General features: G+C 38.5%; 5 protein-coding genes across 6 annotated transcripts; 3 read left to right on the top strand and 2 right to left on the bottom strand.

The window, feature by feature from the left end:
- Nucleotides 1–20509: 20509 nt before the first annotated feature.
- LOC139711117 (uncharacterized) lies at nucleotides 20510–43102 on the top strand. Its single transcript, XM_071623032.1, has 12 exons — nucleotides 20510–20650; nucleotides 25692–25805; nucleotides 28671–28742; nucleotides 33795–33883; nucleotides 34498–34702; nucleotides 35401–35510; nucleotides 36099–36280; nucleotides 38753–38943; nucleotides 39938–40028; nucleotides 40741–41025; nucleotides 42409–42458; nucleotides 42974–43102. The coding sequence occupies exons 1-12, from the start codon at nucleotides 20510–20512 to the stop codon at nucleotides 43100–43102; spliced, it is 1659 nt and encodes a 552-aa protein (XP_071479133.1).
- A 17885-nt stretch (nucleotides 43103–60987) lies between these two features.
- LOC139711125 (sodium/bile acid cotransporter 5-like) lies at nucleotides 60988–73968 on the bottom strand. The gene is made up of 4 exons (XM_071623041.1): nucleotides 73803–73968; nucleotides 63410–64865; nucleotides 62042–62302; nucleotides 60988–61196 (listed from the first exon to the last, which is right to left on the bottom strand). The coding sequence occupies exons 2-4, from the start codon at nucleotides 64807–64809 to the stop codon at nucleotides 61031–61033; spliced, it is 1827 nt and encodes a 608-aa protein (XP_071479142.1). The 5' UTR covers nucleotides 64810–64865; nucleotides 73803–73968; the 3' UTR covers nucleotides 60988–61030.
- Nucleotides 73969–76324: 2356 nt separating this feature from the next.
- Nucleotides 76325–90517, top strand: LOC139711130 (uncharacterized). 2 transcript variants are annotated; one of them, XM_071623050.1, is made up of 7 exons: nucleotides 76325–76471; nucleotides 80355–80494; nucleotides 81016–81128; nucleotides 83300–83563; nucleotides 84025–84162; nucleotides 84609–84659; nucleotides 88161–90517. In XM_071623050.1, the coding sequence occupies exons 2-7, from the start codon at nucleotides 80372–80374 to the stop codon at nucleotides 88219–88221; spliced, it is 750 nt and encodes a 249-aa protein (XP_071479151.1). In that variant the 5' UTR covers nucleotides 76325–76471; nucleotides 80355–80371; the 3' UTR covers nucleotides 88222–90517. The 2 variants fall into 2 exon arrangements, with proteins under 2 accessions (XP_071479151.1, XP_071479150.1); XM_071623049.1 differs by lacking the exon at nucleotides 81016–81128 and adding an exon at nucleotides 81457–81650.
- A 10378-nt stretch (nucleotides 90518–100895) lies between these two features.
- LOC139711111 (sphingolipid delta(4)-desaturase DES1-like) lies at nucleotides 100896–107443 on the bottom strand. The gene is made up of 5 exons (XM_071623026.1): nucleotides 107347–107443; nucleotides 104725–105047; nucleotides 103083–103217; nucleotides 102299–102583; nucleotides 100896–101195 (listed from the first exon to the last, which is right to left on the bottom strand). The coding sequence occupies exons 1-5, from the start codon at nucleotides 107426–107428 to the stop codon at nucleotides 101028–101030; spliced, it is 993 nt and encodes a 330-aa protein (XP_071479127.1). The 5' UTR covers nucleotides 107429–107443; the 3' UTR covers nucleotides 100896–101027.
- A 6189-nt stretch (nucleotides 107444–113632) lies between these two features.
- LOC139711113 (E3 ubiquitin-protein ligase TRIM56-like) lies at nucleotides 113633–115194 on the top strand. Its single transcript, XM_071623029.1, has one exon. It carries the CDS (start codon nucleotides 113639–113641, stop codon nucleotides 114770–114772), a length of 1134 nt encoding a protein of 377 aa, XP_071479130.1. The 5' UTR covers nucleotides 113633–113638; the 3' UTR covers nucleotides 114773–115194.
- The last annotated feature ends 6702 nt before the right edge of the window (nucleotides 115195–121896 follow it).

The raw sequence follows: 121896 nt of genomic DNA on the forward strand, positions 1-121896 counted from the left end.
GCTACCCTCCGAAATCAACTTGTCAGCAAAGTAAGCAACTTTATTTTCTAAATATAGATGCAAACATGATGTCGCAGAGTTTCTCTCTCAAAGCTTGTTGGCTTTAAAATGTAAAGAAAATAAACGCTGTATAGTCACTGCTCTTCAACCACAATTTCCGATGGCAAAGTGAATACTTATCAAGATACAATAGCGTCAATTTCTCAAATTAATTGCTGATGATAATAATGATGATAATGATTATGCGCGAAGTTTTCCATCACTTTTTCTTCATTGACTTCTCCTTCTTATTCAAGCTTAAAACTTCTCCATACATCGATATTCACGACTGATTCTCTGCTATAATGAATGCGACGCTAAAACAAAAGGACTGCGTTCGTCTGAGCAAGCGGAGTTGGTGTTGTCATATTCCCTTCGACGCCATTTTATGATAGATTGGAGAGTCTCCTGATGCGGATGTTGATTTAGAAGTGTAATGCGAGTACTGGAAACCTGGTCGGACGTCGTTATCAATTTTCAAACATCATGGCTGAAAATTTGAGAGGAAGAGCAACATGGCGCCGCAATTACCCGAGGAGACTCTTAATATTAATATCCTTACTTTGACGCTCCGCTTTTCCTAATTGGACATGATCAAACACACCGTTTTGATGGATCTCATTTTTTGTCAATTTTATAGTCGAGACTAGAGATCACTTTGAGGCCACGTTCAACACACACACGCACACTCACACACACAATGGCTGCCACTACTTAGAACGCCCAAACGCCGTTTTTCTTGGGTTGGGGGGGGGGGGGGTGCATGCACCGCAAAAGCACATTACCGAGTGATTACAAAGTGAATCACATGAAGATTTTAGGCCAGTAATAAATGACATGGAACACTCAATTATAGGCCGCCGCGACAGAAAAGGGCCCTTAGCAATAGGCCATAGAATACCGAAAATGAGTTTTTATCGGCACACTGCAGAATAAACTCTGATTACGTGTTTATATGTGACAACCGTTTTTTGTTTTAATTTGTACTCCTGAATGCCCCAATTATGACATTTAAAAGGGATGTTGTGCCCAGAGCCTGCCCCTATATGCGTACGCGCGTAACTACATACTTGCAGCTGATCTTTTTCTTTTCTTTTCTTTTCTTGTTTTGCTCATGTTGGTTTGTCAAACTTCTCGGGCCCGTTGCATAAAAGTTACTGTGATGGCAACTTTGCCATCCAATTGTAACTGCCATGGCAAAAATACTCTACAGCCAAATAAAATCTCGAATTTGATGGAAGTATTACCATTGGATAGGAAAGTTACCATAATAGTAACTTTAATGCAACGGGCCCCAGCACTACTTTCTGGCGTTTGTGTCCGGCAGGGCTCCTGCTGCCGGACCGACAAACACCCAAATGAACCCTTGTCCGTGGACAATTAGCAACTGCTGCCATAGGCACGATGAAGTAAATATGTAATTGGCTGATTTAAAAGCCCATCGCTAACCTCTATAAAGCTTCATAACCACCTAGACCCTTTGGAAATTTTATGCCAGACATTTTTACTTTGTCGCCATAAAAATTTACAATCTCAATCTGGATTGCTATTCCCCTTTCTCTGCACACCATGGTTTTCAAATCCATCGAATAGTTGTTGTCCGATTTAATTGACTGTAATTTTGTCTTTAAATATTAACAGATACGTCGATTACGTTGATATAGTCAGTCTTTTTATTTCACTTAGTGTCATTCTTTATTTACCCTGGGCAAATATGAACCAGTGACTCATCATGATTTTCTGTAATATTCAAAGTAGAGAGGTAGAGAAAGAAAGAGGGAGCGTATGTAAAATGGTCTAAAATCATCTTTTTGATAACGATGGTAAGGTTAACTGCATTGTTCAACACCGTTTCAACGTTTCAAGGCAGAGCGAAACCTCCTCATCAGATAATCTATCAAGAAAATGTCAAAGGGTATTAATCTGGGATTTACCATACTAAACTTCCCCCCATGGGCAGCTGCCGGGATGAAAAACAAAAAACAAAAAACATAAATACAAAACATAACAAACGCTAGAGACAGTTGAAGAGTGTAGCGATATCTCTTGTTGAGCACATAACATATTCATATAATGATAACCATATCCTACAAATGAGAATATATATATATATATATATATATATATATGTATACATATATATATATATACACACATACGTATATTATACACGCTCACACACATTCACGTATATACCACATACCCTTTACGACATGAATGGAAACTCCTGGGACAAGATATAATACGGGCTCTCAAATGAATTATAAACCTTTTTTTTTATTTCTGTAAATAAACTCCTGATATTCTATACCTTTGAGGGCAGTGTTTGTCTCTTCTCTCCTATGAACTTTGACGCTGTTTTAACAACGTGCAATAAAGGATGTCAAATTTGGTCTTCACCTGATAAATACAATATTTGATTACCAGTGTACCAATAACTGTATGCATGATTTCATATTCCTAGAGAAGTCCCGTTCATGGCCAAAATGAATGGTTAACCAATCTGGTATCTGCGTTTTTGACTTCTTCTCCTATTTATACAGAACAACTTCTTATCAAGTAAAGCTTGAAAGTTGGAATCTGTAATAGTTTACTGTCATATTAATATTTAATCAAGACAGAACCACAAAGTAAATTCAGTTAAGAGTGTATATTCCTGTAAAGAATTTAAACATAAATTGTACTAAGTATAGTTAGTTTATTAATGTTTTATATCATGCGAACTTGGGATTCATTTCGATTCTACGGAACAACAGCAACAACGACGAAATAATCAAATGCCTGATTTTTTAACATTCATTGTTTTGTTTCCCTTCAAAATATATAATTTAAAAAAAGGTTTGTGGCTCCTAAGATATTTATAAATTATAAAACCTTTACCGATATAACTTGATAATACGAAGCTCCGTGACGTCATCTATTTCTACATTGCAAAGTCCAATACAAGATCTACTCGGACCATGGGCATTTAACATACAATATGCATGACCTAATCAATGTAGGCCTGCTTGGTTTTTTTTTATCTTAACCTAATTTAGTCAGTAATTAAATCAAATATGTTATCGTACTCAATTAGTGTGCCTACTAATCTTATTAGTATAATATTCTATATCAATATTTGTTATATCTCTTTATCTTTTAGTGAGATGTATCTGTACATGTGCTCTGAACTTCAAAATTTTCTCTAACCGAAGCAACATAATATTGTAGACTTGTGAAAGAAAACGCACACACACAACCACAAACACAAAACTAGTTAAAGAATAAAAGAAAACGGCAAAAACCTACATTGTTGGGTTCGATCCCATTTTTAACCAACTTCGATATAAGACCAAATAAGATGCACTATATCTAAAACTTAGTATACTATTACAAACATTGATAAAGATTAAACAGTTTAACATTTATGTATAGGTTTTGCTTTAGATTATCCACGCATATGTGAGTAAATAATGTGTTGTCTCGTGTGTGTGTGCGTGTGTATGTGTGTGTGTGTGGGTTAATATGCGTGTTCGGTGCTTGTTCGTGTGTTTCTTGTGTGTGTCTTTTTGTGTGCGTGTATAATATCTATATTGAATATATATAATATAGTGAATCGCATATAATAAGATGAAGCATGTCTTCCATGTCATGAGATGTTCATAAGATATTACTCCACGGTAGATGACACGTTGAAAATCGGATCCTCGAGTATGTCGTCCTTTGTGAGATCATCATCTTTCGGACCGTTGTCATGGTGGTGCTTCTTGGTCAACTTCCGGGTCACGTGACGCTTCTCCTCCACTTTCCAATTGTCATTTTCAATGATGCGATGCGTGACTCTGACCTTGATTTGCCATAGTAACAATCAAACAGTGCATAATTGTGTATAGGATATTATTGTCAAGAGAAGTGATAATATTGTAGGGTCTAGTATGCTAGTCTCTTTCACGGGTGATATGAATATCATTATAATGATCAGAAGACAATTTTAAAACATATTTTAATTTCATCGACGTTATAAACGTAAAAAAAATATCAACAGGTTTTTGATTTGTTTGTTTGTTCGTTCGTTGTTTGTTTGTTTTTTGTTGAAGAGTCTGGCTGCAGGGAATTCTCTCAAGTAGCCACAACTTTATACAAAAAGCACAATGTTGAAAAATAAAAATATATCTGGTTAGATCTGGTTTCTCCCTGTGCTTTTAGTAGAACCCTGGTTGTCTTACCAGTTATTGAATCTTACCTCCTCCATACAGTTGGTGTTCTCTAGAATGGCGCCAGGAATGCATTCCTCAATAGGTGTTTCAGCTCGAAGAAGCTGTAAACACGACGGGAGAATAACATAAAAGAGAATTTAAGGTGCAATTTTTCTACAAGAAGCCGGCGACGCAACACCGCTTAGTGATTTAGTAAAATATACAATGAAATCAGAGAAACGGGATCGTCGAATTCTTATCAAAAGCCGATGCAGTATTCAAATATCATGGCGTCTATAAACTTCTGCATATTGTTATCGAGTAGTTGTATTTGCCGCAACGTCGACAAACAGCTACTTAATGAATGCAGAGTACACTTCATAGTTGCTGAAGCCATTAGCTTGTAATTGTTTATGCGTATAGTATAGCAGACGTGAACAGGGCGTCGATGCCGCTTTTCTTTGCTCGGTTCCTGAACGCTCTTTTTGCCAATTTCAACATCATCATATTCAATATATCTCTGACGACAGAACATAAAAGCCAGTGGGGAAATAAACGGACTGGGAGCAAATAAAAACAAATATGCAAATGTAAACCGCAATTGTAATCATTACCGGGACGTAATAAGACGGTGCACAGTTAACAAAGACTTACCTGGTCTGGTTGCTTCCGGCGTCGCCGTGAAGGGCGCCTCTCAGCTTGGGACTCTGAATAGATGGACACGATGCCAATATTGCCAAAATAAAGAAAATTATAATGGAGCATGAAGTGTTGCTGGGTATTAAAGTGTCTTTAGCGGTAGCGGAGAGTAACGTTTCCACATTTGTATTGACTGTACTTGTATTGATTGTATCGATTGTTTCGTTTTGCACGTTGCCAATGTCATTCGGCTGAGACTTTTAAAAATGTATTTCGTCGTCGCTATTTTCCACACGAATAGGATGACATATTCTGGAACGTGTGTCTTGCATATTATTGTACTCTACATTTCATTGGACTGTTCCTTGAAAGTTTGGATTCTATAATATAGCTTGTGTGGACATAGACACGAATTTGTAATTTCGTAATGAAGACTACTTTGACATTTTCGAAATATGGAACTATACTGAACGTACGGAAGCAAAAATAACTGGACGAAAATACAAAGAAATCACAGTCAGTCGACAATAATGACTACGTTGAACACACAGATATAAACACTATGTTTCCTCCACATACCTCCGCATCGTATATCCTCAACAGCATCCTTCTGGTACGAATGTTTTACGGGAGAGTCAAGGCAAGTCGTGCGAACTTCTTCCGGGTCAACCATGTACTGGATTCGACTGAGTTCACTGGACTTTACCGGCTATAGATGAGAGACAGGCGTTAACGAGACAACTGATTACAACAATTCATTTAAGCAAGCCACGTAATGGGGTTAAAAATGTGGTGGTTACCATGGTAACAGCTTTGTTGCATTTAATTACAGGAGAGAAGTACCTCTCATGTCAAAGAGTAACTTCCAGGATTTGAATAGGCTACAGGTGTTTGCGCTCTTGAATTCGTTTGAGTACCCTACAAGCTTTGTTTTTTAGTGGGACCCTCCATTTCCATTCTAATCTTTGTATTATGTATATGTATATACCTTAGAAAAGAAATTTCTGTTGTTACTCGTGACCACTTGTACGTTTTCTCTGAAATTGTTACAAATATGTTCTGTAAATGTAGGGCCTATTGTATATAATTTTCCCTGTTTATTCAATGGAAATGGAAATAAAATTGAAATTGAAAAAAAAAGTTTATGTTGGTGTTATTCTTCCTACTCAAAAGGCTTCGGGGCGGCTTTCTTGTGCTCACTTCATTCAAACTGTCTGGTAGATCATTTTTCAATTGTAGTTACATGTTTTCTCTTCCCAGTAAGCCTTGCCCGTTTTTTTTTTCTGAAGACCCAAACGTATATATTTTCTACTTGTCCAAATCCCAACATTACGCTACACTCTCATCAATGCTATTATGATAACTGTTAGTAATCTATTACGCTATATCCCGGAGTATTTTGGTCTTATTTTAGTTTTCTTTATTTAAGTCGTATATTGTATCCCTGCTCTTATCTCTATCTTCACACTCGATTCATTACTAGAACCTTCTTTTCATAAGTTTGATTTTAAGTAGGTTCCATTAGATTTCCTTAGTATTAATGTCTGTGAATGTTTAGGTTCAAGCTTTCATTGTTGACCACAATGTTCTATGTTTGCAATAATATTATTAGCATATGATGCGGTTTTTTAATTGAGAATAGAAAAATAAATTGAAAAAAAAACACAAACATTGATACTCTTTTGTTGAAGATATGGTAAGAAATATCATAAGTGCAAAATCTATGCGTCCACATACACTATAAACTATATATATTGTTTTCTTGAATGGTATGAATCTTTTAGCTGTATACCGTTGAATTTCAATTAATTGATGGGCATCACATAATGTGTATGACTTAATTGTGAACGGATATATAAATTGTACTAAAGAAATAGAGTAAAGTATAAAGAAATAAAGAAGCTCTACGATAAAGTAGACATGTTACCCAAGGCGGGCGAACAATGACGACTGAAGGAGCAATATTACGTTTTTAATAATGTCATACCAATATAATCAGCGTCATAAATGGCAGATGATACCTACGTTCGAGCTCATTCCAATTGTAGTGCGAGAAGTGAAATCTTTTCGAGCCATCATACGTTGATCACGCTTCCGTTTCCAGGCCTGCTGAACCTAGTATCCGTTGGTTGTTGGCATGAAGGATGCGTGTGCGTGTGTGTGTGTGTGTGTACGTGCGAGAGAGAGGGTACGTGTGTATAGATGGGTATAAGTGTACATCTATAATTTTCGTGTTAACGTGTGAGTAGAGAGGATCATATTATGACATGATAAAAGGTGACAACTATGATATCAAAATGACTGTCTTTTCAGTCGTTTACCTGCGAAGCAGTAATGAGTTCTTTTTTGTGATTACAAAGTACAAGACCGAAACAATCCAATGTTTTGATTAGAGTCACGGCGCCTTTTACAAGAGTTAAAAATCAAAATTTTAAAAATAGTTGATGGAATTAGGGGCATTGACTTTTGATTATGTCAGTTCCAAAACGATATGCCGACCCCGACAGAATACAAAGGAGAAAAAAGGACAAATACTTAGACAGATATTATTTTATTCCACCTTTAATTTATCCTCGGCTATGATTATGATCAATATTCAATACACTCCGTAATCAGCATTTAACTTATTCAAAATTTGAACAATTAAACAAATGAACATAGTACATGAGATGCAATACAGTGTGATCCATTGTCAAATGCCATTCTTTTCAAACAAATATGCCTATCATAACAATGAACAGTATAAGTTTAAGACATTTTCTGATAAATCATTGCCAAAATAATTCGGCTATACTAGTCATCCGTCCTACCTCCGAATTCATGAGGCAATGAAAGATGAAGACGAAAAGACCCTGGAGAGAGTTGCAAATGGTGAAGAGATACTGGAACGCCACGGTACGAGAACTGACTCCCAGCATGCCGAACGTCCAGGTCAGCCCCAGCAGTGGAAGCAGGAAGATGGCGCCTTTTACACCAGCTCTTTATATTGATATTATTGACATTGATATATAGACACACACATACAAAAACACAGTGACAACTGACATCAGTATCATTATTTCTGACACAAACGATTTCTCCTTCCTATTTTACTTTTTTTTTTTAAATTGCCAGTAGGGAATAACTCTCACCTATGATATAGATTGCGCACAATCTTGTAATGCATTATAAATTTAAACATGCAAAATATTTGCCATGCTGTAATAAAATAGCAAAATAGAACGAATGCTAATACATTTTATTTCCTTTCGTTTCATGTGGAGCATATTAGTATTATTCACTAGTAGGCCCTATACTGCGCGCTTGAAAGAGCGTGTACCGTTTGAGACAGCAACAGCTAACGTGTTTGTTTATTTGTTCCATTGTTCTAACTTCTCATTATGTATCACACAAAATTCCCTTGCATGAATCAGAAAGTAAAATTCGAGTAGTGATTAGTGATTACGGTCAGTTTGATGTATTATCGATAAAATACATTGTCGTTAAACCTGCTATTACTTATCCATCGCTATAGGTGATACTCACAAATCAGTAATAGCAACAATTACATTAGTAATAAAGCAGTAATATCGATGATAGTGACAAAGACAGCTAGTATAGGCAAACGTGAATGTGGTATTTATACTTTCACTGATGATAGTATGATTTTAGCAGAACCACTCGTTCTTCTAGTCATACGTAAGAGTTAAGGTTCCATTACATTTATTTGTACTCAAATCAGAACATATTTACTTCTCCAAACCGTTCCCTATGGAATCCATCGCAAAACAAATTAAATCCCTCCCGTATACTGTCACAGTGGCCTTGAATGTAGTCGGTTAGAAATAAAGTGCTTGAAAAAGATCGTCAAAATGGTGAAGGTAATTCGTGTACATTACGACGGTATCACGTGAAGAATAAGAATTGAAAGTGGACAGGTGACTTGGAATGTGATTTACTTTGTGTCTCACTAATAGATTTTTCTTTTTCAATCATACATGATATAAAAAATAACACTTTCTCCTTTACTGTCCCCAGCATATATGACTTTAGTTACTTACCCCAATAACACATAATGATATTTGACATCTCAAAATGTCATTGATCATAAGAAAATGCATAGGCCTACTACCATTATCACTGTACAGCAGTTTTATCATCCTGAGTGGACGTCGTGTTTGGCTATCAATAGTGTTTGGAATGACGCCAGTTAACTTATTCATTGAGCATCTGACCATAACGTTGTAATGATATCTGGATTTTATGTCTCATATTTCTTTTCTTGTATTGATGACGTCTTTTTGTTTGTAGTAAAACCATATTTTTGTACATAGGTAGATGAATTTGTATAACTACTTGTTTTTAATACATTCCGGATCCAAGTCGTATATAATCATGGGAGACAGTTTGATTTTAGATTGCACGTATGTATCTGTCTGTCTGCCTCTCTCTCTCTCTCTCTCTCTCTCTCTCTCCCATCCGGATAATGAGAAAATACATACTTGAAATGAAAAGGCTTGAATATGTATTTATTTAAAAAAAAACATTTGGAGGTCATAACGACTTTCAATAACCAAACATTCAGATAAGTACGCGAATTTGTCAAATTTACGCACCGATTTAAGAGACCCATGTGAAATTTCAACTTGCCCAATGCGATGATTACCTGGCTTGTTCTTTGATGTTGGCTGATTCGATCTGGGTAGATTTGATGATAATTCTCACAACCATTGTCATGATTACGAAATTCACCTGGTGGATGAATGGATACAACGTGTGCTTACTCACTCTCGCACGATAATAAAAGAGGGCGGGGGGGGGGGGGGGGGGAATAGAGACCCCAAAGGCAAACATGTCAGTGATAATTACGAACATACAAGTACACATCATGAAAGGCAGGATATTGCAAACTGCGGCAGTCCGAGTGATTTTATATTATTCATTGTTTTGCGCAGTGCACATGTAAGTTGACTGATGGAGTTGATCTATGGTACCCTCAACATCATCCATGTAGCTAAAAGGGTGGAATGCTTACGTTTTGTGATAATTTTTCTACAATTTTTTTTTTTCAGATTACTTGGATTCCCCTAAGAAACCAAAACACATAAAACGAAAACAAACAAACAAGCACAGACTTAGCGTAATTTTCATATCATTTCTATCTCATTTTATTTCATTTCAAACAATTTAAAACATTAGCATACACACAATAACACAATATCAATACAATGTATATAGTAATATGGAAAATAGTGTGAAATTAACACTACTATTACTTGCAGGAAAGTTGCAGGAAACTTATGATGATTTAATAATACTAATGAGATATTGAAGGGACTGGGTCTGTTTTATAGGAGGACCGAGAACATGCATTTAACCTATTTGGCAAAAATACAGTGAATTTTCTCTCACATTATACCCTCTGGACTATTTCACCATTATCAAGATTATTGTTGCCAAAAATCGCTTTCTGAAATAAGGTTTTATACACTTTAACTTCAAACAATTTTGTCATTCCCAGTCTTTTATGTTTTGCTCTTTCTTCCGTCATTGGTCGAGATTTTAGAATGATGTAGATGATGTAAATGTCAGCAATCGGTTGAGATGAGTGTTTCTACAGATCATCTCATTCTTTCACCTTTCTTTTTATTAATAAATTCGATTCAAATTTTACAGCTATTGGGAGACTCACTCCTTTGGAGACTCCATCTGATTTCTGTTTACATTTGTTTTAAATATTTTTTCGTTCATTTTTTTCCTTCTGTACATATGTGACCCTGCACCTCAAAACAAACAACAAGTTGCCAGACATAAATTTTTACTTAAGAACATATTCTCAAAGAGCAGACTTTAAGCTTTAAAATGGTGTATAACTCAAATCAAATGGACTCTCCTAACCTATCTAAATATTGGAAAGAAAGCACAAACTCAGGAAAAGTGTGAACTGAGAAAAGAGGCTCTGAAGTACAATGTCTATTCAAGCGCTTAATCTTTACCAAACCGTGCTGGCTGTGCGATGAATGGGACAAAAAAAAAAAACCAGGAAGTAAACCACCAGAGTAACAACAATGAAGAGATTATTGGATTAAACTGAAATTAAGCATGCCTCATTAACACATTCTGTCCATATTTAATGCCAATTTTCAAAGCAGTAGCACTATCCTTTCAACAGTTATTAGAGTTGAAAGTTAAGAGTGTGGACAAGGTTTTTCAGAAATGAAAAAGGGATTCTAAAGACACACCTAATCACACTATTCTACCAAAAATGTTCGAGATAAACTGCTAAAAAACACACTTTCCTGCCCGTTTTATGATACCAAATTTTAGCATATAATGTAAAAGAAGACCTGCTCTTTTAGAAAATATGAAAAAGTCAAGTTCGGCTAGGTTGACCCATTTCACTTATTTTCAGTCCTCACGCCACAAAATCAGTGTGTGCGACTTTATGTTCGTTTTGAGGTGCACGGTCACATACAGAGGACTTCTAAGATTCGATTTGCATCCTGAAAGTCCCCCTCCCCAGTTTTTTTTCAAAGCAAATTGTTAACTTCAATAATTGCATTATCAATACATTCCTAGCGTATGGTACACGCGGCTTTCCTAAATCCTATAAGTGTGTTTGTTGGTTTGTTTCATTTTCCTTCTAAGAAGATGGCTGGATACCCCACATTCAGCTGCACTGGCTGGTCTCCATTGGGTCGAGTTTGATGTAAGGCGAGACCACTTCACCGAATTATGCGCCCTGCTATTTGCGATGAGTATAGAAAACGAATAAAGCGGAATCTTTCATGTGCATGGGTTTTGCTTTTCTCACACATGAAACTTGTATGTCATGCAAAGGACATAGTGTTATGCCTCTTACATGTCTTACTAGAGGGACTGTCTGATGCTCAGTTAGACTCGGGAATCGAACCCGTGTCTTTTGGATCTGGCGGCAGACGTTCTACCTACTGAGCTAAGTCCCTGCCCCTTTCTTTTTTTCCAATCAAAATCGACTGTTTAAAAAGGTTAAGTATCGTCACATCATTTCGGTCCTAACCCACTTTAAATGATCTATTGGTTTCTTTGATATCTACCCCAAACATGGGAAATTTGAAGGGGGAGGGGAAAGGGGCAGGGGGATATGCTAATTAGAACTGTCAAGTGCGGATGAAGGTGAAAAAACTTCGACGAGAAGTGGTAGTATCAAAATGTGTGACGTCGCAACGACCGACAATATGGCGGTACAAAATCTTAACTGCGATAGTAATCATGGTAATGAAAACCATGTACATGTAGTTTCCGACAGTTGAATCGGTGGCCAAGAAGACAAAAACAACAACAATCAATGTGCATTCAGAAAATATTTGTCCTCTGAATGATAACATGGAATGTTGCATTCACAAAAAAGGGTCCCTACAACGCTAAAGTTAAAGTGTTGACCTATTGATATTCAAACAGAAACAACGGAGAATGGATTCAAGCAACGTTTCAGATCAATGCGTCTGAGCAGATTTCCGACTGTCCTTTTTAGATGTCTATCGGTCAGGGTGAGGATGACCACATTCCACCATAAGCTACTATATAGAATTGTCGCTAATGTATACCACCATTGTGGGGGTAAAATCCCAAATAGAGGACTCATTACTAGGCTTACAGTCAGCGGGACCCAGTACTGGTAGAAGGAACCTGTGATGAGTAGCACGGTGATCGTTGCCTTCAATGACTTTCTCAGCTCTCGGGCTGGTCTCTCGCGGCCGTTTGCGCGCCTCAAACGCAGACGAGAAGACGCAATGGGAATGCCCCTTCTCGCCTGAACTTGTGGAGGCTCGCTTGCCCATTTTTGGTCATCCAGGATGCGATTGTTTGCCACTAATGATAGGTCTAGGTGTCTCGGTTGCTGGTTAAGCACCTGCTGATGAAGACGCCGAACTATCACCAAGGTGTGCACGTTCAAGCCAGTTATTAGTATGATCATTCCCGAATATGTCGCAAAACCCACCATGATGAGAACCTTGTAAAGATCTTGAAAAGAATCAAAGTTACACTCAAGAAGCGCGGTCATCATTCTTTCGTAAAATGAATTGGGAATTGGGGCAGTGATTAGTGACGTCATACAGAACAAAATAACGCTCACCATGGCGCTGTTGGCTCGGCGAACGTTGATCAGACTGCTGTATCGCAGACATAGGCGCCGGAAGTGGGGGGGCAGGGGGGGGGGGGCGGCCGCCCCCCCAATCCAAAAAGTGGGGGGGCAAAACGCATTTTTGCCCCCCCAAAAAGCCCCCCCCCAAAAAAAAAAAAATGATAATAATAAGAATAAGAATAAATGAATAAACAAAGAAAATAAAATAAATATGTATATATATGAATAAAAGGGAAAAAATATGGCTACAAACGGCAGCTTTTGGACTGTAAAATGTCAAAATTTTCAAGCTCGCTCGCTTCGCTCGCTCGCATCCAGCAGTTGAGCCCGGTGAGCCTCCCCCTTAATTTCTAAAGCGAAAAACATAGCTACGACGGCAGTTGTTGGACTCTAGAATGTAAAAATTTTCAAGCTCTCTCGCTTCGCTCGCTCGCATTGAATCGTTATGCCATTCTCCTAATGTTGCTGACAGTAATTGCCAGCAGTTGCGCCCGATGCCCCTACCCCTTAATTTCCAAAGCGAAAGATAAATATAGCTACAAACGGAGTTTTTGGACTGTAACATGTCAAAATTTTCAAGCTCGCTCGCTTTGCTCGCTCGCATTGAATCGTTATATGCCACTCTTCTTACGTTGCTGCCAGTAATTGCCAGCAGTTGCGCCCGACGCCCCCCCCCCTTAATTTCCAAAGCGAAAGATATAGCTACAAACGGGAGTTTTTGGACTGTAACATGTCAAAATTTTCAAGCTTGCTCGCTTCGCTCGCATTGAATCGTTATGCCACTCTCCTAACGTTGCTGCCAGTAATTGCCAGCAGTTGCGCCCGATGCCCCCCTTAATTCCAAAGCGAAAGATATAGCTACAAACGGGAGTTTTTGGACTGTAAAATGTCAAAATTCTCAAGCTCGCTCGCTTTGCTCGCTCGCATTGAATCGTTATGCCATTCTCCTAATGTTGCTGCCAGTAATTGCCAGCAGTTGCGCCCGATGCGCCCCCCCATTAATTTCCAAAGTGAAAGATATAGCTACAAACCCCAGTTTGGGGACTGTAGAATGTCAAAATTTTCAAGCTTGCTCGCTTCGCTCGCTCGCATTGAATCGTTATGCCATTCTCCTAATGTTGCTGCCAATAATTGCCAGCAGTTGCGCCCGATACGCACTCCATTTATTTCCAAAGCGAAAATATATAGCTACAATTAAAACTCCAGTTTTGGAACTGTAAAATGTAAAATTTTCAAGCTCGCTCGCATTTAATCGTTACGCAATTCACCTGATGTTGCTGCAAGTAATTGCCGGCAGTTCCGCCCGGTGCGCCCCCCTCCCTTAATTTCCAAAGCGAAAAAATTATGGCTAAGAACGGCAGTTTTTGGACTGTAAAATGTAAAATTTTCAAGCTCGCTCTCTTCGCTCGCTCGCATTTAATCGTTATGCAATTCACCTGATGTTGCTGCCAGTAATTGCAGCAGTTCCGCCCGGTGCGCCCCTCTCCCTTGATTTCCAAAGCGAAAAAATATGGCTAAGAACGGCAGCCTTTGGACTGTAAAATGTAAAATTTTCAAGCTCGCTCGCTCCGCTCGCTCGCATGTTATCGTTATGCTCTCCTGATATTGCTACCAGTAATCGCTAGGAGTTGCGCCCAATGCGCCCCCTTAAATTCCAAAGCGAAAAAATACAGCAACAAACGGCAGGTTTTTTTTTACTGTAAAATGTCAAAATATTCAAGCTCGCTCGTATTCAATTGTTATGCCTTTCTCCTGATGTTGCTGCCAGTAATTGCCAGCAGTTGCGCCCGGTGCGCCCCCCCCCCCCCCCCCCCCCTTAATTTCCAAAGCAAAAAAATATGGCTACAAACGACAGTTTTGGGACTGTAAAATGTCAAAATTTTCAAGCTCGCTCGCTCCGCTCGCTCGCATGTAATCGTTAAGCCATTCTCCCGATATTGCTGCCAGTAATTTGTCGTTTCACACCGTCATTCCATAATCCATTTATAGGGGGACAACCCCCTCCCACAACCTCCCCCCTTGTTTGTTCCGCTTGTTCGGGCTCGGTCGCGTTCATGACATCAGTTGAAGAATTATTACTAGAAGTTTATTTGAATTACACCATTTATAGGCAAATTGTTCAATAACAATTTACTTCAAAATGTACTGATACCTTAAACAAGTGGGACTGTTTCTAGTCGATAAAACACGCAAAATACCTGCATCAAATTGCACCATTTACAACATCAAAATGCAAAAAGTGCTCACCGTGGGAGGGGGACACTCTCTCCCACATCCTCCCCCTCGCTCACTCCTCTCGCTCTTGCTTGGCCGCGTTCATGATATTCAGTGTAAATATTAAAACAGGAAATTTATTTGGATGATACTATTCTATAGGCAAATTGTTCGATAATTATCTACATCAAAATATACTGCTTTACTTTAAACAAATGGGACTGTTTCAAGTCGATAAAACAAGCAAAACATGCATCAAATCCCCCCTCGCTCTCTCCGCTTGCTCGGGCTCGGTCGCGTTCATGACATCTGTGTAAGAATCAATACAAATAGTTTATTGAAATGATATAGTTTATAGGCACATTGTTCAACAACAAATTCCAACAAAATGTACTGCTACCTTAAACAAGTGGGACTGTTTCAAGTCGATAAAAACACGCAAAAAGCCTGCATCAAATTGCACCATTTACAACATCAAAATGCAAAAAGTTCTCACCATGGGAGGGGGGGGGGGGGGGACAACAGGCACTTTCACAGCCTCCCCCCACCCCCACCCCACCACAAGATGAAATTCTAGCTACGCCGGTGCCCTTTCCCCGCTTGGTTTCCCTCAAAAACAGTAAAAGTCTAGGGATTGAGAGCTTCCTGTATTCCAAATGTCTGTTCAAAAAAAAAAAAAAAAATCTCGTTACATTAGGGTTGAAACGCACCCCCCTTGAAAAAAAGCTGGTGACGCCCCTGATATATATATATATATATATATTGACATTGATATTGATATACTGTACTAAAAGCCTATGTTATATTTTTGGAACCCACATCCTACAAGCTTTGCTTTTTAGTGGGTTCCTCATATTACACATCAATTATACGTCCTTATACATTTGTGCAATTTTGGTTCAAACTGACCATTGTGTTAAAAACATTTCTTTTTCAAAATCAAATGAAATATGAAACTTGTATGAAATGTGGAATATGGAACATGAATATAAATATATGTATATATATATATATATATATATATATATATATATATATATATCAGGCCTAAATAGAGTGATTGCATCTAAATTTGAATAGCATATGAGATATTAGAAGGAATATTAGCATGCAAAAACAAAGGCGTGTTTGCATTTTGTTCTTATCATACCACACTGCATATAATTTCCAGTGGTTACACAGTGGATTGGAAGAGATTATAACCCATCATGTTTTTTTAGTGTGTGTTTGTTTGTTTTTTTGCTACTAATACCTTGTAACAGGAACAACAAAAACAGTTCTATAAACACTGAAGAACTTTGATATAATGAGTAGGTAGTAGTTTCTAGGTAGGTTTTCTAGCGACAGTGAGAATAATCTCTTTGGTATACACACACTCCAATGTGCACTGAAGAGGGATGTTTACTTATTTGCATGCAGCAACTAGACTAAGAAATATAGAACATTGCACTTGCCAAAATTTTCACTCTGTCTTGCATTGCTTGAAGAATAATAAGAAGAAAAAAGAGTAAGCGAAATGCAAAGGATTAAAAACCAGACCTCTTCACTCTTTGATCAATCTGTCAAGGCAATTCAATCGCACCGTTTACATTTTCATGTGTGGGAGAGCAGCCGTTCATTCTCTGGCGGCACGACAAAAGGAGTGCGTTGCGTTGCTATGACGTCACGCTTCATTGACATTAGCAACCTTACCGGGTCCGATGTACATTACGACTACCCTTGCGACCTGATCCGAGTTCGGGGATATCCGAAAACCTGGCGGTGAGTATCATTTTACATCCACAACACCACACCATGCATAGTCAGTGTGTGGTAGGTACACCGCGAAACAGAGTCGACGGAGGGGTAAGTGTGAAACTTTCGCAAGTTTTATATAGTTTTGAAAGTACTGTAAAAATGTTAGTAAGAGTAGTAATTGAAACATGTAGTGTGTATATCATTGTGAGATAGATTACATCACAAAATTCAGGTTCTTAGACTTCAAATTCTTCGAAGAAGTCATCACGAAAAGTCACTCGGAGCACGGATCGCCTTCGTCGAGCCTCACGCCCTGCCTTATGCCTCCCTAGCCCTGCGCTGCTGCATGCTAGCTGCTGTGTGCGGCGCGATCGGGTTGTAAGTAGGGTGCTGAACAGGTGCGGCTCGGCCTAGGGATCCCGATGTGATGGGACGTTGCGTTGCGTTGGAAGGTGTGGGACTCTGCCTCCACTCAATGTTCTCTGACTGCTGAACGTCTCTTCGACCCGATGTCAAATTAAGAATAGATTATTAATATATTTATTATACGAAGGTTATTAAGTGTAAGAGTAAGGCATGTAAAAACTACAACTTGGCAAATGTTAAACTTTTGTTTGTTTGAGTGAAAGCAAGTTTAGTTTTGCTCCTAGTGAGTCCTAATCCTATTCCTATTTTAGATAAATTTAGAGTTCTTTTGAACTTTTAGTCTAGAGTTAGAGGGTGTAGTCAAGTGATGTTTTGATTTGAGTGTACTTAAATCGAGCCACTGTTATCAGTTGCATACTAACCTTACAAGTGTAGGTTCTATGTCTGTATTTTAATGTAAATTTCTTTCACAAATGATTATTTTTTATGGAGATGCATTTCATAAGAGCACACAATTTTTTTTTTTTTCAGAACTGATGTAAGAAAAATAATGATCAATGGAATGGAGTTTTGGATTTCTTGCGACATGTGGAGTTTTATTTAAAGTAGATTACATTTATCACGATGATGGTTGGTTTAAGTGAGGATTTTGTCGTGGAACTATGACTGGTGTATTTTAGTGTTTGTGACCCAAAAGTGGCACTGGATCACAGGCATAAATGCTTCATACCCTGAAATGAATTACAAATCTACTTAAATTCTGTACAAACTTGTATCAGTTTTAAAGGTATTACTAATAGCTACAATGTACTAGATTTTTTTCTAATGAAAAATCTCATCAGTGATGTATCTCATATTCAGAAAGAACACACTGGTTTTGTTTTTTAATGTGGTGGTTTTGGCATGAGAACTGAGGAAGCATAATATCTTTTGTCACTAGATTATTTCCCAGTCAGGAAAAAAAAATGATGAAGATAATGGAATAATGAGAACTAAAAAAAAAAAAAAAAAATGGGACCCATTGCATAAAAGTTACTATTATGGTAACTTCCATGGAATTCTTGATTTTAATTGGCTGTTGAGTATTGTTGCCATGGTAGCTACATTGTACCATTGGATGGCAAAGTTACCATAATAGTAACTTTTATGCAACGGGCCCCAGAAAACAAATCACCCTCAAAAAGATGTTAATATTTGAAGAGTAATTTAAGCATTTTTCTTGAATGCACAGTGATAATCAAATCTTTTCTCAGAAGTTACAATCACAACTTAATGACAAAGGTGAAGCATTTTTGTTTTCATTTTGTATTCATTGTTTTTGAGAGATTGTAGAGGTATTTGACAGAGGAGATTTTAAGGAAGTAATGATTATAATGCCATATTCAGAGGCCTGTTTGGAAGGGAGCTGTGAGAAATGAAAGTTGTATTCTGCCAACGGAAGCCCCTGATATTACTGATCATGTTCCAAAGGGCTCCCTGACATTTACTCCTGCGACAATTGCTCCCATGAAGATCTGTACGTTAAGCCAAACACATGTATTCTACCACCAAACATAACCCTAACCCTGATCCTAATCCTCACGTCAAACTAAACCGAACTCCGTATCACAACCCTAAACCTAATTCTAAGTCCTTAGAGAAAATAAGACCGGAGGAATTGTCGCAGGAGCAAATGTCATGTAAGTACATTCCAAAGCCTCTTCTTTGATCATCATCAACAAAGAAAAAAGGAAGAGAAAAATAGTGAAACATAGTGAAACTGCCCAAATGTGAACCTTGTTTTCCAGTGGCACTTTATTCAAGAAGAGAGAGATATGTAACTGAATATATGCTCTCGAGTTTGTTTGTTTTTTCATGTCTGCCCTATATTGTATCTGATTCCATGCAAGAGAGAGAGAGAGAGAGACCAAAAGAAAGAAAAAGAAGCAACATCAGTATTGTAAAGTATTTGTGTAATTTCAGTGGAATTTGAATGGAGCTCAGGCAGATTATTGTGTATCAACAGAAGGAGTATTATTGTGAAACAGTTGATGCATCAGAGGTTAAAGGGATGGTACAGTATTGGTGGAGATGAGAATTGGGTTTTTAACTTTTTGCGAGATACCAAGAAAACACGTATGATATAGTACAGAGCATACCATTTTAAGAGGAATTCAAAATTTATTTGATGAAAATCGGGTTTGGTATGACTGAAACATCCAAAAACAAAGTAACACAAAGTGTGGGTCCCACACTTTATTAGAATCGCTCTATTTTGGATATCTCAGCCATTTCAAAACCAATTTTCATCAAATAAACGTTGAATTCCTCAAAGAATTACGTGCTCTTTCATATTTCATAAGGGGTTTCTCATTATTTCACCAAAAAATGTTAGAAACCTGAAATTAGGTCTCAACCAAAACGGTACGATCCCTTTAAGGTCACATTTTTTTTTTTCTAGAGCACTGCCCACTTTTTTTCTGTGGCTTGCCAATTACTGACACAATCTAAGCCAGTGGTATTCAAATCCAGATGTCTTGTAATACTCAATCATGGACAATGATGACCTGTGTACCACGTGGTATTTGATTTCAAAATATATGTGGTATTTGATTTCAAAATATTGATGTAATGTTCCCCATGCAGCTCATAACATCTGCACAGAATCACTGGAAGCAGGACAAACATGCGTGTTCACATGTGGTAAGACTGCACTCTAGCAAGAAGAAAACTCCTACAGGAATCTCAGGGATGTCACCAATGATGTAAACAGCAGGTACACTTCAGGGGGGCACATTTGAGTACACATACCAACAACAAGAGAAAACTAGAAAAAAAAAGTTAAGGGAAAAAACAGGAAAAAAAAACCACACAAGGCTCAATCAAAGCAACAACGAGGACAACAAAGGATCTGGCAAACAGCTTTCAGACCAGACGAGTAAGAAAGAGCGGGGGCACCCCGAGGCAGCAAGCACCAGCAAGCAGTAGCCTGCAGTCGGAGCACTGTCATTGTCATTTCTCCGCCAAACGATTGCCGCAATCGTCTCCTAAGATGATGTGACACTCTGCCACTGCCTCTTGAGGGAGATCGCATCACCATCTATCGCGGTGCTCGGATGGAATCTTGAATCAGAAGTCTCATCCTTATTGTTATCGATAGGAGCATCTCCACCATCATTTTTTTCCCCCTCCTCGTCCCCTCTTTTGGATGTTTGTCTTTACCCGTTGTCGCTAGCCGGGAGAGTTGTGGACAATTATGAAGAGCGTGGAACCCAGTGCAGATCTGCCTCCGGCTAGCTCTCACACGATGCTGACATACAGCGCAATGCCCGTGAGGAAACCGTATCACCATCATCGTGAGCTGCCCAAAAACTTGACAGGAGCCTTCCTTTCACACGTAAGTCTTAGCTTCAGCCATTCTTTCAAGTCGATTTTCTGTTTTGTGCCTTCATTGTTGTTTCAATTTTGAGCTTTATTCCTGCTTTTTAACATTTGTTATTTAGGGAATTGATACAATAGATAAAGATGTTGATACATGTAAATGATACCATTCCAGAGAACAGAATCTGTTAACACACTTGTCTCAGATAGAAGACTCTACCAGTTTGTATTAGCACCTCTTTCTAGACAGAGAGCGAAAGAGAGGGAGAGCTACTCTTATTGTTGGTGACCTTCACCACTCTTAGCTGCATTCTCCTGCCTCACTTTGTTTGTTGAAACTCTCTCAAGATCAATGAAAGTGCATACACAAGCTTGATTCTCTTTTGTGACATGCAGTGATATAAGACTATCACACTGTGCCCGTGTTCTATCCTAAAGTGAGAGCTAAAATCAATAGTCAATCAATTCAATTGTTTTTTGAAATGATGGACTGCTTGACCAAATCGAAGCTTAGCTTGCACTGCTTGCGTGGTCTCAATGTTTATCGCTGTAACATCCATTACTTTGTCCAGAAGAAGAAGAGTAAACATATTCTGAAGTTTGTTGCTGTGGAAGCCCTTCTAAGTCACAGCTAATCAAGTTATCACTCTTGGGTTCATAATTTTTTAATAGTCATTAGTTTATCTTCAAGAATCAAGAGCCTGCATACCTTGTATGTTCCTCGTGTAAGAAAATAAATAGATAAAACATTTAGAATATGCATTTTGCATCTCATCTAAATCTAATACCAGCAACAGTGAGTAATACTTTCTCTGAGAAATACGATGATATATAAAATTTGTCTTACAGTAAGCATTTTACCTTCACCAACTTGTCAAAAGCACTTTCATTAGCAATCAGTTTCATGAGTTGAACAAAAAAAAAATGTTTGAAGTGATATTTTCTTTTTCCTTCATAGTGAGTTCAAATATGTACTTCTCTATATTCTAGGGGAGTAACAACTTTGATAGGAGAAATCTCATTTCTTTTATGCAAACTACCTCATTACCGGTACCTCTTTTTTTTTAGGGTGAAGGGTTGGTTGATATATTTGCTCTGCATTTCCAACTGAAATATTTTGCTTTTAAGTGTACTCAACAACTCTCTGACAGATACAGATCTGTGTTTTGTGTGTGAGACCACTTAAGATTTGTCTACACGGACAAAGGTTGATGTTGTATTCTCATGCTTATGACAGAGACAAGGTCTTGATGCAGACTCTGTGATATCTCCACCATCAGTGTAAATTGCAGAGCCTTTAAAGATGTCAACAAAGTGACAGGCCAAATTTTCAGATAGAGCAGGTTTTGCATTGTGATTTTAATCATGAAAGCTTGTAGAAGTTCCCCCATTCATGCTTCTGCTGCATGAGTTCTTCACCATGGGAGAGACATGAAGGAATGGAAGAATGATCTTTTACCGGCTTCCAGTTGTCTTGTTATTCAGTTGCTTTAAGTGGTTCACTCAGACTTGAAACTTCATACTATTGTTTCGGTCTAATACAGTCATCAGAGGCCATGCCAAATCTACACAAATACAGTGCCACTGAATTCAAGACACAGACTCGTGCTAAGTTGTAAACCTCTTACTCTTTGCCCCCGACAACAGAGTGGTCCCATTAATTGCTTAGCAACCATTGGATTCCAGCCTAATTTCTCAGCAACATTTGATTCCGTTCAGTCGTGCGAATCAGAATTCAAAAGAAAGCAGGATGAGACAACACATGTACATGCTATACCATATCGTGCTTAAAATGTCTCAAAAGATTTACCACATGTGGTTTGTATACATGGATAGTATATGCACACCCCCCCCCCCCCAAAAAAAAAGAAAAAAAAGAAAAAAGGTATGAGTTTATATACAGTCCTCCTTTCCTCAGGACACAGAACATTATAATCAGAGCAAGAAAAGAGAGGGCTGGTTGGCCTGCATTTCTTCCTTCTTGATGACTGGTTTACCCCCTAATGATCAAGTACAGTGTATCTTTACCCTGCCCCTATCAAACATTGTTACACCTACAGATATGTACTTTGTATCACAGTCTTTCTGAGGCATTTACAGGAATTGTTACCTAAAAGCATCAAAGAAGATTTTAACTGGCAAAAAAAAACAAAAACAAATGAATATATGAACAGATGCTGATGTTTTCCATGAAATGCGGAAAGTTGAATGACTGAATTACATGTTACCAGATACATTGTAGCATGATACATATACCAGAGACTGAAACTTGCTAGTCCACCAATTTGAAGTATACATTGATGTATTTCCCGGTATTAAAGTCGGTGTGTTGCGATGCTTGAAGAGTTTCTTTTTGTATTCAGTGGATTACAGGTAGTACAACTGATACCAGATAATGATAACAGAGAAAGGTAATTCAGCTAGATAATCCACCCATTTTGAAATATCGGTGTGCGCAGTGTAGGACTCTGGATTCCATGTTCCTACAATACACTCTAGGTTGTCTTTAGTTATCGTGGGAACTGGACGCAGATGACTTGGCAGTGAAGAAAAAGTGCCAGACGTTTGACATTGTCTGTCTGGGAATATTTTCATGGAGTTGGCCTCCTCTGCAGGATTCCAAACATTGCTACCCCTCTGGTCTGTCTGCTGCCTGTCAGTCACTTCTAAACTTGCAGCTCTTGGATTAACCCTGAGAAAGCCAACTGCACAACTGGTGTGTGCAATAGCAATGCATTTTTAAGATAGTGGCTCTGTTGGACTTATTGGATGATGGGGTGATCATGATACAATTTGGCATGTAGATGGTTGACTCTGGGTCAAAATGTTGAATGTGTTTTTGTATGTCTTGGACTTTGAATTCTTGCTGTTGATGTCTTTCGTGCAATTTTAATACTGCTGTTACAGTCAGGTACCATAACTCATGCTGATATTGAGGTAGCACCAAAAGTATTGTCGAATAGACCAGCAGGCCCAGGGGGCTTTTAACCTGCAACATTCAGTAGCAGCCTTCAATCCGTCATTGGATTCCCATTCCTAGACACTTGTAATTCGCAAGTAGTAGTGCACAATGAGGAACTATCCCATCTAATTCTGCAGTATTGAATTTTATATGTGTCAACATATTGTAAGGGGAAGAAAACAGTGTTTAATACCGTTATACAGTGTTTTTGCCATTATACCATTAATTGAGCAAGTATCCATACGTGACATGTTCAGAGTTGATCAAAACTATGTTAATTCAAAGTACCTGGTATACACTTGCTTTCTGACAACATACCCTGAGAGATATTGACTCATATGAGCAATTATCACAGTTTCAGTTTACATAGCCGTCACAATTGCCGAATGTATTTCGCTCTAGGTGACATATGAAAGCTGCAGTCAAAAGTCACTTAAAGTATTCTTTCATCTCTGATGCAGCAAAAAACAGCAAAAGTAACTCCCCAAAAATGGTTTGATTGCATGAACAATCAGAACTTCAAGCCCATTTATTACTGGAACACTTCAAATGTCAAACAAATGTGTGCAGTGGTGCACTTATCATGTTTGCGTCTTTATTTGATAATATGCACTCAATTGGGGTCATAAAGGAATATGGAGCAATTATGAGTTTGTGTCAGTATGTGTTTGTGTGTATCTTTGTATTCATGATGGACACTGTGAATAGAGGTTTGTTTGTCTGTTCAGTCAGTACCTTTGGCACTGAAGATATTGTAGGCATTACAATGAACATAACTTTTGAATTGTTTGTCACTCATCCATACATTTGTATTTCTTAACTTTCCCTTAAAGGGGAATTTTGGTGCTGTTAAAAGATAGTTTGATAAGACAGAGTGAAATCTAAAGCATAATGGCTAAAATGTGATCAAATTTGGATTTAAGAAAGTTATGAAATTGTGAAGTTTCACTGATTTTCATAAAGCACTTTGTGTACAGTCAGTATGCAAATGAGTGAGTGTCATGTCGTCATCCCCGCACAATTTGCCATATATAGTTTGTATACAAAATCTTGAAATTCCAGGCTTTGTTCAAGTGAATTTGTTCCCCATTCTCAAATCTTAGCATGAGTGATCATTATTATGAAGTTACTCAGGAATGATATTACATTTTACAAAATATAGCAAAAAAATTGAATTTTTGTCAATTGTTCATATACGATGAATGGAAAATTGTGAGGCGATGACATCATCAGCTCAACCATATGCATATATTCATATCAAGAGAACTGTGTTGCAAAAAAATAATTATCAACTCTTCACAATTTCGTCACCTCTCTATCTTAGTACTTTTTATTCAACTTTGATCAAATTTTCACTACTGTGCTCATGAAATTTTACCCTTTCCTTTAAGATGAGCTTTTAACTGGGCTGGAATGCCCCTTTAAACTGAAGACTCAATAAACTTGATCTTGATCTCACCAGATATCCACTGACAAATTTGTACAAATTGTGAATGGTAACAGGTGAGATGGTTGTACAATAGTTTGCTGGAGGTGAAAGATGAGATGATCACACTGTTTATCTTAGCCTTTAATACCTTGTTGAATAGAGTACCGGTGTCTCATCTATCACCAATATACAAAATCTTCATTTACTTTTGGTTTAATGCAACGCCTCAGGCGGACATAAACAGGTGTTTTCAAGGCCCTGGCAAGGTTAATGAGAAACTGCAAGATTGATGAAGAACCACTACATGTAGATTTACTAGAGTAGTAATGTACATGGTCAGTAATATCATTGCAAAGTTGTGTATGTGCTTTAAAAAATAAACAAACAACAAATGACTGCTTGACACTGCCTGTGCACAGGTACTTTTCAGTAAATTCATATTTGTATTTATGTGTACACGTGTAGGATGTCAAACCAGTTGCGTGATAGTACATGTACTGTGGTTTGAATGTTCAAAGATGAAAAAAGTAGACAGATTAGAATGCTTTGAGTGAGATACAATTGTGTACCCCAGTGAAATAGATGTCTATGTATGTCTATGGACACTGTGATGTCATGTTTATACCCGGTCTCAAAGTCACAACATCATTTATTTTGTATCCCCAGGATGCTTACGGGCTTCCCAGCAACAAGCAGCAGGTACAGCGCATTCCTCCCCTGGCCAGGCCCAGGGGTGTGGTCTACCAGGGACAGCCCTCTTCAAGCTATCACACCAGACAGGTAGGAAGAGATACCAAACTGTGTATCTATATAGATATTATATGCCATTGTAACCTCTCCAACCATGAACAGTGTATGCGTCTGACTACATGAGGTGAACATGTATTATGTATATGTGTACATTTGTACATCCCGTACTATAATTCAAAAGGCAATTTGTAAATTGGTAGCTTACAGCATTTATGTTGAGTGTCTGTTCCTATCACATTCTCACGTCAATGTTTACTCTGGGATTTAGATAGTTGTATCACAGATTGATTCACTATATACACTGACATTGATAAGTTGTTCAGATTTCATACATTCTTCCATTCCAAAGTGTGTTTTTTGGAGGTCTTCCTCGATGCTTACAAGACATAGCATCAGAGTTTAAATTTCATGTCTGCATTCATCCCAGAGAAATTAATACTAGTATAATTTATATCATTAGTGTATGGGGCTTATTGCACTGCTTGTCATTATAAACGCAGGGAAGAGTCACTTTATTTCCGTTTTAAAGTTCACTGTACCAGTGAAAAGGTTTGATCAGGTAGAGATTTTAAAATGCTGTCATTTATGGGCAACTCTAGCGATTTCAAACTGCGTATTGACAGTTTTTAAAAAAAGGAGAAGAGAAAGTGGTTGTAATTTGTACAGTTCTAGGGCATGAGTGACATTTATTGAATAGATTTGTATGGATGCGATGAAATGTCACACTTTTCATTCCATCAGTACTTTGTAATTGAATAGGCAGTCATCATTATTTTTATGGGCAAACAGGAAATTTGTAGGGGAAAAACAACAACAGTGCATTACCAGCAACTTTATAGAATTATCAACACAGGAATTTCAAAGATGGAGAGAGTGAAAGCTGAAAATTCAGATAAGTTTTCCAACTCATCGACTCTATCTTTTCATCACCATGAAGGAAAACGATATCAAATCATGTCATTCTCCCGTGTAAAATTTGTGGCGAGGTTTTTTCTCCTCATGCTTCTTTGTCAGCCAGGTTGTTTGGCATCCCGCAATCCATTTCTTGACCCAATTTTCCGTGAATAATTCTGTCTTTTTTCCCCTCCTCACCTCCCACTAGGATGTCTTCGTATTGTCATTCTCTGAGGCATCAAATATATTTTCCCAGGTTTGGGTTTGAATGAAAAGCACAAATTACGCCTTTGTGGAGTGTGAGAGAGCTCAGTTCTATTATTCAAAGTCTCTCTCTCTTTACTTACTGTTTTCTTTTTCTTTCTTTCTTTTTTTTTCCTCCTGTCTGAAATGTGATCATCTTGTCACACACAGGAGTCAGATTCCCTTAGGGGTTTCTTCTATCTCTCTTCTTCTTTTTTTTTAAATGACATCCCTCAGATGCTATCACACGTTGTAGTCCATCCTCTTTCACGCTTATCTGCTGAGTACAGATTGTCTGCGAGTGATGCTCTTTTGTTGATCAGTTTTGCTGTGATAAAAGTCAGTTTGATTTCTTTTTTTTCTCTCCTGATTGTTATTGTCATTTGACAGGCTTCCATCCACTATTAAAGATTTAGCTGACTCTTTTGGATGCATTGGAATATTTCTGTATACCACAGATATTTGATTATGCCCCCTCTCTCATGTGGGGTAGCTTTATTACAAAAGTTGGTCTGTTGTCATCATAATTACCTCTGTGGATTGCGTTTATTTTGTTTGTTAAATGTTACAAATGAATTAGCACATGAATTTTAGTCATCTTAGTCAACCATTTATCGCTATGATGGTCAGTGTTCTTGACCCCGTAACAGGTCAGTCTGATCCTGCTGAGTAGGGCCATCTAGCAATGTCCATTCGTATATCATGACGTGTCTCCTGCTAATTGTTTTGTTAGATGGAATATGAATAGATGTACAAATACATGAGCATCATTTCACCAAAGTCCATTTACATGCTTTTCTTTACAATTAAGTTAATTGCTGAAGAATTCAAAGATTAGTTTAATACAGAATCAGTATTTTCAATTACGATCTTATCTATGTTGTCCTTTTTTTATGCAGATCCATACCCTTTTCTCTCTTCATGGGGAGCCTACTATTTGCATTAAAAAACAAAATTTACCAATGAGCATTTAATAACTACAGGAAGAGTCTCCATTTACATGTACATTCCCTGTACACCTTTCACAATTGTGTGCCACCATATTATCATTCTGTGTTTTAAACTTGCTTCTTATTGACAATCCATCACATTGGTGGCCATGTTATGTTGTGATTTTTGTCCAGTTTCTGCAACTTTGAATGATTTATCAAGTGTTTCAAAGGAGTGTGTCACATCACATGCTGTGAAAGCTTTGACAGTGAAATGTCCAGCGGCATGTCCTACTGGAAACAGCACAGATTATGCTCCTGCATCTGTTTTGTGTGTTGTGCATAGGGGGACGAGGGACCAGTTGAATGTGGGCGGGGCGGGCAGGGCGGGGCGGGATCCAATCAGGCGGGGATGGTCCAAGTCCTGAATCCAGACTGGACGGCGGGAAAACGGCTTATTGTGTCAACCAATGAGAACAGGGGCATGAAGGAGCGTTGGACCAGCACGAGGCACCCCAGGGGCGCAGCAACGCTCCTCTCACAGCGTGCATACAATAACGTAGTCCAGACTGGGGCGGTGCAAGGGGGGAGGGTACGACCAGGCTCGGGCAAGATAGGGCTGGCCCCGGCTGACAGTCGGACAGACGCCGTGCGGCCGTACTTCCGTACTAACGAGTTTAACTCTGATTTCATCTCCCCCAATATCCCCGCTCATCCCTTTCAACTCTACTCCCCTCCCTCACGGTCTCACCCCTACTGCTACATTCCTCCCAACCTCCCCTATGCTCCACCCCTGCGCCTCCACCTGCCTATACCGGGCCAACCCAAGCAGCAACATCGACATGATGTCATGGTCAGGAAGAGGGGAGATGGCAAGGGTTTCCAGCCATTACCGATAAAGGTAAGTTTTCTCTTCTTCTTCCTGTTCATTGAATGCATGTTCAAAAGTTTATAAGGTTTAAGTAGATTTTCTTTACTGTTTCCACACATGGAATGAAGTCAGAAGTACAAATGTATAATTTTCTGTAATACCTCCTATGTTGACCACTGAAATGAAGACTATATTCAAGTTTTAAGTACCAGTAGTTTGCTTTGTGAGTTATCACTCCAAAAGGACCCCAGTTTTCTTGTGTTTCATTTCACCCTGGTAACAGGACGGACTAATTCTTTGCGACTGTATCTGATCTCGGACCTTAGTCAGAATAGAAGTATAGGCCTTGTGATTGGGGGGGGGGGGGAGGAGCAGGGGCGGATCTAGCTTTTTATAAAGGGGGGGTTGGGGGCAGTATGCGAGGGAGCGTAGCGACCAAGCCCGAGCGGAGCGAGGGAGCGGGGGAGGATGTGGGAGGGGGGTTTCCCCCCTCCCACAGTAGGGAGAATTTTTGAAAATCTGTGTGTGAAAATGGCGTTTTCTTGCATCTAAAACACCACTATTTTTGGTATAGAGGTCATTGCCAAATTAACCCCCCCATGAAAATTTGTAAAATTTAGTTGCATTTTCCTGCAATGTAAGGCCAGTTGACAACACAGATACAAAGAATTGGGGACCTTGGAATAAGCACTGTCAGCCTAAAAAAAAAAAGAAATAATAATAATAATGATAATAATAATAATAATAAATAAAATAAATACATAAATAGAAAAAAATTGAATTACATGTTTTAAAAAAAAGATAAGATTTTTTAAAAAATGGTCCCCGGATTTTTTTTTTTTTTTTTTTTTTTTTTTGGGGGGGGGGTTGCAACCCCCCCCCCCCCCCCCCCCCTCTAGATCCGCTTCTGAGGAGAGGGGGATATGATGCTCTTTTCATTCCAGATATTAGATCTGTGATAGCATACACCCATAGCGAATGTGAGCCATTTCCCCCTCAAGGTTTTATGGTCTCGCAATCTAATATCATTTAAACCCTTTGACATAATTCCTCTTTAGCAGCTGCTGTCAAAATTTGAGGGTTCCTCTTTAACATATTAAACTAAATTGTATTCATCTCAAGTTTACTGGTAAGGCACAAGACTCATCCAGTTCAGCATGTGTCTTTAATAAACATGTGGTGGCCCCAGAGTGCCAACTTCATTTGATAGTCCTGATGGCCTACACTTTGTCATGAATGGAATGTACACTGTGCCATCAATACAGGAATGTACATTCCATGTTCAACATGCACAGCGGTAGTATGCGCATGAAACGACCTGCGTTTCATACCAAATGTATTCATTTCAGCTGCATCGTGGTAGCATCAATTGATTGATGAAAGGAAAAATACATCTGGTCGTCTCCCCCTCTCCTATTATCTCGAATCAATCTGAACTTTTTTCCTTCTTGCTGTTTATTCAATATCTGAAAATGTTATTGGCCTTGGGCCATTAAACCCGTGAATTTCAGGCTTCCTTCAAAGGCTAAATACATTAATGAATCAAGCCAAGTACAGATGCTCTGCATTCCTATGTCAATGTACGCTTAGCTATATCTTTTTCTTTTTCAAATTGAATAGCAATTACCTTTTACACACCGTATAGATTTATGTGTACTCTAATCTAAATGTATGCTCTTGTTATGTTATAATAGTCAAAAAGTTTTTGTACAGGGCACTAACCAGAATTCATTGGTTTTTTTCTAATCCTTCTGAGCCTGGAAGTTTAGTATTCAATTTGCTCACAAACCACTGCAAACTGCCTTCATTAACCATAGATTTATTTGAAAACTTGGTAGTCAGAACTTATATATGTTTGGACCATCTCAAAATATATGTTACATACGTGTACTTAAACATCATCAGTCACAGCTGATGGTCTGTGATTGCCTTCACCCCCTCCCCCCTCTTTTCATAAACCGGGTGAAAGGTTATTGTTGTAGTGATCTCTTCAATTGTGCCTACCTTTAATGCATCGCCCAAGTTACTGTCAATTGATGCTGCCCGTCGCCTAGCAACCGATGGATGCTGCGTGTAATGGGAGCAGGATAGAAGTGGGTACAAAGGAGAAACAGAATCACAGAGTGGAGAGGCAAGAGTTACGGGGAGTAGAACGCACAGATACCAGGCCAGATGGGATGAAAATGGAGATTGGCAGATACGTTGAAAAATGGATTTAATATAATGGAAGCATTGAGAAAGAGATAGACAGACAGAAATTGAATCGATAATGATTATAGACAGGAAACTGCAGGGAAGATTTGTTGGCAAATGGGAAAAGATAAGGGAGAGATGGAGCAATTTCTGCAATCACTTTTTATCTAATGGCCTACATGTTGTATGTTACAGTGTCATTTAATGGTCTTGGGATTGACAGCATATTTACCACTTCAGGAGTTAATTCTCACTGTAAGCCTCACATTTAACCCCCCCAAAAAAGCATTAACTTCTGCATATAGGTTAGAGTTACTGGTCTGCCATGGCCTCCGCCAATGGAATGAGCATAATTGCCAATTAGTTGGCCTGAGATTCCGTCTTCCCCCTAGGCCCAGCATATTAAAATCTGGCGAGTTTGAAGCAATATGAGTTTTGTAGGTAATAGATTACCTCCCATCATGTCCAATTACGTCGTCCCAGTCATCAGCCATTATCTGGCTGCTAAATACCGTCGCTATTAATTGTGAATGCATAACCTCTTTGGGTGGTAATTACAGCCCGCAGAACTGTGATAAAGTAAAGTGATTTGCTCATATTGCTTCCGTGTAGATGGGCCCTTTTATTTGAAGAAGGGTAGCATGTAATATCATCTACATTTTGTACCCATCTCTCCCTCTCTCCCTCTACACATACATTTTCTCTCTCTTCTTTCTCCCTCTCTCTCCCTCACACACATAGGCACAGACACACACACACACACACTCATGCACACACACTCATGCACACTCTTTCTACCTCTCTTACCTCTCTCGTACACCCTCTCTCTCTCTTCTCTCCCTCTATAATATATCTCCCTGTCCCTCTCCCTCTCTCCTCTTTCCGTCTCCCTTTCATATATGTTGCATTGGTTGCCCCTTGCGCCCTCTCTCTCCACTGCACTTTGTAATTTTTTTGTTTTCTCTATAACTGAGGCGGTGTTGGTGTAGGAACATACATTTATGATGTGATTCTTCTTTTTTTATTCCTCAGTCATGAAAGTGGTAAAAGAGGCCTAATGTTTTTAGGATGTCTGTCCATTGATGCATACTGTCTTAGAAATTGTAAGCAAATCTCAGAAACTGCACAGCAGCATGAAATATGTTACTACATCTTGACAGAACTACCGTACACAAAGATGGTTATGGGGGGCATCATATTCAGAAACCAAAATATTGACCATTGACATTATGATGCGTGATGCATTTCATGTAAATTAGTGCATTTGTATCATTGCTTTTGTTTTCTTTTATACATTTATATTACACATCATTTTGTCCTGTACATTAGGCATGATGGTCCTTTGGACTTTGTCATATATAACAGTTCACTCTGGATTGACTCTCATGACAGTTTTTGCTTAGCAAATGCTCTTAGATTGGTACGCAGACAGATTTATTATTAAAATTAATTATTATAAAATGTGGTTTGCTCCATGCGAACATACTGTGTGCATTGTCCTCTGTTTCTCAGAAAAGATGGGTAACAGATGTGCAAGGGTGAAATTTCATCTGGCATCAGTGCACAATGCTGTCATACATTGGTTCTTAGCTATCTTGTATGAGTTGAGCAGTGACTCTGTGCTTTCTGAGTGCAGCGCTATGTTTGAACAGTGACTATACATGCAAAGCAATGATTTTGGTACTATTTTGACCAGAAACACAAAGTAGCAGCCACTTTTTCGGAATCCACCATATTTTAGATATTGGTCGCAACACATAGAAAACCAGCAATATATTAACTTACGTAATTTTTGCTACCTCAGCAGCATACCAGTCTGTGAGAGTTTCATTTCTTACCCTGAAAGCTACCATAATCTTTATCAACTTTAATGTATTCTTTTTTAACTGTGTCATAGCCAAATGAAAGACTATCCTTCTCTCCCCCCCCCTTTGTCATAAAAGAACATTGATTTGATTTGATTTGATTTGATTTGATTTGATTTGATTTGATTTATTTATTTATTTCAACACGGTAAAAAGCCTGCTATCAGCTTTGAAGCTGCTTTTCAGCAAGGCCGTGCATAAGAATTTACAAAACTTAATCAAAAACAGAGGAACAGGTACAAGAATAATAATATTTAAAAAAACCTGACAAAACACAACATAAATAGCATACAGTGAACAGAACTAAAATTGGAACAAATATGAGTACAAGTATAAAATGACTTGGAGTAAATTTTGATAACAACAAAATCAAACTGTGACGAAAATGATATGCGTAATCAAAACTAATAAAAATAACACAAAGATTTGTTACAGATGAGTGGCAAGAAAAAATGATATAATATCTGGAAATTTACTTTCTGAATTGCTTGCGTAAAAGAGCTTAAATTATCAATATTTCTAATATTTCGGGGTAAATTATTAAATAACTTAGATGCATTATAAAACGGACTTCGCTTTAAACAATTCGTCATTGGTATGGGTAAAAATACAGTTCTATCATTATTCCGTACGTTATGATAATATTCTCTTAATGTAATACGGGAACATAAACTCTGTGGTAATAAATTATGAATGGCTTTATATAGCATTGATGTACACTTGTCTAGGTGTTGATGAAATTGTACTTTTCCTACCAGAGAAACCAATTATCCCAGTGATTGAGGTGAAAATGAAAACTTTGAAATGCTCTCATTTCTGTTCTTTTTTTTTTTAGGGCCTGAATGGGTGAAATTAGATTTCACCTATGTAATCATCTAACACCTCATTAATGGCAGTCAATAAATCAATGGCAATCAATAAGATATCCTGCCTGATATACCAGTAATGCTGGTAATGTAGTGTTCTACGCTGACTTCAGACTTGAAAAAAAAAATTAAAGAAAATTTAAACCTTCTACCAACAGAGGGCCAAGCCAAAAGTACCACGTCACGAGTACCACAGTCCCTCTCATCATGTGATCAGTCCCCGCCCGGACCTACAGGCGGTCACAAGGTAAGCCAGAATAATGGAGAAAATTGATGAAAGCAGACTTTAATATAGATTGCAGTACACATCCATCATTGAGATGACCACTGAAAGTTGTAGGTGATGGTCTCCTGATATTTAAACGATGTAAACCTAATGTGATTGGTCAGATTTCCTTAAAAACTGTTGTGTGTTCATTCTACCTTCATGTTGAATCCACTCTTGAAGAAAAGCTTCTTTTTTTTGTCACAGCAAATCCCCTTCCCCCCTCCCAAAACAAAAAAAAATGGAGGGGGGAGGAGTAACCCAAATGAGACTTGTTTGTGTGTGTGTTTGTGTGTGTGTGTACCATATTCTGTGCTTTTATTACACTGTCCATATACCATTTGAATGGAAATTGATAGATATCATTCTAAATGTATATATATATATATATATATATATATATATATATATATATATATATATATATATATATATATATGTTTGTGTGTGTATAATGTTTGCTGATGGAGTGCCTGCTGCTCAAAAAAAAAGACCACTACAAAACACTTACCATAATCTCGGGTAATATATTTTTTTAGGCACCCCAGAGTGTCTCACTTTAACCCTTTCTTCCCCACACGTCCACTCCCTCGCAGGAAATCAGCCAGGAACTACGTCCCAGCGTCCAACGACGGCGTCACCCACTTTGAGGACCTGCGCTCCCTGTCCAGCGGGGCGAGTGACCAGCCCGTCCAGGAGGTACAGGTCATTGAGAGCATGCTGGACAGCATTGACCTGGCCTCCAAGGAGAGTGACCGAAGCTTGGTAGGACTCGTGGAGTGCTACAAAAGGATATGCAAGGTAAGGGATATCTTCTCTGTTTTTTTTTTTCTCAATGTTGTTTATCATTTGTTTTATATTCATTTATTGTATCCCTCTTATATGGCCCTGAAAAGTGTGCCATCTTGCACCTGTTCATGCACTGGACAAAATTAGATTTTCAGACATGGGGTGGGGGGGTGGAGGGATGGTACCTTGTTTACATTGTATAGATTAGTATTTGTGTGTATGCACATGTGTGTGAGAGAGTGTTTGAAGTACTCTTATATTTCCAGTTGTGATACACTTTGAAATTATTTCTGTTCTTTTATGCCAGGTGAAGTTATGATACAATGGCATATTTAAAGACAACCATGGATTTCTAATTCCTAGATCACAAGCTATTAATACTCACATGTACTTATGTAGGTCAGCCTTATATTTTTCTTTCACACAGGCTATGTCAAATTGAAGTGGCTTTCCAAATCTAAAAACTATTCACATTTTAAACGATTGTTTGGAAATACGTAAAACTTGTCTTTGCTCTGTAGTTACTATTTTCCCTGTTACTTCAAAACAGCATACTCCTTCTTTCACAAAATAAAGATTTATTTTTATAAATAGCATACTCCTTCTTTCACAAAACAAAGATTTCTTTTTGCAAAGACTTCAGGTTTTGAAATCGATTGTACAATGATGTCCACTGATGCCTAATGATTTAATGTCTTTTGTCATTTCAGGGTAATGCTTCAAGTGTACATAATTTGATGGCAGCAAGTCGGACACAGCCAGGGAAACATAAAAAGAGGAAAATGCCGCCCAGTAATAAAGATACTCCACTCGTCATAAGGTAACAACAGAAATTGGAAACAAACAAAGCACTGTTTTATCTGTTGATGTTAAGTTGATATTTACTTATAATCATAACTTATTGTTATCTAAATATGACAATGATAAATTCTGTCAAATTGAGCATGATCCGTTGCTTTTCCTTCACTTTTGATATTCAAAACAATGTTTCCATCAGGGCAAACATCCTTTTAATCTTTTAAGTTAAGTGATGCATCAATATATGATTTCAACACTGAGTAAAACACTCTTTGGTTTGGATTTTGTTTTGAAAAATTGCAGCTCAACCCCAGAACACCTGTAATAGAAAAATCAGGAAAAGTATTGGTTACATGACCCAAACAAGTAGATTCCTAGATACAAGTAACTATAAAAATTTTGCCACGTACATAGTGAGGTAAATGCCAAGCCAAGAAGTTCTGAATTACTTGAGGAAATAGCAATAGTAATAATCTCATTATTAGTGTGAAATTCTTCTAAAGCTCAATTTGAGCTCCTTTCTCCGTAAGAAATATTGTCATTTTCCAGAGCCAGCCATCAAGGACAGAAGCTATGTAACTGCTGTTCAAACTTTCCAATCTCTTTGCAGGAGTTTCCGCAACCCCCAAAACCCACACCCCGTCGTCCAGTACTCCAGCCCAAAGGACCGACCGAAGTCGTCGCAAAGCGCCTCGCGGCCCCCCGTGCCCGCCCCATACTTCTACAGCAGCCGCGGCCTGCCCCAGACGTCGGACGAGGGCGGCAACAGAGTCCGGCTGACTCGCCTCCCAGGTAAATCGCAGACTTAACACCAATACATAGTGCACTTACAACTAGCTAGTTAAAATTGGCGCTTTTTAACACAGCAATGTACGTAAATTTCCATTGTCTTCAGTCACTAGACATGTACAAGAAGGTTTTTAATAAATGGTCACAACAAACCTCAAATCAGTATGAAGTACCACATATATTTCTTTTTTGTTTTTCCCAAAAGAAAGATGACGACTGTAGCCATCCTGTCGGTTATGAATATCCTCGATGCTCGATGAAATGCATTCTCAGTAGGATGAGTACTGGTTGTAAAAAACAAGGTTGCTGCTCCGTGATTAATTTTTGTGTCTCTTTAGAATACCATTACTCTCAGTGCATCTATTACCATCATCTTACTTTTAATCACAACATCCATTAATGATAATCTTAGAGTATTCAATGATGAAAATTCTCACATAGTAGATGTACAAACTGTATTTTTTACACAAATGACTGCACTCACCATTCCTTAACAGGCTTTTTTCTTCTTTTTTTTTCTTCTTTTTTTTTAGTTTTACTTTACAGAAGCTTATGCACACATTCTGCAGTAGGCAGACTAATACAGTGACATGCTTGTTACTTTTCCTTCCTTTGTAGGGGAGTAATATGTTTAGAATGTGACAGAATTGTACCTTGCACTCAATAGCTCTAATTATTCTAGAATCACAACCTATTTTTACTGAATGTTTATCATATTTTATCTTTGATGGATTCAGACTTGTAGAGAGCAATCAAATAGAAACTAACTCGCAAATATATCCTTTTTTTAAAATCTTTTATGCTGCATATTATTCACCAATCAAGTCCTATCTTATTAACCCTTTCGTTGACCTTGCAATGCACATTGTTTTTACTCTTTATGTTTTTGAAACAACAACAAATATAGATGGCATATTTGAAATCACTGTTTCTATCACGCCACATGGTAAGAAAACTTGACAAGAGTGAGTTGTATGAGGTTTCATGAAAAATTGACAAAACTATTGAAGTTTTTGCTGTGATAATGTCTGTCCTGGTATGAAGTATTTCCTTGACTTTCACTGTTGGCTCTTGATAAATGAAACTGATTCATTTTAATTTCCTGTGTAATCTGTTTCTATTTCCACAACACTATGTTCGAATACAGTGATCAGCTTTTGTGTTTGACTTAATGGTGACATGTCTTTGAGGCTGTGTGCAGGTGCACACTGCTTGAGTTGGAAGTTGTTTTGTTTTTCATGACCAGTGTTTTAGTTAATGTCATAATTATATTTTAGTTGGTATTCTGTTGTTTTTTTTTTTATTGTTGGGAGCTTGGAGCATCGGTTTGTGATGGGAATAGGATGAGTTAGTCACTGTTTGAATGCAGACAAGTCGTTCAAAATTATGATCAAATATGAATAAATCTGTGTGTGTGCATAAAAATCATGACACTTAACTTGTTTATGTAACATAATGCCATGTCCTGTTTCAACTAATGATTTAATATGGAATGAAGACAGACATATCAGACAATTTTTATCACATGCGAATTAAGGCATACAAAAAGAGGTATACCAAAAGTAAATTTGGAGTGTATTGAAGTTGGAAGTCCTTGCAGTGATTGTTGAGAGAACATGGTTACAAAACTAAGTGGTATATTACTAAGGGTGACTTTGGTTTTTGACAGTGATCACATGATACCATAACATTGTTAACATCAGAAAAAAAAAATATGTTTGATGATTTTAACAAACAAAAATTGGATGACATTTGAGTAATTGATGAGGGAAATTTGTGCTATTTATGCTATTTTTAGTAATGCTGCCAGTCACGGGAAAAGGAAATAGAAGTGACAGTGTCAAAGGGGTTTACAGTGTGTGCAGAATCTGTGACAAAGAATGTCCATGCAGGGAAATTTGAAGTGGTCAACCCTTTAGCAAATGACCATAAAGGAAAATAGTCTCCACTCTCAGAAGATGTGTATCATAAGGCGTGGTCACACTCTGCAAAACTATGCGCAGTTTTTACTACCCAGTATTTTGCTTTGCGTAGTTTAAGCAGTGTGACTGCAAACTTCTTGAAAAGTTACCAGCGAAACTTCCTGCTAAACTTCCTGCATGCACTTGGGAAGTTTCGCACTTCGCATGCAACTATGCGTAGTTTTTGTAGTGTGACCGTGCGTAGCTGAAACTGTGAAAAGTTTGTGATGTGACAATAGATCCATTTGTATTGTTTACACACATTATACATTCTTTTGTATGCTGTTGCGCATTTGTATTTTTTTTCCCAGTAAGAGGAAAAAGCTACAATTCACTTCACATCACTGAAATTACAAGTAGTTTCGTTTCTAGTGTGACCACACGCTAAAAGTTCTGGAAGTCGTCGGGAAGCGAACTACATGTACGCGTAGTTTTGCGTAGAGTGACCGCAGCTGTGGATACTGTTTTAACTCTTGTTTTTTTCCCTCTGTCATCAAATATTGAAAATATGTAGGTACTGCAAACAGGACCTCTGATGCAGTGCTGGCAGCCCCTGGAGCAGGGTCAATATCCAGGTCAGCTGGGAGTAGGGCGGGGTCACGAGCAAACGCCCAGAACCCTCCAGAGGGTGTGGAAGGGACGAGACCTCCAAGCATACACAGCAACGCCAAGTTTGCCAACTCTGATGACGTCTATGCATTACGGGTGAGAATCTCCCCGTCAAGTATCTCTTTCTTTTTCTGCTTTTCTCTATCTCTGTCTGTCTGCCTATCTCTCTCTCTGTCTCTCTCTAACTTTTTTCCCCTTCTCTCTTACAATCTCTCTTTATCTCTCTACTTATCTATTCAATTTAGCTATCCATCTTTGTATATCTATCCAGCCATCTCTCTGTATCTCTACTTTTTTTTTCCTCATGCACAATCTCTCTTTATCTATGTACTTATATATCTCCTCACCAATTTATATTTATCTAGCTATCTGTCTCTCTCTCTCTCTCTACCTATTTTGCTTTTTCTCTCACAATCTGTCCTTATGTATCTACTTCGCTACCTCTTTAGCTATCCAACTTTGTCTATCTATCTAGCCATATCTCTCTTTCTCTCTGTATTTGTCTGTATATTCATATGTTTGTCTATCTATCTCTCTATCTACCCATTTATCTGTTTCTCACTCTCAATGGAGTTGTTATTTAAAAAATGTTAAGGGGGCATACTGCATATGATTGTAGTATGGCAATCAAGAGTAGATGTGAATGTTGTGAGAATTGTACACTGTGAATTTCAAACTTCATGTGGTGAATGTGCAAGCCATTTGCATCCAAAAACTAGAGAAGAAAATGCGTAGCTTAAACTCCCAAGTTCATTCATCCTACTTGCCAAAATATAGAATATCCTTCATAAAATCCATAAAAATTTCCAGATCACTACCAAAATTTAATCATCTGTTCCTTGTGTCATATTCTCAACCTTTCCTGTAAGTTTCATCCAAATCCGTTCACAACTTTTTGAGTTATTTTGCACATGGACAAACCAACCCACAAACAAGCAACAAACAAACGAACGGTAATGAAAACATAACCTCCTCCCTTCGCGGAGGTAGTGAAGGAAACTTATGAGGTGTTTCAAATGAGAATAGTTTCCATGGCAACCTACAAGGTTATGGTATCACATCCTATTCTCATTGCTGTGTTAAAATGTAGGACTCCTTCCACGTCCCTGCCAGTACACCGGTGACATCGGTCCTGGACATCAACAAGCTGTCAGAGACAGAAGGAGGCGATCACAACTCAGGTAAGCTTGACCTTTGGGTCATAGGTCAGCAATGAAGGTCAAATTCTTATACATGTACTTTTATATTCAGCATCAAGGAGCTAGTAAGCCTCCACTCACAATGGACAAGTTTGCTTTATTCTGCTCCTACTATGTGTATGTGACACTGCAATGTACTCAAAATGTGTGATGACAAGTTTGACTTGTATAATTCACAAACATTATCCGATGAATGAGTAATGTCATCCCACATGATTTACCTGTAGGAGTGGCTGGTTACAGCAGTTACTCGTGAATGGGGAAATACCTCTGGCTTTCACTGCATGAAATTCAGAAGCACTGTTCAATTCGACAAGATGTATCATGGAAGCAGTAATGTGTTTAACACACAAATAAATGTAATTCAAAGACTTGTTTATGAGTCATAAGGGAGATTGGAACCAAGTTTAATGAGTCAATAATATTTGTTGTCATGATCAGCCTTTGAGAATATGCTGCCATACTATCCAGTCTTTCCTAGAGTCTCTTCCCTCCAATCTCTGAACTTTGAGCCTGTGGAACAACAAAATTTCATAATCTGCACACACTTGTAATTTTGCAACCACAAAAATACATTGACTTACAAAAGAGAGAAAGAATGAAAATTGTATCACTATGTCGTAGGCTGAGGAACTCTGGAGACAGAATCCTAGCATAGATATTCACAAGGTTTATATCCACGTACGTGGTACAGGCCAGCCGAGGCCTTCCGGCAGCCAACCCGGTAGCAGCACTCCCAGCCTGAACGGCAGGACGGAGATCCCTACAGGCGGGGACCACAACAACTCCCCAGCGAACGGCGACATGGAGCTAACCTCTGTGACGGGGGAGAGCGTGGACATGATGGAGGGAAGAGGTGGGGCGGAGGCGGTTGCTGGGGGCAACGACGGCGGGAGCATGGCCATTGTCATCTCGCTGGAGGAGGAGGACGGGACGGTGAAGACTGTGGACTTGGAGGAGGAGGAGAGGAAAGCAACAGGTGGGGAAATCTGCTGGGATGGGGAACAAAAACCTTTCTCTTTTTCAGTACAATTCCTCTCTTACACCACAATCTTTTTTTAGGACTCCTCAAGAAAGAATAACTTCAATTCTTCACTGACTGCTTCTATGTCTACCACTTTTCCTCCTCTCTTCCAGGTCTCAACAATAACTTCTTTCTCTGGTGGCCCGTTCAGGGCTCTCAAATCTGAAATTTTTGTGGCCTGAAAAAGCAATTTACCGGCCCAAAATCGAAAAAACAACAACAACATAGGAATCCATTTTGAATCTTAGTTGCCCTGCGCCACAGAAAGAAAATCTTCTGGGAAGCTTAATGGCCTGACTTTATCTTCTTGTGGTCCCAGGCCTCTGGACCACTGCTTTTGTTGAGCCCTAAATCTCCTATCCTTCTTTGCCTTTCCTCTACCAAACAAACTTTTTCAGGTCTACATGCTGTTCTTATCAGGACTATCCAAAAAGAATACCTCCTTCATTTCTTCCTCTTCTCATTTCCTCCATGTTTCTTTCTTCTTTCTGCTTCTTTTCCTTTCTCTCACTTCTCTTTCTTATTTTCTCTCATCTTTCCAACCTTCTTACTCCTCTTTCTCTACCCAAGACGGACCTTTTCAGGTCTACAAACATGGTGAATTTTAATCTCTATACCGTGAGGAGGGTGTCTGTTGGGGAAACAGATTTGCCTCAGTCCTGTTCAACTTAGCCCATTCATTTGTAATGCAGCACCTCTCACTTTTGTTAACAGTGATTTGTTCTTTGAGAGCAAGAAGGGTGCTAACTCTGTATACTCTGTGCAGCATTAACATCCTTCTGCCTCTCAGAGTATCATTGTTCTGTTCATAGAAGTTGATGAATGATATCCTTTCCATCATAAAATTCATTAATCAGTAATCTCAACAATAGTATGAAAAACATACTCTTTATGAATCGACTTCATACCCTATTTAATAGTGATACACCAGCTGTCATTGTCTCAGTCACTTGAATACCATCCCATAATATTTATGGTGAGATTACCAGTAAGGCAGAACATGTATTTTCATCAGAAAGCTGATTTTTTTTTTTTTAAATTTGTACAGTTGACTAAACTTTATCTAGCCTGATCCAACTTAGACAACTTAGTACTGGAAGTGTAGCATGTTTTTTCTTTTCTTTTCTTTTCTTTTCTTTTCTTTTCTTTTGGTCATATAAAGTGTTTGCAGTGCATTTCTACAAGTACTTTGAAAGTGTTTCAGGATTTTACAAATTTCATTATTGTCATTGCCAATAGTGGAAGTGTGAGGCCTGATTAATCACTTGTGTTTAAAGGATTTAACGTTACATTTCTTACTTTCTATATCTGTTGTCTTTTCTCTTCTGCCTGTCACAGAATCAAGCAGCAATCACAGTGATGCTGATGAAGCAGCAGAAAAGTTTAAGGTGAGCCTTGCATGAGTTGCTTTGATTATTATGGGTAGTGCCAGTCATTGGTTAGTTTATCAAAATTAAAGGGGCTTTTCTATAGCCACATTAGCAGCCTTCAAATATTACATTACTGTGTTGCATGGTGCACTAAATTGCAAAGGTTGCTTGATTTCACTCAAATCTTCACTGCTGTGAGGATTAGGCCATTCTTGGTATGAATTGAAAGTGAGGGGGAAGTGTCTTTAATATGTACATTGTGCTTTCACGGGGATAAAACTTTTTAAATGCTTTCCTTGAACTCACAAGTTACATACAATTGTACTTTTATTGAAATAACTTGCAATGCCTCAAGGACAGTGGTTGTATCTCTCCTATCTTCTTTAGCAACTACTATTTTGACTTTATCTTCTGTCTGTATCATATGCTGTCTTTCCATTTTATCTTTCTCTCTGTATATATCACTATATCTCCTTCCACCAATCATCATACGTTTCCCCATCTCTCCTCTCTCTCCCCCTCCCTCCAACCAGGAATCCCAGGCCAAGAAGCAGGCCGAGTTGGACCAACTCCTGCAGGAACACCAGCAAATTGTGTCCCAGATTGAGGAGCTAGAGAAGATGAAGGAGGGCGAGGATATGGAGGAGGAGGAGGAGGCGTGATGTTGACCCACCCCCCCCCCCCCTCCTCCCTTCTCCTCCCCAAGACCAAGCTACTGGGTGACCACAGGAATCTTCTCATCTCTACGTCTCTCTCTCTCAGGACCCTCTTCCAATGTACATATTTTTTTCCCCGTTTATTATTTACCGAAAACACACATTTGCTATCACATACTGACAGTACTGGATCCCATCATATTCATGTATTTATTCTGTGGACTAAGTAAATAAAGTTGTTAATACCACAATGATTGTGTTCAAAGTGTAGGAGTCGCAACTTCTCCAAGTGTTAAATATTGCCATGGGAGTTAACTGCAGGTTGGGTGCTCTGGGACGCTGTTTGTTTGTTTGTCTATTTTTCGCTTTTTGGTGAAAAGTCATTCAAAGTTTACATACACATATTTAATTCCTTTATACTTTCAAGTCCCCCCCCCCCCCCCTTTCATAAATTGATGGTCTGAGAAGCTATGGACTTTTGTTCACTTAAGCTGAGAGCTAGAAAGTGCAGTTGATTTTGTTTGATTGAGAAGCAATCTCTTCTGATCCCAGAGCTGTTAAACCTCCCTGATTCTGCAGGAGGCCCCCTTAGAAACTTTGATATCTCTTCATGTATAAAACAAGAGATTTACTGTAAAACCAGAAATTTATGCATGCATTTTGATTTCGCGAATTTCATGAGAGCCAAGATTCGCCAAATTAAAATGTATGTGAAAGTTCTTGTCTACACTATATGCATTGAATGCCAGTGGCAATTTGCAAAAATTTCATTCCGCAAAAATGTCTTGCTTTACAATTTGAAAAATCTCCCCGATTGGGAATAATGTTTGCCCTGTTGAGATGCATGCACCTCACAGATATCTCCCTGAATGTTCTTTGGAATCTCCCTGATTTTGATGGGTGAATATTGGCAGCTCTGTAATCCATGTTAGAAAATGTTTCTGAATACAGTCTTTAGAACAAAGACATTAGGTCAGTGCACTAGCCTATTTGTTTACATGTATAATATTTGCATATACACATGTATGCATACACTGTATGTACAGAACAATGATGCTTGTTCTACAAAGAGGGTATCAGGGTTTAGTGAAAAAGTACTGTGTACTTTTTGTGTGAGTATGATACTGTGGATCCATCTTATAACAAGGCCAGAGATAACGAGATACCTAATATAACGATGTACCTATTTTGCATGTCCCATTCCTTTTATATTCTTTTGTGTTTACCCCTGATATAACAAGATACCTGATATAGCTAGGAATTTTCAGTGATCCCAAGCAGTTTGTTATAACAAGGTTCCCATGTACCCAGTATTGGCAGATTTGGACTTGTGGGACAATTCACAAATGGTTTAATTCACATTTGAGAACCTCAGACAGAATGAAAAATAAGTAGAATCCTATTTTTCAGAAACAAAATTATGTAATATCTACCTGAAAAATTATGTATATTGCATACATTATTGGAAACAATATTGTTATTGTGTTGTCACTGTAGTGCATACCAGTCGTCTTGCAAAGCCAAAACCTAAAAACTGAAACTTACTCAAATATTACACTTATGCATAAGTAAGAGAGCAACATATAATTTGCATACTTTGGCAGTTCTATCTGTCAATCAATGTGTTATTTTTATTTTTATCTCCAACATCAAAACTGAAATAGCTAAGACCGTCCTAAGTTTTATATTACCCTTGTATATCAGATTACAGAGTATATCATGTCAAATCACTATCCCATATAAATAGAACATTTGATTGTAAATCAAAGCCATGTGTAGTGTGCTCAAAACCTTTGGTGTTCTTTCACAAACACTAAAGGGATGTCAGTAGATATATATATAATTTATATACGTGTATCTTGTTTTTGGATGATATACTAATGCTTGTGATGAAAAAAGAATTTGTTTTGGCAGTATTGATTTGTTGTTTGATTTTGATGATTATCAAATAATGTGTGCTGGAAATTTTGGTTTCTCATTTCTCAAGCTGTCGTGATGAAATCATAATTGTGGTGTATTTCTGCTGGATGATAGTTTTCAATCGATTTCAACACTATGACATCGTGTGATGTCACTTCGTATATGTTTGCGGAGAAAGGAGAATAAGGTGTTTGATTTTGTATCCTGTGAGGGATCTCGTCTTAAGGAGTGTAATGTGAAATAGAGTTTGTGCTACTAACGGTCTGATGTGAATCTGACAACTCTTGGCTGTATAGGGTTTGACAATTGACAAGATTTCCTTATACTAACAGGTTTATACTTTGATAGGAAATATGTACAACAGATAAAAATTGTGCTCAGTTCATTAAATGTGTACAAGAGATAAAGAGATATAATTTGAAACTTGTTTGATAATAGAGTCTACACCGTGATTTAAATACAGTGTATGTGTAAATTTTTTCTCAGGAATTTTAGGAACAAGTAGCAACCACTGAAATTTGGCACGAGGAAGAGAACTTACCTGTATGAAGAAAAACAAAGAGGTCTTTTATATCACTTCTGACATCACTATCATGTTGCGTATAATTTAGCAAAAAAAAAATTTATAAAGAGTGTTGGCATGTCAAGGTGATGGGAATATGTTCATTTGTTGTTTTTTCTTTTCTTTTTTATTATTTGATAATTCACGTTTCAGTGTTTTTATGAACTGACAATATCATTTTGCAAATTTAATTGGACATATGACCCTAATTGGACACACGGGTTGCTCACAGAGTCACCATTAGTGTGCGGTTGGCAGCCTTTGTTTGTCTGAATGCATTTGATTGTCTTCCATTAGCTTCCTTGTGTGGATCCTAGATGTGAGTTCAGTGAATGGAGGGTTGTTCAATTCCTCTCTATAGAACTGTGCAACAACAGCCGTATGTTGGTCAGTAAATGTGCGTTTAGGGGAGCCATTGGATTACCTGTGAGTCGCGGTCACTGGTACACCCAGCTCTGTATGTCTTGTTTTCCCGCCCGACTCAATCGTCGGCTTTGCCAGCTTCGCACTTGCTGTTCAGGCGCACAACTGCGCACTTCCTGATCGATAAATTGCAACATGCCACAGCACATTGAAACGTCATGCGCAATTCCATTTTGAACACATACTGTATTTACATTGCAGCTAAGCTTGCAGTTTTCTCTACAATTTATGTTGTACTGCATTTCTTGCATGAAAGCTTATGAAAAGTTAACTTGCTTTTAAAACAGAATGTTTTTCCAAAGTGCTTAAGCGTCACGATTTCAGAAATATGTGACACACAGGGTGCTTTCACTGTCTTTCACAAAGACTGAATGGCATCTTTCTTACAATGCAGATTGGATGATTTATTTCAGAGGATCCTCTACAGTGTGATAGGACATAGCACACACCAGGGTAAGCGTAAGGCAGTTGTATCATCAATGATAAATGAAGAGCAATGAAATAAAATGTGATAAGGGACAGAGGTAATGTGAAAAAATAAAAGAAGTAAATTTACCGGTTGCCTATTGGATTCATTCAGCTACAGTTTGTTATTCTGAAGGTTTGTTATTTGTAGGGTTTATCAATCTGAAAATGAAAAGAAGTTTGTAATTCAAAAGGTTTGTTAATTCGAAAACAAAATAATGTTCATAATTCCAAAGGTTTATTAGTAGGCACCTTTTCTTTTTTCAATTTCACGTTAGCAAACCTTATTTCATTTTCAGATTAACAGACCCTTCAGAATAACAGACCTTTTTTCATTCTCAGACCAACAAACTGTTTGCAATAATGCCACAAATATTCGGATCAATCAACATCTAGGTATACAGAATTTGTGTGTTTTCAGAATATTGAACCATATTTCATTTTCGATGTAATGAACCTTCTTAATAACAATCATCACCTGTTGGATTTTCAAGATGTCATAGAGTCGACTTTGCACATTATAAACCAGGTTGCCATGTGCAGTGGGTTAAATTACATCACACTGATTGCATTTACCAGATAGCATCTCACGTGTGCTAGCAAAACAGGATATGTAATAACACCTGGTCATGGAAGTACATGTGCGAGTGTGTCAGCAGTGTGCAGGGGGGGGGGGGGAGCGACAATCTGACAATTGGAATTATTTCATGTATGACTTGGGGGAGGGGGTGTTTTCTTGAATCAGCAGGCCCTGCAAAACTAATCATGGTATGCAGAGTTATTGCTCTGGTGACGAAAACTCAGGCAAACTTTTTGCTTGTTTTTTTTTTTTTTTTTTAAAGATCTCAAACCTGTTCTCCCTCTGTATTGGGCCAGTGTTACCCCTTCCCACCTCTGCCCTGAATATTTGTACCAATAACATGTTGTTTTGTCTTGTGGTTTTTGTTTTTAAAGTATGGAACTAATTTATTTCAAGATTACATTGTCACACATTGCCATATGGTTCCCAAAAGAGTATGGTGTTCAACCCACAAAGAGGCAGTATGAATAATGTCATGACTTCCAAACTCATAGACCTACATCTAGCGTTTAAATATGACACATCCGCCATGCGACATTGCATGGATCTAGCCTTATTTGATGTAATTTGTAATACCGAACATGGACATACGTGTGTTGTTTTTGTGTTTGTCCTTTTTGTCTCGCCCACCGGAGGTGAAGGCGAGACTAAGGGATCCAAATGGCGTCCGTCCGTCCTCCGTCCGTCGTCCGTCCGTCGTCCGTCGTCCGTCGTCCGTCACAAATGTTAAAGTTTACCTGCAAGACTCTCTTATGATGCATAACTTGGCAACTGTTACAGCAATGGCAGCCACACTTGGGTGATAGAAGCACTAGGGGTATCTTCATGTTATGGTGTTGTTGGAGGTCATGTGATGATGTCAAAGGTCATTTGAGGTCATATATTAAAGAGTACCGTAAAGTTCCGTGTATAAGACGCACCCGTGTATAAGACGCACCCCTACTTTCGGACCTAAAATTAAAAAAAAAAAAAAAACACGAAAATTTCCACGCAAATATTGCGTGTGTCATACATATTATTTCAGCTCAAAATTTCCCTAGAATGCAGCATGTATTTGCTCTATTTTTCGTTTTCTTTTATACTTTCTTTTAACGGTATTCATCGGACATCGGCAAAATATGGAAGACGCAAAATGCGAGACTTGTCTCAGTACTCACTTGCTATTGTTTCGCCTTTCAATCGTGGCACATGTGTCATGCATATCGTACTCATGAGTGTACAGTACGATCTTTGCTGTCATACATAGCAGAGGGTGTCTCGCATATTGACGCATGTCAGACTGGAAGGTTCATTACGAAAAATAAGAAAAACATCAACAAGTGTAGCAGAGGGATCATACGGCGAGACGTACGGTGCGTACGGTAATTACACTCACTGTTGTTTAGGATGACAGTACCAGTAACATGTGTCTCTTGTACCAGGGATGTGGAAGCACCTCCCTGCTTGTACCATGCTTGTATGCACAGTGCTAGCCTTTTGCAAAAGGCAGCTCGCTATAATTTCAGTACACGCTCACAGAGAGCAATGGACTTGCACACACAGCGCGCAACAGGCAAGCGCGCTACGATCCGATCGCTGTGTGCACGCGAGTCCATTGCAAAAGCCTCTATGCAGCTGCTGCCTTTGCCAAAGGCTTGCCAGCTAGCTAGCTAGCTACAGTGTACAGACTGTAGCTATGCTATCTTCCTAGCTGGCCTCGTGAAATGAAGAGCAAACGAACGACATGGATATGCATGCATGCTTCACACATCGTTCATATTTACGGTGACATAGTGTTGATCCTACTCCGTATTTTACAGCTTTTGTCTATGGCCATATTGATACTGGTACATTGATAAGTTTTACGGTATCGGTAATTTAGTAATGATACCTGTACATCGCGTATTCCAGCTACTAGGTTGGCTGTTGGTAGCTTGGTAGACTGACATCGGTAGTATACAGCAGTGCTGTTACAGCTGTTGTCTATGGCCAGATTGATACATCGTTACTGCACAAGGCCGATGTAAGTTTATCTCGTATTTGCAGTTTTTGTGTGTGTCCAGATTGAAAGATCGCTCATTTATCCGTAAGTTTTATTGATTGCTTACCTTCCAAACGTCGATGGGCATACATGGCCCCAAGTTGGCCTTATAAAATTGGGTGTACATGACGGATTTTTTTCCGTGATTCGACTGTACCCGTGTATACGACGCACCCCCGATTTTCAATGCTTTCCGACGAAAAAATAGTGCGTCTTATACACGGAACTTTACGGTATGTGCAAGACTCTCTTTTCTATGTTAAAGTTTACCTGCAAGACTCTCTTGACAAATAACTTCACATAAGTTGCTTGGATTACAACCTAACTTGGGTCATAGATGCAATGGGGGTACCTTCATGTTATGGTGCCGTTGGAGGTCACAGGATAAGGTCAAAGGTCATTTGAGGTCATACGTTAAAGTTTACTTGCAAGACTCTTATCACACGTAGCTCGACACATGTTGCTACAATGGCAATCAAACTTGGGTGATGGATGCACTAGGGGTACCTTCATGTTATGGTGCTGTAAGAGGTCACAGGATAAGGTCAAAGGTCATTTGAGGTCATACGTTAAAGTTTACTTGCAAGACTCTCTTATCACACGTAACTCAGCACATGTTGCTACAATGGCAATCAAACTTGGGTGATGGTAGATGTCTCTTGGGAAGTTGAAGGTAACCACAAGGTCAAAGGTTACAGACGGGGGTCAACGAACTTTTAGGGCCCAATGTTAAGTTTTTAGGGCGCATTTCGTTTATGGCTCATAACTTTTGATTCCTTTGTCCGTTTGTGACCAAACTTGGATGGAAGATGTCCCTTGGGGAGGTGAAGGTCGTCACAAGGTCAAAGGTCACAGACAGGGGTCAACAAACTTTTAGGGCCCAATGTTATGTTTTTAGGGCACGTTTTGATTGTGGCTCATAACTTTTGATCCCTATGTCCATTTGTGACCAAACTTGGACGGTAGATGTCCCTTGGGAAGTTAAAGGTCATCACAAGGTCAAAGGTCACAGAAAGGGGTCAACAAAATTTTAGGGCCCAATGTTAAGTTTTTATGGCGCGTTTCGATTAATGGCTCATTACTTTTGATCCCTTTGTCCGTTTGTGACCAAACTTGGATGGTAAATGTCCCTTAGGGTGTTGAAGGTCACCACAAGGTCAAAGGTCATAAGCAGGTCAATTAACTTCTGGGAGTTATAAAGAATATTAATTCCTTGTACGCGAATGGGCGAGACACAATTTGGCGATTGCCTTGTTTTTTAGCAACTACAGTTATCATACTCGAACAATCTCTATGTGGACATTGTGTGGTCTTTGTTTATCCTGGTATCAGGATGTGCAAATGGTGAATAAATATCTTTCTTTTCTTTTTTTTCCTACCAAGGAGAAAAGCTAATGGTCTCTGATGTGTTTATTTTTCTGTGCAGATTCCTTATTTGGGTGATGATATCAGTTGATCTATATTACAGTACTGTGTTACGTGTCTGATGCAGTGCCGGCACTGGTCTGATGTAATCAGAGCTGTAACACAACTTTGGTAATGGTACGCCTTGTTTTGGCAACAACTAATTTACTTTAGTTTTGATTGATAATGTAAAATAAATATCACTGGTCTGCATTGTGTGTGCTGCTACAAAAAGTAAATAAAAGGAAAAAATAGAGACGTGGATATTCATGTAAAATGTAACCAAAACTGATACTGATATATGGGTCAGTCCATCAGACTGGGACAATTAACAAATTGCATAATGTCCATGTAACGGAGGAATCAACTTTTTCATTTCACAATGGAGATCATTTCAAATGTGGTTCAGTTTTGCTGTGTCAACAAGAACTCTGCCCCCTGCTGCATGTTTGAATCAGAAATCTTTCATGAATTTGCTGCACCTTATTAAAATTGATTTGCACACTTTCATTATTTATTGACATCACATATATGAAACATTGGCAATAAATTCTCCAGTCTGAAGTTGCAATACCCATGATGCTTGAGCAGTAAAACTTGGTGGGATACCATTTGCCTTTCTGAAGTCATTACTGGCAGATATTTGCTTGATTTTAATGAGGTCTGGATTTTTTTTTTTTTTTTTTTGTTCTAGTATGTCACAAATGTTGACCCAACCCCATGTACTGACCCATATGTTTGATGTGAATACAAATGCTTGCTCTTAATTGTGTTTGTCTATAACATTGTAGCAGTATACAAATAATGCCTGCTATGAGGGGCGCAGTTAAAATTATGGGCCCAAGATGATGTGAAAACCATAACTATGCCCGAAGCGAAGTTGAGGGCATAGTTATGGTTTTCACATCACCGAGGGCCTACATAATTTTAACTGTGCCCCGAATATCAAGCTGTCATTATTTGTTTTATATACTGAAAATACAGTAAACCTCGGATAAGTCGACGTCGAGTGAGTCGAAAATCACTTAAGTCGAAGCAAAATAAAAAGTCCCGATTTTTCCCTATGTATTTTCTCTAAGAAATATTTGGATAAGCCGAAGTACGAGAGTCGAATTTCGGCTGTGTCGAAGCAAAACATTCAGTCCCTTTTGTACAAAATACACGTAGTTTACATCGCTTGAGCCGAAGAAGATTTGTCTGGCATTCTCATTACATTTAAAGGAGAACAAAAAAATCGGCATGTCGCAGATCCCCGTCCCTGACCTGCTGCAGGTAAGCATGCACACTCAATATCTTACACCGTACCGCTCCGCACGCATGTCGAATACATACACATGTATACATGTATACACACAGCACATCGATCCATACTTTATCCATACACACAGAACATCCATACTTTATCCATGTCAAGCCAGAACTCCTTGGTGAACCAATCGCTGCTTTAATATTTAAGTGACAGGCCAAGTGGGCGGAGCTTGTTTGTGCGTGCCCGGCTGGCTGTACAGTTTTGTTCAATGGAGGTGGGATGGGCCTGGGAGAGTTTGTCTCAGGGTAGGTTGACAGAGATGGCTACCTATGTTGCACCATAGACGTAGCACATGCACATTGCCACATTAGCGCAGACATTCTCAAAACTATGTTTAACTACCAGTATTGATACAAATTCCATGTTCAATTTAGAACAAAATAAGAACATTATCTTCAAGAACAGACAAATTTGAATGCAAACACACACACGCACGCACACGCACACACACACACACACACACATGCATGCAAATGTACTATAATACATGTACATAACTGTGAGTCGAAAAAAAATCGACTCTCGCGAGAGTCGAAGTTCACTTAAGTCGACGCATTTTTGTCAGTCCCGAGAGCTTCGACTCATGCGAGGTTTACTGTATAGATTCCGAAATATAGATACCGAAAATATAGATTCTAGTCTCTTTTACAGCACTCGTAATCAACGCTGATCAACAGCGCGGCAGTCGTATCATTGGTGAGTACACATGAGTGATCTATGTGTACGGGGTTGCGGCTGTCTCCAAACCTATTTACAGGGCACAGTTGATTCTATGCCCCGGGCACAGTAAATCATGTCATTTTGATAAAAAATGGGGCACAGCTATTTTCATGACTCCACTTTTAACCAATCAGATGAGAGGAATCTATATATGAGGTATATAAGGAGTTATAGTTCATTTTACTATTGATATTCAACTTGTAATTAAATTGCTAAATCTAAATGAAACGTACACTCAGGAGCACTGCTTTGAAAGACAGAGCTAGCCTGTTATTGACATGCTTATGTTGTGTCTTCTTCTTCATAAGTTTAAAGATAATAGATACCCGACTTCATGTCATTTTAAAGATGATAAATTTGTGAGCTTGTTTATGTGTGGTTCTCAGACTAATACAAGTGTATTAGGCCCTTTTTCTTATAAACAGAAGTATTCATTGTGAATTAAGCAGTCACAAAGAAGTTCAAGTAACACTGGCAGAAGTTGCAGAAGTAGAAGTAGTACAGTAGTAGCAGCAGCAACAGCAGAGTGATAGTAGTAGAAGTAGCAGCAGCAACAACAGCAGCAGCAGCAGTAGTAGTAGTAGTAGTAGTAGAAGTAGTAGTAGTAGTAGTAGTAGTAGTAGTAGTAGTAGTACAATGTAGTAGTAATATTTGTAGAGGTGGTAGAACAGATATTGCATGGTGTAGTGTTTTCTTTCTCTTTTTAAGATGCAGACCTCTTCTAACACACGTGATTTTTTACCACATAGCGTCTAATTTTAGTAACACGGTCACCCAAATTGGTCCTTATCACCTGAAAACAAGCTAACACAAAACCAAACAGAATATCTGGACGAAGACCCCAAATACACTGAGACGTACAGCTAACAAACAAGGTGTAAACTGAGCAACTGCTGCTTACGAACTTTTCGTGCACTCTGCCTTTTCCCCTCACATGCAAAGGAGGTGGCGCTATTTTATTCGGGATACGATCCGCAAAGTTAATCCTCTTACAGGTGATAATGATGGCCACTACTTCACACATTCCTTTTACACCTGGCGACGTAATGACCTCTTTGGACATTCTCCCACGGTATCATTCGTGGAAAATGTGAATCACACGATATGAGTACAGAGTTATAGAACGCAGGTCTTTTTGTTTTTCTGATACCCAAATATACACGTGAATTGACGGAATGCAGCAATGTTTGTAGAACACATTAGTGGAGGAAAATCGGACGCACTTTCCCTCTTTCTTTTTACGTTTTAGTGCTGTCATCCCTTTCTTGGGAGACTACAACAGTAATTGAGACTTGAGGGTAGGACTGTGATATGCATAAGATGTAAAGAGAATTCCACAAAAATCTATTCTTTTGTAAAAACCCATTCCATCGACTTGCAAATGACATAAGGATGTTTGTAGGGCAATTTGTCAATCAGTTGCAATCATCCCCTTCCTTTCTAGAGGAGGTAGAAGGTCAAATGCTCTTTCATACGCTAGAAAATAACAAATATGTTAAATTCTCTGTATATTTTCTTTAAGTCATTGCCCTGCTGTAACTTCACGAATTGTTGTAGTCTTCGCATCTAGCAATGGCGGCACCCAAACTGGAGTTCCTAACTTCTGCACGGAATGTCCGGTTTTCATGAAATTTCACTGATGTATTCTTCTAACATCCTTAATATCCTAAATGGCATTCACTCATTCCAGATAGATATTTAGGTTTCATTCTCCTTTGGTGTCTGTACTGTTGTTTTCTTTTCCGTGACGTTCTTATCAAATCTGATAACTCTGTCAAGTGCATGCGCGTCGTCAGAAACAAGGCAGTGTCAGTTCGTCCTACTTCTGGTATTTCTGAACTATGGAACGGCAAGGGAAAAATTAATTTCATCAAGCGGACGTTCATGATCCTTGCATGATATTGTTTATTCAACTCATAGTTTTATCATTACTCACTGCTGATTATTACTGTTTACAAATTTGAAACTAGTTCATTCTATCTCGGTCTTTGGATCCTTGCCAACATGCGTATGACGAAATCTCGCGCAAGCGCAAGTTATATTCTTCGTTGAACTTGTGTTTTTGGCATTCGCATGAAAACAAACTTAAAACATCAGGTATTTCAAACCTTCTCGAATCGAGAGAATCAAAATTTTTAGCTGTCAGATGCACGTTATTTCATCACTGTAGGTCGCTAACAGTTTCAATTATTACATAACAAGCATGAAGAAAGAAACATAATGGCGACTGTGCAATGTTCTATGTTTAATGAAAGGTGTTGAATAATAATGACAATCAATTGCCGATAACATCAGTAAAATTTTATACATGTATTAGAAGTCGTGTCAGTGAGGTTTACTTGTGTGTATAAACTACGTGTGTATGTCCGAGCGCACATATATGTTTGTATATGTAATTGTATAAGCCGTAGTATATGTGGGATACTTACTTCTGTGTACCTCTATTAGTTCCATGACGACACCAGGCCAAACTATATAGGATATGTTTGTGTATATACTTTTTTACGGGCGTGCAACTTGTTATGGTTGGTAGATATGATAACTCACAGAAGGAAAATGTGTGCAGGAGGATGTGCACGTATGTGAGTGTCTAAATGTAAACACCCATGCAATTTATGACGTAATGACCTCAATGAATTTACATGAAAACCTATTTGATTGTGAATGATGTTACTGTTTCACGAAAACAATTAGCATGACTTTAAAATCTTGCATAACATTCTCTTGCTTGTCTCATGTTAAAGAAAGTTTATTGTTGTTGTTTTTCATTTTGTTGTATTTAGTCAACATGAACAAGACATCTTGATTTGAAGGAATGTATACAATAAATCTAGATATGATAAATCTGACATCATCCAGTCACTTATGAGAAAATCAATAAACATCAGACATAAGTAAGTAGATAAACACTCTGATCACTGATACCGATTGGCTTCCAATAATGACGATGATCATAATCAAGTCTAAACCTTTCGTTTTAATGAATCCTTTAGAGCGCAGGTCCTAGTATTGGTCACAGAAACACCGAACATAGGTAAATCTTGGTAGATTACGTAAAGTAACGAAACGAATAATGATCTTTCAGTTGAAAACAAAGACTGGTCTTATGTGTTATTATTGATTTTTTTTTAACTTATTGTTATCATCATAAACTGTCTTGCGTTGACGCTAAGAGAACCATTGAATGTATGTAAGCAAGCAACCAGGGACAGACGAGCGAGCCTACGGTATAGACAAATAGAGGATAGACACCGAAAGAGTGCCATGCCTAGAGGCACAACAGGTGCATCCTAGGGAGTCGATCGAACCACGAACCTCGTGGTTCATATGGCCCTGTCTTTTATCCACTGAGCCACAACAGCTGAGCAGTGGTAGATCGCGCGGGGGGGGGGGGTTGTTTAGGGGATTTTAAACCCCCTTCGGCTGTTTGTTTTGTTTTGTTTTGTTTTGTTTGTTTGCTTACTTGCTTGCTTGTTTGTCAGCGGATTTGGCGAGAGTAGTGCCGGCAAAAAGTGTGAAAACCTTTTTTCTATCTTTCTTTTTTTGTCAGCCGATTTTTGGAGAGAAGTAGTAGCAAAGAATGTGTATAGAGACTTTTTTCTTTAGTCATTTGTTGTCAATTTTGTTTGTTTTTTGTTTTTTTGCTTGGTTATTTTATTTTTATTTTTTTTTTTGCTTGTCAGCCAATCTTGGGAGAGAAGTGGCAGCAAAGAATTTGAAAACTTCGTTTTGTATTGTTTTTTTTTTTCATGACCCATCGTCATTGGGCCCCTCCCCCTCCCCCATTAGCAAAAAGATAGATCCGCCCTTGCCGAGTGGATAAATTTAGTTGAACATGCTTGCCAAAGCTGCATCCTTATATCAATGACATGTTCATCATATCATTAATCAGTCTAAATAGCAAACATCATTTTCCTTTTAAGTATTGATTAGACTTTGATGATCCTTGAGGTAATTAACAAAGCTGTATAATGAGTGTAATGTATCACACAGTGCATCAATGTCGCAACCCCCAAGAAGGTTGATCTGAATTGTTATCTCATCAAACAGTTCGTGGTGTCCCTTCACATTCATGGTCGAATGCATTTGTAAGATATCAGAAGCTAGAGCGCTAGCGATAAGTCAGATAACGTTATGCGTCGTGTGTATATTGCACAGTAAGGAGCTCGTATTGATTTTGTGCATTGTTTTTACTGCCAAATCCCCCAACAGTAGCTGGCTGAACTTTGATTAGCAAAAGGCACTCCAAGTGTTGCCCCACTAACCTTATGTGGACTCAGAGACTTGATTTTTCACCTCTAAATCATCGATCACATCTTTACCACTTCGAAATTATACTCTGAGAAGCAGACACTACAATTCTTTTGACTTCAAATCTACGTGACTATTTTGTGTTTGTTTCGTCGTCAAGTTTAACTCACCACCAAATAGGTCTACAACAGATGGCAAAGTTTATGCATTTTGACACTTCTGAATTGTTCTGAAGTTGCTGAGCTCTTGGATATAATGGTGTGTTGGACGCGAGCAAAAGACAGACGTATAGTATAATTCCACCGATTGTCAACCACTAGCTTCATGAGGCAAAGAGTAATATTATGCCGCGGACCAACACTAGTATTTGAAATATGATGGGACGAAAATATCAGCAACTCAACAAGAGCAATGATAATAATTCCTGCGATGAATTATTATTGTTTTTGTTTTTGTTTTTTTTTTGGGGGGGGGGGGAATGGTAAACGCCTTTAAACCCCTCCCTTACAATTGATTTCAATTCTGGAACGATACGATGTATGACGTAATATTATCCCCTCTCTGAATATATTTAAAAAAAAAATCTAGTGAAGATTTGTGTGCTAACACGTGGAATTCTAGCGAGGCAATGAACATATTCATCATCTCAGCTAATTTTGCCTAACACCACTGCGCCAAAAGAATCCGAAAGTCCATTAATTTCTCATGTTTGAGCCCGATCTTAACGAAACTTCCTTCACATTATTCTGCTTATAAAACATTGATTTGTAAGTTGAAGCTGAAACGGAATTTATGTGATTATCATTACCATCATTGAAGTTGATTTTGAAAACTTTAAGCGTGTTTATCTGATATTGTTTGATCAGAGGAACCCGTACTCCGTACTATATACAATATAGACGGGCCTCCAATTTCCTCGGCTTAGTTTTTGCACAAAAAGCTCATCACTTAGAGCCTCGTTAATACAATTATCATAATGCTGAAGCCGTGGATGACGCAGGGTCGGCATTTGTTTGTTTTCTCAATTGTTTGTTTGTTTGTTTTAGTTTTAGATGAGCACTAAATTATTGTCCCAGATGAACATTCTGAAACATACTAGTGACGAAAATCGATGAAAATTAACTACTGATGCTGATTAATTGACTTGCTGCTTTAGACTCGTTTGTTCCAGACGTTTTGGCAAAACCTGCACGGAGTGAAGGACCGGTTATGTCTGGTATATCGTTTGTCTAACACACTTTAAATCACATTATATATCCTTTAAACTTGAAGAGCTTTAATTGTTAAGGTAGCAGCTTTTGGTAGTGTGTTTGCTCTGCTCTCGAGATGAATTCCTCTCGAATTAAGCTATCAGATTGAGGTTTCAAGGGTCAGTTATCTTTTCTCATGAAATCTTATCTCTTTATGGCCAATGATTAACCATTTGGGGGCTAAAGTTGTTGAAAGACTATGACAACTACTGGCTATTGAGCGTGGAGAACTGTACTATATAGTAAGTATACGCGGAAACTAGACCCCAAGTTAAATGGCTGATATGAAAAAGTCTGCGCATCTATTTGACGAGAGCATTTCAAAGAGCGTGTATGTACTTATACGACAACGATGTTCTGCTAAGTTGAAGACAGTCTTTGTTTTTTTCCCCTTGTCAGTTCCGTTTGGATATGGTCCCTTATTCCAGAGAGACACCTCAACATTTATCACTGACTATTTGTCAGCTGTGAGGCATGTTCATTGCGATAGTCAGGTATTTTACTCCCCATTCCTCGGACTAATTGAAGAATTTTCATCATAAGGAAGAACATAAGCTATTTTTTCACCACTGTAACTATGAAAAACTACAGGCACATTTCTTTAAAATAAAACAAATTGTGAAAGTCAGTCAGTTAGTCAATCAAACAATCAGCTAGTTAATGAATCACTCTCAAGAGTGTCACGATTGCGCAATCTTTATTGAATTTCCAGTTGTGATAGAATCGTTTCACGTAAAAAAATCTCCGAAACATATAGCACCGTTAACAAAAAAAGGTCCAGTAAAATATGACTATTCAAAGCATTACTTCGCCGCTCATGCGCGATCATTGCACTCCAGTGACGTCAAAGTAACCAAATACAGTAGTTGTGAACATATCTATCGATGATTAAACTCATTTTGAGTAATGATGATCGTATATCAAAGTTAAGAATAGGACCCATGCAGATAAATATGATGGCATAATTTTCATTTGAATGAAAGAGAGTATTCAGAGAGATGAAGCCTTTTTTTTCTTCTTTTTTTGTGCTTTTTTTTTCCTCCAATATCAATGACGCCCTCTGTAACTATCATAATTTCAATTGCAGGAATAAACATGATCCTCAATATCATCGACATTCAAAAGATATTTCTTTCACTTGTTCTTATTCATTTGTATACTGTCTTTGTAATAATATTATGATAATACTTCCGAGTTACATTTATATATAACGAAATCATGTGTTAAACTTTGTACAACAAAGAACGAAATTGGAAGAACGTGACAGAAATTGCACATTGCATATATCAAATACAAATTAAGGCTAAGATTACAGAACTAAGAAATTTTCGATAAGATTTAGGATACAAAACTTTATGGTCAAGAGGCATTATTAGGACAATGATAAACTTGCAAAGTACTTTATGAACAATTACCGAATACAACTGCCGAATACCATTGTCATGAATCAGAACGCAGCGGACATTAGATTTGTACATCAGAATCATTTGTTGTTGTTTAAGCAAGGATATAGGTTGAAACAAGTCCAATTTACAAGACAAGTTTAGTGTGAAATGTGCGTTGCATTTTCTTTTTTTTTAATATCACCGACTTACTTGTAATGGTGTAACTACATTCGTATAATGTAGTCCAAATAATGGTTATGTCATGGTTATGAAGTATATCAGCTTCACGTAATAAGGCACCGCAAAGATGATTGATCTGTAATATGCAGTGTAGTCTTCTAATCGATGTTAGTGAGGGGGTCTTGTTGCGTGGCAACAAACTAAAAACTTGCAACTGATTGACAAATTGCCCTACATCGACGTAAATAAGCACTGAATTGATCAGTGTTTTAGTAGTAGCCATGATAAAAAATCATGGGCGTACATACTCGAGCAGGATTCGAACCTACGACCTCCTGATCGCCGGACAGGCGTCATCTCCACTAGACCACCGAGCTTTTGCCCGACAGCAAGTGTTGGTTCTAATCCTTATAGCATGCAGCGGGTACTGCTTTGTTATTCAAATTAATGAAATTCTTCCGTCGAGATGTTTTCATTGCTACTGTGATTAACAAATTGCCCTACATCAACGTAAATACGTCGATGTAGGGCAATTTGTCAATCAGTTGCAATGAAAACATCTCGACGGAAGAATTTCATTAATTTGAAAAACTAAAAACTATTCTAACTAGGAAGTTATATTAGACGTATAATAATCACTTGATATAAACGCTTCAAGATGTATACGACCAGTGGTTGAAATCTTTCAAAGTGCGTGAAGCATGCAGATAATTATTTGTGCGTCAGTTTATTTTAAATATACAGTGTACCATTACATGTATTCAATTGCTGACATAACTCGAGCTCATACAATTTCATGCAGCACACGCTGCACCAGTTTCATAGACTTGGCCAGAAAATATTTTAAAGTTAGATTAACTTCATTTCATCTTCTTTTGCATCTTTTCTCATGTGATGTCTCAGTGCAACGTCCATTTTGCGGTTTATAGAGTATCAAGAAGAGAGTAAAGTAAATATAATGAAATAAAAGTTAAAACGAAACAGTAATATTCCTTCTGCCTCCTTAGGGTCTGCACTATTGTTTTTGTTTGATATTTTTAAGTAGGCCCTACACTGTCTTGTCTAGAATGTGTATCACACAATTCAAGCGCATTGCGGGTGATATGAACAGAATGACGTATTATAGATGGGCGAATTTCCAGGGCAAATACAGACAACCTCGTGTAATGTCCTGAACCCTTGGTAACGGGGCGGTGTCCTTACATTACGACTTGCAATGCCACATCCAGGGTAAAACATGAAGCTGGCAAATATGAGAGAACTGTATCATCCTCACGTCATGTCAAATTCACCACAAAATCCAGCCAAGCTTGTTGGTGACTTATAAGCCTGTGCGATCTTGATGCACTGGAAAACCGTCTCACGAGTCTACATCAACCGAAGACTCGTCGTCGTACGGGACACGCTTGTCATGTTCGAAACGACAAAGGGAAAATATACGATCGTCCTGTGACGTCAGATGTGGCTAGACGATGGTTTCCTTGCCAACCTTTTGCGTGGTGATGAAGGGTTCAGCCTCCTCGTACGAGGGTGGTATCTCAGACAAAGGATCGGACGCGGGGAAGTGACCGTTGGTCTTGGCCTTGGCACTACCGTTCCTCACAGAAGGCTCAAACTCGTAGCGGTCGTACCTGCGAGGGGAAGATCGTAATACAGACGTGACAATAAGATTGTAGATTAAGTCGCTGCTGTAATGAACCAGGGTTCTGAGAGGGAGACTATCTAGTCTCCTCCACCTCCCTGTGTAAACATCACATCACTGCACATCATCACAACATTTTTGTCCGATCTCAAAGCAATAATGGCTCTTTTCGTCGAAGGGCATTAAAAAAGATTCAAAATGTGCCCAAGGAACGAAGTAACTGTCTCTCAACAACTTTCTTTGAGTCTTAACTGTGCTTGCCCTCTAGTGCTGTCCACACACACATACATTCTCATCTTTTATTTCTCTCTATATCTCTATATTTCTTTTTCTCTCTTAAAAAGCCTCGCGTAGTCTCGTGTTCTTACTGCTTCCTTGATGACTGAAATATGAAATAATGATGTACGGTGGAAAGAAAATGCGTCTGTCGAAGTCGTTTTCGACTCTTGCTATGTGTGTATAGGGTCTACTGTGCAGCTTATGTAATCACCATTACAAGCAATAAAGTAAGTCTGACTCGGTAGTTCCAACGATTGATTATCAGTTCAAATATTGGTGCAATACTGTAAAATTATGGTTATGATTGTCGCTATCGTCACAGCGCTTAATATATAGCAAGCTTTGGATCTGCGACGCTAATGTCAAATGTTCACGACGCTCCTCCTCTCGGCTTGGACAATGGAAACAGCTGTCTCGAGCATGTACAGAACACCGACTTTGGCCTAATTGGCGTCGCCTTAGCGTTCGCGTTGCCTATCTAAAAGTCGCTATAAATATTGTCTCAGTGCGACACTGAACCATGTGCTAATACAGGAATATGTAATCCACTCTCACCTGTCGTCCAGTTCCCTAATCTCTTCCGCCTTCTTCTTCCTCTCAGCCCGCCTCCGCCTGTTGGTGGGCACGGCGGCGCAGATCATGATGAGGCCGATGGTGATGGAGGAGATTGCCACGAAGATGGGCATGCGAGCCATCAGGTCGGCCTCGGGCTGCGGGTACGAGAGCTTGATCATGGAGACGGCGATCAGGTTGTTCTGTACCCCAGTCTCCACCATGATGGTGAGGGCGGACTCCATGGGGAACCGAGCTATGAACCTGTCGTTTGGAGGAGGTATACGGGGCGGGAAGAAATAACATGAGATGACTCCGTGTCTTTTGTACATATGCATTAGCTCTCAGTGTCTACACAACTGTTTTATTGTTTAACGTTCTAATTCTGTCTTTAATTTCAATTGCTGGTGATATCCTGTTTTTCAAAATCGAGAAGATAAAAATTAAGGCCTAATCTATATCACAAAGCCGCGACTTGTGAGGAACGTATAAGTCATTGCTTTTGGCGTTAATGCACAGACAGGATATACGAAATTATATTTTTACAACAAATGAATTTGATACGTCCAGATGGAAGAAAGAAGATGGGCATTCAATTATAAATATCATGAATATTCTCTCCGTTGGATTGTCTAACCAAATGCATTTACTTAGAGGAGGAATTGTTCGATAAAATGATGTTGTTCGGTAGTTTTGTAACTTCGGGCAGTAAACAAAGTTGCATGTCGTTCATAGAAACAGAAACATGGATAGCACATCAAAATATGTACATAGAGATTCTTGGCATGATTGTGTTTTCCGAAATGAATGGATGAAAAATCTCATGATGTGCATCATTTCATTGCTAAGATAACTTTTACATAATGATTCTATCATCACTAAATGAAATCGAAAAATGAAATAAACTTTGAATTGAATTGAATTGAAAATGTATGTTTATACATCGACCATTGATTGTTTTCCTGACCGGTGTCAGATGATTACAAAAATATGGGGAATGTTACCGGTATATCGAAGGTCTGTTAAAATGAGCTAAGGTTTGTTATTCAGAAGGTTAAATATTTCGAAACACGTAAATTCCGTATACCTAGATTATCGTTAATCCGAAAATGAAAAATGGTTCGTTAGTCCGAAAGTCCAAACAGTTGTGGCGTTATTCCAAAGGTTTGTTGTTCTGAAGGTTCGTAATTCCGAAAATGAAATAATATTCATTATTTTTTTTTAAAGTTCCATATTCCGACTGTTCGTTGATACTCCAATGAAAAGAAAGTGAATACTAATGACCCTTCGGAATTAAGAATCTCACTTCATTTTCGGATTAACGAATCTTCGGAATAACGAACTGTACCCGAAAATATATTGCTCACGTACTTGGACACCATGAAACCAGTGATAAATCCACACGAGGGGAGAAGGAATGCTCCCAGCAGCACGTTCCATTCTGACTTGAAGATGTACAAGTTGGAATAGATTCCAATGATTAGCGTGGCTGACACCATGGAGAGGGAGAGAACGTTGAGGGATTTGATGGCAATGTTCGCCACTTTAGGTAGTTTGTAGTGCACGAGCATACCTAGTAAGACTGGAACAGTCAACATCATAATCTGAATCATGATGTTAGCGAAAGGAATGTTCACGCCCCCACCACCGCTACCGGAGAGGAAGTGGCGAGCGTATATGAGCATGTTGATGGGTAACATAGCAACGGCCAGGCAAGTGGATGTGAACGTCATGGTTACGCTGAGAATGAGATCGGCGTCGAGGAGGAGCGTGATCATGTTGCTCACGCCGCCACCCGGGCAGGAACCGACGGTGACGAGACCGACGGCGGTGATGCCGCCCAGCTTGAGGATCTTGGAGATGCAGAAGGCGTAGAACGGCTGGCAGATGAACTGGCACACGGGACCAACGAGAATCTGCAGCGGCTTCTTGAGCTTGTCCCTGATCACGATGAAGTCCATCTTGCATCCCATACCGGCGGTGGTGATGAGAATAAGTGGGAGCAGAATGTAATCGAATATGGCGTCGATGACGCGAGGAACTCGCCTCGTCTTGATGACGTACCTCGTTGGTTCCTCAAAGACCTCGTTGCCTTTCAGGTCCGTGACGCGAACGATCATTCCGCTAACACCAAGCTGAACACCTTTGAGTGTGACGACAAGCGTGCCATTATGGGTAGGGTCATTAGGGTCGAAGATGACGGTGTGGTTACTGTGAATTTTGAAAACCTTTTCGCTCTCGCTCTCGAATTTCATAATGACCGGTGCCAATAGATTAGTAAAATTGAAATGAACTTCGTCGGTGTGTCCCTCAAAGAGTATGGTGACCTCGTCAAAGGCGTTCATCGTAATATTTTCACCCAGGGGTTGATTCATGATGTCAAACGCACCTACGTCGGGTTGGAATACGTTTGTGACATTGGTCGACATCGTTGGTGTTGTCGACAACTTTTTCTTGTTCTTTTTGCCCTTTTTGTTCTTCTTGTCCTTATTCTTGTTTTTGTTCTTCTTTTTCGGCTTCTTAGTCGTGGTCGTCTGCTCGGGGTTAACGGGCATGACGGCGGTTGTCGTCGTCGACACACCGGCCTCACCCTCGGCCTGTCGCTTAACCATTGCTCGAATGTCCATGAGCCAAGATGGACTCTCGGGCTGCGACAGCGATTGCTCGTTGATTTTTGACCACGCCCCATGCGAGTATGCCGATGACACCATGACTGCGAGGCAGAACATGCCGAGAAGCAGTGGTAAGGTTGACGTGCGTATCCGAGTCATCTTTACGGTGTGGTGATGGTTTACGCAGGCAGAGGTTCAGTGGAGCTCCTACACACCTGCAGAAGTAATAATATGTGGAAATGAAAGGTACTGGATAAACTTCAGTATACAACATGATGTAAATCATACTGCTTTCTCACAGTATGAGCTAAAAAAAGACCCACAAACGAGACATGCTCTTGTGGAACCCAAGTCCAGAACACACTTAACTGGCAGGAGTTTTGTACACACTGCAGTCAGAGTCTGGAACAGCTTACCAGAAGACATTGTAGGCATGATTAGTGACAGAGGGTCTCAGTCATTCAAGAGTCGCGTCCACAACCACCTTCTGCAGATTGTATAGTATATTACTTATTAGGCCCTACTTTTTCTTTTTGTCATTATTCTTCTCTTAAGCTGCTGTGAACCCTTGATTAGGCCATGAGGTTGTCATGTATAGTGCACAGCATTGTATGCATGATCTTGATACTAGTAGTGTCACGCCTAATGGACTATTGTTCACAATAGCATGTTATATTAAAAAAACCCGAAAAAGTAACTGAAACTGTCCTTTTCCTAGATGTTAAGACTTAGATTTATATTTTATCCTTTCTCCTGAGAGATCTCTTTATTTGTGCCTCCGTGATCGTATCATTGCAGATTACTTTCTTAAATATGATTCATTAGATCCACAGCTTCATGTAAATTGGATCAGTAATTAAGTTTTCAACATTTTGCCGTGGGATACGCCGGGTCTCACCTCCAACACGTTTTAATAGGTGTGCAATGGGAACGTACACAGGGTGCAATTTTTAAGTTGATCATCCAGCCTTTAAACCACAAATTACATGATATCTTTGTCATTTTCATTCTTTTTTCGACATTATTACGTCAACGTTCTGTAATACATTCATGGCATTCGTCATGTCGTGAGAATAGTGACTCAAGATATCATCGAACAGCAATTACACATAAACGGAAAATTAATGCAGGTTCAGTCTTGTTAAGATCAAATTCAACATGCAACAGTATCAGGATTACTTTGATGACGCATTTCTACATATAATGTAGAAATAGAGCTACGTGTGTTGCTGATTTGGTTAAGCAAGAATCGAAAATTTACAACATCACCTAGCCGATGTATTACTCTTCCTTCTCAGCGAAATTTAATAGCGTTTTATGAGACAACAATCCTGTGTTAAAAACAATCATTTCTGTTATATCGCCAAGCAGAGTATTTTCTATTCACACACCTATAAGCATATACTCAATGTACAACACAAATATCGATCTTACAAGCTCTGCTCGCAATTTATGAGGCTCCTAGGAAATGCCGAATGGAATTCCTTTTAAGATTAATTGGGAAAGCGAAGCACCATACACAAATGATAAGTGTTAAGAAGATACATTTTCGGAGTACCTTGAAGCACGTATCCTGCTAGAATTCAAACTCAACTGTATTTGCAACAAAATATTTTTGGTTTGTACAAGACAAGTTTCCTTTATTAACTGAACAGCACTGTTTACTTTAGGAAAGAAGAAAAAAAAAAGAAGAAACCCCCGACGACAAAAACTAAGGGTTAGTTGGTCACAGTGGGACTTCCAATCTCAGCCGAAATATGCACCTATCAACCGCTTCTAAAAATACCCCGGAACCAGAAGGGCAAAGTGGAATAGGTGTCATAATCTCGACTTTAAATAATTGATTAATGATTATCGCATGCTCCATTGGCTGTCAAAATTTACTCTGCAAGTTATGATAAGATTAGAGGACGAGAGAGAAAAAAAAAATCCAACACACAGTTTCTCATTATTCCTCATTCATCAAAGGGCAAATTATGGATAAAGCCATCCTTATCATTATACAACACAAAATGAAAATGCTGTTATTTGGGTTTAATTACATTTCACATAAGTATTGTTAGCTTGACATGTTTCCTGAAGATCTGTATCAACTAAGTTTGAATGAAAACATGTGCAATGTCGGTCATTGCCGATGCGCGATGCTACAGGCATAAATATGCTGTTCAGTTAAAACACTATACAGACTTTAAACAAATGGATTTTAAATTTGGATTTATATGAAACGTCGTCCAGTAACGTATGATATCGATGACATATTATCTTCATATCTTGATATGTTGATGACATCTTTGCGTCGAGGGCAGATGATTCTATTGAACTTTTTGTAGAGCTTTATCAAGGACGCAAACGCATTAATGCAATCCCTTATTTCTTTATCGTTTTGATTAGTCATCCAAGAAAGATGATATACTTGTCATTTTTTTTCGTGACATAATAATACCAAGAACTTTGTGTTCTACACCTACTGGACTCCTCTATAATACATTGATGTCGTCTTGATATTACTGAGTAAGACCACACATCGTGTATCGTTTCTACTTTGTACATTAATCATTGATTTCATGAATTTTATGCTGTTTGATCTTTCATACGGAAATTTGGAACAATACCATTACCATGCCATACTGTGCACTACAAGGGGCAAGTTTACTAATGCCTATATTAGGATATAAGATCAGCATACCAGGCTGAACCCGTGTGTAGGAATAGCAGTATTTTGCATTATTTACGTTCAACAAATCACATAATTTTGGTATAATCCTTTATTTGCACTTGACCTGACACAATTTCATGCAAACAATATGGTGGATATTAACAAGAAATGAAAAGAAGTTGTTTTAAAAAAAATTATTGTGACCAAGCCCTCTTCGAGCTAGAAATCCTAACTATACTATATTCACAGCAACAGCTATAACGAAATGGCGTTTATGTATTACGTAACGATTTGATAATAACCGTTTAGACACTAATGCAAACTACGTAGGTGGTGTTGGGATTATAGTCTTAAACTTTTAAAACAATGGCTCGTTAGGAGTAGTTTTTAGTAGTAAATACAACAAAAATACGTCCCGTCATATCATGCTCTATTCAAAGGGGTAACAAGTGGATCGGCATTGTACGTAATTTCTACCGAATTGAAAAGTCGAAAAAGTAACAATTACCCTCAAATGAGGAGACAAAAAGCAAAACATCTACGACTACTGAAGTATTTCATGCGAGTACGCCAGTAAAAGTTTGATAGATCATGAATGGTAGACACCCGGCTGGAGTTTGTCACACCCACTAGATACAGCTTTTCAAATCATTCTCTGAACTCTTCGGCAACGGATGTTGTCAAACTTTGTCTTAGTATTGTGCTCCATCAGTTTTTGAAATTTCAAACTTGTTCTCTCCCCCACGTACATAAGTTATCATTCTAAACTTTTCATCATTATGCTGAGACAAAGTCATGATGTTTAGATTCATATCACGCCCTTGTTGTCTCTTGCATTTCTTGGAACTCTCCGCTTCTTGAAGTTTGAATTACACTAAATGTTATCAAATTAAACCTTCGGTTCCGATATCATGTTTATTCATGTATCTTGAGAAGTCACATAACTGAATTGTATAATGTTGTAGAATTACAGACATGAGCAGTATAAGAAGAAGTTGTCATTAAAATAAGAATTGAATATTTTCCTAGTTATCCACTTCAAGTTCTGCTGTGTAGATTTAAGAATACCAAGAACAACATACTTCTTTGAATTCAGAGAAAGATATCTAACTGTTCTATATAGTAAATATACGCCTGACTCGTTTCGTCCAACACAAACAAGTTTAAGTATAAAGACAACCAGAAGATAATGCGATAAGAGTTTTAAATCCCGTCTAATTCACGACACCCTGCATATTTGCTTCAACGTGAGCTGGTTGCTAAACTCTGCGTAATAAATATACATTGTATATAGTTCTGACATTTTGCCATTTGCCGATTTATATATTTTAAGTTCGTTCCAATGCTTACTTGACTTTTGCAATGTACTATAGAAATGAAAAGTGAATGAAATATAATGCAATAATGAGTGAAACTGGAGATTTACATGAATTGCTTTATTTTGTGATGCCATTAATCTGCATATTCTTTTGAAGACGTTATTGTCGAGTCTAATTAATATTAAACTGCTTAGTATACTGTTGATTTATTGTTCAACAATAAACAAAACTATGCTGTAGAATTTATTATGATACAAACTGAATTCAAAATTCGTCATAACTATTTAGCATTTTTCAATTGACGTCATATAACAGTTTTCCCCCTGACGGGGTTTACTACGTTCTTCGAGGTACATTTTAATTTATAAGAAGTCTTTGCTACATTGATTTGGGGGTTTCCGTCATTAAGAGCTCCTGAATGCTCTTGATCGAACAAGCCGTTTTCAGTCAGTGTATGATTCAAGTTCGCGCACCCTCCTTGCTACGATAATATTTTACCATCAACTATTTGGTAATCATTTAATCCTGAGTCGAGAAGACATGTTAGTGTAAACCAACATCACCAAGTTCTGCTTGGTGTACCAGCTGAAAATACAAATACAGAAACAAAAAGAGAAAATAAAGAACAGAAAAGAGAAGATGCACAAGAAAGGCGAGAGAGAGAGAGAGAGAGAGAGAGAGAGAGAGATAATTTGATACAAGAGATTTAATTGAATGGCTGCGGCTCATAATCAAAGAGCCAAATCGCCAAAAAGAATCATTAAGACTATTTGAGGTAGGCGCTTTAATGCTCAGTAAAGAACATAAAGTTGATAATGCGTCCAGACATGACTGTTACAGCTTTAAACCTCTTTTATCGTTGCTTTTTGGTTAATTTGACGTTGTATTGCTGAATGTGTGCTGTCCAGGTTTGATCCTAACATTCAACCTTGTCTTCCAGTTCCACGTTGAGTGTTTCCTGAACGCTATAGAAGAATGATTTTTTTCCCCTTTTGTGTGTGTGTACAAGCGCAATTGTGATAAGAAATAAGCTTACAATAAATTGATATTACTTGATACTTGTTACAGATAAGTGAAAATGCAGCTTTTGAAGACAATACTAACTTATCACTAGGATGAATATCATCGACCTCTCCATCAATAAAAGAAGAAAAACAACAAAGAAAATAATGACATCTATGCTATCATGGCAGTAATGTACAAACACGATGTAATCTGTTCGTTTTTTGTTTTTACTTTTGTTGTTCATGATATAAAAAATCGTGAGAATCCTGTTGTATAACTTTATGCTTTGTGATGTATACCCATTATTATGTCCATAATTTTAACTGTATTGTCATTAGGCTTTATTTTGAACCCTTTGAGGTTGCGGATTTGTAATCCCAGTCACTCAGATTTGTATATGATTATGCAAACTGCAAAGACCACAATATCATATTTTCTGCAACTTTTGGGAGAGGACTATTGCACTAACTTCTGTAACATTGAGAGGCATTTAAACATATTAGGCAGTAATATCTCAGCTGGAACTATTGCACTCATTACGTGAAAGACATGAAAAATAACGAACTTATCGGTTTCTTTCACTAATTGGTCTATGTGATGTTTACTTTTTTTCCTGATATTGGCAAGCATGTGAAGCCTGTAGTGCGGTAAACCCTTAAATAATTGAAAGAGAAAAAGATATGAACATGGAAAATTACTTTTCTAGGATAAGTACAACGGTTTTTGTCCTTTTATATTCCACCTTGTGTTGTCCTTTTTGGTCAAATGATATTTAGAATACTTAAAAGATTTACGTTATTTGTTCTATGTTTGTGTGTGTTCTGTTCCTTCAGTTAAAAAATACAAAATTGTTACAAGGCGTAATGTTTAGAGGCCGTTGTCCAAGTCAAGCAATTTGCTTATTGATAACGGTCTCCCCCACCTGTATATTTAAAGAGTCGTCATAGAATATATGTATTACATAATCAATGTTTCACATGATTATATATTTGTAATGTGAACTATTGTTTATATTTTCATGACTTGTGAATAATATGTTTGATATTGTCATATTATTTTTCTTTTATATACAAGTGGAGAAATAAAACTTACTGAAACTGAAATGATTAAAAGTCTACAGTGACATATGTTGTGGTGACGATTACGATTACGTTTGTGATGACGAAGGCGCTGGCGACCGGAGCGATGGCAAGTGAGATTTTTTTTTTCGATGAACTTGGGGCTGCGGTATACGAAGAAGCCATGTCATAGAGTTGTCAGAAATGCAATAAACCAGCGCCGGGAAAATACATACAATGATGGTCAAGACCAGTCAAATAAAAAGGCCAGCTTCCACGACCGCAGGTTCGTGTTTAGGGTTTCCTTTAGCCTGTTATGATAACACTCAAACTTGGAAAAAAGTGCAACTTGTCATTGTTCAAGCATGACATTTTGTCAACACAATAGGTATCAATGGAAAGAAGAATAGTCTCCTTTCCTCACAATCAACATTTGCGCTCTCCATATAGCTGACAGTTGTGAAATAGTGGCCCTCTAACGTTGGATTATACCCTTCTTTGTATAGTATACGCACTGTTGTCTTGCATTCCATCGCTTAAACGATGCAATAAGACTTTAGCACTCAGTAGTGACCTCAGTGGAATGTACATATTAAAAATTAGAGAAATCATGGGAAGAGAGAGAGTTATAGAGAGAGGATGCTTGAAAAGCAATCGTTAACTCTCTTAATACTAACATCTGAAAATGTATACACAACCCAATTACCGATGGCAATGTCAGAGTTAAGACTGGTACTCGTCGAGAGTGTGCAAAGAGTAAAGTCCCAACCTATGTAAAGTGCAAGTGCGGAGTACAATAATTCTTACTTCAGATTGCTGTATTTTTTCACGAATTGCTATATATTTGGATGACATCTTCAAGCCTCGTGTTCTCAGTAGGGTTACATTAGCGTGGCTGTTTCTTCTGTGATGCTGATGAAACACTTAATCCTCGATGCGATGGAAACATATTTTTTTACAACATTCGAGAAATTGTGAAAGTGTTTTCGCTTTATAGATCCCTCGGGTATGCTTGTCTACATTAAGTTTTATTCAAACTAGAGCTGTATGTATGGTCCGATCACCGTACATCATCTATCTGTCTATCGTCCTATTATATTGCCCTTACAACGAATGAAATTTCCTAAGAACTAATGGATCAAAATAACAACCAAAGGCAAATTTGCTTTGAATAGGCCGTATAACACGCGGATTCCATGAATGCAGGAGACATTCACATGAATTTGAGGAAAATATGTGTGTGTGTGTGTGTGTGTGTGTGTGTGTGTGTGTGTGTGCGTCATGTTACCATCGATAAAATGACAAGTGTATTTTTGCACTGCTTAATTTGTTCGTAATTGTAGTTTTGTAAGTTTTGTATTGTAGTAATGTAACGTAAGTAAGCGAGGGGACTGTATTATACATACAAGTTCCCTTTAGCCCCTCAATTTTCCATTTCCATCACGGTCCTTAATGAAACAAGATGTATTCACACTGCTGATCATGTGATACTGTGTTACAAGAACTTACATTTTGACGTTTGTGTTATCCATGTATATCGTTCGGAAATTGAAAAATACAAAAGGATTGAATTGAATTGAAATAAAAAAAAATCCACAGTCTCTTCAAAAGTTGTGTGATTTTTTATTATTTTTATTTTTTAATTATCTTTTTTTTTTTGAGGGGGGGTTAAGTTTGGTTAAATCCATGTGCCATCACCTCTGAATTATAGAAGGCTTAAAGGACAAGTCCACCTTCATACATAAGGATTGAGAGAATGCAGCAATATTAGTGGAACACATCAGTGAAAGTTTGAGGGAAAATTGGACAATCCGTTCAAAAGTTACGAATATCTTAAGTATCTGCGCAGTCACTGCTGGAAGAGAAGACTACTACAGTGTATGATGTCACATGCGTACAACTATATAAGGAAAATAAAAAGAGAATTTCACAAAACTTTACTTTTTGAATAAAGTGCACATTTCTTCGACTTGCTACGTATGTTAAGGGTAATATTACTCCCCCTGCCTTCTGAAAGAGAGAAGTCGAGTGTTCTTTTGTTATGCGAGAAAAATGGAAATGTGTTGAATTTTCTTTACTCTTTTTTTTATATCGTTGTACTCATGTGACATCATAAGCTATAGTAGTCTTTTTATCCAGCCGTGACTGAGCAGAAACTTCAAAAATTCATAACTTTTTAACGGATTGTCCGATTTCCCCCAAACTTTCACTGATGTGTTCTAATAATATTGCTCCATTCACTCAACCCACATGTCTATGAATTAAATAATTTCTGATGTCTCCCTCTGATGAGGTAGTACAAGCACAGACTTTTGAGTGGGTTAACTCCATTTTTTTCACAGAATGTATATATAGATAAGACTGTATTATGTTTGTATGTATAAATCATGCCTCATCTTGTAACGACTATACAGACATGAACATGTTATTCTTTGCTACCTGTGTATCATTCCATAAAACGTATGTCAAATTTAATTATTTTTGTACATCCTGATCAAAAAAGGTGAAAATAAAATTTGAATTGAATTGAATAGAAATGGAACGGTGGCATAGAAATATGCACAATATTCCACATAATTTCAGTTTTCCAGCATAATGACAGAAAACTGGACTTTTTTGCTCCTTCAGGGCAGGGGAAAATTATGTCAGATCATACCCTAAACGCACTATATAGAATAAGAAGTCTAGACAATAATATGAACATTTCATTGAAAATGAATTTTGCGGATTCTTTTTGTATTTTCTTTATAACATGCTATCTTAATGTTTAACCTTCCGATACAGCAAAAACGGGGCATAAATTTAACTCAAATATGATTAACTTTTAAACGGACTGTCCATAGATTCCATGAAAATTGATCGATGTATGTGTTTAACGAATTTTCTTGCAATCTAATCTGGGCAAACTTTCCTCTAAGTTCAATGTGAGCGCATGTTTTTGAAATCTTGAGAAGTAGCGGGTAGAAATATAAGGGAAAGCATCGAATAAAAGCTTTAGTTATACATTTCTTTTGTTGTATCGCCTTGAAGCACGACGGAAACAATAACATTAGAAACAAATTTGTATCGCTGTTTTTCGAACACATTACTTCGATTTTGTCGTGTATAACTCACCTGCAGAAACACTGCTGAATGCCCCAGCAATCTTGGTTCGGGGGAAGTCGGGTGACTCTTCGGGTGTAAAAGGGTGATGTCGAACCTAGGAAAGGAAAGGAGGCAGCCAGGAACCGGAATCCGTCGACTCTCCTCGCAACCACCTGTTAAACCTGGTGTGATTCGGGACGCTGCGTACGCTCCGAATGATCAAACCTCTCCGCGGAGAGACTATAACGCGCTGTTTGTGTCCAAGTCAGTCGGACTTTGCAGTAAGTAACAACCCAAAGTTTAAAACGTTGCATCTAATCTTTTCCCTCTGATATTAGATAATGATAGGATTAGCTCTCATACAAGGTATCAAGGCCTGCGAACTGTTGAACAGTGCCGAAGGTCTTACAGGTTTTTAGTCGTGATTGGTGGATGGGTGTTTCGTTATCTCGATAAGACATGACGCGAACACACATTACAAACGTAAATATTTTATTTTCATGGGCTTGAGTTCTCGGCTTACGTGGAATCTTCCATACAAAATAAGAAAAAAGAGGAAGAACAGTGATGCGTCACAATTACGCTTATTCTTCAGTCCAAGCTATGATAAAGGTCTAGATACTGTGAATGTAAACACTTCCAAGAGCTAGTTCAGAATGGAATCTTTTAAGACCATGATCATTTCATTTCGATGTTGTATTTGACTACTGTTGTTTTTCTTTAATGATTAAAAAAAAACTAAATACCGTTGATTCTTTCGCAGTGAGTATTGCGTAATACCGTATATACAAATCAAATTTGGAAGCAATCAATTAAATGAAGGTCCTATTCACTTTCACACGATCTTAGATCAACTATAGATTTTATCCATTATCTAACTAGGACAAATCAGTTGTTTATGAAATAATGATTTTGACTGGTATGATTTCCCGATCAAGAACTGACAAAGGTAATTGAAAGATAAGTAAAATTTATTCGAGCAAAAGTGATTGGTGAAAATGATCTTCACTTGGCCCTGATGTGCTCCCCCCCCCTTCCACAGAAGTAAAGCTGATACTTGATTTAATCCTTAGAAAACAAATACCGAAAATGTATTTGTTAACATCATACAAGCTTTGCTTTTTAGTGCACGGGTTCCTCATATTACACGTCAATTATAAATGTCCGTATACATTTGTGCATTATTGGTTCAAACTGACCATTGTGTGAAAAACATTTCTACTTCAAATCAAATGGAATATAAAACTTGTATGAAATGTGGAATATGGAACATGAATTAAAAAAAATAGTAGGCCTATGCTCTAGAGGTAATATGATGTCGTAATATCATGTCCAAGTCAAAAAGAGGAAAGAAGTAGAAAAAGAGGAAAGAAAATAATTTCATTTAGTTTTGTATTAATTCTCTGTATGGCATTGCTTTGTATACAATTCCAACAATTTCAGATATACATATAAATGGCACTATACAGCATGGTTATTTCAACAATTTTCATGACACATATATACATCTGTATAACATACATACGTTTTAAATTTGCAAACAGAAGAGTGCCAACAAGATTAAGCAAAAAACTTGAATCTTTGATAATCGACGAACTTAATCTTGTCTGTCCTATATGCAGAAATTGAAATGAAATGTAAACAAATAATTGGCATTTTGAAGAAGAAAAATTACGGGTAAATATATAATACTAATCAAATAGAGTAAGTAGTGTTTCTTCTTTCGTTGTGTGACATTTAGTTTTCAATTTTTCATTTTTTAAATTCAATTCATTTCACAAAACACTCACATAGGCCTATAACACAACCCCCTCGCGATCGTGGGGACATGTACATGGCATTATATTGAGATGCTACCAAAGAGATTTTTCTCCTCCCCACTACTGGGGAAAATCTCTTTGGATGCTACGCATTTGACTACAGCAGTACAGTATTTTTTGTGGGTACAAAAATACATACATTGACCATTATTTAAAGGTCATATGATTATCATTGGATCAATCAATATAGATGCAAGGAGGTACGTTGATTGATCATAATTATATGACCTTTAATTATATTGGTTAATGTGTGCATTTTGTTAATATTATTTTTAGTTTAGATGTATCGCGCCTGCCATTTCCACTAGCTACGTTTCCTGGATGATAGCTGGTGTTGCTGTCAAGGTGACTGGAAATTTAATTCCTTTCGTAGAAAAATAAAGTTGTAACCATTGAAAGTTATGATGGCTTTCGCTCGAGTGAGAGAGAGAAAGATCATAATCTCGACGCATCAGTGGCCGAAAACTTGTCGCGTGCGCAGAAGACAGAAAAACGCCGTTTCAAAAGCTATCCCACAATGCACTTCCACTCCGATGAATTGCTTCCGCCGCGGTAGCTCTCTGTGCTCTCGGGCTGACATGCATATAGTGTGCATTGTGCATATGAGCAAGCGCAAGCGTTTTGTCCTCACGTGCGTGCCCACGCCACGCTCGCTGTGTATGTCATGTACTGTATATGAAGGCGTAAAGCCGCGCGTCTGAACGAACTGAAAGGATGCAGAGAGCTAGCTAGCAAGGATCAGGGGCTGTCGTTCGACCGAAAAAGAAGCATTTATAGACCTAAATAGCTGCAACCAAAGTCATCGGCAAGGTTCCAAAGACGTCATCTACGTACGGAATCTAACTCAGCATGTTCATGTGATCAACTGGAAGTGAAATAGTAAGTAGAGACTAGAAACTAGCTGCTAATGTAAATCAGAAACGTGGGAGGAGTGAGTGATGGAAGACTAACATCAATCACGACCAACGGCGTGAGGTCGTGAGTACAAAGAGGAAGATTTGAAGGTGCCATGCTACCTGTTAAATGTCTCCTGGTAAATTTGTAGTTGTTTATACTGAAAACAACGAATTTTAACTTGTGAGGAAATGTTTATATCACATATCGGGTAATAATAACATGAAAATTAGTTTTGTTGTGAACAATTCCGTATGACCGGCATGATGAGAAAGAGCTGTGGCGGTGGAATGACTGAAGCTTGAGTTGAAAGGTGGCAGTGCTGCGTGTGTGCTCCCGCTCTCTGCTCCCAGCCAGCCCAGCTCTTCAATGATAACAGTGCAGATGATGATGATGATCCACCGCATTTGTATGGCGCCATGTCTGTTATAGAAACATTCATAGGCGCAGACTCATCCAAGATAGTTAGCAATTGAATGCCTGGTGAAAAATGTGAGTTTTGAGTGAGGCTTTGAAGTGATCCAGTTTGTCAATTTCACAGAGAAAAGATGGGAGGGAGCCAAGAGTTCCATACAGCATAGGCGAGGAGCAATAGATCTAATATTAACAACTAGAGACAGCTAGCTACAATGTATACACGCACTGTAATGGTCTAAGGCCCCCCCCCCCCCCCCCCAAAAAAAAAAAAAAAAAAAAAAATTGGTTTGTTTGCCCTTCGCAACCGACTGAAAATCACGGAAATTTCGGGTCGGGTTTTTTATTTATTTTTTTTTCCCACAAATTTCATCTTCTGCAAATTGGTGAACGGTTTTAAATCCAAAATTATCCATTTTAAGCTAAAGAAAGAATGAAAAAAAGTCTAAAAATGTTTTTTCATTTATCGACCCGTCGTAATCTTGTTCGGGCTGCGCGGGGCAGCAGGCTACTTTTTATAGCATGCATTGCATACTAGCTACCTTTTTGGCTCACATACATAGATAGGTAGTGCGCTAGCTAGCTAGCTACCGTACAGGCCGCAGCACAGCACAGCACAACTGCCAAGATGGCTACTTTTGCAGCATCTGTAAACAGCTGTCATGGCACCGAAACTGTTTGGAGTTCAGTTGTCAGCATCTCACTGGAAGGTACTTTTTTGGAGCTGTTTGCAAAATGTAACAAAGATGAACGTTATAAGTGTTTGTCAGTGAGTGTTTCTGCCTCGCCTACCGGGCCCTGGCAAGACGTAAATTTGAATGAATCCCTTGGAGTTTTGAGTGCATTAAACTTGCGCCACATCTAGTACAAAGTTGGACTGGAAAATGTAGAACTCGAAGTATTGCCAGAACTACAGAAGGATGAGTGTATTACGAGATGCCCTGCCAAAGTTACAAAATTACATCCATGGGTAAAAAGGGTATTTAAAAAAAAAGAAAAAAGGAAGAAACGAAACAACCTACCGACCCTCTTGGGTTTTGACAATGGATGCAGTCCTCACGAAATTAAAAAAAATATGTTGTTGTTGGTTCCTCCAATGAACTACTTTCATCAAAAACAAACTTTCAAATCACCAAATAAGCTCGTACATTTCAGTTAAAAAAGTGTGACTCTGCAAATGAGCAAGTCTTAGCGGAGAGTCATACGTCATCGATGCACAACTCTTTCCAGCGGTGTTTTGCTGGTCATCCCTAGTTATTTATAAATACATGTTTACTATTTATTTTTATGTTAATTGTATAAGCTTGAAATATTTTGTTTGAAATAATAAAACCACATATTGTCACATTTTATGAAAAAATCAGATATGATCATTTTGAACACTTAAATTGGTTTTCTGAGGCACGGCTGTCAACTTGAGAGTAGGGCATCAATGACGTTGCACCTTTTGGCAGGCTCTTACGCGATCGCTTGCAGGAATTATTTTTTAAAAATCACGTACGGAGACAATTTTTGATGTCCACGCGTATAAATTGGTGAAAGGTTATGTTTTTTACTCTTCTTAATTATCAGTACAGTGAAAATCTCAGGACTGCTTCCCTTTAAGGGCAAACAAGCAATTTTTTTTTTTGGCCTAATTGTATTGCAATCTTCCAGAACTCCTGACCTCTGTGTGAGTTGCACCTTTAGGCTTTGCTTACTATTAATACTAAGCTCCCAAACTGCCCGTTGAAATTTTCGTAGTATTAATTTAGGCCTGCTGTAATTTTTGCGTATTTCACAAGCGCTGGTCAGTAGACACTGCTACGTGCTATTGACTAGACGCCTAGCGTGAATTCTTGAATCATGGGCTTTACATTGTCGGAATGCCTCCCTGGTATGAGTGTGTGTGAGTGCATGTGCCCTAGTTTGTAGATACTGTATATTAGTAGAGTTGTCTATTTATAATTTTTGATCACGTGTGTAACTCGTGAGCAGTAGAACCCTACAGTTGTACAGTCTGTATGTCCCTAGTTTCTGTGCAGACTGTGCATTCGAGTGGGTTGGGCAGCACATCAATTTTTCATGTTGGAAAATTTTAACCAAATTCCATCTCTGTAAATTGGACAAAAACGTACAAGAAGTCAACTGCAAAGCGCAAATTCAGGAACACGCACATATGTTTTTGAGCCGTCCAATGCAAATTATTAATCACTCAAAAATTATCATTGAGAAAGGCCCGTCTACTCTGTGCTGTTAGTTTTCAGTGAAATAAAAACTTAAGTAAAGCAAGCCGCCTATAAATAGCCATAAAACAACCACAGCGCCAGCCAAAATTGGACCGCTGGCTGCAAAGACGTATAGATAAAACCTATGCTTTTGCCAGATTTTGACTTGGGAGGTGAAACCTTGGTGCTTGTGTTTTTATCGACACTGTAGGACTACTGTTATCCACTTTTATTTATTCATTTATTGACATTTTCCTCTAATTCTATTTCCGTATGTGCCTTTGCTTAACTTGGTAGCGTTTAGCAGGGCATTACATGGTCAAGATGAACTGAAATTGCAGATATGTTCAATAAAGCACCTTTTCCAATGGCCACAGAAAAATAGTTACACCCAAGTTGCAAAGTTTGTACAGATCATATAAAGGGTGCGTACAGTTCTGGTTGAGGTGAGGATTTAGCTTTTAACGTTTTGCGAGATATTCAGAAACCACTCAATGAGATGTTAAAGAGCATGCAATTCTAAGGGGTATCAAAAGTTTATTTGATGAAAATCTGTTTTGAAATGGCTGAGATATCCAAAAACAAGGTGAAACAAAGAGATCCTAATAGAAGGCGTGGCCTGTCGCCTTTTATTATTATCACTTTTTTTGATATCTCAACCATTTGAAAACCAATTTTCATCAAATAAGCGTTGAATCCTTCTTAAAATTACATGCTCTTTCATATATCATAAGAGGTTTCTCATTATCTCACTTAGGGATGTTCAAAACATGAATCCCTACCTCAACCAGTACTGTACAGTCCCTTTAAGTTACTGCTATTTCATGCTTCCCTCTCTTTCTCTGTAACCTTTTGATTAGAGATACCCAGAAGAAACAATTAGCAGTAAGAGAAGCAAAATGATGATTTGAATGCAACCACATTAGATTATCAAATCAATTAAGCTACTGTGTAAAAGACTAGTAAACCTGAACCAGTTTTGTCTCGTTTTGTGTGTTTGTGTGTGTGTGTGTGTGTGTGTGCGTGTGTGCGTGTGTGTGTGTGTGGTTAGATTTGAACGAATGACATGTCTCAAAGACATTATTCCCCCTCCCCCCAAATGTGTTTAAGTCCACAATATTATTTGTGAGCAGTTGATGGCATACATGTGATCTCACGAGTGACCTATTTTTCCATATGTATGAGTTGTTCCTATCAAAACATTTGCCGCTGTTGTTTTAACCATTGTTTTTAATCATTATTTCCAGGTCTCTGAATACAAACAATGGCGAAGAAACTCTTTGTTGGAAACCTTCCCGATGGAACATCAAACGGGGACTTGAGAGGCCTTTTCGAGACCGTTGGTCAAGTGGAGGAATGTGATGTCCTGAACAACTATGGCTTTGTGGTAAAGAAATCCCCTTTACTAATATTGCACCATGATGTACATACAGTTTCTGTGTGACTATCCAATAGAAAGCAGCGCTTTTAGTTCCGCAGCCATCCTTATTTTCAAAGCAGTGGTCTGCCACAAAAACTTAGCAATGATATCATCCACTGTACAGTGCATCATGATCCAAGTACATATTTTTCTCGCTTTTTTTTTTCTGGGTGAGATGTGAGTCTTTTGAATGATATTCTGCAACAGGATAGACAATGTCAAACAGCTTTGTGTAATGACTTATTCATACATACATACATACATGTAATATAAAACAAAGGTATAGATTAGTGTTATTTTCATGAAAGAAGACGCAGTAAAGAAAATAAGTGACAATGCATGTTTTCATATTGTATTGCATGTTATACGTACAACAAGAATTGAATTCAGCAGACACTGCAGGCGCCATAATCTTCCTGGTCTCAAAGGTGATGGCAAAAGCAGGGAGTGGTGCGTTGGGTTGACTGTCATTTTGTTTTTTGTTTTAGCACATGTCCACTATTGAGGAAGCATTGGAGGCGGTTACCAGACTGACGGGTTATAGGTTGCATGGCAATGCCATCAGAGTGCAGCATTCTACCTCACAGGGAAGGAAGGAGCCGTAAGTTCAAAGTTTGTAATGAGTCGAAAAAAAACCCCCAAAAGAGCCCGAAAGGGCAGCAAATTTTCTGGTGTCCCACAGAGACATTCGGTCATGAGATCCCAGCGCTTTGGGGCGAGCACGGGCCGCCCCAAATTTCGGTCGCGGTTTCTCTCCTCATCTCTGGAGCCAGAAGATTTGCTGCCTTTTTTTCCACCCAGGCAAAGGGGACAGGGCCAGCACAGAGGATGGCGATGGCAAACGGAGGAAAATTAGGCGAGGCTCACACGGCCTTCTCTCTCTCCCCTTCTTCTCTCACGCAAACTTTTGGCCGTCTGCTTTCTCCCAGCACATGGGATCGGAAACCGAATCCCAAGAGGCGGTCACACAGCTTGACAAGTCAGAATTCATGGGCAACGTGCTCCAGGTCCAATTTTCCACGTCCACTGTGCACAAAACGACAGGGGTGGGCAACAAGGGGGAGTGCTTCAAATGTGGCAAACTGGGCCACTTTTCGCGTGACTGCTCTTTGAATGGCACTAGGTAAGCACTTTTGTACATCTGCCCTCCCCCTCCCCTCTTTTGGTTTGTGATCAATTTCATTTCCGCGATCGTTTTGAATTTATGGTCAAAATTGTCCTCTCGCAGTCATACAGAGAATCTCGTGCTATGGCAGTATCTTGAAGTGATGCATATCTCGACAGGACTTGTGAAGAAGTACTGAGTAACAAGTTGGAGTTATTGATGCTGAAAATAACAGAGAAGACAGCTTAATGCCAATGCAAAGCAGTGCATGACTTGCATGGGTGCAATAGTTGCATGTCCCTTTAGATAGTGTAACTAAGGTTATGGACAATCAAGACTTTGCTTTAGTCCTTTACGGAACAGTGTTGTAGCATTAAAAAATTGTTTAGGCCTTTCATCAAAAAAACGTGCAAATAGTTTTTATTTGTATAAAATCTTTAATTTGATATTAACAGCATGCTAAGCATTTGCAAATGTTCACTTTTTCAACCAAAATATGATTTTGCCATCAAATTGGCCCGAATTCACAAAGGGGTTACAGTCTTTGTCCATAGTTTCAACCATGGACAAAGACCGTATTTTTGTATGGGGTGCCAAGTGTCGCATGGTCTATTTCTTTACGAAATCAGTCATTTCGTCACAAAATGACTGATTTCGTAACGAAATAGGTCATGCAACACTTGGCGCCCATACAAAACTGCGGTCTTTGTCCATGTTTTAAACCATGGACAAAGATTGTACCACCTTCATGAATTTGGGCCATTAATTTCTTTGCGTCAATACATGTAGGTCTTTTGCCAGGAGAAGTTGATAGTCTTGGTAATATAACATACTGTACAATGTGTGTTTGCCCTACAAAATTGTTTTTCCCTCATTATTTCTCTCAACTTATATCACTTTTGTTTGGTTTGGCATTTTGGGGCTATGACGGGAGGATTTAATATCCGAGGAGGGAAAAAAATAGATAAAATGAAATAAAACATTGGTTTTGTTGATTACTCGTTAACATATTTATTTGAATTTTCACACTGATTGTAGTATCATGTAGAGCAAAGTCAGTTGTGCAAAACTCGTACTCAGATAAAAGATGATAGCTTTGCCTCAGGAATGACAATTCTAGGGCATTTTGTCTTCCCTTCTAAACAGAGACAAATCAAGTCCCGATTTGTTAGAATGGGGAGAGGTGTGCGGGACTTGTTTTCGTGATGGTGCATATTATGACAACAAGAATAAGCATAGTATGGCAACTGTTGAATGGATCCGAGGACTGTCATCCGTTCGCACAGTAGACTCGTATGGAAATGTCATTACTGTTGAACATGGTTTTATTTTTTGTAAACATTGAACATAAACATGTGTGGATATCTTTTACAATTTAGGATGTAGAAGGGCCAACTTGCATGCCCTATTATCCTCTCTTTTGTTTTGTTGATTTCATTGTTTAAAAATTTGATATAGAGTGTGGGATATACACACTATTGTACATGCATGATTTTTTTTTTTTCAGAATTGATATGAATCTTGTGTCCTTTTAACAGTACACTTGTATACTTATTGAGCATCATTATTGTTTCTCTTTCCAAGGTGATGTACTGCACAGTCAGTTTAAATACCAGTTGTTAGTGGTTCTTGTAAATGCGTTAAACACCTTAATCATTAAACTGCAGTGGATCCGGCGGCGGAGGAAGAGGAAGGGGAATGGGCAGGGGACGTGGGCGTGGTGGCAGAGGAGGGCGCGGAGGACGCGGTGGACGCGATGGTGATGGGGATGGTGGCTACCGTGGAGGAAGGGGTGGAGGAAGAGGAGGAGGCAGCAGATACAACGATTACTATGATGACAGACGGGAGAAGGACTACTACTCTGACTATCCGCCCCGCAGACCGCCTCCTCCCGATCCATACTATGATCGCTACTATGATGACTACTACAGGTGAGTGATGTTTTTTTTTTTTTTAGAGAGAGAGGGAGAGAGACTGTATGGTTGTAAGTTGCACTGCAAGTATCTTTTATGCTCATGAGTAGAGAAGGACACCAGTAACACAAAATTTACTGCAAATTGAAATGGAATTTGAAAGTTTGAAATGTACTTTTTTTTTTCTTCCTTGGTGTCAATATTATGCCTAGTGTATTGTATAGAGAAAGATATCATGAAATCTATCACATTGTTGGTTCAAGATGAAGTTTTGAAGTGCAGTAGTCATGCCGACTTAACCCATTAAACATGAATCTGCTATTGCACTTCACAAGATCATGACTCACTGTCGGCCTGTTGCCCAATGTACAATGTAAACCCACTGACTGCTGCATTTGTGTTGTAAGGAGGAGTCAAGATGCCAAACGGCTTTTCGGTGAGCTTGATTGCTTTCCCTCTTCACACAATCAATTTCACAGCAGGAGGAGACCCCCTTCCCCGTACTACAGGGACTATGGCTACCCTTCATACAGAGCCAGAAGTCGCAGCCCCCCTCCTGCTCGGCGACCGCTGACCCCGCCAAGGTACAGACGATACGCTGACTCGCCGCCCCCTCGGTGAGCCGATTGCCTAATTTCTTTCATGTTCCTGCCTTTTTGTTTCTGTTGCCTTTTGTTTGTTTGTTTTTTGTGGCAATATTTAGAACCATAAGGAATAGCTTTCCCCACTACCAGCAATATATGTTTGTGTGTATACAGTGTATGTATGTATATGCACATGTACTTGTGTGTGTGTAATTGTCTAACTTATATGATAGGGAAATAAAAAATACAACAATGAAAAGAATTTAAGAATAGTTTGCCACATTATTATCAGAAGTGCTCTAGGAAAGTGGAAAAAAAAAACTTGCAAAGCCTTCATGTTTGATTTCAAGTCACTCATATAATGGATTGACATGTTAGAATTTCGTAGTCATGCCATAGTAGTAGATTGACCTCTGCTAGTAATGCAAGTATCATTCATGTAGCACAATCATGTATACTGACATGATTTTCAATCACAGGGACTACTACGACTACCCGCCTGGAGAAAGATACGCAGAACCAAGGAGTCGGTGAGTGTTTCCTCCACAAAATATGCCAATTATTTCATCACCATTGCCACGAATGCTATGATCATAACTTGAGATCCATGCCTCTCTTCAAAATCAGTATCAGCTATGACTGGAATCTTCTTCTTCCAGCCCTGGTGCAAAGTTACAAGATGATTATGTACTGGATGTTTTTAATGGAGTCATTCACCAGCTATTAAGTGGGATAATTAATCATGTACGTGAGTCATGTTCCAATTCATGTCTTATCCAGCCGCAGATAAATTCTCCCCCCTAAAACAAAGACATCGTGCTGTCAAAATGAGGAGCTGTCTCACTCGTTCAAGTGTGATCATTTTGGACTTCTCATTTTCTTGAATTATGTCTTATCATGACAAAGTAATTGTTGGAGGAAATGTAGGATGATACAGATGGAAGGTAATTCCAATAACTGTCAACTTTCGAGTCGCTACATTTGGGTTCTTGTATTAATTTCTGTAAGGATCTGTTAAGCACTTACAGTGCTTGTCGGGAGTCCTATGACAATGCTAATTTCAGTTTATTATCTACTATGTTTCTCATGGAAGTATGTAATGAAAATATGTTCCAGAGCACAGCAATTGTCAGTTGCATGTGTAGCATGCAGATTAAATGTGACTCTTTAGGACTTGTATTTTTCTAGAAAAGAAAACAGCAATTATTTTGTGATTCAGAAATGAAATAGTCTTAAGTATGAACAGGACAAAAAAATTCGAAAGATGGTTTTAATAATAATGCATGTATTGAATTACATGGGTAGTGAAATCGACTACCAATGCTAGTTGGTTGTGACCAGATGAATTGCTTCACTGAAATATCACAATAGAAGCTCTGTATACAATAACCCTTATCCTGCTTAGCTATCACAGAACAAAGGTGAGGAGGTGGGGAACATGGATTGAGGCATGTGAAAAACTGTTTGTTTGTTTTTCTTTTGTTTGTAATTAGTCAATGAATTTAGTGATAAATGAAAATTCTTGGAACCATCAAGTAAGCCACCTGCTCTTCTGTCCTCCTGTAGGATGTACACTGTACCTACGTATTTACTCATAATATAGCATATTTTAATGACAGAGGGAATACATGACAACAGAGTCCTGTTTTTATGCCTCCGCCACGAAGTGGTGCCGGAGGCATTATGTTTTCGGGTTGTCCGTCCGTCCGTCCTTCCGTCCGTCTGTAATGATTTTTGTGGACAGGGTAACTATCAAAACCTTTCGAGGTATCTTAATGAAACTTGGCATGTATGTGTATTAGGGGGTGAACTTGTGCCTATCAACTTTTGGGTGCACGTGCTCAAGGTCAAAGGTCAAAAGGTCAAGGTCAAATACATAAAATTTCACTATTTCCACCATATCTATGCAATGCCTGAAGATATTTTCTTGTAACTTAGTGTATACATGTATTACCCGATTAAGATTTTCTGGTGAAAGTTTGGGTCATGAGGTCAAAGGTCAAAAGGTCAAGTAAAAATATTAAAACTTCACCTTTTTCTCTGTACCTTGGAAATTGTTCAAGGTATCTTCATGGCACATAGTATGTACTGACTGGCAGTGATTATCTAGAGAATTTAGGGTTCATGGGGTCAAAGGTCAAGGACAATACTTCAAAATTTTACTATTTCCCTCATGTTTACGCAATGCCAGCAGGAATTTTTTGACACTTGGTGTATGCATGTATAACCTAATAGAGATTCTCTGAAAGTTTTTTTCTTTTGTTTTTGCCTGAAAGGTCAAAAGGTCAAAGATCTAGTGAAAGTGCTGAACTAAATTTTTCCTCCATATCTCGGAAGTGGCTCAAGTTATCTTGAAACATACTACATATTTATGCATGTTCTGCCTGACAATGATTATCTTATGAATTTTAGGGTCAAAGGCCAGATGAAAATGGCAACAATTTACTATTCAATACAGAAATTGCACTTTGTTGAAAATTACTCAATGCATTTAACGTATGAATGGGTCGAAGTCAAGTTAAAGTCCTTAAATCCCAAATACATGCTCTCCTATTCATCCAATTAAACGTAGGTCAAGGAAGGTGAACATTCAACACATTCATGACATACTTGTCATTTTATTATTTTGCCAATTTTGAGAAAATGTACTCACACATTGTCCACATGTACTATCTAGACCTATTAGGAGAATCATGCATTATGGCGGAGGCATACCAGTCGCCATAGCGACATTTCTAGTTAAGATTAGATGTAGCTGCTGTTTGTATTGTAGTCAGTGCAATGTTACGGTACCTTGACATATAATACAGGTCTATTATTGGAATGAATAATTTTTGTTTTGTTTTTTATGTTGACACAGAATATAATAGAATATGCCTACTCTGATCTTATAGCAAGAATAAGTCACATTTAAATGATTTGCCCCCAGCTCCCTTTTGCCAGCTTCTTTGAGGGTAGGAAGTATCCCTCTCTGACATGCATTTCTGACCAGTTTTCATCTAGCATTATCATTCAGCATTAAAAAGATTAACAAAGTGTCAAAATTCAACTCACACTGCCCTCATGGTACCTGCATGGTTTGATTGATTGTTTGCTCTTTGTACATCATGTTATTGATGGTTCAGTCCAAGTCATTGGTGTTCAAATTAGATATTTGATGGCAGAGAGAACCAGTAATGAAAATGTGTGTTTTGATAGCTGTTCAAACTTATGAGTGCAAAGGGGATGATTGGCTCTACTCGGCTTGAAAAGCAAATACCCGTCTACTTATAACTCGCTCTAACGTTGACGATCGTTGGCTTTAAAGACCCAGTAGCGTGGGGAACATGGGTCGTCTGATTGAGTCAGTCTTCATTCGCTGCCCACTGGGGCTACATTTGAAAAACCAGGAATGACGCCCATCAGCTGCGTGGTAGCAAATATGTGTATCAAAGTGTATGCTCGTTGGTAACAGTCAACTCCAGTTCAATTCTTTGGCTGTGTTTGTATGTAGGTAGAGATCAGTAATAAGGCTGTCCACAATTCGTAACAGGGATTCTCCAATACATTCGAGATGGGCTAGCTTTCCCACTCCTTGGTATCCCCACGCTACTAGGTGTTAAAGGCCCGAATTCACGAAGGTGGTACAAATGAAACCATGGTTTAAACCATGGACAAAAACCATGGAGCGCCAAGTGTCGCATGGAATATTTGGTTATAAATCAGTCATTTCGTTGATGAAATGATTATTTTGTAACGAAATGACAACATTTTGTTACTAAATTAACATTTTGTCCACGAAATGATAATTTTGTTAATGAAACGGTCATTTTGTCGACGAAATGACCAATTTTGTAACGAAATATTCTGTGAGACACTTGGCGCCCCATGGTTTTTGTCCATGGTTTAAACCATGGTTTCATTTGTACCACCTTCGTGAATTCCGGCCAAAGTGGCTGGCCAGCAAATGCTCAACGGAACATGATCTTCTCTGATATTGACCAATATGTCTTTTTTCCCTGCTCGGACATCCCTTCCTCCCTTCTCTACAGCTACCCGGCAGCCCCAAGTCAATACAGCCCGCCGCCCCGCAGCCAGACCTCCGCGTTTTAAGTTGTACAAGAAAATCGCGATTCCGGCATCCAGAGATTCCACGCCAATTATGCACGATAACCCCCCCCCGACCGGTGATGCGATGTCAAGCTCCCTCTTTCCAGCAAAGCCCAGCCCAGTAGCGTATCTTAGTCCGCCGTCGAAAGCAGAAGTCACACTGAGCGATATTTGTCGCATTCTGAACTCTTCTTAGCGTGCATGAAACCCGAATAGATCCGAAACGGTTTGAATAGCCTCATAAATCGAAACACATTTTCCGCTGATGGACACTTGTAGTTTGTTGTGGTGCAGAAATGGCACCCACAATAATTCAGTAATTGCTGTTTCATGCCCAAACAAACTCGCTGTTGTGTCAGTTAGTTTGTTTTTTCTTTTATAAATTTTGCTTTCTGTAGAAAAAAACAACAAACCTAAATCTGATTTTGGTGTAAAGCGAGTTGTACGTCGTGTAATTGTATTTTATCCTTGACATTGTAAATAGTGTTTTTTAATTTGTTACAGGAGCTAACATCAGCAAAAGCGAAATAGTTGTCATTTGGGTAACATATTGGAAGATAGCATCCTGAATGCATTGTGATGAAAACCATGTTAACGTAGAATATCTAGAAGAACCAATTGTTTTACAGTATGCAATTCATCAAAAGTTATGCTTGGTCATGTGACATATGAGTCTCACTGTAGCATTCTGGCTTGAGCCCATGATCGTGTTTGTTGTTTAGATCTAAAAAAAAAATCACGAAAAATATGATTTCCAATTTTGTGTATTTGTTAGAGGATCACTGTGTTGTAGACTTTTGTATGTGCTCAATTGCGGTATTGGTTTGATGTCCAGTTATTAAAGAGTCTGATAGCCGAAAAAAAGATGCGGCCGCCATACTTTCGTGTTATTATGACGTGCGTTCGAATAATCAAGTACCAGTAGCTTTGGATCTCTGATTTGCGATGCATTGGAGATGTAAAATATTTCATCGCGAGATTCATATCAGACATTTTCAACTACATTTCAGTATGATTTGAAGAATCCTTGTTGCACAGGGGATAGAAATGCCCTATGTGAATCGCGTATGTGTTGGAGCAAAGGAAATTAGTGCAAAATTTCTCAAAACTTAACCGGCAAACTGAAGAATCGATGTGTACACACAGATGGATTTCTCAAAATTTCACCCTGTGCTATTTATTTTTACATTTTTAACAAAAATTGGTGATTTATGTGCTCTACAACTAGTTCAGTCCAATATCTAGAGGCTGTAATGATCTGTTCTTGAGTGTGCGCCGAAGCAGAACGTGACGATGCGTAATGATCAGGAGAGGTGTTGAGTTGAGCGTGTGATGGATTAAATGTTCCCCTAACATCCATGTGGAGCAACTTGAAAGAGTGATGCTCAGCAATAATCCACGAACACAGCATGAATTGTGTATGCTTTCAGCCCCAACGTCATACCTGCTTAATGATGAATTGTATCTGAGCGATAATGCACGCAAAGTTTTTAACATACAAGTACATTGACTTGTAGTATCTCGATCTGATTAACCTGAGCAAGACTGCATGATGTATTTCAACTTTTAGGCAGGTTAGTTGTTTTCCAGAAAATGTTCTAGTGCTATACATCAGTGGATGTACCTACTTCGTTGACATTGATTGTGAAAGTATGATCCGGAACTCTGCTAATCCATGATCAAAGGAGATTCGTTACCCCGCTGCGATACTCCCGCGTTCCGTGAAACAGTTTCGATGCCGATGCGTAAGTATTGACTCTCCGCGTTCCGTAAGTCAACCTCAACTGTTGGTGCAGATAAGTCGCTCGTCAATGTCCAATTGCATTTTCGCAACTCTTTGAGAAACGTTTAGTTGCCTCCACAATCTAATCTAGACACCGAATTGGCGCGATGCAACACATGCTTACTAAATGTTTCTGCTGCCAAATGCAGTTTTTTACCTCCGCCACAAAAGGGTGAACGAGGCATATTTTTCAAAGGACTGAGTAGTTTTGATGTCAAGGATTGTGTGTGATTTCCATGTGAAAGATAAAATTTAGTATAAATTGTCCCTTTGTTTGTGTGTGTCACTTTAAAGCACCATACTGGTTTACTTACTTCGTGAAAGCAAAAATTTATTGCCCATGGTTCAAGCAAATGTAGTGTATTACAATATTCCTGGAGAAAGTCAATGAAATGTATTCTGTATGTTTTGGCGACAGGTTTTGTCTAGTTTGATTGAAATTAGCAAGCAGCATTTTCACACGTTTCCCTGTAGATCGGAGGCAGCACACCAGTCTGCACCTAATCACCATGCCTGGGACAACCATGGGGACTATTCAAACAGTTCCTACCAGTCGGGAGGCAGCCCTCGCCAATCTGCCTACAGGCGCCAGGATACGTTCAAAGCCAGGAGGGTGCCCACTCTCACCCAGGTGACCATCGAGTCGGAGATATAAAGGGCCGCATCCGTCGGTCATCGGCGCAAGCTCTTGGGTGCCACCAGCGTTGGATTAGAAGCAACATCAACTACCTTGTCAAGGTCGCAACCCAAGGGCGTGGATCACCAGTACTTATTGCTCAGGTTGGTAATCATTGAAAGGGGGGAGTGTAGAGCAGTGTATGACATGGGCCCCATTTCATAAAAGATGTTAGGATGGCAACTCTTGCTGGAAGAGCAACTTCCCATAGCAATGGCCAATCAGGAAGCTGGATTCTTGTTGTTACCATGACAAATGCCATTCCAGCAAGAGTTGTTACAATATCAAATTTTATTCCTGGTTGTGTATGCTCACAAAATTTTTTGCCTCGCACATATAGGGGAAGAACATGAATGGAAGCAGTGGACCCAAGATGTAAAGCATTGTGTTTTTGGTGCATGGTGATTTTGATGGTTTATGGAACATCTGTACTTAAAATTCATGAATAAACAGCACATCTCCAGTCCAAGTCATTCTGTAGATTTCAGAAGTATGCAATTATGCCATCATGAATCAAATTTGTGTTTTTATTGACTGTTGCGATAAGAGGGCTTACATGTATATGCCAGAGTGAAAGGACTGAAAATCGCTTTTTGTGAGTTTTGAGGAGGTACTGCTACACTTTAAAATATGTTCATCGTACAGTAGCATGACATGTGATTTGACATTAGCAGCCCAATGTATGTGTGTTCTTATCTTAATTTGCAGAATACAACTCTGACAAACATGAAGTGCCCTGATTTGTCATCTCAAGTCTCGAAAGTGAGGTGTGTCATCAATTGCTGGACGGTCAGATTCCATGCCGCTGGACTCCCCAAATGCACCTTGATCTGATGACCGCTCCTGTGCCATGCCCTCCTGTGGAGGGTAGTGGATGGGGGAGTGTTGTCACCAACGCGTTCTGTGATTGTTTGAACAAGAGCCAGTGAATAGGACAGCGACCACAACGAAGGGATCGTGACTTGCATGACGAGTGTGCACCCGAGACTTATTTGAGCTGGAGAAATATGAAGTGGACTCCTGACTTTACGGTGACATGATCGGAATTGAACCACTTTGTTGCCAACATGGCTGCACAGTTGTGTATCAGTCACGAAACTGAAATTTGCGCCCGAATGAAACGTGCTGCCTCACCAGGTGTGAAGGCTGTTTGACTCTGCCCGTGGAAAGAGACAGTGATGAACCCTGATGAATTCGAAATATGTGTCACTAGTTTTTTAGATCACAGTATTTTGGACAATTGATTGTGTGATACAATGTCACTGGGATATCTTTATAACTTTTGTGAAACACTTGCCTGTTCATGTACAAAACTCTCAAGTATAGTCCACCCTCTGTTATCCAGCCATGTCGGGACTGACGCCTGTCCGGAAAGGCAATTTGGCTGGATATGGGAGAAACAACAAGTACAAGTAGGCTGCCAACCCAGTAGTAGCTACATAGGTAGTGTATACCGCAACAGAATTGTATTTATGTTTGTGTACTTAAAATCATAGTCATAAAATTGAAACATCTTACTGTAAAATTCATCAAATGTTTCTGTAGGGTATATCATAAGTAAATTATGTGAGTTTTCTAGGAGTTTTAATTGTGTTTGAAATCACTTCCTTTCTGGCCTTCACTGCTTGGAGGCGTCCTGAAAATAGAGCGAAGTCTGGATAAGAGAGAGCTGGATAATGTAGGTTGGACTGTATACAGCATTGACTAGCCTAACTCTGGCCCGTAAGAAGTCAAGGCTCGAACTTTTTCTTTTTCCCTTCCCTCAGTCTTTCTTTGTTGCCCATTGATGGCATGGAGCTAGGGTTGATAATTAGATACATGCTTGCATCAAACCAAATTGGATTCCAGTTGGATTGGTTGGTTGGTCTAAGCAATGCCTTTTGATGACTGTATACCTGGTCCAAGCACCTAAGATACCCAGATATGTCAAATCCATGAGCATTGTATCTTTTTTTACTCTCCTGTGCTTTTTTTCCTCCACATGAAACATTATTATTGCTACAATTCTCTCTCCTTAAAAAGATGAAAGCTGTGGATCAAGGCAGATTGTCAGCTTGTACTAGTTCAGTTATGGTATATGTATAACAAATATGCCCTCCTTATATGTGTGTGGTATGTGTTCTTGTGTTTCCTCATCTCTCATGCTGCTTGTGATTCTCTTTCTTTTCCATCTTTTAGGTAGTTGCTTGTTGCAATACCTCAATAACACTATACAAGCAACACCTCAATGACACTATTACACATCTGTAGCCAAAATTTGGTGTGGCTGTGATCGAATACTTTGCAATGTCAACAGACTGTGGTCGATTGTGGTCATTCAGTCATTGCATGCAAGCGTCGGTCAGCTACTAGGGTTTTACGTCTCAGACATTGAATATTCCTTTTAAAGTTACATGTCTGTGATGCTGCGACCTCAAAGCAGGCGGCACAGCAGAAGTGTGTAGAGGCAACTTTGGTTGCCTAGGAGAGATATTTGAATCAAGTGGAAGGAATTCTACCTCGTTAAAAGCAAAATGCTTGGTAGATAAATAGCATCAGACCAATCAGACGATTTATTGCAAGATAAAGATGTCTCTGTGTACTTGTTGTGTGACAAACTTGTCTTGCACTGTCTGTAGTAGGAAGGCATGCAGAACTGCACATTGAGAGCTCTTTGCAGCCAAGAATGAATGGCACACACCATTACATATAAGTGGGACTATTCTGATAAGATTAAAATGCTTTTCACTTTCTCTCTCTGACAAGGAACTTTCTAACAAGCTGTTTCCTTTCTGCAACATACCTGGTAAATGTTAATATTGATGCAGAGTAGATTGTACATCTATGCAGTGGGCTGAAATTATTTCAGAGTTGTAAAGTTTTTGTATTTTTTCAAGGAAACAGAGTTGGCCAAACTGTTCTGTTCTGTAAGCAAGCATTCATTGTTACAGGGGAAACTCGGTATAACGAACACTGCTATAACGAGATATCGGTTATAACGAGGAAATTTTCTCGGTCCCAAATTTCCTTCCACACAAGTCTATGTAAAATGCTACTCTTATAGCGAGATCGGCTATAACGAAATAACTGCTATAACGAGATAAATTTTGTGACTTCCAAACAAAGAAAAACATAGTAAATCAAACCTGCTATAGCGAGGTAAAGCAAAATGCCTTCGGTAAAGCTGTGCTTCGCCTGTGCTATCATCTTCCCAGATTGTAAAGCTTGATGCGCCAAAAACTGTCTTGTACACACATAATCATTTTCTCCAATGCACTCCAGCTAGCACTGCATGTTGTACGTGTGAAGTGTGTGTGTGCACGCACACTGATACATGCAGAAAATGTGGTGGGACGGCCATATGTATACATGACATCATCATGACGGTTAGCAGGTGTGAGGCAATCTGATGCTGTGATTGGCCTTCTACTTAGGGAATTCCCCGTCGTCACACACACGCAGTCATAATGTACATACAGAATGTGTCACATACACACACAGCATTGTGCAGACCATATTCCAGCTTTCCACACAACACACACCCATACGATAACCACATACCAATCCACAGACGATCTTGATACAATCGCAAGCTATATAAATTTACAAATTCAAACATCTACAATTGATAAGAAACACATTCTTGATATTGGATTTCCTTGGCAAAAACATCTTCTTACCCATAAAGGTGAGTAATTCCCTCACACACAATATCAAGTTTTCAGTATTGATTGAAATATGATGGGTAGTCCCACATGTGCAAATTAATGTCATTATTGTATGCCTTCTTTTATGCCTACTGATATAACGAGATATCGGCTATAACGAGGAAAATGACTCGGTCCCGACCATCTCGTTATATCGAGTTTCCACTGTATAAGGTTTTCCCATCCGAATCAAGCATAAAGGGGTTATGAATGAAGGGGGTTCAGTGATTTTTTTTTTTGTATGTTTTTTGTATGTTTTTGAAAGTTGTTTGTGAAGTTATGTCCATTATTTTTTTTTTTCATATAGTGTTGTAGAACCATTTTGGAGAAAGGTCACTTTTAAACTGAATCTTCAAAACATTGCCAGAATTCCACATTCCAATGATATCTTTTTGTGTGCCATATATTTTTTTTTTTATTGTATTGCTGTATATTGTGTAGAGAGGAGATAAATGGTCAGGTTTTCACTTTTAATTCAAAATGGCAAATAAAAGCTTCTGAGAATATTTTTGAATGGGAGGGACAGGATAACAGTTTTCTGTTTCCATCTTTTAATTGAAATAGTAAATGCTATGAACTTATTATTGGACAGTTGATATTTTTTTTTTCTCTCTCTCCCTTGATGGTGTGGTCTGATATTCAAGTTCTGAACAAGAAAGGGGTGCAGGTTCAGTCCCTTTGACGTAAAATTAGTTTAAGAGTGCTGTAGGCACAGTGCTGCAGTAGAATAGGAGAGTGTAAAAAATTGCCATATTATTTATGTTCTTTGTGAAGCACTGGTATGTCACACCACATCGTGCCCAGCTGTTAGTAGTTCAGTTTAGTGTTTTTTGCTGTAGCGAAGCACATTGTGCAATCATGTGGTAAAGATTTTTTTACTGGTACGCTGCATTCACACCATGGAGATTTTGTGTGCATGTATTCTGTCAACTATGGCAAACCTTGAAAGCTACCATATAATATGTGTGTGTGTTATCCTGTACGTTTTATATGCATGTACAGTGTATATTTTTTTTTTTCACTGTCATCAGTAACTTTGAATGCAAGTAAGCACCTTTTGCTTTTTGTATTGCAATATTTTGATTCCCTCTTGTACTCATGCTATCAAAATGAGAGGTACAGTTGTATTACCAAGGCAAAGCCTTCCCAGGTATGTGGGATATGCAAAGTTGATTAAATTATGCCCTTTGTGAACTTGACAAAGATATCCCAGAGTCTGGCTGGATATTAATCAATGCTTTAACAGTATGAAAATAGATTTGAGATTAGTTGTACAATGCAACATTATTATGGTTCAGTGATTAACAAAAAGAAACAAAAAAAAAATGTATTTATGTGAGTGAGGTTTTTTGTAAAAATTAGGTCACAGTGTACTTTTCTTGTGTACTTGTATACAGGACATGTTATTTGATGGCCTGTCTTATGTGATAATGGAATAAAAACATTTTTACCACATTTGCATTTATTTGTACATTTATTTTGTTTTGTTTTGTTTTTGTTTTGTTTTTTTTATTTGGGGTGATACATTCATGAAGCTATGCAGGGTCTCCTTTGACATTGGAGTGTCAATGTTCTGTGCATGTTTCAGCGAGTTTCAGATTGATTTTCCTTTTGTGTGTCAAGCTGGCTTTAATCAGTGAAGTAAAATCAGACAAAAAGAATAAGAGAAGTCTCATCAAAATTTGACACCAGCAGAGTTATGAAATTCTTCATGTCTTGTTTTCACCCAGTAGTTATGATGGTAACGACCAACCATTTGTGGATCAGATGAGGTGCTGTCATTGCTTTGCAAGTCTCCTGTTGGCCTAATTTTCATTTTTGTTTTACCCTTTGACATACAGAAATTTTTTTGGGTTATTTCTGTTACAATGAGCTAGCAATGGTGGCGAAAGAAACAGGATGTTGGAGTGATGATGATGATCCCTCGGCTGATGTGCACATTGGTTGGATGCCAATGAAAATTTTGGACGATTTTGATGAAACTTCATTCTTTTTGTGTGATTTTGCTCTGTTTATTGTCGACTTGAACATGATGTATGGATTTGCCATGTAGGTACATTGTGAAGACAAGCATTTCGTTGTACACAGTATTTAATATTGGTTTCTTTTGTGTGGTTGTTGAAGGTTGCAAAACCTATGTTATGTAACCTTGGGACCCAAAGCAGGACACAAAATACATGTACATTGTATTAAGGTTTTGAAAAAGAATACAATGTATTGCATACCAAAACACATTTACTATTAAACTTTAAAGTGTAAATTCAAGTGTCTTCAGAAAAATAAAGAAGATAGATTTTGGACCATCACATGCAAGAGACCTTATGTTATTTACTAGGGGGGGTTATTGGATCTTGCTAATTTACAGTGCACTCCCGTTATAACAAACATGGTTATAAGGAAATTTCAGTTACCCGAAGTTAAAATTCAGGCTGCAGTCATCCGCTCTTTGTTTTTTATTGCTTATTTGCTCGCTTATGAGGAAATTTCAATACTGTATAACGAAAGAAAATTGCCGGTCCCAAGGATTTTGTTATACCGGGAGTCCACTGTACGTCATCGTACAGACCCTATTGTGTCTGTATGCTCGGAACACACCCATAGATATACACTGTATGAACATATTCATCTGTTGTAGGGTTACTAACATCCATAGTGTGATGGAATATTTAGTACATGTAACAGGAAAATGGAAAATGTGACAGGGAAGTGCTGAGAGTAGTCTTGAAAAAAATTAAATGTGTTTTTCAGAAATTGTTCGGCATGCAGTGATAGTGCAGAATAAGTAGAGAGAGTGTGGCTATTAAGCAGGAGTGTGGAACTTTGAAAGTTCCCATGCAGCTGAGAAAATTATTGAGGTAGTTTGTGTGTTGGTGCGTGTGTTGTGTGCACGTACCCATGGTGTAAAACGAGGACACACTTACAAAGTTTACATTTAAAGCGAGGACACACAGAACCAAGGACATCCTTGGTACGCAGACCATTCCAAACAGTTTGCTTTTGCGTGCTTTTGCATGTAGGGGTGCATGTTTGTAGGTCCTCGATGAGCATTATTGTAATAAGTCCTCGGTTGGATAGTAATACATTGTATATGAATGAGTCCTCAGTTGACAAGAGTCCTACTGACACACAGGTCCTCGGTTTCCACCATAGACACATGTGTGTGTGTGTGCATTTCTGTGTCTGTCTAGCTGTCTGTCTCTCAGTCTTGTATGTGCTTTTCAAATTAATACCCGGAGATGCCAACTTTTAATTTTTTATATATATATATATATATATATTTTTTTTTTTTTTGTTTTTTGTTTGTTTGTTTGTTTGTTTTTTTTTTGGGGGGGGGGGCATTAATTTTTACGGTCTTTGCCAAAAATACTGCAGTTTTTGTGAATAATACCTTGGTACTGTTTTTCAACAAATTGTATGGCTGCACATGTCTATTGCAGGAAGGGTAAAAATACTGTTTTTTACCAGGAGTATGCCTTTTCACACCTCAGAATGCAGCAAAGCTGTTATACAAGGTTGGCATCCCTGGATATCTATACAATCATCCTTTTACAAGACACCACTAGGCAAAGGACACAGTACAGTGCACTCCTGTTATAACAAACACAGTTATAACGAAATTCCGGTTACAACGAAGTACTGTAAAAATGCAGGACGTATCATTGTCCATTCTATCTTTTTATTTTTTTATTGTTAATTTGCTTTGTTATAATGAAATTTCAATGTAACAAAAGAAAACTGCCAGTCCCGAGGACTTTGTTATAATGGGAGTCTACTGTGCATATAATTAACATCCTGGTTGCCAGTTCTCTATCTGTTTGACTATTTCTGACACAGACATGTGACAATACTCCACATTCACACCACAAATCATTTGAAGACAAAATTTATTTTCAAACCATGAACCCTTAGTCCCATTTGTTACTGCATTCAGTCAGTCAACAAATGATCATGACGGGTTTGGCATGTATCATGAGTAAATGCTACATAGAGTTACTTAGACAAAAAGATGAGAAAATATCATTCAAATATCAATATATCTATTACATGTACTACCAAAACATCTTCATCACCAAATTATCAAAATACAGAGAAAAACTGCCATAATAATGGCACATACTGTATTTGTATATAAAAATCACAAAATGCACATCTCACACATATATACAGAGGGATGGAGTACACACTACAATTGTATATCTGACCGACAAGTAATGCACCAATTCTGGGCCTTCTCTTCTCAAACCCAGACAAAAGATCGTGATAAATACCTGTGCGATTCCTGTTTACATGAATCACATACATGTATTTCCATCTTACGGACAGCTTCACGCATGTGAACTTCTATTATGAAAATGCCCACAAACAGCAAGAAAAGTATGGAGTAGAAACTACCTAAAATGTGGCAAAAAAGAAGTACATTGAAAGATCCTGCAAATACTGGCATGGAAGAAAAGCAAGGAATGAATGCTACCCATCCTATACATTCTGAAATGTAGTTAACCTCGCATAAATAAGGGCATGTACCTTGATTTAGCTAGCCTCTTTTGTCCCTTGTAGGCACCAAGCTGTTACAGTACTTTAAGCACAACAATTACCTTTATGTGAATATCTCTACCACTGCTACTGCTGTCTGTTTCAATGAAAATGTTGGAGAAAAAACAAAAATAAACTACTAGCTGTCCGAGCCATGGCAAAAACTTGTAGTAACCTAGATCTTGCTATACACACTACAATGACTTTGTATCGTATGAGTGTGGAGTCCTAAATGCCTGTGGAATCTCCTTCAGAGCTAATGTAGTTAAAGAAAACACAATTCAATACATGACTGCCATAGAATTGAGTTGAGATTTTTCATCGGTGGTTTAAACACTCTAATCCACGCAAGGCAGGCACAAGAAGAGTGGAATCAAACTGAATCCCAAGTTGATATGCACGCTGGCATCTAAGATTTCGGAATTGAGAGGCAAATGAATAAATGAAAGACAATTCCGCTTGCCCACACACATCGCATTACTCTGATCCCGCTTGCCCACACACATCGCATTACTCTGAATACAGACAACTTACAAATGACAACATCCCTTTGATATAGGGCAAGTGACATTGACTTCACACTGACAGACATTGACGAGGAAATGGACTTACTCAAATTCAGTCTTGGGCATCAATAAGATGATTCCACTGACAGCCCACTTTCACCTCCCAAATAACCACTGGAGTGCAGAAATAGCAGGTTCTTTAGATTTGTTTAAAATTTTATCTTAAGGCATTTCAATCACTATACAAATTATTTCTATCACAAGGACAGTATTGACATCACACTTCAAAGATTCAGGTAATTCATTTTTATATTTGTCTGTGTTTTGCTGCGATTTGAATCAAATGGACAGTCTTTGGTAAATCAAGAAGCACATGATGGTGTATGGCACCATTACAAGAATAAGAAAAAAGAGGAAAAAATCCAGCAGAAACTCACCAGTGGCAACATTTATGGCTTTTGAAGTGAGAGGTGCTGTGTATTCACAACTGAACTCAACTGAACTACAGATGAGGTCTCTGGGGCCTGCTGCATAAAAAGTTTTAAGATATCAAACATTAAAATCTAACTTTAAAATATTTGATTCTGATTGGCTAAAAGCATCGTATGTTTGATATTAAACACAGCTTTCTAATGCAACAGGCCCCGGTTTCAATTCTTACAAAAGAATCCCCACGTAAACACGGAGTTTCAAAATTAATGATTGTGAGACAGCATTCATGCACTGGCCTCAACAATCTTGGCATATTGCAAGGCAGACAACTTTTATTATGCAGTTATCAAGAAACCAGAGAATTTTCCATGAGGAATTAGAAATGTAAAGTAAGAAGTGTGCTGATGCAAGGAGCATGTACTTGTATTCTTGTGATGGTGTCCTGTATCATTCTACCACATCTCGAAAATGAGATATTGTGGCATGTGGCAGTATTCTCAATAGCCACGACTTTGGTGTCACTTGGTGCAGGCAACAATGTCCCAACCCCACCTTAGAATCTGGTGATTACAGTGTGATGATTGCCATTTACCATACTGTACACCATATATTCTGCAGTGTGTTTGTTTTCATGAATTTTGTGAGTCAGGTCCTATTTGCGAATTTTAAGACCATGCAAAAATATCAACTTTGATCCCAAAATGAATGTGAGTTGTACGTGCACATGCAAACAGTACACGAACAAGGTGTGTAAATAATACTGAACTCCATGATCGTAAAATTAACCATTAATGGATTTATTAGGGGAAGTCCTGATTCATGAAAAATTAGACTCGCTAAATATATGGTGTATACCGTAACCGCAGCTCATACTAGTGCCATTGTCAACAGATCATCATACAAATTACATTTGTAAAATACCTCTCTTCAATCAAACAGTTCATTGATGAGTTTGGCATGATTTAGGAGGCGAGGTTTCCATAGCAGTGTCCCCTCCCCATCCTTCCCACTCATACGAATATATGACATCAAAATTAATAGTTAACACACATTCAGTACCATTATCGAATGATAGGCCAGTACAGGATACAGAGCTTAAATGAGGCAATGAGATGATGCAACTTCAAAGTGCATAAATCGTTCAGTTGCATGGAGTTAAGGTCAACTGGAGAGTGGAGTGAGGATGTCCAACATCAGTGAGGCATATCCCAGGGGTCAATCGATCGGGGGTCGATGGAGTTGGGTCGTTTGACGCGGGCGTACGGGCCAATCTTCGGGCTCATGACGAAGTCCCAGACCACCTTAGCGAAGGAATCGTGCGTCGGAAGAGGGTCGTAGTACTCCGGTGCAATCTTCCTGATCTGTGTGTGCAGATGGCAGAGAAAGATAAACATCAGTACACACTGTTACTGTTGTCTGGAAAACTTCCGTAGCATTGTATCATTCGCTCACCAACAAAACATCAATTACTGAATAATTTTCAGCATAGACATGTTGTGCAGCATGTACTGTGACATAATAGCAAGAGCCGTTTGTGGACAGAGGTCCACTCCCTCCAATATCTTTGTTTTCACCATCTGTTTGCTTCCTTTGTATGTCTTTTTTTTTTCTATCAAAATTTTGACAGCATGCCTTGCTGTAAGTCGGGAATCAAGAGATTATTATGGCATTGCTCTTGTCCAAATCAATGTGCACAAATGTGCAAATCCATTGAACTTTACAGACATGCAAATCCATATAATCTCTATGCCATGTACAGTGTGCGCTGTTGGTGTGTGTTGTGCAAATTTGCTTTTTTCAGTCACTGGCAGACAGATTTATCTCTTTGAAAAGCTGACAAGGGGATTAGAATGTAATTCCAAAGTCCACACGACACCACATTACCCGTTCTAGGCTGTAATGGTCATGAGTGCATGCATGATATTATCATGCACCTGTTACATACAGTTATGAGTTATCAGTTATGAGTTATTCTGCATCTTGGAATCTCTGATTGTTTATTGAAAGATGAAATTGACTTCTTTCAGATCCATTTATGCAGTGCATTCAATGTTTCTGAAAATGACTTATTTCTTTCAGGGAATATGAAACACTTGTACAGTGTACAGGAACCACTATAAAAAAAAGTATTATTCAGAATGACATGAAAGGAGAATTCACACAAATGCAAATTTTATGCTTATGAAAAAAAAAGAGTTACAAGAGTACTGGTATTTGATGATCTGATACCAACCCTGACACTAAAATGCATATCTATACCATGCAGATCATAAAGAGGTTTACATTCAGGATTGGGGCTGGATTGAGTGTGTAGACATAGGGTCATGGTCAAGGGTTTGGGAAATATTTTAAGGCACAGGGAGATACAATAAATGTGGAATGGGCCATGCAGAAACTGGAACAAAGAGAAAGAGGAATAAGTCTCTTTGGTACATATGTAAAAGCTTATGTGTAGGACCCTCACCAGGGGCAGCTTGTAGCCCGGTATATTGGGGAAGTCGTGGTGCTCCATGTGGTAGCCGACATTGAAGGCGATGTAGTTGAAAGGCCCGTAGTAGGAGTAGGTCTCGTGGCCCTCCTCGTACAGGTAGTGCTCTGAGATGAAGTGGCCGGCCAGCGGGTGGAGGCCCATGGTCAGCACCGAGCCCAGGATGAGATAGATGTAGGCCTTGAGGCTGAAGAAGTAGATGATGGCGGCGTTGAAGACCAGCTGGACGACCAGGTTGATGACCTCAAGCTTGCTGGGAACCTACACAGGCACACAACCATGAAATTACAGCTTAAATGACAGGTGAAACATAGGCATCTTTTAAAAAACAACAAATGACATACTTTCACGGGCACATACCAAAACTGCAATTTACTGGATGAACTACAAACTTGATTCAAAAATGGAAAAAGAAAAAACAAACAAACACTGTGTTCTGAGCTCTGATCATGACAAAAATATGAATGAAGCACAAACAAACAAAAGGCTTTCTAGAGATGGTGATACAATAGCTATGATGAACAGCATTAAAAAAAAAAAAATGTATTGATTCCATTCTGTTAAACAATTTTTACTAACAAGATAGCATAAGATAGTAATGGTCTGACAGCTTGAGTAACAATGGTTGACGCCAACATAAAATGCACAAAGTTATAGTCCATAACATCCACAGCAAACCAAAGAGACTATAAATTAGCAGAAAAATAAATGCGACCTGAAGAAAAAAACAAATTATAATGAGCATATAAAAGATGCTAACCTTTGGACGCTTCAGAAATGGCCTGAAGGCGTAGAAAGCGGGTTGCAGCAGCATCCATATCGCCTTGGTGAAGGGTTTTCTGAACAAAATGCCTTCCCACTCAGATGGAATGTCCGGATCCAATGTATCTTCACCCTGCAAGACATCAATCATACGCACAACAAAATGTCAGAAGAATGAAATCAAGACAACTTATTATTTCCCATTACTGCTCATATGATCCAAGTCCACATGTCATCAGGAATTCCAATTTAGACTGCATTGAAAGTTTTCTACTCATTCTTGGGGAGGTTGCTTTATATTGTATATGGTTAAGCTTCCATATCTTACTGCCTAGATATACTACAAGCATTCCAAGAACACTGAAACTGAAATTGAAACAAAAAGGATTTTGCCCAAGTTTGGGGGATTTTTCAAAAGTCAGGTACTTCAAATATCTTCAAATCAGAAAAAGAATATTGCAGGATTATCATACTAAATTCACGAGACACAATGGAGTCAAATGTAACTGATGAAGAGATTATTCAGTTTGTGTTACAGTAGAACCACCATCAAGTGATACTACATGTGACTGGAATCTCTACTGTAATTATTAACTCAAAGTCAACAAACTATAATTGCAATTTTTTTTTTTTTTTTTTTTTTTTTTTTTGGCCATTGACTAACACTAGCCCCTAGGGATTAAAGGTGCATGGTCCCGGTGTTTTAGTCAAATGCGTACGCGGGCGCACGGCGCAAGTTTCCTATAGAGACCTACGCTATCAACTTCTCTTTAGCGTTTACGTTTTAGCCCACTTCCCCGAGTCCGAAGAAGTCCGATCCACTGTAGTCAGTGGTCCGATCACAGTTCGGCTCATGATTCGGCTGAGGAGGATGACAGCTTTAGCAAACTTCTTTTGTGATGTCATAATAACAAGCACATATATGCACGCACCCTGGCATTACTACAGACTGCGCGATGCGCAGAGAAGACAACGAAGGCAACGTTACTTAGCAACACCTACGCACTTAACTCTTGACGACAGCTCAACTTCGGTAATCTTCGTATCAATGCTAACGGTGATCGGCAGTATCATCAACAGCGCCCTCTACACTACCAGGACTATGCCCCTTTAACATTTTCTTCATTTCAAGTTTGGTGCTGGTGTTAGCCTTGCCGTGCGAGACTCATATTCACGTCCATAATAGATGCATGTTTTACATGCAAAGTCTATGCTAATGCAGTGGTCGCCCACGTAACATACACAAACACTCTCAACATGGCTTTATAAATCCGAGCCTGGGAGCAAAATTAAGATAGTTGTATTTTGGGGAGTGGATGAAATTTGTGGCATTTTAATCTGTCTTTCTCAGTATGTCTCTAAAACTAAGCAATTTTGTCTACATCTTTAAATATTTTACTGTAATCAAGTGCAATCACTTTTTTCGTTGCGCAATTCCCACGGAGCTCGCGTTGCTGTGATTCCAAGACCTAGTGCTGGTGATCGATAATTTTGATCGGTATCGCCTCGTTAATCTGACCGTCGGTGTTGGAGCTCGATTTAACGCTGTTATTTGGGGGCTAGCACTAGCACTAGCACCGAACTTGAAATCACCCACTGTTGCCAGTGAAATGACACTGTGAATACACAGTAGGCCCTACCTGATATTTATGATGATCTTGATGATACCGCTTGAAAGATATCGAGACTGGTACGCCAATAACCAGATTACCGATGAAGCCGATGATTCTGTTCCACATTGGTTTCGCATGGCCATAGGCCAAGTTGTGGCCAACCTCATGCAGCGCCAGGGTCATGGAATGGTTGACCACTCCCCCAAAACAGTAGCCCACAATAGCGATGGTCATCCAGGACTCATTGCGAAGCAGGTACGCCGTGATGACTTGAACAAACACCATGGCCAACATGATGTTGGCAATGTTGGTGTCATAACCCATCAGACGCTTAATCTCTGGGTATTTTTCTGGAAGCAAAGAGTGGAAAACAATATTGCTGTGCATGAGAACATAAAAAATTTGTATTAAAAATTGTTTACTTCTTGGGGTAAGATAATATGAAGCAATAATTGGGTATGGTCTAGAGACCGAGTGCTTTCAATTTGAAAGATATGGAAAATGATTTATCAGGACCATTTACATGTGCTTCAGTTTATAACACACCATAATCTGTGGGCAACTTATCAAGTGTATGTATTAAGTAGTATTTTCCTTGGTAAATGACTGCTGTGCATTTTAACATTGACAAACATTTGTTGTTGCTTTTTAGCAGCCCTTACGTAGGACTAGAAGCTCTTTAAGGAAGGACAGAAGGCAAGAAATGTACTGTACTTCACCAAAGCTAGACCATATTGAAACATGGTGAAATATAATTCACTCCTATATTAGGTGTAGAGTGTACAAAAATGCAGAGAGACAGAGGCTGACAAACACACATACTGTCACACACACATTGCATTTCTTGACCTACTTCTTTCGACTTGCCATATAGTAGACTCTACATTGATTTCTTAATCTTGATTCTTAGCTTTGGTTGAAGGATATCTCTCATCTGTTATTAGATGGCCAACTTGTTTTAGCTTCAGATTGTGAGGGCAACATATGTCACGATTGAAAAGAAAGTGTGTTTTCTAAGCAATGACAAGAAAATCAACTTCGATATTACAATGCTTTCCACCAACAATATCCGAGTGTGACTCAAATTTACGTGAGCGATTGGGGGTAACCTGCTAATCTAGAAGCTATAGTTTTAATTTATAGTAACAGAGCTCTAGTTGCTAGATTCCTAGCGAGGTCTATTTCATGTGATACGAATGATGTCGTGATTTTGCTTCGGTGCAATTTCTTTAGACTCGCTTTAGTTTTGTGAACGTTGTCGTTGCCGGTTATGATTGACAAAACTTAATTGAAGCTCAGCAGATAATACATGGATACAAAAGTATATTAGCACTGAACGTCATCATATCTTGAGTGGGTTGAATATTCATCTCGCGTGTAGCTTGCATGGTGGGGAAATTACAGAATACCGGTTTTGCGTCATATAAATTAGCATATTGGTGCGTATAAGAGCCGCCGGAGGCGGGGCCGAAGGCCCCGCCTCCGGCGGCTCTCCCTTAAAGATGAATTTCAGCCCGAAGGGCTGAAATTCGTCTTTCCCGTCGTCTGGGGCCCCCAAAAAGCCCGGGAACGGAACGGCCGTCAAAAAGTAGGTTGACCACACAATTTTTATGAAAATTGAGTGGTTTCGGAGGAAAACTGCTCTAAATCAAGATAACTCGAGTAAATCGTCGATAAAGAAAATCGAGCCGATTTTGACGGAACTATTTTAAAGGTGATGACGTCATCACAGCTAGCATCTCTTCTTCCTTTCACTCCTTTCGACACAAGTCATTCACGATCAATCACACTACACACTAGTTTTGCAAGGCAGCGCGTATACGCGTATTGTCAAGAGACATGTGCGCACTCAACTGCTATACGTATTGTACACTGTACTAGTAAACATGCGCGCGTTCTGCAGACTCAATACGCGCTACCACTGCACACGTACGCATCATAAGCTGTTGTGTGTAGGTACTGTTGTACGACTGCATAGAGTCAACATGGTGGGCTGTCAAGAGCACCCACACAGTGCGTAAGCTCCACTGTAAGCTAGCACCAGCAATTAGATAAGTGATTGTTTTCTAGTCTCACCTAAATTGCTATCGATTTCTAGGATACGGACTATCCTCAACTCCTAAAAACGTGAGTATTCATCGTAAATTCGGGTAAATTTTAACGGCTAGTCTAGACTAGCATCGTCAGGATCTAGAACTACATTATTCGGGGGACACCCCCGAAACCCCCGAGAACAACGTAAGATACCACACTTATCATCGCACAGATCAAAGAAAACACACGTAAACAAATGCAATCGTCGACAGCCGAATCACGGACCGTATCGCAGATCGGATTAATATTTCAGATGGTTGCTATCGGCAAGCGTAATTACGCTCTTTTCAGAGCGATTTGCGCTCTCCGTGATTGGCTGCCGGTATCCTGTAATTTACCCTGCATGGTATTATAATGGGCTATCTCGCACGAGTTGTAGGCCATTTTGGCAATCATTTAAATATCGAGACCAGACCATGCCAGTGATGACTAGCTGTACAAATTTCAAACACAAAATCGATTGGATGGGACTGTACAGATCCAAAATGGCACTGGAAGAAATTTCGGCTGTGGAAGACGTCCTGCACAAGGAACCACCCCAATTTTCATACTTACTCAACATTTCTTTTCTTCTCGTAAAGTGTGGTTCGTCAGTATAAACCCAGGCAAAATCCGAGCGGGATACAGATGCCCCCATTTTGTCAGGTTTTGAGGGGAGAATTCTTCGTAGAACGTCCGACTCTTCACATACGTAATCAGCAGATCGCCTATACTTTGTCTTGACCACGCCTATTGATAGCAACCAGCGCACGAGTCTTTCCATGTTCGAACGCACGTAGATCAGAGTTATTCCATTTTTAATGGGTGATCATTTTGAACATAAAGGAAAAGGCGAGGAGCTGATTTTGTTGAATTTATATATTTGAATGATAAAATGAGTATTCACATCCATGAAACAATGAAATATAATGATATTTAGGAAGATTATCGGCAATTAAATTCTACAGATAGGTATGAGATACACTATATTACCCCTCAACTAAATAATCAAACAATCCAACTCATCCTATTGCGTAAAGGCGAAATTACGTCATTGCCAGCCAGGATCGTAAATGACCTGAGACTGACCTCCTTGCATTGATGTACTGCACAGTTCTAACATGGAGCCAAAATTATTGTTCATAAATGTTTTACTCCTGCCCAACAGGCAGAAAAACAATAAAATGAAATGGCCTCAGTGGAGGCATGCATGCAGGGCCCTGTCTCATAAAACTTGTGATAGAAATCAATCAATCACAAATCTCTTGAAAGCTGCAATCAATCGCAACCTGTGATTGATTGATTGCAGTTCTCCATCTTAATTTCGATCATAACTTTTTTTATAAGATGTATTTGCATTCAATCGTACAGTTGCGATTGATTTGAATCAATCACAAGTCTTTATAAGACGGGGCCCATATACTCGTATCGTATAAAACGGATATGGAATGGGGACGTTCTCCTTCTCCTTCTTCTTCTTCTTCTTCTCCAGCTGGTTTTTAAAGGAATAGAAGTAAAATTCAGGAAAATAGAGGGCTCCAAAAATAGTCATTAGGGTCAAGTTCCCAAATAAGAATTAAGATAACTATTATGAATAACAGGGCAGGGTGGACTTGCAGAGACTTTTTTTTTCATGGCGGGTAGTTTATCGTCAGTATCGTGTACAATGGGCACCATCTTGTCAAATTTTGGTCCGTCCATGTTACAAACGTTCACCACTAAGTCTAGAAATGGTATAAAACACGATGTCCAATAGAATTTTTCTAATTCCAACTAGAAATTTTCTGTTATTATCTTCCCTCATCAAAATTGGGCAATTCCATTGAAAAACAACAAAGTTTCAATGAGCATTTATAATTTGACCTTCATAAGAATATGATAGTACATTGTATGTAGATTTCTGTCCTGCGTTCACCCATTTTTTCTTTTTTGGAAAAAATTCTAATAGATTGCTTGTTTGAAGCAATTTCGATGTAGAGTTATCTCTCATTACAGTGTTCTAGAAGATCATATTGTATTGGGGTACTGCACATTGGAAACAGAAAATAAAGAGACATCCCTGAAAAGTATACCCTTTTACTGTGGAAATGCGCATATAGACAGGTATAGGAACCCACAATTCATACGCTGATTTAGGTAAGAGATATCGTTCCAGCAATGCATCAATTGGCTATCTGGGAATTATTACCACGCAGCTTGAAGACAAAACTGATAATGATATTCTGAAGAGACAATTCATGTAAAAAGGCACCATACCTGCAGGTTATTAAAATTACTGATTACTGATTGCAAATCCCCCCCCCCCCTAATTTCTCTGATTTATAATGCTGGACCGATTCGAATAATAAAAATTTAAAAAAAATCAGGAAACTGAACATCAAGAAAGTTACAACCACTGAAATTTTGGTTGTTTATGCAAAGGTCAGTGGCCACCCAGAAATGTTTTATACTCGACGAATAACATGACAGATGTTTGAAAGACGTATACCCTTCTAGTTTGTTTTTTCTCTTTTTGTCAAACAACCATTCGTTTCAACAAACGTATACATGATGATGTACATTATACAGAAAGTCGAGAAAAGTGTACATGAAGTTGACAAGCAATCACCACTCAGGCTCTGAAGGCACATATTATTCATTAGAGAGCTACAGTGCTAAGAGACTCCACAGAAAAACAAAACAGAGTGGAATGGAAGTGGGGGATCTTTCCTAACTCTGCTCAATGTAAAAGGGCTGGTTCCGTTACACATGCGACAGTTTTGGCTCCTGTAAATGAGATTTCAAAAATGTAACGATGTTGTGAACTCCCAATTCTGAGCTGAGTTCAAGCATAGTATAAACTCAACCGAACAGGAGAGTGGAACTTCACTAAACCAGACGAAGTTATTGGAGAAGTTATGATGTAATTGCCTCTTAAGTTTCACATTGACCAGAAGACAGACTTTTAGTAATGTCTTTTTGAATGACACAAATAGAAAAGTTTTAACTAGCCTCCTTTTTTTTCAAATGAAACAAACAATGGAACAATGTTTTACATGGAATTATTCTGGTTTTGTAATGACCACTAAGATGATGGTGACTTGAAGAACGTGTGACTTAACTATATTGATCCAAATCGCATTTTGGATGCTTTCCGATGTTCAAATATACATGTGAGACTTGTAAGGCGAGAACATCATCAGTTTACCATTTAACACACACACACACACACACACACACACACACACACACACACACACACACACACACATATATGTATATATATATATATATATATATATATATATATATATATACAGATAGATAGATAGATGTTTATACGCTCTAAACTATGAAGGGGATAATTGATTTGAGAGCTAATGATGATTGAATTTGTTCAACATTTACATGCTATAGAAGGCCAGGGGATATGAAAGATGAAATAAACAAGAGGACTGTTGCCGTTATTATCTCCCATCGCCAAGCGCATGACACTTTGACCTCTGTAAATGAAGCAGAACAAAAAGCTTGGCTGTATAATGTGATGGGAAAGTGACTGTACTGGCCAATAGCCCTGCTACACAACCTCTATCTCGAAATTATTAGAAAAAAATTGTTTACTCGAAACTATCGGAGCTTTTAGATATTCATAAAATCATTTGGTTTTCGGCAAACACACTGTACATCTCATGCAATCCTTACCCCCCTTGAGAAAGTCTCAAAAGCCGTTGATAAATTTTATCACACTATTGGTGTCTTCCTGAACCTCTCCAAGGCTTTTGATACCATCGACTATATTATTATCCGGAAGAAGGGCTTAGGAGTGGTTCAGGAGTTACCTCACTAACCGCAAACATTGTTTTTTTAAAATCAATGGTCTTACACCTATTATACGAAATGTCAACTGTAATATATCTCATAAGGAAGCTTGCTTGGACCTCTTTTATCTTGTTCTTGATAGCAACGATATGCCGAATTCGTCACTAATGTTCTTTCTTTTTATTATTTGCTGATGATTCTAACGAGATTTTATCTCACTCTGATCGCAGTGTATTGATTGATACTTTAGACAATGAAATGATAGAAGTAGTTCAATGGATAAGTACTAAAACAGTAAAAATAAACCTTGAAAAAAAACAATATTTTTTTTTAGTAACTCACTAATGGAAAGTTTACCAAGGAATATTTTTCTGGAAATGCAGTGATAGAACATGTCCCCTCAATTAAATTCCAGGGCTTGATTCTTGATGATGAACTCACTTGGAATGTTATGATTCTATAATTATACATGTCGCATCGTTTAAGGAAACTTAGCTGCTATGAACAATGCTGAATCTTTCTAAAAATGCTCTTTTTATATTATACAGAAAAAAAAAACATCGATATATCATTTTTTTTTTGTAACGGATCATGGAGATGCCATGCTGATGTTCTATTTCATGAAAGTAGAATGTTAAAGATCAACGATGTATCTTGAACTAGTATTCAATCTTGTATTCAATTCCATGTCCGTTAAAAACAAGACTGTGCACTTATATCCTAGCCGGCACTTGCCTTTCTTTGACTAGGACTATTTTTGCAAAATCTATACATTCTCTACATCTGGCCCTATCTTTTGGAAGTTTCTTGATAACGGTATAAAAGAAACTAAGTTTTCATACTTTCACTTTTAAGTTAAGGAATTTTCAGTAATTTCTCTATTCTGTAAGCACTAATTCCAGTTCTCTTTTTTATCATAGTCATTTATCTTCTTTTCCCCTCTCTAACTCGTTGGTTTCGTTGATTTTTGACCCTCCAACACCTCTTCCTTCTCCCTCTCCCTGTCCTCTTCAGTCTCTTTCTGATACTCCTTCCACGGTTACACCCCTTAGTCAATTCTCCGCTTTTTTTTCACAAGAGAAATGCCCTGTATTTGCTTGTGTGTGTGTGTGTGTGAGTGTGTGTGTGTGTGTGAGGGTGTGTGTGTGTGTTTGTGTGTGAGGGTAGTGTGTGTGTTTGTGTGTGTGTGTGTGTGCGTGTGTTGAAGAGAGATGATTTGCAGTATAAACTGACAAAGGATTTGTCTGTGTTTTGAATTGCATTTGTACCGTTTATGTTCATGTTACATCCAGAATAGGTTGATTTATGAAGGATTTGAATGAAATCAATAAAATATCAAGGAAAAAAGTGTGTGTATGTCCTATTGTCTTTCTTTCCTTTCTTATGGCATTTGCCTCGTTGTGTTAATTCTGCAATTAGTTATTGTTTATGAGGAGACTGCACACTACAAGCTCTGCTCTTTAGCAGTCCCCTCCATTTCCATTCCGTTCTGATTTTGAATTCAGTCTTTTCCTTGATTACAGTAAAGTGCGCATTGGTTTTGTGTACTTATGTTTATTCAAAATAGTATTTGCAATTGCATTGGAAATGAAATAAAGGAAATGATAATGAATTGAAATGAACTAACGACTTTTTGTTTTTGTGCACGATACTTTGCAGTGTTGGGAGAGAATATATGCGTGTTATGATATTGACTTTTATGATGTTTTGTTTGAAAACGAATACTTCATAAACTTGCTTCTTATCATCAATGAACTCATACAGCAATCCTTCAAATCGTTAAATTATCCCAAAAAATATTGTTACAGTATTGGTATGTAGATTGTGAAGGCAGGGAAGTCTTTTTATGTAAAAAACAAAAAAAAAAAAATCAGTTGATATTGTTGCATTCTTTGACATGAGATGTTATGTTCTGTATACATTCATTCATTCAAGTGGAACGTATAATGAGTGAATGGAAATAAAACAAAAATACGGAATAAAAGTACCAGTATGTGGATTGTATAATACTAGTCATATTATGTGGCATGCTTGTGAGTGTGTGTGTTGGGGGAGGGGGGAGGGAGTCTACAACAAGGAGAAAAGAGGTGATTGAAATCCCAATTATTATTATTTTTTAGGGAACACTGGTAAGAGGATTTGCGTGATGTGGCACCACTTATTCCACTTGATAATGGAATTTCGCACCGTTTGTCATTGCCCGCCTGCCTTGCAATATCATTGTTCTGTTCGAGCTTCATCTCTCGTCGTTGGTGCTAATGGGCACGAGGATTTAGTGTAGTCTGCGCATACAGACTATTGAACACATTGTAATCTCTTGATCATTATGGGCATTTTGTAGTTCTTCTCTAATTTATTTGAACAGGTTTACATTATCAATATCACAGTAAAGTTGCCTGCATGGCTGTGTAAGATCAATATTCTTTATCCATCATCTACAATTTACATGGAATGTATATCAATGGATAAGTGAACAAATAACCCATTAAAGAGATTATGATATCTTCATAAGATATTCATGTTTTCATTCAGCCATCGTATTTTTGTTTGAAATGAAAATTTTTATTTCCCTTCTTTTTCAATATAAGAAGCCCTCCCCCCCCCAAAAAAAAAAAAAGTATATGTGTGTGAAAACGTATTTTAGATGAAACCGGAAAGCCAAAATTATGACTGATAAGACATCAGAGCGGATCGACGGTTGAAAATGTTTTTGAAATGATGATTTATGGATGATACATATTCAGACAAATCTATTTGCATGGGGAACATGATTATTGAGACATCAGCATTTTGACCTGAAATGGTCTGGTTTTAACGACTAGTCAAACAAGAGTATATTATAACTGTTACACGGAGCGCTCTGTGGGAGAGGTATATATCAATGAATGGTCGATCCCGTCGTGCTTCTTTGTACGTTAGGCCTCGACGGAGATGGGTGTGTATTGCGTACACGCGACGCACGCAGCCATTGCACACGACGTCGTTGTCTTCAGTAGACGAGAGGGAAACGGAGCTCCCCGTTGCTTTGACTGCATAATGCGTAGTTAGATGTCGGTGGTGAACGGAAAAAATGGCGGCATCGTCGCTTCTAGAAAAGATTGGAGATTTCTTGGAGTGTCAAATATGTCTGGACAGCTTCAGAAGGCCAAAGGTTTTGCAGTGCTTGCATACATTCTGCCAAGACTGTCTTCTCCGTATGGCGCCGACAGGACATGATGCGGTGATATGCCCGACGTGTCGGGAGGAGACCCCACTACACGGCGAGGGTGTGGCTGACCTGAAGAACAACTTCGTGTTAACTAATCTTCTAGACCTTGTTACATCCATCCAGAAGCCCCTCGACGACTTGCCATGCGGGGTTCCTAACGAGACCACATACACCTGCTCCAACTGCGAGGATAACTCGCCCGCATCCTCCCGATGCTTAAATTGCTGTGAGTTCTTGTGCGTGGAATGCGTGACTGCTCACCGCCGCATTAAGGCGCTCCGCCACCATGTTATGCGTGATATTGAGGCATGGCTAGCTGCGGGGCAATGCATCCGAAGCCCCGGGGATGGGGAAGAAAACACAACTCTCGTCTATTACTGCCCCGAACATGACGACAGAGAGGTGGGTGTGTATTGTGAAGCATGCGAGATGGCCATTTGCAGTGAGTGCGGACAGACTGACCACGCTCGTCCACCCCATCGCGTGGTCACCCTCAACGAAGCAGCTGAGCGCGAACGCGATCAAATACGCCTCATCCTCGCCGACTGCAAGCGGAAACTTGGTGTCTTCTCCACCGCAATCGAATGCACGGTCCAGATTGCCAAGGATCTCCAGCGACGATCGGACAAGGCACAGAAAGATGTCCAGCGAAGGGCGCGGGAATTTCTGACCATGATACAATCCGAGCAAGCCCGCCTCATCACCACCTTGCACAAGACTAAGGAAGACAAGGAGAGCGAAATGGCGGCACACATCGATGGACTCCAGCGCATGGTGGATATTCTGCGTAATATGATTTCAATGGCGGAGGGCGTACTGGCACCAGACAGCAGCACGGCAACCGTGTTCTCCGCCAAGACCCAGCTCACATCTCGCCGCCATGAGCTCGAAAATATCACCATTCTCAATGTACCAGCTGATCTCAGTTCTCTCAAATTCGATCCAAATAATCAGATAAGAATTCAAGAGGATTTCCTCGGCAAAATTAAATCCTGATTACGAATCTGTATGAAAAAGTGGCGTATATATGCATCTACTAAAATATCTCTTTTCCTTTCTCCACAGCAATGAATACATATTCCAGCACGTGTACTTCGTATTTGCAATCCATGTAACATAGCATCGAAGCATTCCGTTTTGTTTGTGATAGTCTGGGATCTCAAGTTTGGTGGTACTTCAGTGAAACCTCGTTATGACGAGATTGATTATAGCGAGGAACGGGTAATATTGAGGTAGAAACGGTGGTCCCACAAACCTCGTTATAACTGGGTTTCACTGTAAAATGACCTCCTTGCTACTGTATTGTGCTTTATAACATGAGAATTACAATCATGGTAAGGCAATCGATTAAAACAATGTTCATGCATGTTCTTCTGGTGTGTTTAAATTGACTGTATGCCGTGAAAAAAAAAGTGACAACGACGCTGTATCATAAGAAATGGTGTTGCACACCTACAATTTGTAGCTACCATGCTGAATGCAGTTTCATGTTTGTGCCAACATTACTGTACATCAAGAAAATAAGATAAACATTAATCATGTGATGTTTGGATAATGATGTGACTATACTGACTATTGACGTGCGCATGCTGTCATTGTGAATCACGAGTGTTACTATAGTGAAACGATCCGATGCGAAGTGTGATTTGACAATTAAACTCGTGTAAATATTGAGCGTTATGTTACGATATTTAATTGTGTGCTACCTTGAAAAGAATAAAATCAAATCTAAAGTAGGCCAAAGGCTTCCATGGCCATCATTTCGTTGGTCGAAATTGACAGAATATCTATAACCTTAAAAGGTGATTATATCATGTAATTATTTGCATAGTCATCAGTACTCATACCAAAGTAGGATGTGTGTCGCATAACTTTAATCAAGATGATTCTAGAATGATAGTTTATAGTTATCTGAGGTGGTACATTTAACGTGCATCGAAGACCGAAGTGAACTAATCGTTTTCTAATGGAAGTAAGATCATTTGGTTTCACATATCGAATGATCAGTCGGATGTTCACCTCGAGAAAACACTAATTTGAATGACTCACCCGTGCAATGAATATGGATGAATTTTCAGGGCACGGCAACTGATAGCCGATACGTGTACTCCGTATTCTGTTCACGCACCTTACTCACCTTTCTCCGTCCCCCCCCCCCCCTTCTCTTCACCTTTTTACTGCTTTGCTCTATCTCTTCCGGCCTCCATCTGTTTCTATTCTTTTTCACACACACACACACACTCACACACACACACACACACACACACACACACACACACACACACACATACTCTCTCTCTCTCTTTCACCCTTTCTCGTGATATGCCGGATTACACTGTGTTTTGAATTATCACCAGGATCACAAGATATTCACTTGACGTTTTCCAAGTAGTACCTTTGTATCTTTTTTAATCCAGGATGCTTGCATTAGTTTTTGCTACGTCAGGCAAGCATAAGATAAGCTCCTTGGTTGTCAGGAAAAGCTTTAGGCATAAACCGGTCTGATGAAAATAGAGCTAATATGCCCAACACTCCACGTCGCTGATCGCACGCTTTATTTTGTTTACGGTTGTCATGACGTTTTCAATCATGCCAATATATCGAAATAAGCCCCTATTTGCAAGAATATTCACGCTCATACCACTCATTATCACAGCGACGTATGCAGTCACAATGGAATGTGTGTGACAACGCAGCCTATCAAACAAACTGAAATTAATTTAAATCCACACAAGTGACACTTGCTAAACTACTTATTCCATTATGTCCTGGCAGAGAAAATGCAAAGGAATGAAACGAAGAAACGAAGTGTCATGTTGATGATCTGTTTATCACAGTAATATGCTATGGCGGTGTAAACTGTAAGTGAGAATAATGTCAACTTAATCCTGTCTATGACCGTCTGCTATACACACTGTATGTATAATTAAGGTATTGCACCTTGCAAAATTTGGACTCGAAATGTTTTAGGTGCGTTCAAGGGGGAGGTAATCGACTGTACAATGACCTCTCTTACTTCACACAGGATTAACATGCCTTCGGGTATACAGGATTGTTCGCCCCAAATAAACTAGACCTCGATTAAACCAATTGATATTACGGTGAAGGTTCTATATACTATTAAAGTATAGCAAATTGTTTCTTTTTGTAATTTGCACATCATTATTATATTGCCTTAAGTGAATGTTTTAAATGACACAATCTATTAAAAAATACTAAACGTAAATTAAGCCAGTCTATACACGAAGAATTTGAGAATCCATGTTTTATTCGATTAAAGTACTCTGTATAAACTTTCATGCAACATGGGGCTAAGGATAGTGTATAAGAGGCTTTAGGTACCGTGATTTTGTATGGCGATATACATGCATTTATAATCACCTTTGTGTGACTAAGATCACTAACTTATATACCAAGACGTGTACAAAGCCTTCGAAACTAATTACTTGTTACTAGTGCGGATACGTTGGTATCCCGAAAAGCTACGTCAAAATTATGCAGGTAACTTTAGTATTTTGGTTTACTTAATCACGCCGGTGTATAATACATCAGTGTAGTTTAATCGGATATTCACCTTTCGTATATTTTGAATTGAAGGGGGTGATAATCATGGTCAGTATCAATTTGCATTTATCCTTGAATTAAAGCAAACTCTCAACAGTTATAGTTCTTGTTAGCATCTAGTGGTCTTAAAGAGCTCAGTGTAAAGATGTACAGAAATTAATTGCTAGAAGGACTGCATTACCATCACAGTGTAAGTTGACCATAAAAAGCATTCCATACTGTGCTTGACACAATGCGACAATTACGTCATACAGATAAAATCATTTTTAAATACATAAAAATAGTATTACATTCCTCTTTTTTTACCTTAGCAAATTAACAACGGAAATGGTTGAATTTTGCGAACTTTATCCAATAGCTTATTATTGGTGTCATGGAAAATGCTGCACACAATGTCATGCTAATTTCTTTTCCACAGATTGTATGGAATCATTTGTGATTTTATTCTCTCTAAGTTCTCTTGTTCTCATAAGAGAAAGGGACATTTCAAATTATAAAAAGATAAAATTGGGTATAATCTTTGTTGAAAGATTGCACAAAATTGATAAAATGATATATGTTGACGTGCAGTTAAAGTATGATTACTGCAAATGGTCATATCGTCATCGATGTAAAGTGTTTGGAAGAAGTACTAGTGTCCGTGTGTAAGGAGCGGTGTCACGTGAGACCACGATTCTGGATCTGTTCCAAATTGAAATAAAAGAAGGATACACTTGAAAACATGTTTTCTTCTTAAAAGTCCTTGTTAATGTACACGTATGATTGTATGTATGTAATGTGTGTGTGTGTATGTATGTGTGTATGTATGTATGTATGTATGTATGTATGTAGCACTCGTGACAACCCAGAATAAAGAGGGTATATTTAAGTAATTTTACCTGTCTGTGATAGCTTATCGCGTGAGGGTCGAGAGAAGGAGTATACGTGGGGTTCATACTTTTTAATGAAAATCAATTCAGGATGTATGACACCTACACAAGCAATGCACCCGACGTGAGTAATAGTATGTACAAAAGTCTTATTTTTGCGTTATAATACATGATTTACAAAAGGAGGAAGCGTGAGAGAGGGTGTCCACACATACGTGCGTGTGCGGGGAGAAAGTGTTATGCAATATTTAATAGACCACTAGTATCTTTCAAACTCGAAATATATCATATCCACAAGCCAATCCGAGGCCTCATTCTGATGAAGAAATTGCAATAAAGTCCATATTCTCTGCTCCACCCCCCCCCCTGCAATTCCAATATCTCATTACCGCTCTTCCGCTGACAATCATGATCACTCTCCATGCACCGATGTGTTGTGAAAACAGTCGAAATGTGACTTCGGGAAAAGCTAATAATCATACATCAGCCCGAAAATATGGCATCTCTATCACCGCGTGACTCAACATCTTCGAACGTGACTTGGAAACATGATTTTGACACTCAATGTAGAATGGTATTGTCTCGGTTTCTGTAATATTGAAGCATCATTGCCTTTTGGAACAAAATTGAGTGAGCCAATATAGATTCTGACGAGGTAGAGATAGATCAAGGTATAATTACATCGTTATCCCGTCTGCAATCCGAATGCATGATGGGTAAAGGTAAATTCATACGTGCAGTTACAATGCTTCGATGTCTGAAAGTTTTCGACATGGATAGGAAAATTTTTCGACATGTTTTTTTTTTCGAAAGTTTTCGACATGGATAGGGAAATTAAGTGTGATATTTCAAAACATGGGAGCAATAAAATCTTTTCTTTTCTTTTAAAAACTTCATGTTTATAGAAGTCAATAAATCAGAGTAATAAAGACAATTTGTTTTCTTTTGATCGCAACTCGGGGAACAATCCATAAAATTTAATTGTAATTACTTCCTATACTTAACAGCTTTCCTTTTTTTTCTTAATCTCAGTATCATAACGGTTTTTCCTCCATAAAAAAAAAAAAATCCCTTATCGTCTTAATACTTCTCTTGAGCCCACATTTTGTCCACCTAACGTCAGCAGTCTGCGGATTTCTATGTAATTTCTGTATCCTTTCTGGCACAAATACAGTCTGCAGGCATATGTGCTTCTTAGCAGAATCTGATTTGTACTTGTTGAATAAATCTAGATATTTCTATTATAATATATATATATATACACATATGTATGTGTGTGTGTGTGTGTGTGTGTGTGTGTGTTTGTGCACGCGTGCGTGTATCATCAGTCGAAGGAGACCAGGAACAGGGAAAATTTATCGTGCTGTAGTTCAACATCAACAGTTTATTTTCAAAGCACACATTTTCCGGCACCTTGCCTTTGACCAACACGTGGTCTATATACGAATTACTTACATTATATATAAACATGTGTGTGTATTATGGATGTGTCCCATATACACAGACTTTTCATCGGCATTACGCGAAGGGTCTCACTAGCCTTCATGGAATATGACTAAGCTTTTTTTTTTCTTCCTGTTGTTTTTGTTTCTAGCTGTGCAAATAGAAGGAAATGGTTTCGCGTTAAAGGGAAGATAAACCCCAAGAGCAATGTGGATTGAGTGAAAGCAGCAACATTAATAGAACACATCAGTGAAAGTTTGAAGAAAATCGGACAATCGATGCAAAAGTTATGAATTTTTAAAGTTTTGATGTTGGAACCGCTGGGTGAGGAGACTACTAGAGGATATGACGTATGAGTGGACAACAATACCAAGAAAATATAAAGAAAATTTTGCAAAAATCCATTTTTCATGAAAATTACAAATTCCATCAACTTGATATTGACATATGTTAAGGATAGCAATTATTCCCCCTGCTTTCTGAAAGCGGTTGGTCCATTGCTCTTTCATGATTCTAGAAAAGTGAATTTTTGTTGAATTTCCTTTATATTTTCTTTGTATTGTTGTCCACTCATACGTCATATCCTCTAGTAGTCTCCTCACCCAGCGGTTCCAACACCAAAACTTAAAAAATTCATAACTTTTGCATCGATTGTCCGATTTTCCTCAAACTTTCACTGATGTGTTCTATTAATGTTGCTGCTTTCACTCAATCCACATTGTTCTTTGGGTTTACCTTCCCTTTAAGAATTGTAGGGCTTATTTCTGTATGTCTTAGAAAAAAAAATACATATGTCATACAGCAAGGCACATTCATTGCGTGTTCGCCACCGAGAATTGTGCAGTGTTGGCAATTTTGATGACCGGGATGTTAATGAATGGCTCAATTAAAGAGGAAATCCACCCCAAAAATGAATAAATTTCTAAAGAAAGAGAAAAAAAATCCCTACAGAACGATTACAAACAAATTACAAAAATTGGATAAGAAATAAGGAAGATATGACATTTTGAAATCTCACATTTCTTGACCAGTCCTTATGAATATTTAAATCAGCAAGTTGACGATGTCATGCTCACACAATTTCTTATTCATTTCAAATACAGAAATGACAAAAATCTCATATTTCAGCTGTATAGATATAAAATTTGTCTTAAAACCACCGAAAATAAAAAAGAAGAAATGTTAACTCTGACATATCTTGGTATGGGAACATGCTTTTACTTCTATTAGCTAAAAACAACATTCCCCCCCCCCCGAATTTCATATATGACATAAATGAAAAATTATGAGGGCATGACATCATCATTTCACTCATTTGAATATTCATAGGGACTGGTCAAGAAATGTTCTGAGAAAAATTGTGAAATTTCAAAATGTCATATCTTCCTTAATTCTTATCCAATTTTTGTTATTTTTGTATCATTCAGTAGGGAATATTTTTCTATTTCTTTTGAGGCTTATTTATCTTATTGGGTGGATTTCTTCTATAGGCATATCCTAGACTTCCTGGGCCCTGTTTCATAAAGCTATTCGTAAAGTTACGAACAACTTACGAGTGACTGGTGATCAGTTCTGATGTGCTATACTTATCAGAATTTCTATAATTCAGCACAAGAACTAATCACCAGTCGCTCGTAAGTTGTTCGTAACTTTACGAACAGCTTTATGAAACACCCCCCTGTTCTGAATTATCTTCCTTTGTGTAATTGCCTAAGCTTTTATGTGTGTGTGTGTTTAATAATTATATCATCACAAAACGAATAAAACTTAAACCGTGCACATACCAGGATGTTTAGTTCTGTTACTGTGTGAAATAGATGTAAATACATTTCACTGAATTGCAAAGGTATGTCAAGCCAAAAGGTCGTGAATGGATATATATATATATATATATATATAATATATATATATATATATATATATATATATATATATATATACATATATTATGTTCACGACGATCATAAGCGGGCATCATACTGGGATTCAAAATCCAAGAGAATTGGATGAACTCATTGATGCAGTTAAATTTGCTGTTGGGGCAAACTGGACACATAAAGAAACAACAGCAACAACATTTAGCAGTTCTCATAGCATGCAGTTAGTACTTCAACATGACTGACTTCGAGCTGGCGGAAAAATACCCAAACAAAAAAAAAGCAAAACGAAACAAAAACCTCAAAACCAAGTGGCATTGACAAAGCGTGCTTATGAATAACAGCGTGTGCAAAGGGAGCTTTCCTG

This window comes from Diadema antillarum, unplaced genomic scaffold, assembly GCF_040938485.1.
Source record: "Diadema antillarum isolate AM-2024a unplaced genomic scaffold, OU_Dant_1.0 seq00001612_RagTag, whole genome shotgun sequence".
NCBI lineage: Eukaryota > Metazoa > Echinodermata > Echinoidea > Diadematoida > Diadematidae > Diadema > Diadema antillarum.

Coding starts and splice junctions, on each gene's coding strand:
- LOC139711113 (XM_071623029.1), top strand. CDS start 113,639: ATGGCGGCATCGTCGCTTCTAGAAAAGATTGGAGATTTCTTGGAGTGT.
- LOC139711111 (XM_071623026.1), bottom strand. CDS start 107,428: ATGGGGGCATCTGTATCCCGCTCGGATTTTGCCTGGGTTTATACTGAC. Junction 102,584..103,082: donor CATTTCTGAAGCGTCCAAAG/GTTAGCATCTTT, acceptor GTGCCTGTGTAG/GTTCCCAGCAAGCTTGAGGT. Junction 101,196..102,298: donor CGGGCTACAAGCTGCCCCTG/GTGAGGGTCCTA, acceptor CTGCACACACAG/ATCAGGAAGATTGCACCGGA.
- LOC139711130 (XM_071623049.1), top strand. CDS start 80,372: ATGGCGAAGAAACTCTTTGTTGGAAACCTTCCCGATGGAACATCAAAC. Junction 84,163..84,608: donor GCTGACTCGCCGCCCCCTCG/GTGAGCCGATTG, acceptor TTTCAATCACAG/GGACTACTACGACTACCCGC. Junction 84,660..88,160: donor TACGCAGAACCAAGGAGTCG/GTGAGTGTTTCC, acceptor CCTTCTCTACAG/CTACCCGGCAGCCCCAAGTC.
- LOC139711117 (XM_071623032.1), top strand. CDS start 20,510: ATGAAGAGCGTGGAACCCAGTGCAGATCTGCCTCCGGCTAGCTCTCAC. Junction 33,884..34,497: donor GACCTACAGGCGGTCACAAG/GTAAGCCAGAAT, acceptor ACTCCCTCGCAG/GAAATCAGCCAGGAACTACG. Junction 40,029..40,740: donor AGGAGGCGATCACAACTCAG/GTAAGCTTGACC, acceptor TACGTGGTACAG/GCCAGCCGAGGCCTTCCGGC.
- LOC139711125 (XM_071623041.1), bottom strand. CDS start 64,809: ATGACTCGGATACGCACGTCAACCTTACCACTGCTTCTCGGCATGTTC. Junction 62,303..63,409: donor ACTGGTTTCATGGTGTCCAA/GTACGTGAGCAA, acceptor TCCAAACGACAG/GTTCATAGCTCGGTTCCCCA. Junction 61,197..62,041: donor ATTAGGGAACTGGACGACAG/GTGAGAGTGGAT, acceptor TTCCCCTCGCAG/GTACGACCGCTACGAGTTTG.